The 137,515-nt window shown below is 42.2% G+C and overlaps 2 protein-coding genes across 3 annotated transcripts; one reads left to right on the top strand and one right to left on the bottom strand.

Annotated features, from left to right (window-relative positions):
• Positions 1–54,762: 54,762 nt before the first annotated feature.
• On the top strand, positions 54,763–75,777 carry LOC125462912 (ADP-ribose glycohydrolase OARD1-like). 2 transcript variants are annotated; one of them, XM_048553412.2, is made up of 6 exons: positions 54,763–55,113; positions 57,225–57,283; positions 63,777–63,930; positions 70,268–70,326; positions 70,740–70,852; positions 75,248–75,777. In XM_048553412.2, the coding sequence occupies exons 2-6, from the start codon at positions 57,248–57,250 to the stop codon at positions 75,381–75,383; spliced, it is 498 nt and encodes a 165-aa protein (XP_048409369.1). In that variant the 5' UTR covers positions 54,763–55,113; positions 57,225–57,247; the 3' UTR covers positions 75,384–75,777. The 2 variants fall into 2 exon arrangements, with proteins under 2 accessions (XP_048409369.1, XP_048409370.1); XM_048553413.2 differs by lacking the exon at positions 57,225–57,283.
• Positions 75,778–82,264: 6,487 nt separating this feature from the next.
• apobec2a (apolipoprotein B mRNA editing enzyme, catalytic polypeptide-like 2a) lies at positions 82,265–107,656 on the bottom strand. The gene is made up of 3 exons (XM_048553000.2): positions 107,432–107,656; positions 94,279–94,816; positions 82,265–82,682 (listed from the first exon to the last, which is right to left on the bottom strand). Exons 1-2 carry the CDS (start codon positions 107,563–107,565, stop codon positions 94,282–94,284), a joined length of 669 nt encoding a protein of 222 aa, XP_048408957.1. The 5' UTR covers positions 107,566–107,656; the 3' UTR covers positions 82,265–82,682; positions 94,279–94,281.
• Positions 107,657–137,515: the final 29,859 nt, after the last annotated feature.

Below are 137,515 nucleotides of genomic sequence, written 5' to 3'. Positions count from 1 at the left end.
CTTTGTTACCACATAGCCTGCCATTACACACCCCCTGTTGTTAGTCATAAACAGTCCCCATTAACAACTACTCACCCTCCCAACCTGATCGTTAGCAACTCCTTTGTCTGTCCATTTGTCTTTCTCTCTCTTAAGGCTCTATTCCATCATTCACTCCCTACTCCATCCAACTCCTTATTTTCTGCATATAAACTGACATTTTCCCAGCCACCATCAGTTCTGAGGACCTGAAACATTACGAACCTGAAACATTAACTCTGTTTTATCCTTCACAGACCTGCTGAGCTTTTCCAGCAACTTTGTTTTTGTTCCTGATTTACAGCATCCACAGTTGTTTTGGTTTTTATTTGGAAATCTCAAATGTTCTCCAAACTCAACTTATTAGTAGCCTGCATCGAAGTCAAGTTTAGTTAAGTATTTAAAGCACCTTTCTGTTTTTCTATAATTTCATTAACTATTAATACCAAATATTTTTCTCATTCTAATTCTTCATTTGGTAACTGCACATCAATGTAATCTCTAATCTGGTTCTCATTCTTAGGTTTCTCCGTCAATTGTATGGGTGAGAACTAAAGTTGAGCTCATCATCGACTTTCTCCACAATGTCAAGGTCAAGTAGATGCTGAGGTTTCTGCTTTGTTTGCTTTCTGACATGAGACAGATCAGTGCACATTGATGCATGACTTGAGGCACATTAGGGTCTACGTGCTGCTTGCATGTAATACTTGCAGTTTGGCAATACCTTTTCAGGAATGTTGATTCTTTTGTGTGGGAACTACACACTTACTGCAGTCATGTGCAGATATATTGCTGTGTGGAAACTAATATGTCCCATTCTCCACATGAGGCAGAATACAGAATTTATTCTGGTGTCTTTGAATGAGACTTGCAGTTCAAAAAACCAGAGAACGTTCAGAAGCTTACAATTGTTTGAAAGGAAGATTTCTCTATTAAAATCAGACAACGCTGGAAATACTCAGAAAGTCCAGTTCAGAACTGAGAAAAGTTAGAAACAGAATTGATTTTAAGGCATAAGTGGGGAAAGGTACAAAAGAATGGTTTAAGATAGAGAAGCAACTGAATGGTGGAGGAACTACTTATAGAAGGCCAAAAGGAAATGAGACAAGAACAGAAACAAAGGAGCAAAAGTTGTGCTAAGAAGTGTGAAATTCTCTAATGAAATTAGAAAAATAAGTGCTTACAGTGCAAAAATATTGATTGTCTTTTAGGTATTTTGTGACACAGGCATTGTGGCCTACATGCTTAACAGTGATACAGAATAAACCTCCAGTAAGTCTTAATGAGGGGTCACACTTGGCTTAACAAAATACAGGTTATTGAATTATATCAATAAGTACAAGTTTCAGTCGGTAGTTAAACATGAATTAAAATTAGTATTAACATCTGAAAAGGAACAGCCTAGACTTCAGAGATAATGGGAACTGCAGATGCTGGAGAATTCCAAGATAATAAAATGTGAGGCTGGATGAACACAGCAGGCCAAGCAGCATCTCAGGAGCACAAAAGCTGACGTTTCGGGCCTAGACCCTTTATCAGAGCCTAGACTTCATCATATTTAGCTAGGAGACACTGATAACAGATCTGTCTCCATTGGGATCTTGAACTAGACTCCCCCTTTCCCCATATAAGACTGTAGAATGTCAACAGACTGGGTGGAGCTAATTGCAGTCTTCAACATTAACCTTATTAAAACTATCAACTTGTACAATAATTATTACCAAGATTTGAAGAGTTCTTAGTTGAATGGTAATTTGCCACTCCTGAGTCTGTTGAAAAGTGATGAAGTAGGAAGAGAGCTCAATGACAAAATCTGCCAAAATCAATTTGCTGACAAAGCCAAGAAAATAGCAAGACCTCTAATTAACTTGGAAAATATCGTTCCACTGCAGGGGAAGGAGAAGCGAAGTTAAAGGTTTTAGAGAGAATGGAACAGTGATTTGCTTACAGTGTATAAGTGTGAATTTCAAGAATGCAGATCCTTAACAATCTCATATGAGATTGGAACGATGGTGAAGCTATTGGAAAGGTTATCCCTGGAATAGCAGAAACTTTAGGGACACGGTAAAGGATTTTGATTGAATCGAGGCAAAGACTGGAGGGGAGATGTAAAATAAATGGTTTACTCGTGAACGTGTACATAGGAAACTATGTCAGTTATTATGTCATGGCCACATAATGATACAGACACTCTAAAGATAACAGAAACAACCTGGGCCTCATGTTGAACTAGAATGTATTAAACTAGCATAATATAATTAGTGAACTGCATTGAAAAGACCCCTTTCATAAACCGTATTTTAGCCATTTGATCAGAGTTGAAAAGCTACTAGAGGACAAAATGAAGGGCAGCAGAAAGGGAGGTCAACCTGAGTTTAGTTGAATGACAGATGTCACAGAAGGGTTTCAGGTGAGTTGCAGTGGATGTATAAGGACGGCATAAGACAGATGAATATGACATACTGGAACTACTGTTGGAGAAGCAATTAGCAGAGAGAAAAGCATCTATAGGTTTAATCAGATGGCTTGTCTCCAGGCAGAGTTCCATATGTCTTCACCATTCCTCTTTCCAAAACTACCTCTTTAGCCTTAACATCAGAAGGAACATATTAAAATATGATCATCTTTTAAAGTTTCATATTTGAATGTTAGTTTTCAACAGGCCAATTTGATATCCCAGTTCAGTCAGGAGCCAGTAAAGGTAGGAGCAAGAAAAGGCCATTTGGCCCCTCATGCCTGCTTTGCCATTCTTGACCGTAGCTGATCATCTACCTCAGTGGCATTTTCCATGTGCCATTTTCCACTGCCTTAATCCCTGATCTCATTAAAATACTAGAAATCTACTTACTTCTGCCGTGAATATATTCAATGACTGAGCATCTCTCGGGCAGGTTCCAGAGGTTCATTATTCTCTAAGTGAATAAACTCTTCCTCATCTCACCTCTTAAAATAGTGTACCACTCTGTGGCCTTGACCTACCTCCCTGGCAACCCAAACTCCACCCCAGTGGTAAGATTGCATCCGTCTAGCAATTTTAAGAATCTTTTAATTCACAATGAGATTACTCTCATTTCTCTAAACTCTAGAGAAAACTTGCACACCAGTGTCCTCCACCTCTCCTCATAGGATTAGTCTTGCTATCTCACAGATTAGTTTGGTCAACCTCTACTGAAATCGTTTTATGACTAATATAAGTCCACATTACATTCTATCTGCCATGTCCTTGCCTACTCATTTGGTATATTCAAACCCCTTTGAAGGCTCTTTCCATTTCCCCCTTACAACTCACATTTCCACCTGAACATGAGTCATACACAACCCTGGAAATATTACATTTAGATTGTGAACAGCCAGGGTTTAAAGTTGTGATAAATGACAAGGAACAGCCTACCAACTAAGGAATGATGCATTTATTCCTGTCCTCAGTTTTCTTACCATTAATCAATTATTATTGCCAACTGTGAAGGAATAGGGCTAAAACATATGGGATGGATAGAAAAAATTAACTTTTTTAATTTTTAGTAAAGCCAACAACAAGCTACACTCTTCCAAGGACAAAAATGATGAGGCATAACATCGTCATCTCACTTCACAACAAGGTAGAAGAGCTGATAACGATTGCACATAAAAGCATGGTTCTAGGATGCTTGAGATGGGACAACTCGCACAAGGAATACAATACTATTTTTGTTTTATTCGTTAACAGGATGAAAGCATCATTGGCTAAGTAGTATTTATTGCCCATCCGTAATTGCCCTGAGGGCAGTTCAGAGTCAACCACATTGCTGTGGGTCTGGAGTCACATATAGGCCAGACCAGGTAAGGATGGCAGCTTCCTTCCCTAAAGGACATTAGTAAACCAGATAGGTTTTTTCCCCTGACAATTGACAATGGATTCGTAGTCATCATTAGATTCTTTAATCCAGATTTCTTTTTATTGAATTCAAGTTCCACCATCTGCCGTAGCGGGATTCAAACCTGGGTCCCCAGAATGCTACCTGGGTCTTGGGATTAACAGTCCAGTGATAGTACCACTAAGCCATCATCTCCCCTAGTTCAGCTAAGTAAAACCACAAACTGATAAAGCAATGTCATTTTCTGAAGATGGGTCCAGACCCGAAATGTCGGCTTTCCTACTCTTCTAATGCTGCTTGGCCTGCTGTGTTCATCCAGCTCTACACTTTGCTATATCGGATTCTCCAGCATCGGCAGTCCTGCTACCTCTAAAGAAGTGTCAATTCTTATTATCTTACTTAGTACAGTACCATGACCAAACGGATCGACTGTTTTGACTGTCACCCAGGCCTAGTTTTTTTCCAAAATAAATTCTAAGAATATTTCTTGGAAATGAGCTGGTATTCCAATTACAATAGAAAGGCCTTTCCGCTATTATGGGATAATGATTAGAATGGTCTATAGTTGATTGAATGACCATCTTCCACACTACCTTCTTATCATACAACATCAAAGTCATTATAAGTATCTCAATCTAAATGATGACACTGATTAAGGAATTCATAGGTAACCATTTCCGACCAATACTAAATCTATTCAGTCTCACATTGTCAGAGATCAAGGTAATATGCCTTTGATTTTTTAACATCTTGTGTTTATATTAAGCAGAAGTTTAGATCCTCTCATAGAAATAAGAACTAGTTCTTTTTCAGCATATCTAGATATGCAATGTATTCTTTTTTTTATAACCACCAAAATTACGTTTTTTATAACTACACTAAAACTACACATTTGTTTAAAATGTATTGTCCCACCAAAGCATATGCATTAAATTTTCTGTAAACCCAACTTATATTCCCTCAGTGAGGATGTTTCCTGAAGAGTTTCACCTGGACTCTTGCAAATCCAGCAAAATTGCAATCTAGTTAAAGAAAAATATTTTATTTTAGCTTAATGGAAAAGGAGTAACACCCTTGACTGGTAGATGGAGTACTGCTTGGACTGTTGTGCACCCATTACATCTCCTGAAGTCTCCCCTCAAGCTCAAGTTGCAAGAAACTAGTTGAGAGATACTCTTGATCCAATTAGCTTCAAGTCAGCAGTCACCATTGTAAATAAAAGGCATGCAGCCACATGACCAGTGAGTTAATATAACTCTTGTAGTTCCCTTTTAATTTGAAATGATTTAAGTTAAAGCAGGCTAGCAGCCAAACTTTCATTTCGGTTAAATTTAGATTAGTTTATTAGAAGGTATTGTTAAAGGTTCCCTAGACATAAAGAAATAATATTATTAAGAAGAAATTATTAATAGACAAATAAGACAACAGAATTCTTTAACAAGAGAATCCAAATTAGTGTATATGGAATACAAATCAGGCCTGTTGCTTGAAATCAGATTAATTTCTATAGACCAATAAATGCTGTTTCCATAAACAGGAAGGTTCCTCAGGACAACAGATTTTGTTACAGAAATAAGATTCCAGGCTTTTGCTCCTGCAGGTATGGCACTTTTAGCTGCCCAGTTATTTTACAGCAGGTCTTACTCAGGCCAAAATGGTCACAATTATCAGATGACAAGCAAAAAACACCACGTCATTTTCCACATAAGACATTTGTATTTCAGAGGCATTCCATCCTCCATCTGTGATTTTTAGCCCTTGTTCTGGTCCATGCCCAATTTACATATAATTTACATATAACAACGGATTTTTTAACTGCTGGATGACAGCTTCTACATGTCAGGGTAGGTCTCTATAAATCACATGGAGGTGGCCGGGTATACATAGTTAGGTGACCTGTAGCAGTCATGTTTTTATCTTTCTGCCCAGTTCCAGTCAGATCAACCTTTTTTAAATGGAAATAGCTTTCAACAGTTTTTCCTGAACAATGACTAGATTGTAACTATACCATCATTTCATAATACTGAAACTGTGCCAAAATATTACCTCATATCCTATGTACTATACTTTTGTATGGGACATTAACAGCCTTCCCCATGGACCTGACTCTCTGCTCTTCTACTCCCAATTGCACCCTTGCCACTAGAGCCCACCTCCCAGCTCTGGACCCGACATCCATCCTCTCCTGCTGGATCCAATATCTCCCACCTATCTTGACGTCCACTAAACCCTCCATCACTTACCTGGCCTCTTTGCCACCTTGTGCCCTGGCAGCCTACCTATCAGTCATCTTACTTACTTGTCACCATACTTACTTGGTGTGCTACCACTTCCCCCCGCCCACCCCCGCTGTGCCCTAACCTCACACTTGTCTTAATTATTTACCATCAGACAGCAGCTGACTTTAAGTCTGAACCTTTAAATTACAGAACCGTGAGCCTAACCCTCCCTCTACTGACCCCTTCACCCGCTTCCAACGTAAGCCCTCCTCCTGGACACCAGCCCAAGGCCTCCTACCCTCCCTCAAACTCATCTCCAACTGTTGTTGAGACATCAATCGCCTCAACCTGTCCACCCCTCTCACCCACTCCAAACTCTTCCCCCATAGAAGGTGCAGCCCTCTGCTCCAATCCCAACCTCACCACAACACCCACGGACAAGGGAGGCGCAGATGTACTATCGCTCACTGACCCCTACATCGCCGAGGCCAGGTACCAACTCTCTGACCCTCCCTCCTACTGCCCCCTTGATCATGACCCCACCCACAACCATCAAACCATCATCTCCCAAACCATCCACAACCTCATCACCTCAGGTGACCTCCCACCCACAGTCTCCAACTTCGTTTCCCAATCCCATACCGCCCGCTTCTAATTCCTTCCCAAAATCCACAAACCTGACTGCCCTTGTTGACCTATTGTCTCCGCCTGCTCCTGCCCCAGTAAACTCATCTCCACCTATCTTGACTCCACTTTCTCTCCCTTAGTCCAGGAACTCCCTACTTAAGTCTGTGACACCATCCACGCCCTCCACCACCTCCAGAACTTCCAATTCCCCAGTCCCCAACACCTCATCTTTACCATAGACATCCAGTCCCTATACACCTGCATTCTTCCACTTCTTCCTGTCCCGCAGACCCAACCAGTCTCCCTCCACCGACACCCTCATTCGCTTAGTCAAACTCATCCTCACCCTCAACAACTTCACTTTCAATTCCTCCCACTTCCTACAAACAAAGGGAGTGGCCATGGGTACCCGCATGGGCCCAAGCTACTCTTTGTGAGTTACATGGAACAATCCCTCTTCCATACCTACACTGGCCCTAAACCTCACCTCTTTCTCCATTACACTGATGGCTGTATCAGTGCCGCCTTATGCTCCCACGAGGAGCTCAAACACTTCACCAACACCTTCCATTCCAACCTCAAGTTCACCTGGACCACCTCTAATACCTCTCTCTCCTTCCTGGACCTCTCTGTCTCCATCTCCGGCAACCACCTCAAAACCAATATTCATTTCAAACCCTCCGACTCCCACAGCTACCAAGAATACACCTCCTCCCACCCATCTTCCTGCAAAAATGCCATCCCCATTCCCAATTCCTTCGCCTCCGCCGCATGTGCTCCCAGGATGAGGCATTCCACTCCTGTACGTCTCAGGAGTCCTCGTGTTTCAAGGACCGCAACTTCATCCCCTCAGTGGTCAAGAACGCCCTCGACTGTGTCTCCTGCATTTCCTGCAACTCATCCCTCACATCCCCTCCCCACAATAACAACCAAAACAGAATCCCCCTCGTCCTCACATACTACCCCACCAACCTCCGGATCCAACGCATCATCCTCCAACACTTCCGCCATCTGCAATCTGACCCTGCCACCAAAGACATTTTTTCCTCCCCACCCTTGTCTGCTTTCCGGAGGGACCACTCTCTCCATGCCTCTCTTGTCCGCTCCACTCTCCCCTCCAGGCCCACCACATCCAACACTTTTCCCTGCAACCTCGGGAAGTGCTGCACTTGCCACTATACCTCCCCTCTCACCCCCATAGAACATAGAACACAGAACATTACAGCACAGTACAGGCTCTTCAGCCCTCGATGTTGTGCCAACCTGTGAAACGAATCTGAAGCCCATCTAACTTACACTATTCCATTACCAGCCAAGATAACAAAGTGTGGAGCTGGATGAACACAGCAGGCCAAGCAGCATCTTAGGAGCACAAAAGCTGACCTTTCGGGCCTAGACCCTTCATCAGAAGGGTCATCTGATGAAGGGTCTAGGCCTGAAACATCAGCTTTGGTGCTCCTGAGATGCTGCTTGGCCTGCTGTGTTCATCCAGCTCCACACTTTGTTATCTTGGATTCTCCAGCATCTGCAGTTCCCATTATCTCTGATCTCCATTATCATCCATATGTTTATCTAGTGACCATTAAGTGCCCTTAAAGTTGGCGAGTCTACTACTGTTGCAGGCAGGGCATTCTATGCCCTTACTACTCTGAGTAAAGAACCTACCTCTGACTTCTGTCCTATATCTGTCACCCAGCAATTTAAAGCTATGTCCCCTCATGCTAGCCATCACCATCTGAGGAAAAAGCCTCTCACTGTCCATCCTGTCTGATCCTCTGATCTTCTTGTATGTCTCTATTAAGTCGCCTCTTAACCTTCTTCTCTGTAACGAAAACAGCCTTAAGTCCCTCAGCCTTTCCTCATAAGACCTTCCCTCCACACCAAGCAACATCCTGGTAAATCTCCTCTGCACCCTTTCCAATTATTCCACATCCTTCCTATAATGTGGCAACCAGAGCTGTACGCAATGCTCCAAGTGCAGCTGCATCAGAGTTTTGTACAGCTGCAACATGACCTCATGGTTCCGAAACTCAATCCCTCTCCCAATAAAACCTAACACACCGTATGCTTTCCTAACAACCCTATCAACCTGGGTGGCAACTTTTAGGGATCTACGCACATGGACACCAAGATCTCTCTGTTCATCCACGCTACCAAGAATCTTAACCATTAGCCCAGTACTCTGTATTCCTGTTACTCCTTCCAAAGTGAATCACCTCACACTTTTCCACATTAAACTCCATTTGCCACCTCTCAGCCCAGCTCTGCAGCCTATCCATGTCCCTCTGTAACCTGCAACATCCTTCTGCACTATCCACAACTCCACCGACTTTAGTGTCATCTGCAAGTTTACTAACCCATCCTTCTACGCTCTCATCCAGGTCTTTTATAGAAATGACAAACAGCAGTGGCTCCAAAACAGATCCTTGCAGTACACCACTAGTAACTGAACTCCAGGATGAACATTTCCCATCAACCACAACCATCTGTCTTCTTAGAGCTAGCCAATTTCTGATCTAAATCACTAAAACACCCTCAATCCCATGCCTCCATATTTTCTGCAATAGCCTACCATGGGGAACCTTATCAAACTCTTTACTGAAATCCATATACACCACATCAACCACTTACCCTCATCCACCCGTTTGGTCACCTTCTCAAAGAACTCAATAAGTTTTGGGAGGCACGACCTACCCTTCACCAAACTAAACAGTCCCCAAGAAGTCTTTTCACATCTGCACATCTGCTAATGTGGTACACTGCATCCGCTGTTCCAATTGTTGCCTCCTCTACATCGGGGAAACCAAGCGGAGGCTTGGGGACCACTTTGCAGAACATTTATGCTCGGTTCACACTAAACAACTGCACCTCCCAGTCACAAACCATTTCAACTCCCGCTCCCATTCCTTTGTCGACATGTCCATCCTGGGCCTTCTGGAGTGCCACAATGATGCTCTCCGAAGGTTGCAGGAAGAGCAACTCATATTCTGCTTGGGAACCCTGCAGCCCAATGGTATCAATATGGACTTCACAAGCTTCAAAATCTCCCCTCCCCCTACTGCATCCCAAAACAAGTCCAGCTCGTCCCCTCCTCCCTAACCTGTACTTCCTCTCAACTATCCCCTCGTCTCACCTCAAGCAGCACCCCCATCTCCTACCTACTAACCTCATCCCGCCCTCTTGGCCTGTCTGTCCTCCCTGGACTGACCTATCTCCTCCCTACCTCCCCACCTACACTCATCTTTACTGGCTCCATCCCCACCTCTTTGACCTGTCTGTATCCTCTAGACCTACCTTCTCCTCTATCCATCTTCTATCTGCCTCCCCCCCTCCCTGTTTATTTCAGAACCCCCTTCCCCTCCCCCATTTCTGAAGAAGGGTCTAGGCACAAACGTCTGTTTTCCTGCTCCTAAGATGCTGCTTGGCCTGCTGTGTTTTTCCAGATTACACCTTGTAAATCTCAGATTCTCCAGTATCTGCAGTTCCTACTATCCCTGAAATCATTCTGGCTTATTGCCAACAACACTATGTAAAAGCTAGATCTCTCCCTCCCACAAACATAAAGCCAAATAAATAGATGCTATACCTTAGCAGTGAATGCAAAACGTAAAGCATGTTGTAATAACATTGCTGGAATTCAAAAGCTTAAAAGATCTGAGACAAAGAAGGGTTGTCTTTAAATATGCAATCCAACGTAACATTTTGATATCAGATTGCAGTTGATGAATGGAACAAATGAGTAATGGGTACAGAATGTTATTATAGGTGAAAGTTCAAAATAACAGGTTTCCTTACTCATTTGTTCTTTTTCTATTTTTTCACCTGTCCTTCAAGTTCAGAATCTATCCCTATAGATCTTTCAGTCCTCCTGTTTTCTTTTTTCATTCATTCATGGGATAAGGGTTTCACTAGCTAGGCAAGCATTTATTGCCCATCCCTGACTGAACACAGGGCAGTTGGTACCACATTGCTGTGAGTCTGGAGTGACACATAGGCCAGAGCAGATAAGATAAGGATAGCAGATTTCCTTCCCTAAAGGCATTAGTGCACCAGGTAGGTTTATCCAATAATTGGCAATGGATTCATGGTTATCATTAGACTCTTGCTTCCAGATTCCTTTTGCATTGAATTCAAATTCCACCACCTACTGTGGTGGGATTCAAACCCCGGTACCCAGAACATCCCTAATCTCTGGATTAACAGTCCAATGGTAATATCACTAGGCCATCGATTCCCCCATCCGCATGTTACCACACAAATGCTCTTTGTGAACTATTCAAGAATTCACTGACACCCTGACTGACATGAGTTAATTCACCACAGAGCGCTGACTGAGACTTGCGCTGACCTGGCATTCACATCTCAATATCAACCAGCAGCTCGCTTCCACATTGAAAATACTCCCCCTCCCATTCCTTGGATGACATGTCCATCCTGGGCCTCCTGCAGTGCCACAACGATGCTCCCCGAAGGTTGCAGGAAGAGCAACTGATATTCTGCTTGGAAGCCCTGCAGCTCAATGGCATCAATGTGGGCTTAGCATCTTAGCATTTTATCACATCCTTGAGAAACAGCCCAAAGCGCTTTACCTACAATTATTTCCTTCAAAATACAGTCACTTGAGCAATGTGCAGAAATACAGTAGTAATTCCACACACTATGAGGTTCCACAAGCAGCAAAGAGGTGAACAACTAGCTAATCTGCCTGCAGTGGCATTTTTGAAGGAAGAATTTCAGCCAGAAGATTGGGCAACCTCCCTCCCTGCTCTTTAAGATAGCTCTGTGGATCAATAAAGTGTACTTCAACAGTTAGACGAGGCCTCAGTTTCACAAGTTACCTAAAGGACAAGTCCTCCAACCATGAAGTACCCACTCAATATTTCATTGTCACTTAATCTAGTTCATGCTTTGAGGTGTTTACCATTCATGTGCTCCTTGTCTGCAATTTTATGGTTCTTTCCTTGAAACATCCATAATTTTCAAAATATTAGTCACACTCACAATCTGCTTTCCTGCCTTCGAAATGGCCACAGAGTAAGATTCCATTCATCAGTTACACATGATGCAGGACTTAAATTCACCCAACTTTGAGGTATTTATTAATTTGATTATGGACTGAATTTTAGCTCTTCTGATATACCTGTCACATGTCACTATTTACAGATATTTTGCCATAAATATGATTTGAATGTGATTTGCACAATGATAGTGTTGGTCATGTTTCTAAGTTGGCAATCCTGAAGCCTGGACTGGCCCATCAACACAAGTTTTGATCCCACCAAAGTGAAGGGAGAATTTCACGGAATCACAAAACTGTTACGGCACAAAAAGAAGCTATTGTGCCTGCGCTGTTTCTATTATCTAGTGCTAATCTCCTGCCTTTTCCCCATGGGCCTGCAGAGGTTCCTGATAAAAGCCTGAGAGAGTGTTGGGAACAACAGCTAAACTCTAACAGCGGCAGGATGGCTCAGTGGTTAGCATTGCTGCCTCACAGCATCAGGGACCTGGGTTTGATTCCACCCTTGGGTACTGTCCGTGTGGAGTTTGTACAATCTCCCCCATGTGTCTTTGTGGGTTTCCTCCGGGTGGTCTGGTTTCCTCCCACAGTCCAAAGGTGTGAAAGTTAGGAGGATTGGCTAATTTACCTGTAGTGTCCAGGAATTTGCAGGCTGGGTGGATTTGCCATGGGAAATACGGGATTACAGGTCTGGGTGGGGTGCTTTTCACGGGGGTCAGTGTGGACAAGATGGGCCAAATGGGTTCTATGATTCTAAGAACTTGCCAGAATTCAGAAAGGCTGATTAAAGTGCTGTGTGAGCTGATTGGGAGGTAGTGGGTACATTGTATTTGTCCAGTTTTAAATTGCATTTGGGAAAGGGAATTTCTTTTTAAAATAAAACATAATTTTCTATTTGGCTTAAACTTAGGGTAAGACTTTGCTGAAGGCACAGCAGATGAGCTCAATCTGTGTGTTGCATGGCCTGTAGTATTTAGGAAATTCCAGACGCTCCTCGCATTCTGGATGACCACATCTCAGAAAGTGCCACCAGTCTGACCAGCTTCACCACCCGATTTCAGACCTTGAGCATCAACTGGAGGTGCTATAATGTATTTGTCGGTCTGGGAGTTAGGTGGAATTTGCACATTTTTGGACATCATCACTCCGCAGCTTAAGGAAGTGCAGTCAGAAAGGGAATGAGTGACCATCAGTCAGAAGAGGGGAGGCAGGCAGGCAGTCAGGAAAGCCCCAGAGTGCCTCTCACTCAAGAAGAGATTTTCTGTGGTAGAAAATGGTGGGTCTGACGGTTTCTCTGCGGTGTGTAGTCAGAGACCAACTACAAAAGGAGGGGCGGGGAGAAATCACAGAGAGATGAAAAGTTATAATAGTAGGAGATTCAACAGTGAAGAGTACAGACTGGTTTCTCAATGGCTGCAGATGTGACTCCAGAATGGTGTGTTGCCTCTCTGGGGCGAAGGTCTAGGGTGTCACTCTACAGCTGCAGGTTATTCTGAAGGTGGAGGGTTGAACAGTCAGAAATCATGGCCTACATTGGTGCTAATGACATGGGTGGAAAGGAGATAAGGTCCTGCAACAAGAATTTAAGGAGCTAGGTCGCAATTTGAAAAACAGGACCTCAACGATTGTAATCTCTAGATCCTTGTGTCACATGTTAGTCAGTATAGGGATAGGCAATACAGCAGACAAATATATGGCTAAAGAGTTGGGGTAGGAGAGAAGGCTTAGGTTCCTGGATCACTAGGTCTGTTTCTTAAAAAGTGCACCTGAACCACAATGGACCAACATCCTTGCAGGGGTGGAGGTCACTAATACTATGGGTGGGGTTTTAAACTAATTTTGCAGTGGAATGGATACAAAATAGAGATGCACCAGTGGGTGATGCACAGGCAAACAGAGAAGAGCCAAATCTGGAAAGTACCGATCACACAATCAAATTAAAACACAAGGGAGTGATTGGCAGATCAATATTACATGCTGTAGAATCTTCAGGTGAGACAGGGTTGGGTGTAAAAGAAAAGCTGGTGTTGCAATATTGATCCAGGAGTCAACTGCTGCAATAAGGAGGGTAATACTTTAAATGGTTCCTCAAGTGAGGCCATTTGGGCAGAACTTCAAATCAAAAATGTAATAAAGACCCCAAGCAGTCCAGGAGAGATAGAACGGCACATATGTAGATAGAAGGGTACTTCTGAGGCTCTATAAGTCTTTGGTCAGGCCAGATTTGGAGTTTTGTGTGCAGTTTTGGGCCTCATATCTCAGGTCTGGTCCTGGAGCGCGTTCAGAGGAGGTTCACGAGAATGGTCCCAGGAATGAAAAGTTTAAGATAGGAGGACTCTGGCTCTATATTCGATGGAGTTTAGAAGGATGGGGGGGGGGGGGGGGGTATCTAATTGAAACATACAAAATACTGAATAGCCTGGACAGAGTGGATGTTGGGAAGATGTTTCTATTGGTAGGAGAGACTAGGACCGGAAAGCACAGCCTTAAAGTAAAGGGAAGACCTTTTAGAACAGAGATAAGGAGAAACTTCTTCGGCCAGAGAGTGGTGAATCTATGGAATTCACTGCCACAGAATGCTACAGAGGCTACGTCAGTGAGTGTGTTTAAAATGGAGATCGACAGGTTCTTGACTGTCAAGGGGATCAAGGGTACGAGAGAAAGAAGGAGAATGGGATTGAGAAAGATATCAGTCATGATTGAAGGGTGGAAACTTGATGGGCTGCATGGCCTAATTTTTGCTCTTATATCTTATGGTCTTATGTAGGCAATTGATGGAGAAAAGTAAATATAATAGGGCAATAATGGTCAGGGACTTCAACTTCACCAATAATATCTGGAACAAAGTGTGAAAAGCTTAGAAAGGGTGGAATTCTTGAAGTATATCTGGGAGATCTTTTTAAGCTCATCTTTTTAACTGGAAGGTTTTCTCTTGTTTCAGAAATATACCTTAGTCATAAAAATATATGCATACATGGTCATTAGAACAGTTCGATTCTGTGTAGTCCTTACACATGGAGAACAAATAGAACCAAGGCATTTCTTATTTATATAAGATTATATTTACATACATTTGAGCACCAGGAGGGTCTGCTAACAGACTGGACGCCCATTTAACATCGGCAGAAAGACCTTAGATGGTGGTCTTCTCCCACTGTACCTTAGCGGCAGCTACCCTAAGCTTTAGTGCATCCCTCAGCACAGACTCCTGGACCTTGGAATGTTCCATCTGCAAAACTTGGTTGGGTCAACTTCTTGCACTGGAAGGCCAAGAAATTTTGGGCAGATCAAAGAGCATCTTTAATAAAGTGTGAAACTGGATGAACACAGCAGGCCAAGCAGCAATCCCACTATCAAAGAGCATCTTTCACCAGTTTGATGGTCCTCCAGGTGCAGTCGATGTTTGTTTTGGTGGAAGTGCCTATAATTCAGTAGGATTTGACGTAATTGAAGAGCAGGCCAAAAATAGACAAGGAAGGGTTTTGAGTTGGGGGAAGGCTAATTTCAATATGATATAGCAGATCAAAATGGACTGGGAGCAATTACTTCTAGCAAAATTTACATTGGAGAAGTTGGAATGTTTCATAAATGAGCCAAACGTTCCTCTAAAGGTGAAGAATGGGGCCAAAAGTTCCAGAGAAATCTGGATATTGAGAAATGTACAGGATTGGATAAGGAAGGAAAGGGAAATTTATGGTTGATACCAAGCACTCAGAACACCAGAAGCCCTAGTGGCACATAGAAAATGCAGGGGGTTACTTAAAAAAGAAATTAGGAGAGTGAAGAGAGGGCATGAAAAACACTTAGATGGAAAAATAAAGGAAAATCTCAGGGTATTTTGGAAGTATATTAAGGGCAGGAGGATAATCTGTGAAAAGGTTAGGCCCATTAGGAAGCTAAGTAGCAAACCGCTGACAACGGGAAGATATAGGTGAGGTTCTTAAAAAGTACTTTGCATCTGTATTGATAATAGAGAAGAATGATGTGGGTACAAAAATCAGGGAAGATGGCTGTGATATACTTAAACAAACTGTAACTGAGAGGAAGAAGAAGTGAATGATTTAAGAAGGCTTAAAATTGTACAAGTGCCCGAGTTCAAGTAAGATGTAACCCTGTGGAAGGTAAGGGAGGAGATTGCTGAGGTGCTGACACTAATTTTCATATCATCTCAGGAGAGGTGCCAGAGGACTGGAGGACAGCATTTGTGGTATGACTATTCAAGCAGGTAAGGCTAAACCATGGACTGTGGACCGGTGAGTCTAACCTCACTGACAGAAACTTTTGGAAACAGTTCTGAGGGACAGAATTAATCTCCACTTGGAAAGGCAAGGATTAATCAAGGATATCTGACAGTGTTGATTCGATTTTCTGAGGTGATGACTGGAGGCTTAGATGAGGGTACATGAGGATAATGCAGTGGTATAGTCTAGACATTCTATATAGTAAGGAGTCATGTGAGAAACTGGTCCAGACGGTAACAGCCCTCAGGATCCTGAGCAATTTGGGAAATTAGATGCAAAACACATTTAGTAGGAGGAAGCAGAAATGTGATGGCTGAAGATTGTGTTTGCAACTATAAGCCTGTGTCCAATGGCGAAAATCAGTGTTTGGTAATGGGTGCCTCTCTCTTTGTAATATGATTTAATGGTCTGGACATGAACATGGTAAGTTTGATCAGTAAGTTCGCAGATGACACAAAAAATAAGTAGTATAGCAAACAATGAGGAAAGATATAGACTACATGGTGGAATAGGTGAGTGGGTCAATTGGGCAGAACAGCGGCAGGTGAAATTTAATCCAGAGAAGTATGAGGTGATGCATTTTGAGAGGGCTAACAAGACAAAGGAGTACATGATAATAAAATGTGAGGCTGGATGAACACAGCAGGCCAAGCAGCATCTCAGGAGCACAAAAGCTGACGTTTCGGGCCTAGACCCTTCATCAGAGTGCTCCTTTTGTGCTCCTGAGATGCTGCTTGGCCTGCTGTGTACATCCAGCCTCACATTTTATTATCTTGGATTCTCCAGCATCTGCAGTTCCCATTATCTCTGGAGTACATGATAAATGACTTGGAAGTACAGAGAATCAGAGGGACCTCGATAAATTTGTCAACAGATGATTGAAGGCAACAGAACAGGTAGGTAAGGTGATGTTGTTGACTTGTTCGCTGAGCTGGCTTGTTTTTGTTTAGACATTTCATCACCATGCTAGATGACATCAGTAGAGCCGCCAAAGAAGCGAACTTATTCTACTGCACTTGGAATTTATACTGTTTGATCCATTATGGTGAGTACTGTCATTTCGCGTTTTGATCTGTACGGCTTTGTATATGGGGTCCAATTCTATGTGTTTGTTGACTGCATTATGGGTGGAGAACCAAGCCTCCAGGAATTGCCTCATATACAATATAAACAGATAGCCTGGCAACTTCATCTGCAGATGCCTACTAAACAGACCACAACAGGAGGACACAGTACGCCCTAACACACTGGCCACACTGCCCTACATCAAGAACGTTGAAACTAACAAGACTCCTAAGAAAACTAGGAATCATGGTGGCCCACAAACCCACAGCCACTCTACGACAAATACTTACAAGGATTAAAGACCCCATTCCCACAACATGCAGAATGAACATGGTTTACAAATTTCCATGCAATGACAGTCACAAACATTACATCAGACAAACCAGAAGGAAACTAGCCATCGGAATACATGGACATCAACTAGTAGCAAAACGCCACAATGAGCTCTCCTTAACATCGGTACACTCAGACAATGAAGGCCATCCGTTTAGCTGGAACAAGGTAACCATAGTAGCTCAAGCCAAACACAGATACGCATGGGAATTCCCGGAGGCATGGTTCTCCGGCCATAATGCAATCGACAAACATATAGAATTGGGCCCCATATACAAACCCATATAGATTAAGACCGGAAATGACATTACTCACCATAACGGACCGGACAGTATAAATTCCAAGCAAAGTAGAATAATATCACTTCATCAGAGATTCCACTGATGATATCACCTAGCATGGTGACGAAACATCTGAACGAGAGCACACCAGCTCGGTGAGCAAGTCAACAACCTCACCCGCAACCCGAGCTAGATTTTTGCCAAAACTTTAAGGTAGATAAGGTGGTTCAGAAGGCTTACACAATACTTATCTTTATTATTTGAGGTACTGAAGGCAACAGCTGGCATAATATTAGTTGGGTCATAGCTGGAGTACTGTATGCAGTTCTGCTCACCACACAATAGGAAGGATGTGAGTGCAGTAGAAGGGATGCAGAGAAGACTCACCAGGATATTGTCTAGGCTGGAGCATTTCACTTATGAAGAGACTAGATTGGCAGCAGTTGTTTTCCTTAGAGCAGAGGTGTGTAGATAGGAAGATAGGAAGTGATGTTTCCTCTTAGTAGAGGATAATCAGGGGGCATTGATTTCAGGTGAGGAACAGGAGGTTTAGAGAGGAATAAGAAAAATGTTTTTCATGGCACAATGGGTGGCTGAAATTCCCTGCACAAAAGAGCGGTAGAGATAGGAACCATCACAATGTTCAAGAATTGTTTAAGTAATCACTTGTAGTCCATAGCAAACAGCGTTATGAAGAGTTTGAGTGAAGATTTGTAGCTCAGGTGCTGATTGGTGTGTTCGCTGAACTGGGAGGTTTGATAGCAGATATAAGACAACAGTACTTCACAGGGGGCTCCACAGCACTGAGGGTGTTACCTAATAAGGGAAAAAACATCTGCTATCAAACCTCCCAGCTCAGCGAACACACTAACATCTACAATGCTATGGGTCAAGTGCTGGAAAATGGGATTAGAGTCGACAGGTGTTCAGTGAATAACACATAAATGATGGGCTGCAGGCCTTCTTTCCTTGGTGTATAACTTTATGGGCTGAGTCTTGCATTTTTTTGACTAAGTACAAGTTACATCATTTTGGAGATTTTGAAGCTGTTTGTTGCCAAACCTCCCTCATTAGTTACCTATCACAATCCTATGATATCGCTAAAGTCCAATTCTGGGTCCACCTTATCATCCACCATTCATGAAACAATGTGTTATCCATCGGATATGTCAGAATTCATTGGCGTCCCTCGTTCCTGTGCAATCTTTAAAACTCATCGTGTACCCAGAAAAACAATGTCAGTCCAGTAGTGCCCTGCAGCGTTCCTGACATCACCTGCAGACATGGGGGAAATTGGCTTGGATCGGAAATTGGCTTGCTGAAAGAAGACAGAGGGTAGTAGTTGATGGGAAATGTTCATCCTGGAGACCAATTACTAGTGGTGTACCGCAAGGGTCAGTGTTGGGTCCACTGCTGTTTGTCATTTTTATAAATGACCTGGATGAGGGCGTAGAAGGATGGGTTAGTAAATTTGCAGACGACACTAAGGTTGGTGGAGTTGTGGATAGTGACGAAGGATGCTGTAGGTTGCAGAGAGACATAGATACGCTGCAGAGCTGAGCTGAGAGGTGGCAAATGGAGTTTAATACAGACAAGTGTCAGGTGATGCACTTTGGTAGGAGTAACCGGAAGGCAAAGTACTGGGCTAATGATAAGATTCTAAGTAGTGTAGATGAGCAGAGAGATCTCGGTGTCCATGTACACAGATCCTTGAAAGTTGCCACCCAGGTTGACAGGGCTGTTAAGAAGGCATACAGTGTTTTAGCTTTTATTAATAGAGGGATCGAGTTCCAGAACCAAGAGGTTATGCTGCAGCTGTACAAAACTCTGGTGCGGCCGCACTTGGAGTATAGCGTACAGTTCTGGTCACCGCATTATAAGAAGGATGTGGAAGCTTTGGAAAGGCTGTGCAGAGGACATTTACTTGGATGTTGCCTGGTATGGAGGGAAGGTCTTACGAGGAAAGGCTGAGGGACTTGAGGCTGTTTTCATGAGAGAGAAGAAGGTTGAGAGGTGACTTAATTGAAACATATAAAATAATCAGAGGGTTAGATAGGGTGGATAGGGAGAGCCTTTTTCCTAGGATGGTGATGGCAAGCACGAGGGGGCATAGCATTAAATTGGGGGGTGAAAGATATAGGACAGATGTCAGAGGTAGTTTCTTTATTCAGAGAGTAGTAAGGGAATGGAACGCTTTGCCTGCAACGGTTGTAGATTCGCCAACTTTAGGTACATTTAAGTCGTCATTGGATGAGCATATGGACGTACATGGAATAGTGTAGGTTAGATGGGCTTGAGATCGGTATGACAGGTCGGCACAACATCGAGGGCCGAAGGCCTGTACTGTGCTGTAATGTTCTATGTTCTATACCTAGAGGTCATGGTGGACTGATTTGTGCCACATAAGACAGCCTCCTTCCTCAGGACCAGCTGTGGAAGTCATGGCTCTAGACTATGTTAGTCTGTTTTGACAGTGCCAGTTGGGTTAAAGCAGATGCAACTGGCTGGAAGAATGCACAGCACTCTAGAAGGAAAATCTGTGTTCTTCTCCAACCAACCTGTGTAGGTGCCACCATTTCCTCTCTCTGGTTCTTCACTATCATTATCACTGCTATTGTATCCATCTCGCGTCAAGTCTCATGCTCTACCGCTCTCACTATTGCCGACATTTTCCCCCCTCACTGTACCCCTCCCCAACCTCTGGCACCATTAAACATTCATGCCCCCTGGGCTGCCTACTCAGGTCCTCACCATTTACACCATCAGTAACTGGTGTGCCAACTACTTCCATCTCCTGGGGGAGTACTTGCCTTTTTCTTATTCCATGCCACAACAGGGCAGAAAGTGAGTGTACTGCCTGTCATTTGACTCTTCAACCTTTATGAGGAAACGATCCTGACACTGACCACCTCAAGCAAGGCCTGGACTGGTACTGACAGTTACCTTTGACTTATTGTATCAGCAACCCATGAGGAAAGGCTATCCCCATTGATTTGACTGAGACACTCTAACAACTATGAGAACATATTCAGAGACCGGCATTGCCGAGAGCTGGAAGGTATTTAGACCCAGACTTGTAAACAACTGCCCTCTGAAGAAAATGTGATGACATTGAAGAGGCAAAGCAACAACTTCCTGGCTTTGTGTCTGTGCTAAATGGTACAGCATGCCCACTGTAATTGGAGACTGTATCTCTGGCTAATTTGGCAAAGCATAAAAAGGCAAGGCAGGGGTGCTGTGAGCATCCAGGTAGGTTCAGAGTGAATGAATTCGATGACAGAAAATGAAGATCCCAGAGATGCAGACTGGTCCAGTCCAGGAGCTGAGTGTGAGTCGCTGAACACAGTGTCCTTGCTGCAGCATTACAATGAGAGCTGCTGATGCAGGACCATCTTATAAGCAGACTGGAGATGTGTCATGAGAGCTCTGAGGCTAGAATGTGCTAATGTCTGTGGATGTGAGGTGTATGTTGCCTTTACCCATGGAGCATGCTCTGAGATGTTGGTGCCTAGTTTCCAACCGAGGCTGTTTGAAGCAAACAGCAAGCTGAATCTGCCACATGCTTGCTGTGACTTCCTTGTTGAGTTGTCCCAAAGTTGAGCTGGTTTGTCAGTCTAAATATTAATGAGGCAACTTATTACATTAACATGACATCTAACAAGCATTAACATGCATCAATTGTTATCTCATCACAGCCCAGTTTGATTCTTACACACTGCTTCGGAAAAGCATAAAAGATGGAGCAAAATGATCTCAACATTGAAATGGGCCTCACTACGTTGGTTGCCCAATTCTGCCACCAATTACACCATTTTGACCAAGTCACTCAAACCACTGTGAGAAACTGCTCTATGCCTCCATGACTCTATAAGCTTGTCAAATGATCTTTAATTTTTCACTATCCCCAATATCGATCCTGGGCATGAGCTACTGACAGCAAGGAGAAAAAAAGCTAGAGGATGTTAATACTTGAAAATGAATGTGTTGGTCATAAGGATTCACCATTTTAAAGAGTACAAGAGGAGTTACACCAGTATGTCTCAGTGATCAGTTTTACTGTTTTTGTTTCCTTTTAATCTCCCAGAGATTTACCCAGAAGTCCCAACCAGTCCATGTCTGCGCTCCCAAACCAGAAAGGATTTTGATCGCTGAAAGAAAACTGATGGAAAAGCTCTGGCCCAATTTTTATTTTAAAAAAGGATGCAGAAGTACTGGAAAAGGTGCACAAATGATTTACAAGGCTGTTGAGAGAGTATAGCAGTCAGAAAAGACTATGAAGGCGAAGGCTGTTTAAAGAATAAAAGACTGAAAGGTGACCTGGTAGAGGTCTTTGAAATTATGACATGGTTTGGAAGCTAAATATAGAGAAGGTGCTCACACTTGTTAATATAGAGGTCATAAATGTAAGTTAATCAGTTATAAATCCCATTGGTAATTCAGGAAATCATTTACCCAGACGGTAGATGGAATGTGGAATTCCCTATCACATGGAGTTTTTTTTTTCCCTTTCAAATGAAGTGATTTAGATAATTAATGAAAATATTTACTGGAAAACTAGGTAAGGAAACAAAAAATAGGATTTGCTCATAGAATTTGATTATGTGAACGGGGAGAAGGCTCATGTGGAGTATAAAAACTGGCGTAAACCTAGGGAGCTGAATGGTCTGATTCTGGTCTGTAAAATTAATCTAAATTCATTGTAACACAGAAACGTATTATCCATATAGAAATGTTAAAAAGCATTGTTATACTTATAGCTGTTGCCATATTCCTTTTGAGTATCCAGCCACTCAGTTTACCATTGTAATTGTAACTCTTAAATATGAATGTCTTGAAGTCTCCCTAATTTGATATCCTTAGATACTGCTGTGTGCAACTAGTCAGGCGAAAAAACAACAGACATTAACATATGGCTTTCATTTTTTGTATTTTTGTTTTATTTTAAAAATTCTAGGCAGGAATAAAAGGGCTGTTTAAATGGTTGTTTAGTTGGAGGCAAAAGTCAAGTGATGAAACCTCTAGGCATACGCCCAACGAGAGATCAGACCCTACCTTGAAAAGGTGGCAGCTAGGATTATCATGCCACTGTTTGAGTGGGTCTCTGCTGCCTGGACATTCCTTCATGTTTAGCTGAATCACTGCTTCCACGACAAACTGGCTCAACTAGTTCTATATAATCACTGATGGTAATATGATCTACATGACACTGTGCAAAAAGAATGTAGATGAGCTCAATTCCAGAAGTCAGAGTGTGCATAACCACTTTAATTAATTTGGATGACTTATTGCATTATACTATTATTAACAATAAGATGTAATGGCTGATGGTACTACTAACACAACAATGATTTCATAATACTTTGCCACAGGTTTATGATCTGGGATTAGATTAGATTCCCTACAGTGTGGAGGCAGGCCTTTCGGCCCAACAAGTCCACACCACTCTTTGAAGCATCCCACCCAGACCAATTCCCATCCCCATCCTCATATAACCCACACACCTCTGAACACTACAGGCAATTTAGCATGGCCAATCCACCTAGCTTGCACATCTTTGGACTGTGCGAGGAAACCACAGCACCCGGAGGAAACCCACGCAGACACGGGAGAATGTGTAGACTCCACACAGACAGTCGCCCGAGGCGGGAATCGAATCCGGGTCCCTGGCGCTGTGAGACTGCAGTGAGCCACCATGCTGCCCTCACCGTGCCGCGAGTCATAAAACTGGCCTACAATATAAAAATGTTATTTTTTCTTCATTCTTTCATTCAATCTGGGTGCCACAGGCAAAGCCAGCTAATATACACATCCCCTAATGACATTTCAGCCTGCTACGTCATTTCAGTGAGTGGTTAAGATTCAGCCATATCATTGCAGATCTGGAGTCACGTGTAGACCAGCTGCTGGATTTCCTACTCTGAAGAGCATTACTGAACTGGTAGAGTTTTTATAACAATTAATGGTAGTTTCACAGTCACCATCACTGAAACTAACTTTCAATTTTACCAGATGCCATGGTAGGATTTGAACCTTTGTCTCCAGATCATTGGTCTGAGTTTCTGGATTATACTTCTAGTGAGAGTACCAGCATTTCACAAACTCACTCATAAAGTCTCGAAAGTGCCAGAATTCAGGGATTTCTGAAGCCAAGGTTTCTGTGTCAGATCACTATCTACTGACCACCACTGAATGCTTGAGTGTGTGGCCATCAGCTATGATTAGGATACAACTCAGTTTTGACACTGTTTACTGTAAAATTGCTTTACAGGTTTAGTATCAAGACTCACATGAAAATGATGGCCAGTAGACATGATCCTAAGACCACTGTGAACTTTACCCCTCCAGCAACACTGTCAGATAAGGAAGAAGGAAACAGCACTTAACTTCTTTACAGACTTTGAGAGGCCAAGCAACATTCTGTTAAGCATGAGAGATAGTAGAACTGCCGATGCTGGAGAATCTGAGATAACAAGGTGTAGAGCTGGATGAACAAAGCAGGCCAAACAGCATCAGAGGAGCAGGAAAGCTGACGTTTCAAGTCTAGACCCTTCTGAATTGTCAGCTTTCCTGCTCCTCTGATGCTGCTTGATCTGCTGTGTTCATCCAGCTCTACATTCTGTTAAGCATGTCCACATATATTCCTGCAACCATAACACTAAAATCCATACTTCCACAGTGTCATGGCGATGGGGGAATCCCAAAGCACTTGTTGAATTTTTAATCATAATGTTTACTTTTAAAAAAAGACATGCAGCCAAAAGATGACAGAATATAAATTCTGGAGATGCAGACATCATGGAATGCCACACCTAATGAGATCTCAAATAAACTTCAAAGGGATGGATTTAAAAGAGAGAAATTGCATTGCAAAGTGAACAAAATCTCATGGGTTCTAAGGAAGGTCACCAGGCCTGAACCGTTAACTCTGATTTCTCTTCACAGGCGCTGCCAGGCCTGTTGAGCTTTTCCAGCAATTTCTGTTTTTCTTCCTAATTTACAGCATCCATAAGACCATAAGACATAGGAGTGGAAGTAAGGCCATTCGGCCCATCAAGTCCACTTCGCCATTTAAATCATGGCTGATGGCCATTTCAACTCCACTTCCCTGCACTCTCCCCGTAGCCCTTGATTCCTTGTGAGATCAAGAATTGGTTGATCTCTGCCTTGAAGGCATCCAATGTCCCGGCCTCCACTGCGGTCCGTGGCAATGAATTTCACAAGCCCACCACTCTCTGGCTGAAGAAATGTCGTCTCATTTCAGTTTTAAATTTACCCCCTCTAATTTTAAGGCTGTGCCCACGGGTCCTAGTCTCCCCGCCTATTCTTCCGGTTTGTATCTGTTAACTTCTATTGTTTTTTCACTCACTGATCATTTCGTACCTGTGTGTATGGATGTTGCAATAATATTTTTTTCTCGCATTTCTTAATGAATAAATTCTCACGTTGTTATCTCTAAAAAGACTGGTTCAGTTGGCACATTTTAAAACATAACGTCATTTGGGCTGGGAGAAAAGTCGTCCACAAAGGGAAGACTCCTTTGTAACTTAATCTGCTGTGACCAACTGAGGGGCCAGGTGCATAAAGAAGTGAAGCTAATTCATCTGGTTTGATTTGATTTGATTTATTTATTATCAGATGTATTTATTACAAACGCAGTGAAAAGTGTTGTTCAGTGTTGCCACGCTCCAGCGCCACCTTAAAACAGAAAATAAACAAACCAAAACACAAAATACACAGCCAGAAAAAGAAATAAATAAAGTGCACCGTACAGCATTATCTCAATAAAATCAGGTGGTCTTTGGAATAGCTCCCGCTTCCAGCGCAGCCATGGGGCGCCTCCACCCCGGTGCCTCCAGCCCCCTGCCGACTCCTGCAACTGTGCTTTACACCAGTGCCACTGGAACAAAACATTACCGCTCTCCATCTGACCTCGCCATTACAGCTGCTGCCATTGCTGCAGGGTCCTGCACTGGGACCAAACTCGCTGCCGTCGTCACTTCCACAGTCAGGTGCCCAGGCCTCGCCATGAACTGAATCTTGGCTCAACCTGTGAGTCAGGTACAGGGGGTGAACTTTGGTATCTGCTCTTCACTCTGAGAGACGGGTAGGCATGAAACTGCATCTGCCTCGTCCTGGTGTTGCCGCTGTCTGACACCTCCTCCTCCAACATTTACTTGGCCTCGCCACTCCCCAGGCCCTTGCGCTACTACTCCACTACCATCGTCTTGATACTTTTAACTTCTCCTCACCCAGGAGTTTGACAATTTGAAGTATTCTGCCTGCACCCTGGGAAACCTCACCAAGGATCTGGACATTACAATAACGCATATACCATAGTAAAACATCCTAAGTTACTTCATGGAGCATTATCAAACAGTATTTGACATCAAACTACTTAAGGAGATACTTGAGCAAATAAGATAGGTTTTAAGGAGCATCTTAAAAGGGAAAAGACAGATCCAGAAGTTGAGAAGTTAATGAGGGAATTCCTGAGCTTACAATCTACATAGGAGGACCCTAGTGCTAGAGTTATTAAAAGCAGAGATGCTCAACAGACCAGAATTGGAGAACAGATATCCTGGAGAGTCAGAGGGATTGAGATGAGTGAAGGGCCATAGCATGGAGATATTTGAAAACAAGGATGAAAATTTTAAAGTTAAGACATTGCTTAAGAGCGTAGATCAGTGAGCAGAGGAGCAATGGACGAATGGGGCTTGGTGTGACTTAGGACATGGGCAACAGTTTTTTTTGATCACCTCAATTTTACAAGTGGTACTGAGATGCTGCTTGGCCTGCCGTGTTCATCCAGCCTCACATTTTATTATCTTGGAATCTCCAGCATCTGCAGTTCCCATTATCTCTGATAAAATTTAGGGGCAGCCAGGCATGTGTTACAGAAAAGTCTGGGAGCAGGAAAATCATGGATAAGGACTTCAGCAGCAAATGAGGTATGAGCAGAGTTGAGTGACACTAATGAGATGGGAATAGGCGTACTTAGTGATGGTCAGAAATTGATGTCAGGGTCAAATGTGACATCAATCCTACAAGCAGACTAACAGCATCAGATATGAAGAGGAATATTTCTATATATGTACATACAAAAATCCCTATCCTCAATGATTTAGTAGCCTTCAACATCTCATTGAAACATATAGAATTCTTAAGGGGCTTAACAGAGTAAATGGTGAGAGAATATTTCCTATCATGGGAGAGCTTAGAACCAGAGGGGATTATCTCAGGATAAAGAGGTGCCAATTCAATACTGAGATAGGAGGAATTTCTTCACTCAGATGGTGGTGAGTCTTTGGAACTCCTTGCCACAGAGAGATGTGAGGGCAGAGTCCTCATGTACATTTAAGACAGAGATGAATAGATGTTTGATCAATAGGGGAATCAACATTATGGGGAAAAAGTAGGAAAATGGATATGGGAAATGTCAGATCACTGTGATCCTACTGAATGGCGGAACAGGCATAGGATACCAAATGGCCTCCTCCTGTTCATATTTCTATTGGTCTTAAAGTCTTATGATTAGTGCAAAAGATAAGACTGAAGCTGTTTCAACAATCCTTAGTCAGAATCTCTGAGTGGGTGATCCATCTCAGCCTCTTCCAGAGTTCCTAAAGTGCCAATCCTCAGCCAATTCCATTCGATCCACATGACATCTAGAAATGGTTGAAGGCACTAGGTACTAAAAGGCTATAGGCTCTGACAACGATCTGGCAAAAGTACTATAGATCAGTGTTCTCTCTAATTTCCCTCTCTTCTATGTGGACCAAAGAAGTCCATCTGCGACAACAATGTCTGGAACCAGAAGTCAAAACTGCAATCCATTGTTGGCAGGCCGATCGCAGTGTGCAGAACATTGGAGTGGCTGTGCATTACACAGCCATGCGGCTTAGAGGGAACGTTGCTGAAGACGTTGCTCCAAAACTTCCCACTGCCTCTAACCAAGCTGTTTCAGTATAGCTACTACATAGGCATCTCCTTGACAATGTGGGAAATTGCCCAGCTTACGAACCATAAACAAAAAGCAGGCTAAATCCAAACTGAACAATTATTGTCCCAATCTGTTTACTCTTGATCATTAATTAAGTGTAAGAAGGGGTCAAGAACAGGAAATCAAATAGCACTTGCTTTGCTATAACTCGTTAACTGACTCTCACTTTGGGTTCAGCCAGGATCTTTCTGCTCCTGGCCTTATACAGCCTTGTTCCAAAACTGGACAAAGGAGTTGAACTCCAGAGGGACAGTGAGAGGTTCTTGACATCAAGGTCACCTTTGACATCTTAGGCATCAAGAGGCCATAGCAAAACTACAGTCAATAAGAATCAGGGGAAATCCCTAGAGTCATAACCAGCACAAAAGAAGATGGTTATGGTTGTTAAGAGGTCAGTCATCTCAGCTCCAAAGCATCTCTGCAGGATTTCTTCAGGATAGTGTCCTATGCTTCACTATCTTAAGCTGCTTCATCCATCAGAGGTGGCGATATTCACTGATGATTGCACAACGTTCAGCATCATTCACGGTTCAGAGTCATACTGCACAGAAACAGACCCTTTGATCCAACTAGACCACACTGACCTTGCTCCCAAACCAAACCAGTCCCACTTATTTGGCCTATATCCAAATGTCTTTTAAGTGTTGTAACCGTACCTGGATCCACCACTTCCTCTGGAAGTTCATTCTACATACAAACAACATTCTGTGTGAAAAAGTTGCTCACATGTCCTTTTTAAATCTTATTCTTCACACTTTCCTCAGACACTGACATAGCCCAAGTCTAGGTTTGGGCTAAGAAGTGGCAAGTAAAATTAATTCTACCCAAGTTACAATTGAGCATTTCCATGAAGGGAGAATCTAACCACTGCCCCTTAACACTCAATGGCATTGTCATCACCAACACCTTCTTTATCAACATCCTGAGGGTTACCATTAACCAGAAACTGAACTAGACTAGCCATATCAGTGCAGTGGATTCAAGAGGAGGTCAGAGGCTATGAAGCCTGCAGCAAGTAACTCACTTCCTGACTGTCCAAAGCCTGGCCACCATCGAAAACACACAAGTCAGAAGTCAGATGAAATATTCCGTATTCACCCAGATAAGTGCAACACCAAGAAGCTTGGCACCATTCGGTCAAAGTAGACAGCTTGATTGGCACCACACCCATAATCATTTACTCCCTCCACCATCAACATACAATAGCAGCAACTTACTCCATCTACAAAACGTACTGCAAATATTTACCTTCACTTCTCCGACAACATCTTCCAAACCCATAACTACAAAATCTAGAAGGACAAGGGTAGCCAATACATGGGAATAGCACAGTACATTCCCGTACAAGCTCCTAACCATACAGACAGGGAAATGTATGACCATTCCTTCAGTGCTGATGGATTGAAATCCTGGAGTTCTTTCCTTACAGAATTGCAGGTGTATCTGCATCAAAGGACTGTAGCTGTTCAAGAAGGTGGTTCATCACCTCGTTCTCAATGATGCAAAGACGCATTTTTGAAATTTTTAAAAATGTATATTTGTAGTAGGAACCAAATAGAAACACTTCAGTCTTCTCAATTTTCGGTTGCAAGTTTTTGCTCATCCGGTACTGGGTGCCAGCAAAGCAGTCTGAAATTTTAGAGACATTGGAAGAGTCAAGAGAGGTGGCAGTGAATAGACTGAGTGTCATCAATATACATGTGACAAATACTGTGGATGATAGGGGCAACATGCACATGAGAAGTATGCGGTCAATTATATGTCCTTGGGGGACACTCGAGTTAATGGAGTAGGAACACGCAAAATGTAATGCCATGGGATATGACTAGTGAGAATGGAACCAGCTGAGAGTAGTCCACCCTGCTAGACAGCAGTGGAGGGGGTTGATCAACATGTATCAAGGACTACTGACAGACTGTAAAAAGACAAGAAGGGATAGATCATCTTTGTTACAATCACACTGAACTGTGACTTTAAGGGGAGTGTTTTCAGTACCATGGAAGTCTATTTGGAAGGACTTCCACTTTGGGAAGTGACAACGCGCTTAAGGTCTTAAGAGAAGAAAGGGAGGTTGGAGATGGGGTGGCAAGGACATTACAGTCGTGGGTTGTTATTTTGCAAACTATGATGGCAAATTTGAAGGAAGGAGAGACCGGATTTGGGGAAATGGAAATATTAGCAGTATCAGCTCACATGGCATCCAGGAGGAAAAGGCAGATTTTCAGTAGTTCAATGGGAATAGGTTTGAAGACACAGGGGGTGGGTCCCATGCACAGGCTAAGTAAGGTGGAGGAATGAGGAGAAATAGGAGAGAAACTTAAGAAAGGCACAAGTTCAGGGGAGCCAAAGTGGGATCTAAGAGGAGGTTTAGACTGCTAGGCTATGAACATGAAGGGATACAACAGAAGCAGTTGATCAGATTATGACATTCTTTGTATTAAAGAAGTTGAGAAGCTGCTTTCAATTGCTGTTGGAGAGTTGGGTGGACAACACATGGGAGAGAGCTGTAAGAGAACGGTTTACAGTTGAAAGAAGACTCCAGGGTTATCTTTGGATTCGAGGTTAATCTTGAAATATTGAACAAATCTAGCAATAAGAATCAATCAATAATAGTAAGACCCAATAATGTTTTAAGTGGTCCAGATGTTGTAGCGAATGATTAAAACAGTTCTCCACTATATTATGTCAAATCTGCATTCCTTTGACATATGGGACAGAGCAGCGGCTTTACCAGGGTGAAAGAGAGAATGGGTGGAATTTTTCAAATTCCTGGAACTTTTAGAGGGGCGGGGGAAGAGAGGAACTTAATTGGGAAAAGTTCAGTTTCTCAATAGCAGATTAAAGTTTTGCTATTAAGCTCTCATAACATTCCAGCAAGGTTGATTTTCATGGCAGAGACTATTTTGCATTCATTAACAGGTCATGAATACTTACCATCACGCCAACCTGCTGTAATTACATTCATGGGCACAACTTCTTAGCTAAAAATGAGAAACATGTGTGTTCATAAACTGAATCTACACACGATGCATTCCTGGTGAAGTAGATTTTTTCCTCCAAGCTGTGGTGAATACAAGCTTCTTCAGTGGCTTGATTCCTTCATAACCAGGGCATTTGTTTATAAAAATCACTTACGTTCTTAGGGTGAAGCCTCTCCATGCTGATCAACTCAAAAGAAGCCTTAGTCAACTGCAATCTAACTTATTACTGTTAAATCGAAATAGTGTTAGGATGCGGAGCCTGACTGGGTAAAGAAGTCTGCCCAAGCAAGGCAGACAACAGCAAACTTGATTCGGCTGCAGGTGGGGCTGAACTCAAAAGAGGACTCAACTCAATAGCTCCTATTTTGCAGCTACACTCTAGCCCCGTGCAAACTTTTGTTGAAAAGCAATCAGATTTGTACATTCTCCGAGGTACGATGAAAGACAGTGACCTGATAACTCATCAGCTGCTGAGTGTTGCAGCTCATTTCCTGTTTTAAAATTTAAACCCTGGTAGATCTACGGGTGGCAGTGCCACAACAGTGCCAGTAGTGCTACATTGGTGCGACAGATTGACAGCAAAGAAGATTACCTCAGAACACAATGGGATCTTGATCAGATGGGCCAATGAGCCGTGAAGTGGTCAATCTTCAATTTAGATTAGTGTGAGGTGCTGTATTTTGAAAAGGCAAATCAGGATAGGATTTATACACTTAATGGTAAGGTCCTGGGGAGTGTTGCTGATCAGAGACCTTGGAGTGCAGGTTCATAGTTCCTAAAAGATGGAGTCGCAGGTATTTAGGACAGTGAAGAAGGCATTTGGCACGCTTGCCTTTATTGGTCAGTGCATTGAGTATAGGAGTTGGCAGATGACGTTGCAGCTGTAAGGGACATTGGTTAGGCCATTATTGGAATACTGCATACACTTCTGATCTCAGAGATGATGGGAACTGCAGATGCTGGAGAATCCGAGATAACAAAGTGTGGAGCTGGATGAACACAGCAGGCCAAGCAGCATCAGAGGAGCACAAAAGCTGACGTTTTGGGCCTAGACCCTTCATCAGAAAAGGGGGAGGGGGAGAGGGTTCTGAAGTAAATAGGGATAGAGGGGGAGGCAGATCGAAGATGGATAGAGGAGAAGATAGACGGAGAGGAGACAGACAAGTTAAAAAGGTAGGGATGGAGCCAGTAGAGGTGAGTGCAGGTGGGGAGGTAGGGAGGAGATAGGTCAATCCAGGGAGGACGGACAGGTCAAGGGGACGGGATGAGGTTAGTAGGTAAGAAATGGGGGTGTGGCTTGAGGTGAGAGGAGGGGATAGGTGAGAGGAAGAACAGGTTAGGGAGGTGGGGATGAACTGGGCTGGTTTGGGATGTAGTAGGGGGAGGGGAGATTTTGAAGCTTGTGAAGTCCACATTAATGCCATTGGGCTGCAGGGTTCCCAAGCAGAGTATGAGTTGCTGTTCCTGCAACCTTCGAGTGGCATCGATGAGGCACTGCAGGAGGCCCAGGATGGACATGTCGTCTAAGGAATGGGAGGGGGAGTTGAAATGGTTCGCGACTGCGAGGTGCAGTTGTTTACTGCGAACCGAGTGTAGGTGTTATGCAAAGCGATCCCCAAGCATCCGCTTGGTTTCCCCAATGTAGAGGGAGCCACAACTGGTACAGCGGATACAGTATACCACATTGGCAGATGTGCAGGTGACCATCTGCTTGATGTGGAAAGTCTTCTTGGGGCCTGGAATGGGGGTGAGGGAGGTGGTGTGGGGGCAAGTGTAGCACTTCCTGCAGTTGCAGGGGAAAGTGCTGGGTGTGGTGGTGAGTGTGGAGCGGACAAGGGAGTCACTGAGAGAGTGGTCCCTCTGGAATGCAGACAAGGGTGGGGAGGGAAAAATGTCTTTGGTGGTGGGGTCAGATTGCAGATGGCGTGAGTGTCGGAGAGTGATGCGTTGGATCCAGAAGTCGGTAGGGTGGTATGTGAGGATAAGGGGGATTCTCTTTTCGCGGTTATTGTGGGGACAGGGTGTGAGGGATGAGTCGTGGGAAATTCAGGAGGCACGGTCAAGGGTGCTCTCAACCATTGCTGGGGTGGGGGGGGGGAATGTTGCGGTCCTTGAAAAACAAAGACATCTGAAATGTACGGGAGTGGAATACCTCATCCTGGGAGCAGATGCGGCAGAGGCTAAGGAATTGGGAATAGGGGATGGAATTTTTGCAGGAAGGTGGGTGGGAGGTGTATTTTAAGTAGCTGTGGGAGTCGGTGGGCTTGAAATGGATTTCGGTTGCTAGGTGGTTGCCTGAAATGGAGACAGGGAGGTCCAGGAAGGTGAGGGACGTGTTGGAGCTGGTCCAGGTGAACTTGAGGTTGGGATGGAAGGCGTTGATGAAATAGATGAACTGATCGAGCTCCTCCTGGGAGCACGAGGCGGCGCTGATACAGTCATCAATGTAACAGAGGAAGAGGTGAGGAATGTAGATACGGAAGAGGGATTGTTCACGTAACCTACAAAGAGGCAGGCATAGCTTGGGCCCATGCGGGTACCCATGGCCACCACCTTTGTCTGTAGGAAGTGGGAGGAATCAAAAGAGAAGTTGTTGAGGGTGAGGACGAGTTCTGATCTCCTTGCTTTAGGATGGATGTTGTGAAAGGTTTCAGAAAAGATTTGCAAGAATGTTGAAGCGTTTGAGCTATAGGGGGAGGCCGAATAGTCTGGAGCCATTTTTTCTGGAGTGTCGGAGGCTGAGGGGGTGACATTATAGGAATTTACAAAACCATGAAGGGCGTGGATAGGGTAAATACACAATATCTTTTCCCCAAGGTAGTGAATCCAAAACTAGTGGGCACAGGTTTAAGGTGAGAGGGGAAAGATTTAAAAGTGACCTAAGGGGGAACTTTTTCATGCTGAGGGTGGTGTGTGCATGGAATGACCTGCCAGAGGAAGTGGTGAAACCTGGTGAAATTACAGCATTTAAAAGGCATCTTGATGGGTATTTGAATAGGAAGGGTTTTGAGAGATATGGGGGAAATTCTGGCAAATGTGACTAGATTTATTTCGGATAGCTGATTGGCATGGACAAGTTGGATGAAGGATCAAGTTCTGTGCTATATATCTCTATGACTCTACGTCCCTATCACGTCTATTATACATGAACCATCCAATGGAGATGCGTGGCACCTAATCTCCAACAGGCATTGTTCTTTGCAGTGGCAATCTTACAATGTGTACTCACACCCAGAGGAATGTTGAGTATTGAATAGACAGTGGTACATACCTGGGATGAGCACGGCAGATCATTCAGTCTCCTGCAGCCCCAGGGCAAGGTTCTCTTGGGCCACCCACAACACTGCCTTCTGCAGCCACCTCTGTCCAGGACGTCTTCATCAGTCAGGATGGATTTTTGTTGTCATCCACAGGGAAGAGAGAGATGCCTTTGTCTACTGAACAGCTCTCAGCACAACTTTTAGGGAGACACCTCTACAGCGTGGAATGTCTTTTTACCTATTCTATGAATCTCCCAAGTGGGTGGAGGTGAGGAGCAAAGGGTGCTGCTCCTGGTTTTGAGAAAGTGAAGTGGTATTTATTGTCTTTGAAAAAAGGTGCCCGAATGTTGGAGACTGGAAGGTCCATGTGGGTATAACCTCCTGCCCACCAGTTCACAAATTTTGGCACTTTACCAGTGCATGCATATGTAATGAGCACAGCAAAGGCTGATCCATACATATGTGGAGATATTCCCCGGCCCTACCCGCCAGCTATCTGGCCCAATGCCACAATGAGACTCCAGAAAAAAAATTCCCAATCATGATTCTAATAGAGACTAGGACATCAAAAATGGAGGAGACACTGTGGTTCAGCAAGTTTATAACCACTCAAATGTCTTGTGAAAAAAACGACAAAGACTTAGCAGGAGGGATTCCGAGAGTAAGTAAATTGGGAGAGTTTTCATTTTCCTCCCAAAGGTTGGAGAGAGAAGGACGTAGGTTTGGTTTAGGGAAGTGTGATATTAGGTGGGACCTCTACAAACAGGATGGTCTACACCTGAACCAGAGGGGTACCAATATCCTGGGGGGGACATTTGCTAATGCTCTTCGGGAAGGTTTAAACTAATTCAGCAGGAGGGTGGGAGCCTGATTTGTAGCTCCAGTGAACAAGAGGTTGAGAGTAGTGAGGTCATGAATAAGGTTTCAAGGTCGCAGGAGTGTACCGGCAGGCAGGAAGATGGTTTGAAGTGTGTATACTTCAACACCAGGAGCATCCAGAACAAGGTGGGTGAACTTGCAGCATGGGTTGGTACCTGGGACTTTGATGTTGTGGCCACTTCGGAAACATGGATAGAGCAGGGACAGGAATGGTTGTTGCAGGTTCTGGGGTTTAGATGTTTCAGTAAGATCAGGGAAGGTGGTAAAAAAGGTGGAGGTGTGGCATTGTTAGTCAAGGACAGTATTACAGTGGCAGAAATGATGTTTGATGAGGACTCATCTACTGAAGGTAGTATGGGCTGAGGTTAGAAACAGGAGAGATCACCCTGTTGAGAGTTTTCTACAGGCCTCAGAAAAGTTCCAGAGATGTAGAGTAAAGGATTGCAAAGATGATTCTGGATAGGAGCAAATATAAAAGGGTAGTTGCTATGGGAGACTTTAACTTTCCAAATATTGACGCTACAGTTTGAGTACTTTAGATTGTCAGTTTTTGTCCAATGTGTGCAGGAGGGCTTCCTGGCACAGTATGTAGATAGGCCAACAAGAGGTGAGGCAACATTGGATCTGGTACCGGGTAAGGAACCGGGCCAGGTGTTGGAATTGGAGATAGGTGAGCACTTCGGTGATAGTGGCCACAATTCAGTTATGTTTACTTTAGCAATGGAAAGGGATAGGTATATACCGCAGGGCAAGTGTTATAGCTGGGGGAAGGCAATTATGAGGAAATTAGGCAAGATTTAGGATGCATAGGAGATGGGGAAGGAAACTGCAGGGGGTGGGCACAATTGAAATGTGGAGCTTGTTCAAGGAACAGCTACTGTGTGTCCTTGATGAGTATCTACCTGTCAGGCAGGGAGGAAGTGGTCGAGTGACGGAACCGTGGTTTACTAAAGAAGTTGAATCTCTTGTCAAAAGGAAGAAGGAGGCTTATGTAAAGATGAGGCGTGAAGGGGCAGTTAGGGTGCTTGAGAGTTACAAGTTAGCCAGGAAGGACCTAAAGATAGAGCTAAGAAGAGCCAAGAGGGGACACGAGAAGTCTTTGGCAGGTAGGATAAAAAAAAACCCTAAAGCTTTCTATAGGTATGTCAGGAATAAAAGAATGACTAGACTATGATTAGGGCCAGTCAAGGACAGTAGTGGAAAGTTGTGTGTGGAGGCCGAAGAGATAGGAGAGGCACTAAATTAATATTTTTTATCAGTATTCACACACGAAAAAGACAAATGTTGTCGAGGAGAATACTGAGATATATTAGACTAGATGGGATTGAGGCTCTTAAGGAGGAGGTGTTAGCAATTCTGGAAAGTGTGAAAATAGATAAGTCCCCTGGGCCGGATGGGATTTATCCTAGGATTCCCTGGGAAGCTAGGGATGAGACTGCAGAGCATTTGGCTTTGATTTTTATGTCCTCATTGTCTACAGGAATAGTGCCAGAAGACTGGAGGATAGCAAATGTTGTCCCCTTGTTCAAGAAGGGGAGTAGAAACAACGCTGGTAATTATAGACCAGTGAGCCTTACTTCAGTTCTGGGTAAAGTGTTGGAGAGGATTAGAAGAAATAAGATTTATAATCATCTTGAAAGGAACAATTTGATTAGGGTCAGTCAATACGGTTTTGTGAAGGGTAGGTCATGCCTCATAAACCTTATTGTGTTCTTTGAGAAGATGACCAAACAGGTGGATGAGGGTAAAGTGGTTGAGGTGGTGTATATGGATTTCAGTAAAGCGTTTCATAAGGCTCCCCACGGTAGGCTATTGCAGAAAATATGGAGGCATGGGATTGAAGGTGATTTAGCGGTTTGGATCAGAAATTGGTGAGCTGTAAGAAGACATAGGGTTGTGGTTGATGGGAAATGTTCATCCTGGAATTCAGTTACCAGTGGTGCATGCAAGGATCTATTTTGGGGCCACTGCTGTTTGTCATTTTTATAAATGACCTGGATGAGAGCGTAGAAGGATGGGTTAGAAAATTTGTGGATGGTGCAGAAGGATGTTGCAGGTCACAGAGGGACATAGATAAGCTGTTCAGCTGGGCTGAGAGGTGGCAAATGGAGTTTAATGTGGAAAAGTGTGAGGTGATTCACTTTGGAAGGAGTAACAGGAATACAGAGTACTCGGCTAATGGTAAGATTCTTGATAGTGTGGATGTGCACAGAGAGCTCGGTGTCCATGTGTATAGATCCCTGAAAGTTGCCACCCAGGTTGATAGGGTTGTTAGGAAGGCATACGGTGTGTCAGGTTTTATTGGGAGAGGTAATGAGTTTTGGAGCCATGAGGTCATGTTGCAGCTGTACAATACTCTGGTGCAGCCTCACTTGGAGTATTGCGTACAGTTCTGGTCACCGCATTATAGTAAGGATGTGGAAGCATTGGAAAGTGTGTAGAGGAGATTTACCAGTATTTTGCCTGGTATGGAGGGAAGATTTTATGAGGAAAGGCTGAGGAACTTGAGGCTGTTTTCATTAAAGAGAAGAAGGTTAAGAGGTGACTTAATAGAGACATACAAAATGTTCAGAGGATCCGATAGGATGGACAGTGAGAGGCTTTTTCCTCGGATGGTGATGGCTAGCACGAGGGGACATAGCTTTAAATTGATGGGTGACAGATATAGGACAGAAGTCAGAGGTAAGTTCTTTACTCAGAGAGTAATAAGGGCATGGAATGCCCTGCCTGCAACAGTAGTAGACTCACCAACTTTAAGGGCATTTAAATGGTCATTGGATAAACATATTGATGATAATAGGATAGTGTATGTTAGATAGGCTTCAGATTGGTTTCACAGGTTGGCACAACATCGAGGGCCAAAGGGCCGGTACTGCGCTGTAATGTTGTGTGTTCTATATGGCTTTATATATCATGGGATGAATTTTCCAAGTCCTACAGGGATGGTCTAGGAAATGGGGTGAAGTAGAGAGGTCAGGTAATGGGCTGGACATCCTATCGTCTTTCTGTCCTCCGCTGGCAATGTATTTGTGATGATTGGGTCCTTTCCTGTTGGGGGGTAGACCAGCAAATAATTCCTGATGGCCTTGCTGCAGGCTTGGGTGTGTCAAGGGGGAGGGAGCTCCTCTTTGGGCACTTTTGGTCCCAAGGACGGAATACAAGTAACAATGGATGTCATCACAGTCATACAGCCTACGTGGAATCTGGCGTACTATTGCACTTTTGAACTGGTAACCTATCTGTACATTGACAGTCACTGCTAAGTTACTCCCTGTGAGGAATAAGAAAATAATGAGACATAAGTGGGTACTGGATGTGAGTTTGCTCGCTGAGCTGGAAGGTTAGTTTTCAGACGTTTCGTCACCATTCTAGGTAACATCATCAGTGAGCCTCTGATGAAGCTTCATCGGAGGCTCACTGATGATGTTACCTAGAATGGTGACGAAACGTCTGAAAACTAACCGTCCAGCTCAGCGAGCAAACTCACAACCAGAACCTCAACCTGAGCTACAAATCTTCTCAAAACTCGCTAGCACCTCTGGGCGCAATATGCTAAAATAAGTGGGTACTGTCCACAAACTTGCAGTGAATCACAGGGCAACTATAACTTCTTGCAAGTGTCAGGCTCCATTATAATTACTTGTATCTTTTCTGTGACCTCATCAAATCACAGTTTGTAACCTCCTCCAGCTCTACAAGGCTCCAAGAACTTTGCATTCCTGTAGTGCCAACACCTTTCTGGCAGTTGTCTCAGTCCTTAATGCTGCAATTCCTTCTGCACACCTTCGACCCATGTCTTCTTCTTTAAGATAGTACTAAACTTACTTCTTTGGCCAAGTGTCTGGTCACTGAAGTTAATATCTCCTGAACAAGTAACTAAAAATGGAGAGCACTGCAGCGACTCAACAGGTCTGGCAGAATCTGTGGAGAGAGAAACACATTAACATTTTGAGTCTGGTTTGACTCTCCTTCAGAACAGTGTAACAGAACGTAAGCGGTAAGCTGATATGTGCAGGATATAAGAGAGACAGAACTCTGTTTAGCTCCCATGTGCAATGCTGCAGACTGATCCTCATCGCTGCACATCAGCGGGATATATTGGTCATGCAGGGAAAGGATGCAGTGCATCTGGGACTAGAGGCGTTATGAAAGCAAATTGCATCATCTGTACTGTATTCCCCTAAATTCAAGTGATTAAATGGTGATCTAATAGAAGTATTTAGGATAATTAAAAGACTTAAAAGGGTAGGCAGCGGGAAACTATTTTCTCTGATGAGGAAGTCCAGGAGGTATAAACTTCAGGAACATGTCAAGAAGCAGCACTTCATGTAAGGGATAGTAAAAACTTGAAATTCTGTCTCCAAAAATTATGAGGAGAACAGTCTAACCTACATTCAAACATATAAATGATTACTGCAATCTGGAATCATTTGACACAACCTTTATATTTATCCTTCATGTGAGTAAGCAGCTCAACTTCTATTTAGAGATAGTAGGAACTGCTGATGCTGAAGAATCTGAGATAACAAGGTGTGCAGCTGGATGAACACAGCAGGCCAAGCAGCATCAGAGGAGCAGAAAAGCTGACGTTTCGAGTCTGAAAGCTCCTCTGATGCTGCTTGGCCTGCTGTGTTCATCCAGCTCTACACTTTGTTATCTCAATTTCCATTTACCCATTTTTCTGCTTATTATTGGCTTAATCCAATCATGAATTATGACATAGGTTCTGATTCAAACATGAATAATATAATTGACAACAAAAACAAAGTTGCTAGGAAAGCTGAGCAGGTCTGGCAGAAGGAAGAGTCACCGGACCCGAAACTGTTTTCTCCTCCACAGATACTGCCAGACCTGCTGACCTTTTCCGGCAACTTTGTTTTTGTTCCTGATTTACAGCATCTGCAGTTCTTTTGGTTTTTATTTAATAGCATAATCGATGTTCGTTTGCTCATAGCTCTCTCTGTAAAAACATTTTGCCTGCTATCAGGTCTAAATCTCTCATGTACTTATGGTCCTTAGTCTTGACTTCTCAATTATTGGGAACTTTGGGAGGAACTCTTCCTTAATTGAATGACAGCGAATGGGGGCACAATTCAGGATTTCTCCACATGCTGTGTGGTTTTAATTCCAGTAAGATCACTAGTTACACCCCAACCCCAACCATTCTAGCATGTGTTCAAAGATACTGACCATGAAGTAGTGGTGGGCTGCCATCAACAGGAGCAGTTACTACAGGAGACTGGACTCTATTCAGTGGGGAAGGTGCCATCCTAACTAATGGCCAAAACCATGTACCTATTGCTGTGGGGGAGCTCTCTCCCTACAATCTGACACCACATTTGGCCCTTCATATATCTCAAAATCATGGTTAATGAACAGATACCGTTCTTACATATGTAATCATAGCCAAAAAAACACCAGCAATGGCTTCTCTTACACTGATGGTAGGACTAATACACTAATAGCTTCCCTTACACTGTTGCCTCTGATGACCCCCGTAATCTATCTACGCCCCTTCCTATTTCTCATCTCTGTGCTGTCCCTTGGTGAGATCATCTTAATTATAGAATCCCCTATAGTGTGGAAGCAGACCATTCAGCCCCTTGAGTCCTGACCGACATTCCGAACAGTGTCCCATCTAGACCCACCCCTCCTACCCTGTCTCTGTAATCCTGCATTTCCCACCGCTAGTCCACCTAGACTACACATTCCTTTAGGGCAATTTATGCAATTTGCTATGGCCAATCTACATAATCTGCACCTCTTTGGGCCATGGGACAAAGCCGGAGCCCCCATTGGAAACCCACATAGGCATAGGGAAAATATGCAAACCCAACACGATTGCCCAAGTGTGGAGTCAAACCTGGGTCTCCGGCACTGTGAGGCAGCAGTGTCAATCATCAAGCCACCATGCCACCCTGTGAAGGCATACAGCAGAATTTTATTGAAGTCTGAGTAGCATGAGTGACACCAGGGCATTGGGATCATTTTGATCCACCATTCATGCTTTCCACAGGTAGCATGGTGAAGCTTTCATTAGGCAGTGGCAAGATGTCAAATTACAGGAGCTAACATTTGTTAAATGCCTTGCTCCTGCCACAATTGGAATCAAGGAATTTTATGTAAGGATGGCATTCAGCCCATTGTATCTGTACCTGCTCCCAAAACAGTTAAATTCACTTCATCAATATTCAGATTCCCTGCCTATTAAATTCACCAAACATGCTAGGTGTCGGGAATACTCAATAGGGAAACCAGAGCAGGTACTCGGCTGATTCGGCTTGCTGCTAGCTACAAACTACGCCCATGTTGGAAACAAAGCACCAACACCACAGGGCATGCTCTATTGGCACTGGCCACACATATACCACACCCACAGATATTGGCATCTGACATGCGCCAGCATCTTAAGAATGCTCATCGCATATTTCTGATCCACTTACAGTACATCACTGTACTTTAATGCAACGCCTTGGGCTTCACTAGCAACTATCGTTGTAATACTTGCAGCAAGAATGCTGTGTCCTAAGGAATCTGCACCCAGCTCGTGGACTGGACCCAAATGCAGCTCCAGCCAGTTTGCTTGCTATTCATTCACTCTGAGCCTACCTGGATCCATGCCTCATATTGGCTTGTTTTGCGTTTTTGCACTTTACCCACTCAGTCAAAGATGCCAAACTGATATTACTGCTGTCTTGTCCTGCAATTTAGCACAGCCATAAAGCCCGGAAGCTTGTCCTGGGCTGGCAGCAGGCCTGAGTCAATTCAAGAGGAATGACGATCACTCAGAGGGTTCCAGCACAGTAAGTCAATGGCATTTCCAATATCAGTCTAGGTCTACTTGGGGTGGTCAGAATCAGGCTCCTCTCTTCATTTGGGATGAGGAGCAGAATGATAGACAACACACCATACATCTTAAGTTTTACCACCCTAATGTGGGCTGTTTTCCTCCTGGAATGGCAGCGAAGCAAGCATTACAGGAGATGAAAGTGGGTGGTACAGCTGATATAGTTGGTGCAGGTGCATGAGTAGACAGCATAGACAGGGCATGCGAGGTGTGTGGTGGAGTTTGGGCTGGGTGAAATTGAGAGGAAGAGATGTTATTGGCCATAGTAAGAGTACTCAATTACAAGCCTTGTTTGGAAATGGCAAATGTAGCAAAGATAGACTGGAGATATCAGCAAGATGATGGTGGCACTTATACTGGCAGAGTGGAGAGAACGTTGACCTTCTTTCTGCAGTGCTGTGCATTCCTCCAGATGGCTGAGATTGATTTAACCCACGATCTGGCATTGTGGCCTCCACAGATGGTCCTGTGGGAGAAGCAAGTCACAAGTCAGCACCGCCCCATGTCACATGACCTCCAGGACCCTGCCCGCAAAGTGGGGAAAAAATCTCCCCTGGTCTGCCATATCAGAAGCAAATATCAAGAACTGAGCAGGACATCTTGGAACTGACAGTGCTGGCACAGGTGGTCAACGAGCTTTTAAAGATGGCATGATTGCAAGGGATGTTGATGTCTCACTGGAATTTCTGCTCGGTGGTGAGTCAATATAGTAACAGCGTGTGGCAAGATCAGCCAGGCTTAAGACCCAAGATATCCAATGTGAGCATAATGGGTAAGAATGAAGCAAGTTTCATAAGACACAGCTCGAAAATCCTCCTAAAATCTCTGTGTAATTTGGATGTAGCCATGATAAAATAACAATGATTCAATCCATTGCTTTTTGTTTTAGCTAATTTTACATCACCATTACTTCTCCCATCTTCTCCAATTATGCCAAATTATCAGCCTGCTTATCTGACATCCACTACAGGATAAGCCTTGATTTTCTCCAATTAAACTAAATCCATCCCGCTGCCATCAAAACAATTTTTTTGTAAGCTCAGCATCACATTTGGCCCCAAGATTACGTTCCAACCTCAAAATCATGTCATCAGACCAGTTATTCCCACTTCCACACGTTGCCTGTCATTGTCCCATTTAGATATTTTCTTGTCAACCTGAACAGAGATGGTATTACGCACCTCTGCAGCAGATAGGATGTGAATCTAGGCTTCCTGGTTTAGAGGTAAGGACACAATCGCCACCACAAGAAGCTCCACAAATTTCATCATCTGACGTGGTGGGCTTTGAGGCCAGGCTTGCACACCAAATAGCATAAGCAGCAAATGATAGACAGAGCTAAACAATTCCAAACCGTCAAATCAGATCTAAGCTCTGCAGTCCGAACAAAGCTAGAAGTGAATGATGGTGAATAATTAGCCAACTCACCGGGGGAGCAGGGTCCACAAATAACACCCATTCCCATCCTCAAAGATGGAAGAGATGAACATATCAGTGGAAAAGATAGGGCTGAAGCATTCACAGGAAATTTTGGCCACAAGTGCCAAGTGGATTATCCATCTTGGCCTCCTCCAATCAAGAAACGGTTGGAGGCATTGGACACTGCAAAAGCTATGGGTCCTGACAACAGTCTGACAATAGTACTGAAGACTTGTGCTCCAGAACTTGTCACTTCCCTAGCCACACTCCTCCAGTACAGTTACAACACTGGGATCTATCCAATAATGCGGATATTTGCCCAGCAATGCCCTGCACACAAATAACAGGACAAATCCAACACAGCCAATTACCGCCCCACCAGTCTACTCTCGATCATCAGTAAAGTGATGGAATGTATCATCAACAGCGCTATCAAGCAGCACCTGCTCAGAAATAACCTGCTCAGTGACGCCCAGTTGGAGTTCTGCAAGAGACACCTGCTCCTGACCTCATTACAATCTTGATTCAAACATGGACAAGTGCGCTAAATTTCAGAGGTGATGCGAGAATGACAGCCCTTGATTTCAAAGCCGTATTCAGCCGAGTATGGCATCAAGGAACCCCAGCAAAACTGGAATCAATTAGAATTAGTGGGAAAAATCTCCATTCGTTGGAATCATACCTGACACATAGGAAGATGGTTGTGGTTGTTGGAAGTCAGTCACCTTAGCCCCAGGCCATTTCTGCAGGAGTTCGTCAGGGTAGTGTCCTAGGTCCAACCATCTTCAGCTGCTTCATCAATGACTTCCCTCCATCATAAGATCAGAAGTGGGAATGTTTACTGATTCTGTACAATGTTCAGCACCATTCACCATTCAGATACTGAAGCAGTCCATATTCAAATGCAATAAGATCTAGACAAGAGCCAGGCTTGGGCTGATGACTGTCAAGTAACATTCATGCCACACAAATGCCAGGCAATGACCATCTTCAATAACAGACAATTTAACCATTGCTCTTTGACAATCAGTGGTGTTACCATTACTGAAGCCCCCACTATCAATGTGGTAGTTACCAGTGGCCAGGAACTCAACTTGCCTCGCTACATTGACACAATGGCTACAATAACAGGTCTGAGTCTAGGAATGTAGCAATGAGTAACTCACCTCCTGACTCCCCAAAGTCTGTGCATCATCCACAAGGCACAAGTCATGAGTATGATGCAATACTCCCCACTAGCTTGGATTGGTACAGTTCCAACAACACTCAAGAAGCTTGACACCATCCAGGTCAAGGCAGCCTGCTTGATTGGCACCACATCCATAAGCATCCACTCCTTCAACAAGGACAAAGAGAATAGAAACATGGGAACACCACCACCTGCAAGTTCCCTTCCAAGCTACTTACCATCCTGACTTGGAAATATATTGCCATTCCTTTACTGTCACTGGGTCAAAATTATGGAATTGCCTCTCTAGCAACATTGTGGGCCTACGTACAGTAAATTAGCTGTAGCAGTTCAAGTAGGCAGCTCACCACCAATTTCTCAAGGGCACCTAAGGATGGTCAATAAACACTGGCCAGTCAGCAACACCCATATCCCACGAGACAATTAAAAAAAAATCAAACAAACATTATTGGTACAGTAAAGTAAGGCTATTCTTACCCTTATGAGTCGGGGGAGAAGTCAATTGGGTGTCAATCTCAGGGGAATAACACAAGGTTGAATAAGAGGATACTTGGAAGTTTTATCAGCGGGGGTAGAAATCAAAGGGTTGTAAAGATCTGAGTGTGACTGTGGTTGTTCAGACATCTTGCCGGGTGCAGAAGTCGGGTCAGAGGATTAATTGTGATCTGAAGCCTCAGGAGTATAAAGTTGGAATCAGATCTTTACCCCTCAAACAAAATCAAAAAATATCTGGATGTTACGACATTACTGCTTTTGCAAATTTCTGTGCACAAACTGGCTGCCACATTTGAGACTGTAGCAGCAAATATACGTCAAGAGTAGTTCTTTAATTGTAAAATACTTTAGTTCATGAGAACTGTAAATCCCATAGAAGTTCAAGTCTTTCTTTTTCTGTCTCTCTGCTGCTTGACATCAAATGATGAGATGAAATGTTGCGTAACTAATGCAAACTACCTCTGTGTCACAAAGTAAGCCCCTCCCATGTTATTATGAAGCAAAGATAAAGGGCAGAGTACAAAGGAAGCCTACAGAAGTTGTTGTAAATATGGGCATTATCAGACAGCCACTGTACTGTTTCTAAGGGCAGGTGAGGTTTGTGTACACCAATGTTCCGAGCACATAAGCAAATACTTTGCAAATTTACTGACTGCAAGTGTTTTTAGGGCTGATCTCTGAACTCCACTGGGAGACAAACTAACTATATTATTATATTGTTAGACAGCAATTGACTACATGATGACGATGCACTCCTGACGGACTTGGGGGGAACCAAGAGCATCAACTGGCATTTGTAACACCTCAGAAAGTGAACAGAAGTCGCACTTAACGTTAAAAAAATTCCCTCAGAAGCAACACTGAATCTAAGCCTCGCAGATGTAATTAAGTGGGACATGGATTTGCCATTGTTAAAGGGTATATCCAATATTCTGTAGTTTGTATAATTGAAGATGGCCAATTGTTAATAGGTGTGTGCAGTGCTAATGGAGATCACTCAAAAGGTAGGAGCTACAAAAATCCAGAAAGTACAGATCATTGAACATTTCTAATTGTAAGGGTTTTTTTGTGAAAATACTACTTAATTGCATTTTGCCAATAATCAAATATGCAAGTATAGGATACTTGAAATCTGGAACTGTTTATTGTACCAGGTAAAACACCCTACAAAATGACATTGCAAGATGCTTAACAAAATATCACAGAGCACTTCTCCCTTTTTAAAACCATGTCGAAAAGAAAATGAGGTTGATGTTTTTGCTGTGCTATGTCTTACAACTAGGATGTCAATAAACTTTTGAGCGACATGTTCCTGATATCATCACTGTATCACAGCATGTAACCTGACAGTACATGTTGAAGACTTATACAGCTGCAACTTGACTCAAACAGCATCTTAAAAATGCTATCAGAGACAATGGGGACTGCAGATGCTGGAGATTCCAAGATAATAAAATGTGAGGCTGGATGAACACAGCAAGCCAAGCAGCATCTCAGATGCTGCTTGGCCTGCTGTGTTCATCCAGCCTCACATTTTATTATCTTAAAAATGCTGTTCGTTTTAAACTTAATGTTATTTCAGACACTGATGTACCTGTGAACATGATTTTTTTTAATATAAATAGCCAACTGATATAATGTCTGTTGGATTTTAGAATATCGTGGCCTAGTTTTTTTATGTTATGAGGGCTAACTCAAGATTTGCCACACTGTTATATCCACGGCTAAAACAACATCAATTCTCAGTTTCTTTAAAGGTTTTGCCCTTGATGCAGAAATATATGTTGGCTACTTCTCATTAGCAATATTGTACAGATCTTGGCTTGTCTTATCCAAGTTTACACAACACGAGTACTCTGCTCCGCCCCTAACTCCCTGGGAGAAAAGCAAGATACTAAAATGTCCCACAGACAATAGCAACTGCAGATGCTGGAGAATCTGAGATAACAAGGTATAGAGCTGGATGAATACAACAGGCCAAGCAGCATCAGAGGAGCAGGAAGGCTGACATTTCGGGCCTAGACCCTTTCTCAGAAAATTTTCTGAAGAAGGGTCTAGGCCCGAAACATCAGCCTTCCTGCTCCTCTGATGCTGCTTGGCCTGCTATGTTCATCCAGCTCTACACTTTGTCATCTCTATTAAAATGTCTGTTTACTTGTTGCATTGTGGACATCTACTGGTGACAGCACTGTTCTTCAGGATACCACCACTGGAACATGCTGTAGTATGATCATGCCTGATGCACAAATATAATTGGGTACATTATTACTACCATACATTTTTTTGACCTATGTCTACTTAAAACGGGAAAACTACTTAGCATTCTAATGAGAAGAGGCCTTACCTTAAACATCATGTAGGTTATTGCATGATACAATCATGTACAAATTACTTTAGTTTGACATTGTCATTTACAATATTTGGAGACATAACATACCAGGACAGTCTCCTGCATGATCCTAAGATGTTCTGCCTTCTCACCCAAATCCTTATGACAATCTCAATTTGAAAGGAGCCTAAAGCAGTATTTAGCAATAATCTTTTCAGAACTATTACTTTATACAAGTTCATATTCTCCTTTATTATGCTCTATCTGCCAAATGATTACCCAATCATTTACTCAATCGTTTGCCTTTTGCAGATTCCTTATGACCTCTTTACAACTTATCTTTGTATCTACTGTTATGCTTTCATCAAACTTAGCAATCATATATTTGGTTTCTTCATCCAAAATGTTAATAGAGTTTGTAAATAGATCCGCTTCTATGACATAAAATCCTCTGAAATTCTCTGTCCTGCTAGATTCAAAAGGGCCTCCATTTCTGAGATAACTCTGTTTCTCTCTCCTGGCTCCTTACCTGCTGGATGTCTACTGGCAGTTCAGATTTCCTGCATCTTAATATTTTGCATTTAGTTCATTGAACATAGAATAGCACAGCACGGGAACAGGTCCTTTAGTCCACAATGTCTGTACCAACCATGGTGCTATTCTAAACTAATCCTATTTGCCTGCTCATGATCTATATCCCTCTATTCCCTGCCTGTTCATGTGGCTGTTTAAATGCCTCTTAAAAGTTACTATCACGTCTGATTCAATTCCCCAAGCTGCACATTCCAAACACCTACTGCTCTCTGTGTAAAATATCACACATCTCACAATATCACAGAATCCCTACAGTGTGTAAAGAGGCCATTCAACCCATCAAGTCTGCACCAACCCGCCGAGCAGCATCCTACCCAGGCCCAAAGTCCCATCCCCCTCCACAAAAACCAATCCCTGTAACCTCATATTTCCTATGGCTAATCCACCCTAGCCTGCACATCCCTGGAACTATGGGGCAATGTAGCATGGCTAGTCCAACTAACTAACACATCTTTGGACTATGGGAAAGAAACTGGGGCACATAGCAGAAACCCATGCAGACACAGGGAGAAGATGCAAACTCTATTTCCTTTAAAACTTTCCCCTCTCACTTTAAACCTAGGCACCCTAGTAGTTGACATTTCCACTCTGGAAGAATGAATCTGACTACCCACCCTGTCATAATTTTATATACTTCTATCAGCTTCAGTATCCCACATCCTAGCGAAAACAATCCATGTTTGTCAACCTCTCCCATGGCCAACACAGTCCAATTCAGGCAACATCCTCGTAAACATTTTTTGCATCCTCTCCAATTACACAGCTGCAATATGACTTGCCAACTCTTATAGTCAATGTCACAACTGATAAAGGCATGTATGCCACACCATCTTATCCAGATGTATTGCCATTTTCAGGGAGCTATGAACTTGCAGCCCAAGATCCCTCTGTATGTCAATGCTCCTATGGGTCCTGGCATTTACTGTATAGCTTTGTTGTGCATTTGACTTCCCAAAATGCATCACCTCACACTTGTCTAATTAAACTGCATCTGCCATTTCTCTGCCCAACTTTCCAACTGATCCATATCCTGCCGAAACTTTTGACAATCTTTGTCACTATCCACAACTCCACTAATTTTCATGTTGTTTGCACTTATCAGAGCACCTACACTTTCAGCCAAATAATTTACCTATATATATTAAAAATAATGGAGGTCATAGCACTGATCCTTAAGGAACACCACTGGTCACAGATCCTTAGTCAAAAAAATACCCATCCACAACCAGCCTCTGTCTTCTGGAACAACATTGTCCAGTCTTCATGTCTTCTGAGACATCACCTGAGACTAAACAGGATACAAAGATCTCCGTCAAGGCCCAGCAATCTCCACCCTTGCCTCTCTCAGTATCCTGGGATAGATCATTTCAGGCCTTGGGGGCTTATATCATAGAATCCCTACAGTGTGGAAACAGGCCCTTCAGCCCAACAAGTCCACACTGGCCCTCAGAGCAACCCACCCATACCTATCCCCCTAGAACCCACCTAATCCACACATCTCTGAAACACTATAGGCAATTTAGCATGGCCAATCCATCTAGCCTGCATATCTTTGGACTATGGGAGGAAGCCAGAGCACCTGGAGGAAACCCATGCAGACACAGGGAGAATTTGCAAACTCCACACAGACGGAATCAAATCCAGGACCCTGGTGCTATGAGGCAGCAATGCTAAACATAGAGCCACGGTGCGACACCCAACACCTCCTCCATCTTAACATCAGCATACCCTAGAATATCAATAGAGCAATCGCTAATCTTACCTTCACCCACATCCTTCTCCTTGGTGAATACCAATGCAAAGTACTCACCTCTTCCTCTGGCTCAATACGTATATTCCTTCCTTTGTCCTTGAGTGGAGCTACCCTTTCCTTAGTCACCCTCTTGCCCCTAATATATGTGTACAACGTCTTGGGATTCTCCTTAATCTTACTTGCTTAAGGCATTTCATGGCTTCTTCTAGCCCTCATACTTTTTTGTATAAGTCCTTTCCTTCTTCCTTTATATTCCACAAAGGCATTGTGTGATTTCAGTTTCCTAAACCATGGATATGCTTCCTTTCAATTCTTCACTAAACTTTCAACATCTCTTGTCATCTGGGATTCTTGAACATTGCATATTTGCCTTTCGCCTTCACAAGAACCTGTTGTGTCCTGAACTTCGATCAATTGGCCAAAGACTCACATATCTCATATATGTCATATGCTTAAATTACTACACCCAATCTAATTTCTCCAGTACCTGTCAAGTACTGTTGTAATTAGCCTTCCCTCAATTTGGCAATTTCACCAAGGACCAGTATTATCTTATCCATAACTGTCTTAAAACTTACAGAATTATGATCACTGTTCCCAAAATGATACCCATACTGAAACTTCGAACACCTGGTTAAGTTCATTCCTTAATATAAGGTCTAGTATAGCCCCTTCCCTTGCTAGATTATCTACATATTGTTTCCAAAACCCCTCGTGGATGCACCTAACAAAAATTTTGCTTCATCTAAACCCCTGACACTAAGGGAATCCCAGTCAATTTTGGGTAAGTTAAATTGCCCACTGCATCAAACCTGTTGTTTTGACACATTTCCATGATCTACCTATATATCTCTTCTTGTATCTCCTGTTATCTATCAGGAGGCCAACAGTATAACCTCCTCATAGTGCTTGTACCTTTCTTATTTCTGAGTTTTAGCCATATGGCCTCAATGGATGAGGCATCCAAGATGTCCTCTCTTCGTCCAGCTGTGGCATTCTCCTTAATGAGTAATGTTACTTCCCCAGCCCTTTGACATTCCCGTCTATCGTGTCTGAAACGTCTAAACTCTGAAATGTGGAGCTACCAGTCCTGCCTGCCTGCCTCTCAACCAAGTTTCTGTAATGGCCACAACATCGTAGTTCCATGTACTAATCCAGGCTTTGAGCTCATCTGCATTACCTCTTATACCCCTTGCATTAAAATAAACACGCTTCAAACCGTGAGTCCTGTCATGCTCATTAACCTGTCCTTGGCTGTTCTTCCCACTGGATTATTTGACTTAACCTTTACCTTCTCCTCAATCACGCCACATGCTGACCTACTCCTCTGGTTGCTAGACCCTTGCCACACTACTTTAACCAATTTATTTCAGAGGAGTTGAGGGTACACACAGGGGCACACCAAGGCAGCAAAGCTTATGAACAAGTGAGGGTCTTTGTCTAAGTCGCAACCAGTGACTAGTTGAATGTTTCAGTGGTCTGTGCTTGAACCCAAACTACTTACAATATTTATTAATAATATAGATGCAGGATCTAAATGTAATAGCTCTAAGTTTTCAGCTGACACAAAGCTGGTTGGGAGGGTGAACTGTAAGAAGGATGCAGAGATGCTTCGATGTGATTTGGACAAGCTGAATGAGTGGGCAAATGCATGGCAGATGAAGTACAATGCAGATAAATGAGAGTTTGGTGGCAAAAGCAGGAAGGCACATTATTATCTGAATGGCAATAGTTTTGGAAAAGGGAAGATGCCTCGAGACCTGGGTGTCCGTGTACACCAGTTGCTAAAAGTAAGCATGCAGGTGCAGCAGACACTGAAGAAGACAAATTATATGTTGACCTTTACAGCAACAGGGCAGTAGATCAGGAGCAGGAATTACTTGCGAAAATTGTACCGGGCTTTGGTGGGACCACATTTCACGTATTTCGTGCAGTTTTGTTGTCTTCTCAGGAAGGGTGTTTTGGCTATGGGGGGAGTAATGATAATATACCAGACTGATTCAACTGACATGAGGACAGACACTAAATTTACTGGAGTTAGAAGAATTGAAGGAGGGAGGATCTCTTAAAAGCCTATAAAATTCTAACAGGACAAGACTGGGTAAACACAGGAAGGATATTCCCGATGACTGAAGAGTTCAGAACCAGGGTTCACATTCTATGGTTATGCTGTAGGTCTTTACATAACAGCTTTGTCATGAAAAAATGTTAAGCATTTTCTGGCTCTTAATGGCTGTGTCAGTTATCCCCATGCATAGTAAATTTGATGTAGCAAATCAGAAGCATTTCTCCCAATAGTCACAGAAATCCACAGCACATCAAAGGCTCTTCAACCCATTGAGTCTGTGCCAGTCAAAAGAAACTACCTAACTATTCTAATCACATTTTCCAGCGCTTGGTCCATAGCTTTGCATGCTTTGGCATTGCAAATGTCCATCTAAACACTTCTTTAAGGTTATGAGACTTTCTGAGTGCAGACAAGGAGTTCCAAATTCCCAGCACCCCCAGGGTGAAAAGATTTCTCCTCACATACCCCCTAAATCTCCAGCCCCTTATTTTGAATCCATGCCCCCAGTTTGTTGATCTGTCTGCCAAGGGGAAATGTTTCTTCCTTTCTACCCTGTCTATGCTCCTCATATTATTAAACTTGAAAAATCATGTCTCCCCTCAGTTTCCTCTGCTCCAAAGAAAACAATGGTAACCTATCCAATCTCTGTTCACAACTAAAGCTCTCCAGACGTGGCATCAACCTAGTAATTTGCCTCTGTACCCTTTCCAGTGCAATCACATCCCCCCCACAACGTGGATTCCAGAACTGCACACAATATTCTAGCTGTGGCCTTAGCAAGCTTTTATATAGTTCCTGCATAACGTCCCAGCTCTCAAACTCTGTCTCAGCTAATAAAGGCAAGCGTCCCATTATGCCCTCTTAACCACTTTATCTATCAGTCCCTAATAAATGTAAGGATTGCTGCACAATCCCAACTTTCTTTCTGTTGCTTCATATTTTAAGAATTTGTAGTTTTCTTTCTTATCCTATTTTAAGGGATTCCTTCCCACACTTTGCAATCAACCTAACAGTTTTCTTTGTAGATGCTTGAAGTATTATTTAAACAATCAACAAATTAAGCTGGATAAAGTTGCAGTTAAAAATGCAGAATTCCCATTTATTAATCTCATATGCTAAGAGAGTGCAGTCATAGTTCAGATCTGTTTGTCAAGATCTTCAAGTACTTCACATGACCTGGGTAAATGCAGGAGGTGCAAACACAGTCCCCTCCTAGGGTCCTGTAAATTGCTGTTTGCAGAGGCACACTGCTCATAATACCTGTGGACTTTGCTTCCATGATGTGAGCTTCTATTGAAATCCTACTGATAAGAAAGGTTCATTTGTATCTTATATTAAACATGATGTAATGAACATAGGTCAGCAACAAAGTTGGCATCCTGCCACTGTCGATGCTGGAAAAGGTTGCCAATTGGGGAAAAACAGATGTTGTCACTACAGTGTTGCAACATGTGGTCTGTTTTCTGAGTCCCACATACACAAAGTCTGGAAATGCCACAAACACTTTCTCACAGTTTTAGTCAGAAACTCAGACACGTCTTGTCTAACTCTTCTATCCTCAGAAAACGATCAATGAATTTTCCAAGGGATTCTGGAATGGCCAGATAGGATAAAATCCAAAGTTTAGACTTTGTTTGCAGTTTCTCCTTCCCTGTTAGATGACAGAGTGTACATTTGCACAGTGCCATCAATGTAGTTCAAAAGTCTTGCAAAATGGAACCCACCCTGAGCTTTTGAAACTTGTATAAAACTACAACTAGCCTGACAGCTGAGAAAAAAATTGCAGCCTGTTCCTTTTGAGGACATTGGAGGATCACCTATGTGACAATCTAAGAAATTACTTGTTATTTGCCAGATTATTAGACTCAAGAGCTCCCTTTCATAAAGGAGAGCATTGACCAACAAACTCTGGATTAATGAGTTTGTGTATGGAATGGAATCCTAATCACCAAAAGAGGCCAATAGGATCAGTGAGAAAAAGTAATATGTATATGGTTTTGTCTTGAGAATATTTTTGCCCTTTAGTAACTGGAAATTGAGATACCCTTCATTTTGGTAAAGCCTCAATGAATCATTGCTCTCTGGGACATGTAATTTTTTTAAAAATGTAAGTATTTTGGATCTGCAAACCTATGATTTTCTGCCTATCACTGAAGTCCAAAATGGCCTCTGAGGCACATGTACACAATTCTGGCGCAGGAAGTGCCAGGCACCACCTTGGGCAGGGCAACAACACAAGTAAAAGCATGAAAAGTACTCAGAATTCTAATCACCAGCAACATTGATTTTTACGCCAGCAATGCTATTCTGGAAGTCAACAATCTAGATATCACCCAGCCCTTTACCAAGTAGAGTCGACCACAAAGGAAAGATTGCCCCATCCCCGCCTATCTAAAAGGCTCTTCAATCACTTTCAAGTTACTTGTTGATTGATTTCTTCTGGCTGTTACTGTTTGCAGAGTGTTTGATGATTTGTACAACTAAGTTTTAAATCCCCACGGAATGATGTGGGAGACACTGAAGAACTTTAAATTCAAAACAAAATACGGGAAATACTCAGGTGTCCAGGCAACATCTGTGGAGACTGGAACAGTGTTAACAGTTCAGGTCAATAACCTCTCTTCAGAATTTGGGGCTGTTAGAAAGTGATACGGGCAAAGGAAAAAAGGGAAGGTCCGTAATGGGTTGGAAGAAAGAACAGATTAAATCAGAGTTAATGTTTCAGGTAGAATGTTTCAGGCTTTTCCAACAATTTCTGTTTTTGTTTCTGATTTACAGCATCTGCAATCTTTCGGTTTTTACTCTGCTTTTATTTACTATTTTTTCATTTTCCTGATACCATTGGTTTGTGCTAGGATAAATGCTGTATCCCCAAGCAGCCATTCCAGAATTGCAAAATTGTAGGAAGAGGGAATTTTATTCATCTTGACTTTGCCAGCTTTCGAAATAAGCATCAAAACTAGTGCTACTTTCCAGTCTTCACTTTGTAACCCTAAAAATTTTCAATTAACTATCATATTCCTTTTGGAATGCCAAATGAAACTGCCATTACGACACTCTCAGGTAGTGCACTCTAGCTACCACGAGTTAAACACCTGCTGAAATCTTCTTTCATGATGATAACAAATAATAGTGATGGTGATAGTCATAAAATGATAGTAACAACGACGTTGCAAACAGAACATTCAAGACGAATGGGAACAAGAGATTTTCTTCCTGCAGAAGGAAGAGAAAACGTCCCGCCATCTCTCTGTTATTGCAATGCAGTGAACATTCAAAATTGGAAAGCTCATGTTCCACGTGTAAACTTGCATGGTTTCCCTTTCTCTAAACTGAAAGCAAACAGCAGAGGTTACACGTGGAACAACAGACATCTCCCGCTATTTCCCTTTTTAGTCTCGATTAAAGGGAAAGAAAGAGAGAGAGGTGTTATTGGCTTTTCGGAGGAACAGAGAAAAAACAAAGTATATGCTGAACGAGGAACCATTACCGTTTCTAGACGTTAATCAGTGACCTGGGCTTGCAGCTTCCCACCCCGTGCTTCTATCGAGGAGTCAGAGCGGGGCGGAGACTGGGCGAGAGACGCAGGCTGCCTCCTGGCAGTGTAGGCCCCGTTGTCAGGGTAACCAACCTCTTTAGCCCCGGTAAGAACATTAAATATCCCCGAACAGTCAGGCTGATGCTTTTTGGATGTGATTTTTTAAAACCTCCTTAACATAGACTTGGGGACGCTTCGTTCTCGTTGCATGACTTTTTTTTCTTCGTCAGACTTGATTTCCCCAGACTACACCAATGTGATTTATCGTTAAAAGAAGAGTAACTAATCGAATCGACATTTAATGCTATCCTTCCGATTTTTTTTTTTGGTGAACGCTTCATCTCCCAGACCAAATGGGTGCAATGGTAGTGTCCCTACTCCCTGGACTGGGAGGCCCAGATGAAAGCCCCCAACTGTTCCAGAGGTGTGTGTAATAACACCTCTAAACCGATCGATTAGAAAAATGGGTTGAGGTTTTTCCCATGAAAAAGCAAAGTGCTGATGGGGCTCTTGTGGCAGAGGGGTAGTATCTCTATCTCTGAGGCAGGAGACCTGGGCTCAAATCCCACTTTGTCCAGAGGTGTGTCATAACAGGTTGTTCAAATTAGAAAAATGACTCTGCCTATTTAGAGGTTATGTTATGCAGTGAACTCTACCTGGCTTTGTAACTTGATATGAAATTTTATAACACATCCTAGTGACTAGTGGGACTTGAATCCTAAAAGGAGGATTGCTGCTGTTGCAGTATAAGACTCACTTAAACCATAGAAATCTGTCAATTTTTTTCTTTTATTTTATTTACTTACTTTAAAAGGCTGAAGGATGTGTTGTTATGCTTTTTTTAAGAAACATGGTTCTTGGGCTTGCTTTCTATTTCATTCCTATGTTAACTGACGAGTAACTATGTAACTGAAGTAATTCATTGGTAATGAAAGATGCTTTTATAAATGTAAGCCTTTTAAGAAATATTTGTGAGCATTTTGTGTAATGCTGTGAAATAGTATCCAATCTTGAAATAACATGCAAGTTTATGGGTTAAGTGCTACAAAAGGGATTAATAGCTGCTTACAAACTGGTGTGGACATAAGCTAAAGGACCCTTTTTTTGTGTGTTTTATATTTATGTGGATTCATATCTGCTTTGAGATATTTTGTTATCAACCTGCTCAGGGATGTTTTAAGAAGAGTATTGCCTGAAATGCTGACTGATCCTTTCAGCCAGATGCTGCCTGGCCTGCTGTTGTCTTCTAGCCCCCTGTTTGGGATTGTTTAAGTTTGGAGCAGGTTGAATATGAACCCAGGCTTCCTAGTTTTGGCATAGGGACACTTCCACTGCCCCACAAGAGGCCTTAAGGGCTCCTTTTTTTTTTAATTTTTTTATCACTGCTGTGAGATTTGAACCCATAACTGCTCAGCACTGGTTTTGGGCCAACCTGGGCCTCAGGATCCACAGTGAAACAACATTATCTCCATATTGCTGTCTCTCAGTATGAGTTACAATGGAGAAGAAAGAACACAGTTTTAAATATGTTCTGATCAGCCTCTTTGGAGATGTTATTACTCACCTCTAGAGTGGGTTGAACCTGAACTCAAGCCTCCTGGTCCAGAGATAGTGACACTACCACTATATCACAAGCCCTTTTACAGCCTCTTTCCATGTTGTATAGAATCATATAGTACAGACAGGCCATTCACCCCACCAAGTCTGCACTGATCCCCTGAAGAGCTTCCCACCCAGACTCACTGCTGTGCCAATGCCTTCTTTCAAAGATTGAGGACACCTTTGTTTCTGTGTATAATTTCTCAATGTGAGTCTGTTTTTGCCTTGGGGGATCCAAGTAAATGTCCCCACAGGTGAGAGGAAAGAGCTTGTCAATGTATGTCAGAGCACTTGTGCACCCTCTTGGTGCCTTGAATGTAAAATATCGCAGTCCATAACATAAACTGGAGAAAATTGAGTGGTGCATGAGGCTTTAGAGGTCATCATGTCAATGATGTGGAATTTAAGCAATTTTTCTTTTTAAGGATGGGACCGGCATAGAGAAGAATATTGAGTTTGAATCTTAGGCAGGTGAAGTTGTGGTAGAGTGAATTTTAATGAGTATTTGAGCTATTCTGATTTGCTTGTTTGGGGGGGGGGGGGGGGAAGAAAATTAAGTGATGAATAGAGAGAGGAGAATGTTGTGGTTAAAATTGTACTGTTGGCCCTACTGAACAGGTGGAAATACAAAAGGAACTAAAATGATGCATTCCATGGACAAACCACTGGAGGGAAGTGTAAGTATGTGACTGTCACAGAGGAAGGCATTGTATGTATTTTTTTAAACAAACAATAACTTTAGAAAGTTTGAATTGCCAATGGCAAAATTAAAAGGATTGCATTGCAATTTCCTTTTTTTGGTTTAAGACTCTAACAAACTAAAAGGAACATTTGACTGAAGACTATTGTTGGAAACATACTGTACAGGAAAAATCTCCATGTTAACATTTTAAGCAACAAAAAATCTCCCTCCAATGTTATTGTTTACATTGCCCCTTTAAGTGATCCTTCATTCTCTCAGAACCAACTATAGGTAACTTTTTTAGCTCCCAACGCTTCCCTTCTTTTCCTATACCCGACTAACAATTTCTAATCCTTTGAACTAATTTTTACAGTTGAGGCTACCCTGAAGATTCTCCGTTCAAATCTACATAACTTGTTAAAACCCTCATACACTCTGAAGAGATTAATTTGATCTACCAGAAACCTGAGAATGGCAATCTGTATCTTGTTTTGTCTTTCTTGGATTCTGATGGGCTGAAGTTAGATATTTTAAGAAAACCTCCTGAGGGTAGATCTAAAGTGCCATCTCCCACTTCAACTCCATATCCATGGCAATGTTAATCAGTTTTTTTAATCCAAGAGCAGTAATCTTCCCAGTACTGATGCACATGGGGATTGCGGGAGGGGGGGGGGGGGGAGGTGGTGGTGTTGGGTATCAGTTTCTTGAATCTTTCAGTTTGAGAAATGCTAGTGGCATCTGGGAGAACTCAACTCCTCATTGCCACTAGGTAAATGTACACTTAAAATAAAGCAACCTGGACCAGTTATCGATTAGTGTATCTGTGATAAGTCATTCAGTCTCTTATTGATCAGCAAGTATTAAAGTAGCACTAACATTCATTATTCCCTACAAATTGCCAATAAAAACCATGTTATCAGGATCTCGAGCATCTGAGAATTCTTGATGCTTGTGATCCTGATAACAGGGATTTTGTTGTAATAATAATGAGTTATCCTTTAAACTTAAATCTTCTTATATTTAAAATAGAACCATTGACAGACATTGGAGACTATTTGCTGTAGGGATAGATGTTTTGGTCATTACTTATATATGTGGATACCATTATACCTTGCTAGTGTTTTTAAAAAAAACTCCACCTTTTAACCTTAAACTACAAGCCTGGCTGGCTTGTAGTCAGTAGAATTCAGAATGGCTGAAGTGACCCCTGCCCCTATCCCCCATTTTTCCATTCTACCTTTAAATTACAGACCATTTCAAAACATATATTTTTAAAACCACCCACTTGTATTTATTTGCCTGAAGCTAGTGGATAACGAGATACTTCCAGCACTCCTGTGGCTGAAGGGCAACACATCCTTGACGTTCACCAATAAAACCGAACAAGACAGTGTAACAACTTGATTACCTCAAGTATTGAGATTTGTGTTCCTACAGTTCTGGTTTCTTGCATATAACTTAGAGACCTATGGGTGAAGCATGCTCAAATTGGCACAAAAATGGGTGAACTACTCCAAATGACAGTGCTACCTGTGAATAACTCTTTCTGACATGGATGCCTCAGGAACCAGATATTACCACAGTGTGAAATCCAAACCCCCCCCCCCATCAACAACCCACAAGCTCACAAAACAGCTGCAGGAACATAAAGGTAACGATAAATGACACCCAACTATGATCCTGACACTGACCAGAAAAAGCGAACTCAACACATTGGAAAGGAGAGCCCTAGAAGGACTGAAAGGACACTGAGAACGTCACAATACTACAGCAGACAAAGGTCACAGACAATAATTCTAAGTAAACAGGACTACCTCTAAGGCACATGCACTGCATATACCAGCAAGTGCAGACAAACCCAACATCGCAAATGTGCAGCAAGATGCTCAACATGTTAGAGATTCGAACAGACTTGAGAATGAAACCTGAAGAAACCAACACCCCACCCCCACCCCCAATTATACAGCCTCCTGAGAGTGCACTAACCAGAAGTACCTTTTAGACCATAGTCTCCTTGCCAGGCACGCAATCACAAATTAGCCAAGGAACTACAAAGGAGACTGAAGCACTTGGTCAACAAGTCACCCCACTCAATCCACTCAGCCCAAGAGTTCCTCATCTTCATCAAGGACATAAGAGTAGATGATGACGAGACAATGGTATCATTCAACGTTACTGCCATTGTCACACCAATAGACATCTCACTAGAAAGAGAAACACTACTAGAACAAGATCACAGTGATACCATTTCCACAGACAACATGCTGAAGCTACTGGACCTTTTGCCTCACCACCCACTCCACCTTTAATGGCCAAAAATATGAACAGATCGATGGGACTCCTGTGGGATCGCCTGTCTCTCAACTAATAGCCGAAGCGGTAATGCAGAGGCCGGAAAGCCTAGCCCTTCTGCTAATCCAGCCAAGACTATGGATACACTACGTGGATGACACCATCGTCATTAAATAGACCAAAATGGAGGAGATGCATAAACTAATAAACAACACCCTCCATGGAATCCAATTCACCAGAGAGGTGGAGGAAGAGAATGAACAGCTCCCATTTCTGGATGTCGTGGTAGAGCACAAGACAAATGAGGAATTCCTAACAAAGGTACATAGGAAAGCCACACGCACTGACCAAGTATGAACTGCAATAGCAACCACCTCAACACACATGCACTTTCATTTGAGAACGTTACTTAAATGGACAACACACCGGCAGCTCAGTTACACCAAAACAAGGAGTACCTCTTTCAGAGACAGTGGATACTCCAAACTGGGTCAGAAGATGCCTATTACATGAGCAACACCAGGAAGATACTTCACACCCCAACACACTCATCACACTACCTTACTTCAGGAACACATCTGAACTGACCACAAGACTCCTACGACCACTGGGCATCAGAATAGCGCACAAATCCACATCAACACTATGACAACTGCTCACCCGGACCAGAGATCCTCTACCTGCTATGGACAGGACAAGTGTCATTATACAAAATTCCCTGCAGAGACTGTGACACATACTACATTGGACAAACAGGAAGGAAATTAACAACAAGGGTACACCAACATCAATTGGCTACAAAAAGACAGAACCAATATTCGTTCATCTCTATCCATATGGATAAGGAGAACCAGCAACTCGACTGGGACAACACCAAGATCCTGGGACGGACAAAGCTGAGACAAGAACAGGAATTCCCTAGAAGCAAGGTACTCCACCAAGAAAGCCATCAACAAACACAGCTTGACCCTATATACACTATATACTGCAAAGGAAAACTGGAAATGAGCTAATCCAGCTCAACAGACCCCTGAGTTTAAATAACAGGCAGGAAAACACAACAGTGCTTCATCAGAGGCCACACTGATGATGGTACCCAGCAGAGTAACAAAACGACAAACGAGATCTACTCTTAAAACCTCATCCCTAATTTTAATCATAAGATGTAAGCATTAGGAGCAGGTGTAGGGAATTGACTCCCTTGAGCCTGTCTGCCATTCAATATGATAATGACTGATCTCATCTCAGCCTTGGCTCCACTTTCTGCCAACAGTCTTAAATCCTTTTGACCTATTATTAAAAATCTATTTTCTCTACAGATTTACTCTATGCCCCAGCATCCGTTACACCTGAGGTAATGAATTCCACCGATTCCATGACTAAATTTTTCTCAACTCTATTTTAAATCTGTTACCACTTACCTTAAATCTGACCTCATTCTGGATTGCTCCAGATGTGGAAACATTCTTTTCCGCATCTAATTTGTAAATCCCTATTAGCGTCTTATAGGTGTCCTTTTCATTCTTTTAAATTCCAAAGAGTATAGGCCTAAACTACTAAATCTCTCCTCATAAGACAAACCCATCATCTCTGCAATCAATTTCGTGAATCTCCTCCTGAGCTGCCTCCAATACACCTACATCCCTCAGGCCAAAATTATATGCAAACTCCAGGTGTGGTCTCTCTAATGCCTTGTACAATTGCAGCAACATTCCCTACTCTTGTATCAGAGATAGTGGGAGCTGGAGTATCCGAGATAACAAGGTGTGGAGCTGGATGAACACAACAGGCCAAGCAGCACCTTTAGGAGCAGGAAAGCTGACGTTTCGGGCATAGACCCTTTCTGAAGGAAGGTCTAGGCCCTAAACATCAGCTTTTCTGCTCCTGAGATGCTGCTTGGCCTGCTGTGTTCATCCAACTCTATACCTTGTTATCTCTATTTCCCTGCTGTTGTACTCTGTTCCTTGGCAAACGGTATTTATTTATTTATTCATTCCTTTTATTACCTGCCTACTTGTTCTCTACAATTCATGCTCAATGACACCCAGATTCCTCTGCACCAAAGTACTCTGAAGATTTTTTAATTCGTTTTTGATGATTTACCTTTCTATTCCTCTTACAAAACAGAACCCCATACTTGTCCTTGTTTAATATCATCTGCCAACTTTGGCTCATGCACCCAACCTATCCAGATCCATTTGTAACTTACTTATTTATTTCTTCACTGCAACTTACTATCCACCTATTTTTTGTCATCTGCAAATTTAGCTGTAATACTTTCTATCCCTGCATCCAAGCCACTAATATAGATGTATAAAAGGTTGAAGCCTGAGGACTAAACCTTGTGGCAGTCCACAAGTTACACTTGCCAACATGGAAACAACTATTTACACCCTCCTATCTGCTTTGTCCAGCCAATGCTCTATCCAAGCCAATAAATTACCTCCAACTCCACGTGACCTCACCTTGTGCATTAACCTTTTTGTGCGTCACTGTATCATCACCTTCTGGACATTCAGATATTTTATCTAAAGGATTTCTGTTATCCACCTTGCTTGTTAGATCTTTGAAGAGTGCTAGCAAATTAGCAAAACACAATTGACCTTTTTATAAAACCATGCTGACTCTGGATTGTATTTTGAATTTTTAAATGTTCTGCTAAGAATTCCGTAATGGATTCCCTCAATTTCCCAATGATGCATGTTAAACTGGTCTATGATTACCTTTTTTTTAAACCTTTGTTCCATTTTTTTAATAAGGGTGTTGTATTAACACTTTTCCAAAACATTGGATTTTTCCCCAAAGCCAGAGAACTTTTTAGAATATTACAACCAATGGATCTGTTATCTCTTCTGCCACTTTAAGACCCTAGGAATGCAAACCTTCAGCTCTGGAGACTTGTCGACCTTCAACCCCAATAGCTTGCACACTACTTTTCCCTAGTAGTGGTGTTTGCTGTAAGTTCCTCCCTTCCTATAACCTCTTCATTACCTGTTACTGTTGGAAGGGTATAAATGTTTTCCATAACGAGAGTTGAAGCAAATTAGTCATTTGGTGACTGCCATTTCTGAGATCCCCACTATTAACTCTCCAGTCTCATCCTCCAATGTCTGACATTCACTTTAGCTACTCCTTCCCTAAAATATTCTTCTAGCAGCTTTCACTGTGACCTCCTTGTGTTAGTCTTCTTTCTTTTATCTTTTTTTTTTCGGGAATTTTTTTGATAACCTTTTGATCTTGGAAGCTTCCTAGTCTTCCAGCCTGCTACTTGGGTATGCCTTAGATTTTGTTTTTACATTATCTTTAGCTTCCTTGCATAGCCACGAATGATATTTGCGTGCTCTATCTATTCTGGAACATATTTTAGGTCAGAGCAATTGAATATCTCCTTAACTGTCTGCCACTGCTCATTGACTGTCCACCGTTTTTAGTCATCTTGCCCAGTCCACTCGTCTTGCCTTTTTACGTCTGTGTAGTTACCTTTTGTTTTACTCTAGGACTCGTGCATTAGTTAATTGGCATTCCAATTAACCAACTGCATTTGAAATTCTAGCATGCTATGATCTTTCTTCCTCTTGAGAGGATCCTTTCCATCAGATCATTCATTAACCCCACTTTATTACATAGTACCAAATCCAGAAAAGCCTGCTTCCTATTTGATTCCCAAACATTGTTTGATTGTTTCTTGGAACAATCTCTAATATATGCAGTGAGCTCTCCCTCAAGGTTACCTTTCCTAATTTCTTTGTCATTCCACAAATGGTATCCATGCTTGTAGATACTGTAGCATTTATGTCAAACGTATCTCCCACCCATCTGTCTCCTCCCTTTCCTTCTTCAAACTGATCTTCCTATCCCAAGATTTTGTCACCTGTCCAAAAATCTGTTTATGTACTTGGTGCCCACTTTTGTTAGTGCTCCTGTAAAGCACATTTGGGTCATGTTTCCTGTGTTGAAGGGATATAATTTTTTTTATTTTGTTACTGCTGCTTACTACTGATCTAAATAGGTTTTGCACATATTTTTGTTCCCTCAGTCAGATGGGAATGCCAATTAACTAATGTAAGTATAGTAAACTTTTTTAAATGGGAAACTAGTCAATTGCTGAAGGCATTTGTTGTGGAGTGTGAGGAAAGAAATGTCAAATGTCCCAGGTATCGTAATAAGGAGTAATATCTCTTCTTTGCCTATTCCAGAGCTTTGAGATCCATTATGTGACTGGCGACCTGTTCAAATGTCCTGAGCAAGATGCACTGGCACACTGCGTCAGTGAAGACATTCGTATGGGAGCAGGAATAGCAGTGACTTTCAAGCGGAAGTTTCAATCTGTTGAAGAGCTGCTGAATCAGAGTAAGATATGTCATGAGAGAAATGTGATTTAGGAAGGTAAATGGAATATAAGGTATTGGTGAGGCCATGTTTGCAGTACTGTGTACAATTTTTTTAGTCTCTTTATTTGAAAGTGTTGGAGCCACAAGTATTTACTTTTTTTAAATTTGACTTGGATGAAAAGACCAAATCTATGGTTGTTAATGTTGGAAGCAGATGAAAGTAATTCAGTCCCTCAAGCACACGGCGCCATTCAGTGTCTCACCTGCTTTTTGAATTTCAGATTCCCATCTACCTCTGAAACTTTGATTCTTGTACACAAAAAAAAATCAATGACCCTGTCTCCACTTTCTAAAGCAGTATTTTAAAGTTGCACAATCCTTAGGAAAAAGTTTCTCCCACCTGTCCTAAAAGCATGACCCCTAATTTTTAGACTGCCTCTTAGTTAAACCTGTCCACCATCAAGGTGTGTCAGGAGTGTGATGGAATGATCACCACTTGCCTGGATACGTGCAGCTCTAACAACACTGGAAGCTTCACGCAATCCAGGGAAAAGCATCCCTCAAAGCACAATACCAAGAAATATTTACTCCCTTTTCCACCAACAGAGTACTAGCAGTGAATACAATTTACAAGACGCAATCTGCAGAAGTTCATTAAGTCTGTTCGTATGACCACCAATATCTAGAAGGATAAGGGTGATTAGCTACGTGGGAACATCACAATCTGCAAACTCTTCTCAAGTAACAGACTCCATCCTGACGTAGAACTATAACACTGTTTTTCAGAGCTGGATGAATAAAATAATAGATATATTAGCTTGACTTCTGTCTTCTACCTCCATAGATTGAATTAAGCAGGAATCTTGCATTATTTTTGGCTTGAGTGTTAGTTACGTGGAATTGAGCTCTTCTTCGTGAGGCATAGCAATTCCTCTGCCAGATATCTGCCAAAAAAACTGAGCCTGCATTCTAGGCACACTCTGCGTCTGGACAAACAGTGGCATTCTGAAGCTACTCTAGCCAGTGGTGGCCGTTCAGTCATAAGATGTCAGATGGGTAAGATGGTGTTGCAGTTCTCTTGGCAACCTGAAGGGAGTGCTGCAGGGTTGCAACAGAATCCCTTCCTGGCAGACTGATGTAATGTTACCACACCAGATCCTGGTAGTCTGCTCCGAGGTTGTCACTTAAGTCAGTATATACTGCCTAAGAATGACTGACAGACAATGCCACAAGACAGTCACTAACCTTCTGTATTGTACCAGGGTGAGTGTCACATGTTCCTTTCCTCTGCTACTTCGCATTCTGTTTGTGCTGCTGCACTCATCTCCCACCAAGGTTTTGGTCTGACACTTTTTTGTGGCTATTGTGTGCAATGTCTTCCCTCACTCTTGCTTCCCCACTGGTCACACCACTAACTCTGTATGGCCTCTGCACTGCCTACTTCTGTGCCTGAGGATACCCTCACCATCTTTTGACCACCTGCACCGACACTGACAGCTATGCCATCCACTTCCATCACACTCAATTCCTTCCTTTCTCTCATTCCAGAATAATTGCCCACATTAGGGCAATAGGTCTTGGGTGGAGGGGTATCTGACATTTGGGCTCCTCATATCTTCCCTGTCCACCCACACCGTGCCCCCCCCACCCCCGTCCCTCAGCCTTATTAGGAAAGGAGTGAATCCACTCAATTGCAGAAGACCAGGGCTGCTCCTGGGGGGACAGTGTGGTGTCAAGACATCCATGACTTACAAATTGAGTAAGGATCATTCGTTGCCACTCTAATATTAAACCTGCTCACACTATTATTCATTACACTCCACTTCTAACCACACTGTCTTCTCTCTTGTTCTACGTGATGTCTGCTAGCTCAGTGGAGAAATAGCTTGCTTTTATCACAAGCCACCACCTCCCTCCACATCCAAAGTACAGAGAACCTATGAGGAAGCATTAGTGAGGCTGCAGTCTCAGCCACTAGCTCAGATACTGCCACCTAAGTAGGAACAGCAGGCTTGGAAGGTTTAGGAGCATGCAGTGGTGAGAACCTCACTCAGCTGGTGGAGTTTAAAAACATTCCAGGTCACTAGCACTTTTGAGGAGTGCTAGATATGAGAAATATAGTCAACCTTAAATAGGAGAGGGACTTTGGTGTCAGTAATTGGGGATTTTTGTCCCCAATTACAGGCAGAAACAGGAGCAGCAATTAGGTATGTAGAATGCAACAGCCCTTGTGGCCCAGAGGCTGCAGGAGTGCATCTGTTCTCTGGAGACCCAGTGGCCTCAAACATTGCATTTGTCTATTTCCATAAACAAGTTAATAGCTGGAGAGCTAGGCCCAGCATGCTCAGGGTCTGGAGGAGACATGCAAACACCACAACTCCGTTGCCCTAGCCGTTGGTTCCCCCGAGTGAAGGCACTGTGACAGGAGGATTGGGAACCTGGTGCACTCTAGGTGGCTCTTCAAAGGAAGAAAAGCAGAAGCTGCTGGAAAAATTCAGCAGGTCTGGCAGCATCTGAAGAGAAATCAGTGTTAATGTTTCAGGTCTAGTGACTCTTCTTGAGAACAGAACAGCATCCGCAGTTCTTTCAGCACACAGAAGGAGACTGGGAAATGACGTTCAGTGGTGTTAGCGTCACTGAAACCCCCAACATCAACATCCTAAGGGCTACCATTGATCAACAACTGAACTGGACTAGCCATTATAAATACTGTGGCTATAAAAGCAGGTCAGAGGTTAGGAAAGCTGTACTGAGTAAATCACCACCTGATTTCCCCAAAGTCTGTCCACTATCTTCGAGGCACATGTCTGTTGTGTGATAGAGTACTCAATACTCCACCCATGCCTGGATGAGAGTACCTCTGACAAAGCTCAAGAAGCTTGACGCCATCCAGAACAAAGGAGCCTGCTTGATTGCCATCACATCTACAAACATTCACTATATCCACCACTGACACTTCATGTACACTGCTGTTACTATCTACAAGATGCACTGCAGAAACTCACCAAAGACCCTTAGCACAGTTCAAATCCACAACAATTTTCATTTCGAAGGACAAGGTCAACAGATAAATAAGAGCACTCCATTGTAAGTTCCCTTCCAAACCATTCACCATTCTGACTTGGAAATGTATCACCATTACTTCAGTGTTGTTGGGTCACAGTCCTGGAGTTTCCCTCCCTAAGGGCATTGTGAATCAACCTACAGCACATAAGCTGCAACAATTGAAGAAGACAGCTCACCACCACCACCTTGAGGGCAACAAAAGGGTAGGCAATAAATACTAGTCCAGCCAATGATGCTCATGTCCTACAAGTTAATGAAAGAAAAAGCTAGGAGGCCTCCAACTGGATGAAATGCAATGCATAGACCCATGTGAAGTCTCTTGTTCGGACTCTGCAGTTGCTGCTGGACTATTCCTATCCACCCTACCTGCACATAGAGTTGCAGTTGTGTACTGGCATGCTGGAGAACTGAAATAAATGGCTGTTGCTCAGTGGCAGCCAGTGACTGGTTGGGTATCAGAGGGATCAGCGCTTGGACCCCAGCTATTCATAATATTAGGCAGCATGGTGGCTCCGTGGTTAGCACTGCTGCCTGACAGCGCCAGGGACCTGAGTTCGATTCCACCCTCGGCGATTGTCTGTGTGGAGTTTGCGTGTTCTCCCTGTGTCTGTGTGGGTTTCTTCCAGGTGCTCCTGTTTCTTCCCACAGTCCACAGATGTGCAGGCTAGGTGGATTGACCATGCTACCTGTACTGTTCAGCGGTGTGTAGATTAGGTGGGTTATAGGGGGATGGATCTGGTTGGGATGCTCTGAGGCTCGGTGTGGACTTGTTGGGCTGAAGGTCTGTTTCCACTCTCGGGATTCTATGAATACCTATTAATGACTTAGCTGTGGGAACCAAATGTAATACCTCCAATTTTTGCAGACAGATTTTGACTGGGAGTCGGGGCTGGTACCTGAGGAAAATGCAGAGACTCTTCGTTGTGATTTGGACAAGTTGATTGAGCTGCAGGATGGATGAATTAAAATGAGGAACAATGTGCTTATCTGTTTTGTTAGCAAAAACCGATATGTAGATTGTTATCCAGCAATAAAGTAGGAATGGAGGAGGTGCACTGAGAGCTGGGTATTCTTGTACATCAGATGCTGAAAGTAACCGTGCAGGTGCAACAGGCAGTGAAGAAGGTAAATGGTATATTAGCCTTCACAATGAGGAACAGGGCTGTCTAGCTGCAAATGCCCAGGACTTTGAGGGTACCACATGTGGAGTATTATGTGCAGCCTTGGTCTTTTTATCTGGGGAAACATGTTCTGGCTTTGGAGGGAGTGGAACAAATATACTGGACCAATTTCATGAATGGCAGGACTGATCTTTTGAAGAGAGATGGAATTGGTTAGGACTACATTAACTGGACTTTGCCCCTCATTCTTTTGATCTAATAGAAACATAAAGTTTTAATGGGACCAGATATTGTAAACATAGGAAGGATAGTGCTGCTGACTAAGAACAAAAACTAGGGGCAAGCCTAACGAGCAAGGTAAGCCAGTTAGATTTCTTTTTTCTGCCTAGAGTGATGAGTCTGTGGAATTCTTTGAAGTCACAACATAGAGACCAAAACATTTAAACGTTTTGAAGGCATTGGATCTAGTTGTTCCGAACTAAGGAACAAAAAAGTTTCATGAACAAATGGGATTGACTTCTAAATTGAATGATTGGCCATGATCATTTTGAATGACAGAGCAAGCTCAAAGGGTTGAATGGCCTACTTCAGTTCCTGGTTTCTATTTAGCCCAATCAGCTGGCTGACTGTGACAATTTCCTTGACTAGGATTAGGGGCTGCCCTTTAATTACTGTTTGGTAACACTTGACTGACAGGAACCTCTATGAAATTCAGGGAGGACCACTCTCCTAAAACTTTAAGACACAGTTGCTTGTTTGCTCTATATGCAATGTGTTTGCCACATACGCTGCTGACACACGGTAAATGTGTGATATTGATACACCATCCTATACAGCAAGATCTCAGCCCCCGTCACTAAGGACCAGTGACCAGCAAGGAAAGCTGTCTGGATGTTTGACTGTGCTAATTAGCAGTGCATGGATACTGTGAGAATGCAAACAGCCACTGAGTGAGTGAATACAAACCCTACAAGCGATTTAAGCCTGGCCCAATCTGTGAGCTGGGTGCCTGTCCTTGCACACGGTATTCTTGCAGCAGCCTTTCAGTGTTGGTTGCTGATGAAGTGCAGGTCTGTGCTTCCCAAAACTCCTGCATGTAGATTGAAGAGTACCAAAAGAATGGGTACATATTGGATGCCAATACCTGTGAATGAGGAGAGTTGCATGTGGGAACCACCCTTTGGGATCATGCCCTAAGATCCTGTTTGTTGCTCAGCAGTATGAAAGCTGTTCACAGCCAGCAGAGAGTTGAAGCTACCAGGTCCTGCTCTGACTTCAGTATTAAGAAATCTCAGCATCTAGCATTTTTCAGCATGTTTGGTAAGTTAGGAATTGACACAATAATGAGGTGAAATGTGCACTTAATAAGATGGGTGAACAAATAGTCCCTATTGATGGGCAACTTGCCACTGCAATCGAAGAAACTCTGCCTTGAAGCCCAAGAGATGTGCACAATGTTGCAAGTTACTCCCAATGTCTAATGGGATATCATGGGGACCAATGTTTTCAATCCAAGCTAATCACAATATTTAGTAATGATTTAGATGAGGAACTTAAAGCTACAAGTTTGCTGACCAGACAAAGCTGAATGAAAACTTTAATCTAATCTTTAACCTTCTATAACGCAGGTATTTCTACACTGTTTTGTGTAACTTGCCCTAACTATTTGAGTACAGATATCATGCTGGTAAATCTATGCTGCACAGTCCCAAAATTTCAACCTTTCCAGGGTATCCATGAGTGTTCAATCAATAGATGTGGTCTCACCTGGGATTTGTACAACTGAATAATGACTTCACCCCATTTGTTTTCTAGTTTATGTATAAAGGGAAGTTTTTTTTTTATTATCTGTTCTTGACATCTTGATCTATCTGTGGATCCCCAAATCTGATTGAACCTCCGCCGTCCAGAACTTAACAAATTGGAATATAGGTGGAATTGTAAAAACCCCTTTATGTATGTATTGAAACTTCTGTTTATTATTTTAACTTTGTTCCAGCTGGATGTTAATCTGATTTTTCTTCACTCTAAATACATTGGATTACATTTAACAAGTGTAACAGTATCTGAATGTATCCTGCCTTGGCCACCCGATGTAAATGCATTGCAATGATGTTATCTTTTGCTAAATCTAATTTTTATTTTAAACATGGATGATTTTCTTCACAGAAAAGAAAGTTGGGGATGTGGCAGTGTTGAAGACAAAAGACAGATACGTCTACTATTTGGTAATGAACTATTTTAATGATTTGACTGCCAGACTTGATCGTTTGAATGTAAAATTCACAGCATGTGCCACGTATATAAAGCCTTTAAATGTGTTTTGGGCACAGCTGTCTGACATTTGTCCATACAAAACATTGTATAGTCCCATCACTTTTATTTACCTTTATTTCTGTTTTTGATTTCTAATGTTGAGAATGCCAAAAGATTTTTTTTTACCTTTTTTAATGAAATTTCCAGCCTTTGACATTTATGCTCTTGTGCATTTCCCATTTAGTCAATTAGTCTCAATACTTCTGTCTTTTTAAACCAAATATTTAATAATGCCATCATTGCATAGCTCACAGCATGTCAGAATTACAAGGATGACTGAGATTTTGAATGCTTGGTTGGATATTAAGTGGTTTTGTATTTACAGATTACAAAAAAGAAGGCCTATCAAAAGCCAACTTATGATGATCTGCAGAGCAGCTTGGAGGCCATGAAGACACATTGCCTGGTAAATGGAATCTCACGGATCTCGATGCCCAGGTAAGATTTAAAGTTTTGCTTTCATCAAGCACATTTATTTTATCATAATTGTGTGTTCATGTGTTCCTCCCACAGACCAAAGATGTGCGTAAGTTAGGTGGATGTGCCATGGGAAATGCAAGGTTTCAGGGATACATTAGGGAGGTGGGTTTTGTGTATGGAGGGTTGGTGTGGATTCGATGGGCCTAATGGCCTGCTTCCATACTACAGGGATTCTATGATCTTAGTAACTTTGTATAAAGATATGATGTTGTAGATGACAACAACGTCTAATCATACGGCTGAAGGGAAGTTCTGTTAGATTGTTGTTGTATTTAATGTCTAACACTCTCAAGATTGGCCTGATCACATCATGCAAATAAGTTAGCCATTAATATAATTGCTGCATGTAGTGGCAAATTATGCTGATTGCAGGAGAGAGTTTGAAACGGAGTGAGGCCAGGTCAGGTAATTTGCAATTTTAGAAATCTGAAGGTAAAAGTTGAGACAAAGGACGCAGTTTGTCAATTAATAAGGTCAATGCAACAAGTAGCTTTGTTTAAAAAAAAAATCCCCTTGATCTGTGTAAAGCATTCTTAAAATGTATAAACTAGTGGCACAAATAGACAGACAGAAATAGTTTGAATCTAATCACCACTTCAGAGATATGATTTGCAAAGGGATTAATATTGTATATGAATATTGTGCGATACAAGCATTTCAAACATAAGCAGAATGCTAGAGGATGAGGGGTGGGAGAACAGTTGCAGAAAAGATCTTGTCTCAGATCATGTCATGAAATCAGTTAATCCCAGTGTCTAATTTATCAAGCTCAGATGGAGGTAGGGTAATTTATAGTTCCCTCTCCTCTTCACTCCAACGGCCTTTGACAGAGGACAAAACAAGGAATGTTTGGAGCTTGTAATAAAAGTAATGTAATAATTATAAGGGACTTCAATCTTGTCAATTGCACAATTTTAAAGGGTATCTGGAGCATTATTTTGAAACAAATAACAATTGTGGAACCAATGAACCTCAAAGTAATGGATCCTCAAGGGGAGATGGTAGGGAGAAGTGCCCGTAAAACAGCTGAATTCTAAATTAAATTTGAAAGTGACTCGTTTCAGTCTAAAACAAGAGTCTTTTGGAAGAGAAATTGAGTATAAGGATGTGGAAGTTTTGCTGCAGCTTTGTACAATTTTAGTTAGACTACATTTGGAATAACACTACAGTTCTGGTTACCACACTACCAGAATGACGTGGATGCTTTGGAAAGGGTACAGACAAGGTTTACCAGGATGTTGCCTGGTATGGGGGATTTTAACTATGAAGAAAGGTTGGATAGACTAGATTTGTTTGCACTGGAATTCAGGAGAGAAAGGGATATCCTAATAGAAGTTTAAAAGATTGCGAATGGTTTGGAAAGCATGAGGCTTTTTCCCGGGGTGGAGGTGTCAGTTACTTGAGGACACGTGTTCATGGTGCAAGGGCCGGGGAGAAACGTTTGAAAGAGATCTGCGAGGGAAGTTTTTCAATGTGGTGAGTGCTCGGAATGTATTGCCAGAGAGGGTGGTGGCAACAGACACCATAGTAGCATTCAAAAAGCAACTGGACAAATACATGAACAGGAAGGGAATAAAAGAATACAGATGTTGTAAGTGAAGACAGCTTTAGTATGGATGGACAAAATGTAGTGGCATAGGCTTGGAGGGCCAAACAGCCTGTTCTGTTGCTGAATTGTTCTTAGGCACACAATTGGCTTTGTTTAAACAAGAGAAGGTTGGCTGAACTGAAGAAATAGATCACCCTTTACAGAGAAAAGGCAAGAGAATGGGTTTGAGATCAGCCCTGATCAAATGGTGGAATAGGCTCAAGCAGAATTAGGCCATTCAGCCCTTTATCGTATGATCTTAAAAGTGTGACTGTTAACAAACAAGTTGTAAAATCTACATTATTTTTCTATTATGAGTTGTAGACTGAAACAGGAAAATATTTTTTCAAATAAAACCCTGAGGGATTGCTGTAGTGATTTGGAAACAGGGTAGCCTGACACTCATTGTTTACACAGCTGCTAGTTCAAGCAGTACTAAACAGTCTGTAGATGAGCAAGAGCTAAGGGTTGTGCACAAATCTGTATTCAACTGACAAGTATCTGGTCTGTGGACTAGTGATCATTTACCAATGACAAGGCCTTCTGTCTGCCGACCAATTGTGATAGTCTCTCAGGATTGAAAACCCATTAAATCTCTGCTAGCCAAAGAATTTTCTCCATTCTCTGCAATTAACAAAAAAAAAACACAAGCCTGAACAAAACTAGTTTCTTTCTCCTTCAGTTGAAGTAAAACATAATTTGAAAAATGTTGGACTTAAGTGTGAACCAGTGACCTTATGCTTTCTACAAACAAGTGAAAGTGTCCAGAGAAGGAAGATCAAGAAGCAGGATTATGATCAGCCCAAGAAACATCTCAGTAAACACAATGGGGAGAGATCCCTGGAAAATTCTCCATCTTTCCCTCTACCTGTAACATCCATGTATTTTTATTTTCTCCATTCCATCAGTTTAGTACTGTGTTCTTAAATACTGAAACTGGTTCCATGCTTTGTTAGTGATAATGGGAACTCTCTGATGAAGGGTCTAGGCCCGAAATGTCAGCTTTTGTGCTCCTGAGATGCTGCTGGGCCTGCTGTGTTCATCCAGCCTCACATTTTATTATCCATGCTTTGTTAACCTGGTTATATAAGACAAATTGCAGAATTTTGTGTACTTTTCAAAACCTTTTTTGTCACAACTCTGGGAATAGTATGACTTGATTTTTTTTTTCAGCACTCAAGTGAGCAATAACAAAATGTTGAAAGAAATTATTCAAAATGTACAAAAAGAAACATAATTGAGAAAAAAAATTCGGGACCAAAGATTTAAAATGGCTTAATAAGGAATGTAAATATTGTATTCGATTGAAAGGGAGTTTTAGAAAATCGTCGTCAGCTTGTTGACCTAAAAGTTTTGAAAAGCAGTAAAGAGCTGTCAAAATGCTGGAAAAGAGGTTTAAAAAATGTGCATGTGATTTAACCGGGAATATGAAAAATTGCAAGGAAATGCAAAGGAGGAGAATTGGTCCCTTAGAAACAGACAGAAGGTATTATCATGAAAATAAAGAAATTGCAGAATTTTTTTTCTCCCTGCAATGGAAGGTACCATTTAAATACGAGAAATTGAAGGTAACCCAAAGCCCAGCAGATCTCCTCCAGTTAATAGCCAACATTGCAGCTTTAAGTGGTCTCCATAGTGAATATACTTTTTTTTAAAATCCTAAATCATAGAATCCCTGCAGTGTGGATCAAGTCCACGCTGACCCTCCAAAGAGCATCCCACCTCCCCTACCCTGCCCCTGTAACCTACATTTCCCATGGCTAATCCACCGAGCCTGCACACACCTAGACACTGCAGGCAATTCAGAACAAAGAACAATCCAACACAGGACCAGGTCCTTTGGCCCTCTAAGCCTATGCCACTACGTTTTCCCCTTCCATACTAAAACTGTTTTCACTTCCAGGTCTGTATCCTTCTGTTCCCTTCCTGTTCATGTATATGAAGAAGGGCCCCAACCCGAAGCATCAGCTTTCCCGTTCCCCTGATGCTGTCTGGCCTGCTCGGTTCCTCCAGCTCCACACTTTTTGTCGTCTCTGATTCCAGCATCTGCAGTTCTTGCTATCCCAATTTTACCTCTTCCCTGTTTGGAGTGTTTTACATGTAAGAATCAAGAATCCCTCCGAAATGGTTCTTACAAACTCTGCCCCATCCGAGTCCCTTGCATGTAGTGAATCCGAGTCAATATAGGGAAAGTTAAAATCACTCACCGCAACAACCTGCAGTTTTCACTTCTTTCCTAAAATCTGTCTATATATTCTTCCCTCTATCTCCCACAGGCTGTTGGGAGGCCTGTGCTTTATCTTCAGCATTGATTTCACCGTGTCCAATCTATCTATCATGTCCACTCCACCTCACCTGCAGATCTTTGGACTGTGGGAGGAAACTAGAACACTGAGAGGAAATTCATGCAGACACTGGGAGATTGTGGAGTTTGCACAGATGTGCAAGAGTGAGAAACTTTTTCACTTGGGTGACTTCCAAAACATTATCCTATCTGAAAATTGTGAATGCTCCATTGCTGAATAAATTAAAACTAAGGACTTTGTTTCAGCGAATTAAGGGATATGACAGCAAGTGGGTAACTGGAGAATTGAAGTAACATCAGCCACGATCATCCTCAGTGGTGGAAGAGGTTCTACAGTTTACTATCTTGTATATATTTGGGTGTTAAACTGCTAAAATATTCTGGGCTTTAGGATTTTGCAGTCTTCATATTCTGCATCACCACTAACTCTGGGCTAAAATCAGTTTTGTTTGCTCTCCAGGATTGGATGTGGACTGGACCAGCTGAAGTGGGAGAGAGTTTCTGAAATAATTCAAGAGGTTTTTAAGAACACTGATATCATCGTCAATGTCTACTCTTTGGAAACACCTGCTAAATGTTCCACCTATGCCAAATGACAGCATACATTAATAGTAAATAGAATGTGAAGATGGGTATTTGAATTCTTAGTGCGTTAACTACTTTGGATTTCAAGTAGCCTCAGATTTGGCAAAAATAACTTATGTAGGTGAATTTACTTGTGAGTGATTGTTTAATGTTTGGTTTAAAAAATATTCTCAGGATTGTTCTCACCTGCTAGGCAGCATGTCAGAAAGATTACTTCCTCTGGAAAAGACCTGCTGAACCCACTGGGCATTTGAGAAACTACTGGACCTTCTCCAGAATCAGGACCCTGCTGAGAGCTTCCAGGCTTCCCTTGGATATGTGGCGGGAGCTGTTGGAGTGCCTTTTGTTTTTGAGAGACTCAAGATTGTGTAATGACCAAATCCACAAGTAGTAATAAATGATGGCTGGGAGGATTTCACAGGTGGGGGGGGGGGGCCACAGGAATGGTAGTGTAGTGGTCCTTGAAGGCAATGGGTGAAGTTTTTACACTATTGATAAGATTTCAGGGGCATCATTACAGATTTGTTTCATATTTCAGAATTATCAATTAAATTTTTAAATTTCACTAACAACCAGTTGAGAGATTTGAATCCATGTGCCCAGAGTCCAGAGATAACACAGTGTGGCGCTGAAGGAACACAGCAGCAGGCTAGGTAGCAGCAGAGGAGCAAGAAAAATGAAGTTTTGGGCCAGGACTCTTTTTGAAGACCCCAAAATGTCAACTTGCCTGCTCCTCTGATGCTGCCCAGCCTGCTGTGTTCCTCCAGTTCCATGCTGTGTTATCTTTATGCCCAGAGCATTAGCTTGGTTTTGTTATTAGGCCAGTGGCATTGCCACTGTTCAACATTGATTTGTACCTTAAGCATTGACATTAATGCTATTTTCCACAAAAGTAGTCCTTTTTTTTTTCTGTTTTGCCCTGCTTGAGCTTAGTTTAAAAGCTGGGTAAAATCTTTTTGACCACTGCTGTCCTTAACATTGGTGCAGTGCACAGTCCACAGTGCACTACCTGGAAACTAGCATCTTGTAACATCAGAGATGGGAAGTGCATTAGATGTTGATGACTCCAGCTAACACGGATTGCATACGGTCCGAGATTGTGGAAGTATCAATGGTGTCTAATGCCGTAGAATGTGGTAGGCCTATGTCTATTACTTCCACAGGGAGAAGTTTGAGTTGCAGGCCCAAGCCTATTACGTTTTCTACCTTCATTTGTAATAACTGCGTGGCCTTTGATGCAAGTTCTGCTAAAGTGTAGACACATGCCTGCTTTACAAATTTTCTCAGTAATAAGATGAATGTAATAAACCAGAGAACAATTTTAACATTAATGTACCAAACAGGATGTCCCAAAAGATCTGGCACTTGTACCTGCGGAGAAATTGTTCATCTTAAAAATACCCAGTTAAATCTTGTCAATATAATTGCACTCTAGCTACGCACCGAGCAATGTTGCTGTTAAGGAGACCTATCGTAAGGATCGGTTTAGGTATTTTCAACTTGGGTATTAATCATTGCTTTAATGGAGTTCAACATGGAACCTAGGCAGTGGTCCACACACTAGGGAGAACTTGTATTAATTGCAATGCAGAGGAAATACAATTAAAATCTGATGTGTTTATCTACCAATACACAAAATCACCTCCCCAGTTCTCCTTTGCATGCTCTACTTTCATCTTGTCAAACTAGATTGTAAGAAAATTTGACCTTCTCCGATGTGCATACCTGCCTAAAATGCTTTGACACAAAGGGTTAGATATCAGTTTTGAGGAGATTCAGTACTTAAGCCTTTGGTGACTTTTCTTGTGCAGTTTACCACTGCTTGTCTCACTGACTGTACATCCTGCTTCCACAGTCCACTCTCAACTGGTCCTGTAGTCAGAAGAGGTGTTGCCAGAACCCTCCAGCATTCACATTTTGGGTATCATATTTAAAACCATGTGCTACTCACTCAAATCAAGACACTGCCTTTCCTTTACCTGTACTACCACTAATGGCTGGTCAACTTAATCTCCCTTTTGACCCTTCTTTGTCTCATGCAAGTCAAAATGTCTCCTGTAAAGTTTATGGGGCAAGATTGATAGCAGGATGGGTCATCCCCTTCTTGTGCTGTATTACAAGTTTAATTAGCTACCTGTAGTATACGGGCCAATGACCCTGCTGTAACCTCAATCCACCTCTGGGACAAATGATCCAGGACTGAGATGGAACCTGGAAAGCGTTTAAGTGCTAGTGCCTGGTCCCAGCAAGAGCTTAAAACAAATCTTCCCTTGCGCCTCTGTTTCTGCACCCACTTTACAAATGTATCATTTAGTTTGTGTTCCCACTCGTGTTTTTTTTTCCGATTTAAAAATAAATGAATCAGGCTTTAACTCTCACCTACTGTATGTCTGTGCTATTTCACCATGTTCTCCCTATCTTTAGGCATTCCCACTGTTTGCTACATTCATTTTTCACATTAGCTGCAAAAGAACAGTGGTCCCAGAGCTGAGCACTGGGAGGCACCGCTGCACATAGCTTCCCGATCTACCTGTTCAGAAATATAACATCTGTTATTACACATGTCTGCAATAGGTAGGGCTGAAATCAAGGTCTCCCTGGTTTAGAGGTAGGGAATACTATCACTATATCACAAGAGCCTTTAGATGCCACTGAATAGTTCCTTCAGTCTGGAAAACAGCTGTTCATAATTGCAGTCTCTTTGCGATTTCATGTCCAGAAACCAATGTCCCTTTTAATCCCATGGGCTCCAATTTCCATTTAAAACATTGTTGACATTATGTTGCTGGCTTGAAAATGATGCCAGCTACTCCTCAGTAAACTGATAATGTTTGTAATAAGCCCTAGATGACTTGAGTCTTACAGTGCATAATTGACTCCTTTAACCTTCCAGAGCAGCACTGTCTATACCATCAGTTCAAACTACATAAAACTAATCTGCAAAACCTGGCAGCAGCACAGTATTAGGCTGTGGTTCAGAATCCTACAGGATTATAATGAATGTAACTTATGAGGAATCCACTCATCAGGAACTGCCAGGAGTGTAATTGTGAACTGGAAAGCAGAAAAGGATGAAAGTTTTCAGCAGGTCCGGCAGTACCTGTGGAGAGAAGAAATGAGTGTTAATGTTTCAGGTCATGACTGGTCAACTGAATTGAAAAAACTGTCGCAGATTTAACAGTCCATACAAATTCAGAGTCAGGTAGGCAAGCAAATACTAAGAGGAACATATGTTCTAGGATGGAGAATAAGAGTGACAAGCTAAAGGGACATTAGGATGAGTGAGTAAACAAAAGAATGGATTAGAAGTGTAAATGAAAACTGTATAATCATTTAAAGTAGTTTTGCAGCAGATTAGCATCATATATTTTTGCTGTGCTGATTTTAAATTGGAAGATGGCCCATGATTTCTAAATTGTTTATTTATAAGCTTAGTTTGTGATGTTTTCTACAATGCTGCATATGCATAACCCTTCACTGGTGTGTCATTCTAGTTCTGGTGGTGCTGCATTACATTTATCTGGACATGATCTTCTGTAGTGTAGCTGAACTAATCCTTCTTAGCTGAAGTGCTATCAATTTATCAGTTTATTTGGGAATCTGTTTGTGAATTTTAATCCTTTTCAAAAGCTACTATTAACACAAACGTCTTTTGCATTTGCGATCACTGAAGACATTGGTCCTCCACAAGTTTCTATAGTATTTAGAAATTGACATGTACAAAACATGCTCATGAAACACACATAAATTTGTACTATTCCTGAAGCCGCCTTAAAACTGCAAGTCTTGTCAAATTTTTGACTGCGGCGGCGGGGTAACAGCAAACCTGTTCCTATCCTGAAATGATCTGCTGGTTTGCTCAGCTGGAGCAAATTTGAAAAATGGTGAGCTGTTGCTGACATAGAACAACGAGAAGATTCATTTCAGTCTGTCCCTGCTTTTCCATATTCGCTTCATGTGAAAGGAAAATATGGGCACATTGAAAGCTGAAAATTTAGTGTACTCCTGACACACTTAACTGTTGCACTGTTTTTAATCATTTTAGTTAAGTAAATGATTGTGTGTACTGCATTATAATAAGATGTATTTTTGAAGATACAGTGCATTTTCTGTTGAAAATGGTAAAGGGGAATGTTGTTGCAAGGAATTACAGTCCTACCTTGGAAATGTTGAATCAATGCGCAAGAACTGGATATCGAAGCCCAGTTGGAACGATTCTTCAAGAGAGGAAAATATAGAAGAACTCCGCAAATTTTGGAAGAAAATGATAGACTAAGTTTTTCTTGCCTTTACAACTCAATACTTCCCAATTTCCCGATTAGCTCTGGAGCAATCTGCATCAAGATTACTCTAGGATACAGGAATGACAACTATCCAACACTGTGTCGACCTGGAGTCTTGAAGATGTAACTTTACTGATATAAGTTTTAATAATTGGGCTAGTGGGAGACAAATATTACCTAAATAAATGATATTGCAAATTTGATTATTCTGCCTCTAGATTGCTAGGTTTAGAATCTGGGATTTCCATTTTCTCCTTTGTGAAGGTTGTAAAGTAAATTCATTTGAGCACGCTATCATTTGTTATTTCTGCTGTTTCGGTTCTGTGACGTCTGTTGCAAATAATGTTAAATAAGCAGTGAAATGGTAATTTTGAGTTGAGTTTTGTCTGCTTACTAAGAAAGCAGGTGGCAAATCCTGCACCTTTCTATATCATGTATACACTCCTTTCTGCTTCAGTTCCATGCTTGTAAATGCACATACTTGTGCATCTCACGTAAGCTGCGCATGGGTCCATTCTGGAAAGGTTAATAATAATTAGAAGAATCTGATTTCTCAGCATCTCCCATTTAAGCTCTTATGCAGTAATGTCAGGAACATCAAGCACATTCCAAAGTATGCCCATGTATAATTGTGGCATAATGCTTCTATCTACTGATCCTTTATGCATAGGAACACCAAGTTCTGTTAGTTCAGTACAGTATCTTTATAACATCTGATCCACTTCGTAAGCTACCAATGCTTCTTAAAAATTTTATGATATTCCATTTATAACCCAATTTAGGCTGGTGCAGTCGCGCTTGCTCCTGGTATCCTATAGATATTATACCACTTCAATAGGGTCGGAATATGTCACAGAGAAACCATAAACTTATAAATACGTTCTCCTGGGTGAAGCAAGTATACTCAGTTAACTCACTGACTTTAGGTGAAGCATTACCCATCCCCTTATTTCAAAGTGTCCAACCATTTTATTAAACTTAGTTACACAAAATATGAGCATTTAAATTTTTTCTTTATTTTGATGACCTGTGTAGGCTGTAATATGGAAGCTATCACCCACAAGCAAAGTATAACTGCGTGTTACCATTACTTGATACGACAAGGAGATAAAGTAAAATGTTTTGTTTGGTTTCTGTTTGGATGACCCAGCACAGGATGCAAAGTTCATTGCCTGTCATTCTGAATTGATTTCATACTAAATGCCTGTCCCTGTTTTACGATTCTACGTTAAATAGTTTTGATGATTTCTTAAGGCTCATTCCAGTCATTCATACATTCTATGTATTTAGAGTAAACAAGATCATTCTATCTAACTTTGCTTTTCTAAGCTTTAGCTAATCATTCTTCTCAATGCAATGGTGAGTTTCCCAGTTTTAATGAAAATAAAGACCTTGGATATCTCAAAATCCTGTCTTGGTCCTCTTTACCATAATCTTTGTGTGTAGTTTGACCATGTGTTAACCATCTGATGCTTTGCATTACCACTTTTGCTGTTCATTCTGTTTCTTACTAGAGGCATCAAACAACTCGGTAACTCTGTTGCATTACCCATTGAAAAATATCATCCTAAAAGTAACAATCTGTTTTTCAATATTGCTCTATTAACTGGTTCAAAACAAAATACTGCAAATTGGAAGGATATTGGCTCTGAAATGTTAACTCATTCTCCTTCTACAGTTGCAACAGAATTTCTGTTTGTCGTTCAGATTTCTGACATCTGAAGTAATTTGCCCTTATCATTAGGGCTAAGTTTAGTTCAATCATCTCTAACTTATTGCACAACAACTTGTATTTATAAAAGCACATTTAACACAGTAAATTATCCCAAGGTATTCCTTGAGAATATTTGATAGTGAACTTTAAGGAAATATTAGAGCAGATGACCTAAAACTCAGGTAAAAATTTGGGTTTTAAAGAAGAACGTAAAGCAAATCAGAGAGATGGAGAAACGAAAGAAGATGATTCCAGAATTTGGAGACTCGACAAATGAGCGTGAATTTTGGAAAATTTGACCCCATTTTACACCCCTCCCTGCCAGTACAAGAGTGCATACCAGTAAGAATTTGTCAGCTGTTTTCCCTGCAGAACACTGGTAAAATCAACACAGACCACACAATGAACTTCAGACTTGGTGCACAGCAACAATGTATTACAACATTTTGGAAGGTAGCCCCTGTCTAAACAAAAATCCATGTTACATATAACAACATATAGAGAAAAGTAACCATTTCAATAGTGAGGAATCATTAAACCCCACATTTGGTGTCATAAGTGTATTGGTCAATTGAAGAGTAGTTATTGCTGTCTGATGTGCTTTTTAAAACTGTAATTGCTCTTTATTGACAGGAATTCCACTCTGATCATTAAATAACATTGATTGAACTTTTTTGAGAAAGGTTTGAAATTCATGAGTTTAAGTTATGTTTAGGATGAAAACGAAATCCTTGCAGGAATCTCTTAGAGCTCTGTCCTCAATCTCATGTGTATTACTCCCTAATGAACACATTGTTTTATTCCTGGAGAAGAATCATTTAAAGACAGTGTCAGTTGATATCTAGGGAATAGATGACTTCGCCATATTATGAAAGAATTGAGAAGCACAAAGGTAGACAGTCAATATTTTATTGTAAAACACAGTGTCAATGATGACTAACATATTTTAAATATTGAATGGCAGCTGTATATATTGGCAGCTGTAATATCTGCTACATGATTGATGCTCAATATGTGAAATAATATTTTATTACCAAATTCTAACCTACTTGAACATACATACAGACTTGAGGCAGACCTATATTGAACTAACAGTGCATCAGCACATCTAAAACATTTTTCCTACGGTACAGGGACTACTTGCAATGAACTAAAATTGGAGGCAACAATCTTAAGTTACATTGTATGAGATGTTAAAGAAAATCGTTTCGGTTCAGTCCAAGTGAAATACAATAAATGACTTTTGCTTCTTCCCAGATGTCCCACTGCATCCTGTTGGGCTACTGAAGTGATTGGCATACAGCACCCATATTCTATAATAAAGAAAAGTATACAATTATTGTTTGAATAGCAGCAAATGCAGAGCATTGGAAACTTCTGCATGCTAATTTTTGGGTTTTTATTTTGAAACAAATGTGTTTTCCTTAAACAAATACTCAAGTCATTGGTTACAGTCGCACAGTAATTCAAAGTTTGGACTGGTGATCTGAAGATATGTTTGAATCCTATCTTGGCAGTTAGGGGTACTTAAATTCATTTCCTGTTATAAATCTGGAAATGAAAAGCTGTCCTCAGTAATGGTCTTCTTAAAACAACCATAAAGTTGTGAAACTCCATCTTATTTACTAATGTCCTTCAGGAAAAACAATCCAGTTTTAAGTGGACTGACCTATACACAGTTTCAGACTGACAGTTTGGTTGTGTCTTATCTGTCCCCGAACAAGCTAACAGTAATGTTGACATTCCATGAATGAATAACAATAATAAGCAGAAACATATTTCAGACATATATTTATGTGATGATGGCCAAGGCACCATTCCTCTTCCCATCTATTTTTTTAAAAACACTTAACAACACTCAATTTGAACAGTCCACAAATCACTTCAGGTGCACTTCTAACAGAATTTACTTGTTGGAGCTTTTTTTCACTGCAGCTGCATGTAGGATATTAGATTTCTTTTAAGAAGCTTGCATTTACAAAGTAACTTTCTGGATGTTACAAAATACTTTACAGCCAATGGGGTACTTTAGGAGTGTATTTACCATTGTAATGCAGGGTAATACAACAGACTATTTGCACACAGTAAGGATACATGAACAGCAGCATGGAGATTTATTTTATTCACTTTTGGTTAAGGAATTAATGCTGGCTGATGCACCAAAGAACAACTTTACTCTTCCATGAATCATTTTGCATTCACGAAAGGCAAATCTTTGATTAGATATCGCATACGAAAGTCAGCTTTGGACAATGCAGCAATTCCCTCAGCACTGTACTGAGTGAGCAGCAGAGATTGTCTGCTAATATTTTTAGAATGTGGCTTGAACATTCAACTTGTAAAAAAAAGTGCCACTGTTGAGCTAAGATGACCACTAAGAATCAATGTGCTCGGATTGCTTGCAAGACTACACGGATGCTGCACTGCTTCGCAATTCCTGTTTATTTCAGGCTGCACCTATCACAAGCAGACAGGCTTCAAGCTGTTACAAGCTGGATACGTATTTGTACTGCATTGCTGACCAGAAAACCATATATAGAGTAGATGAAAAGATCATTATTACTGCTGGCAGCAGCCAATTCATCACCATCCCATAGTTGGAAAAGTTTCCATCCTCATTGTAGTTCTGACTGGATTACCCTGGTCTTTGGCGTATCCTCCCTTAGACTGGCTGAACTATAAATACCTAACGAGACAGCTGGAATTATACAAAGATACGCGAGAGCCTCACATGACATATAACAATGCAACAATAAGTAAGGCACTACGGGATAGAGTTAGTCTAAAACTGAGTTTGGGTGTTTCCCAGTATGACCAAAATAACTAAAATGAGAGTCCTACTGAGTTAAACAAGGTGTAGAGCTGGATGAACACAGCAGGCCAAGCAGCATCAAAGGAGCAGGAAAGCTGACAGTTCGGGCCTAGACTCTTCTTCAGAAAAAACCCTTCATTTTTCTGAAGCAGGGTCGAGGCCAGAAATGTCAGTTTTCCTGCTCCTCTGATGCTGCTGGGCCTGCTGTGTTCATCCAGCTCTACAGCTTGTTATCTCAAATTCTCCAGCATCTGCAGTGCTTACTATCTCTGAAACAGTCATACTTAGTGAGGAAAGCTTGATTGTAGCCAATTAATTTAATTTCTGGCATCTGAATAAATTTAGAAATATGCACCCTGTAATTATTTGTAAATGGCATTGAAGACAATTCAGAGGAGCTTTTCTAGATTGATACCTGGAATGAATGGGTTGTGTTATGAGGGCAGGTTGGACTAGCTAGGCTTATTTCCATTGGAGTTTAGAAGAGCAAGGAGTCACTTGATTGCAACGTATAAGAGCTTGAAAGGTCTTGACAAATGGAATGTGGAGAAGATGTTTTGTCTTGTTGGGTGGTTCAGGGATAGCAGGGACTGTTTTAAATTAGAGGTGTTCCTTGCAGGACAGGGATCAGGAGATATTTTTTCTCAGATGTGTGATGTTGGAACATTGCCTCAAGAAGGTGGCAGAGGCAGTTCCATTAAATATTTTTGAGACAAGGGTGGTTAGACAAGGGTGCCAAAGGTTATCAAAAATAGGTGGGAATGTGGAATTCAAAATACAAACAAATCAGCTGTGATCTTATTCAATAATGGGGACCAAATGGCCTATTATGTATGGTCCTAATTTATTCAATTTATGGAAATGGAAATGAAAATCTCATAAGCCAGAAGACTAATTGAAATGTGACCAGTCTCAAAGGACAATCTATGGTTTACAAGCGAACTGCATTCTGATCTTTCATTCAATTATGTGCGCCTATCTAGATTTAATGTGCATGCCACATTCAGCAACATCTTTGGGAATGTTCTGGTTACAGCTTGACAGTTCCAATTATATTCCAACTAATTGGCAGAAAAAAGTTCTGGGGAGGAGTCACATTGGACTTGAAACATTAACTCTGTTTCTCTCCCAAGAGATGCTGTTTCAGATTTCCAGCAGCCACAGTATCTTGCCTTTTATTAAGCTGATGAACAGGTTCTGCTATCTTTAACCTTACCCAATTGTGCTTATTAGCAAGCCAGGGCGTAATGAAGATAACACAGTATGGATCTGGAGGAACACAGCAGGCCAGGCAGCATCAGAGGAGCAAGAAAGTAGACGTTTCGGATCGAGACTCTTCTTCAGAGAAGTACCTGCAGGTACTTCCTCGGTACTTGCCTATGGAACTGGATCATCACCATTGGACTCCAATCTACATTCAGGCCATCCCAATTTGGACCTGACCACAATAACTTCTACATGCACAACATCCAGATCGTCCAAAAACAGTTTTCTCTGCAGCTCCTTAAGTTAATCCTCTGATGTTGCTTGACCTGCTGTGTTCCTCCAGCTCCACACTGTGTTATATCTGACTCCAGCATCTGCAGTTCTTACTATCTCAGGGTATAATGAGTCTCACTTGTCAGAACTGCAAATTATCTTGGTGTTGATAAAATGTTTTCACACAAAATGCTAAAGCCACCTTTTCTTTGTAGGTTTGACTGGGTCCTCTGTCAATTTCTAGCATTTGGTTGTATCGCATTAAAGTGCCACAGAAAAGAGGTCCCATTTTCTATCAATGCCTACTGTCAGTCCCAGAATTTAGGAAAAAGTGTAGATTTCCTGTTCTGCAATTCACAAAATTCATTTCCCATTGACCAATATAAACCTATTAATCTCATTTTATCATTTATAATTGATCTCTAGTCAATTACTTTTTGCAGAAGAGAAAACTCCCAACTTCTACTATCTGTGTGTAGAACTGTTTTCTCACTTCACTCCTGAAAGGAATAGTTGACTATTCCTTAGACCATGTCTCCTACATCCCTAGGTAGAGACAAACCATCTAGAGTGCTTAATGTCCTGAAAATTTTGATCACATCAGCCACTAACTTTTAAATTCCAGAACATACAGCCCTAGTTTAATATCCCATCACCATTTAACAGCTGGAGTCTGCATATGTTTCTGGTTAATGCATACTGCACTCCCTCCAAAGCCGATATACACTTCTTACGTGAGATGTCCTGAATTGTCCATAGTATTCCAGGTCACCAGGACCTTTTATAGTTTATTTTTAACCCTCCAACTACCAATGCCCCCCCCCCCCCACCCCATTTGCTGCTTTCATTCTATTTTGTCAGACTTAATAGCTAGTATTCCATAAGACCATAAAACCATAAGACATAGGGGTGGAAGTAAGGCCATTTGGCCCATCAAGTCCACTCCGCCATTTAAATCATGGCTGATGGGCATTTCAACACCACTTCCCTGCACTCTCCCCGTAGCCCTTGATTCCTTTTGAGATCAAGAATTTGTCGATCTTTGCCTTGAAGGCATCCAACGTCCCGGCCTCCACTGCACTCTGCAGCAATGAATTCCACAAGCCCACCACTCTCTGGCTGAAGAAATGTCATCTCATTTCAGTTTTAAATTTACCCCCTCTAATTTTAAGGCTGTGCCCACGGGTCCTAGTCTCCCCGCCTAACGGAAACAACTTCCTAGCGTCCATCCCTTCTAAACCATACATTATCTTCTAAGTTTCTATTAGATCTCCCTTCAGCCTTCTAAACGCTAATGAGTACAATCCCAGGATCCTTAGCCGTTCATCATAAACATACCATTCCAGGGATCGTCCGTGTGAATCTCCGCTGGACACGCTCCAGGGCTAGTATGTCCTTCCTGAGGTGTGGGGCCCAAAATTGGACACAGTATTCTAAATGGGGCCTAACTAGAGCCTTATAAAGCCTCAGAAGCACATCGCTGCTTTTATATTCCAACCCTCTTGAGATAAACGACAACATTACATTAGCTTTCTTAATTACAGTTAACTTTCAGAGAATCTTGGACCAATACTCCCAGGTCCCTTTGCACTTCTGATTTGCAAATTTTCTCACCGTTTAGAAAATAGTCCATGCCTGTATTCTTTTATCCAAAGTGCAAAACCTCACATTTACTCACATTGAATTTCATCAGCCATTTCCTGGACCAGTCCTGAGCTCCCTGCAACCATGTCTCTGTGATGCCTACCACATCATAATCATTCAAGAGGATTTCTGCTGTTAATTCATCTACTTTGTTGCGAATACTACGAGCATTTAGATAAAGTGTCTTAATGCTAGCTTTCTTATCATTATTAGAGAAGTTGGAAATCCCAAGATGTCTTAAGTTATCCTTCCTTTTTGCTGTATTCTTAGTCTGCCTCGAGCTTAAATCCACCTGTACACATGCTATCCTGTTGCTTATCTTTCCCTGAACAGCTCCTCTTCCCTAGCTTTTCCTGTGTTGTTAGTCCCAACATGGACCACAACAACTGGATCCTCCCCCTCCCGCTCCAATATCCTTTCAACCCGTTCGGAGATGTCCCACACCCTGGTACCGGGCAGGCAACACACCATGCGGGACTCCCGATCCGGCTTGTATCGGATACTATCTGTCCCTCTAATTATAGAATCCCCTGTAACAACTACCTGCCTTTTGCTCCCCCCTCTTGAATGACCTTCTGTGCCACGGTGCCATGGTCAGCTGGCTCATCCTGCCCACAGTCCTTTTCCTCAACCGTACAGGGAGCAAGAATCTCATACCTGTTGGTCAAGGTCAAGGGCTGAGGCTCCTGCACTCCTGAACTCTGAATCCCCCAACCTGCCTCACTTACAGTCATACCTTGTCCCTGAACACTTTCTGAATTTGAGTTATTTAATCTACCGGGTGTGACTGCCTCCTGAAACAAAGTGTCCAGGTAACTCTCCCTCTCCCGGATGTGCCGCAGAGTTTGAAGCTCAGATTCCAGATCATTTACTCTGATCCGGAGTTCTTCCAGCAACTAACACTTGCTGCAGATGTGGTCGCTGCCGTTCACAATGGGATCAGCCAGCTCCCACATCATACAGCTACAACACATCACCTGTCCAGCCGTTACTACTTATTTAGTTAACTTTTACAACTTATGTATTAAATGCTTTCTAGTACTTCTCTGCTACACTCTTTTTCAATTAAGCAATTAAACTTTTAATAAATTACACAATACACAAGGATATAAATTGAAAAGCCTTACCTCATCAACATACGAGAGTCCTTCATGGTTAGAGCTCCCGCTCTATCTGCTGCTGGAACAGGAATGGAGGGCTCCGACGGTCAAGGTAGCTGTTTGCTAATCTTTAAAGCAGAGACTCACCCACCTGTAGGCCTCTGGTCGACGCTTTTTTTTTAGCCTTTGACCACTACCTCTGGCTATCCATTACATTTTCACAATCTGTGCACATGGGCACCTAAGTTTCTATAGGTCTCATTGTGTCACCATTTGGATAGTGATCTCTCCTCTTAAGGGCCAAAATGGATGACCTTGCATTTAGGTATAGTGAAATTCATTTACTAGAGTTTTGCAATTCACTTAATTTTTCAATCTCTCTTTTTTTCATCAACACAGCTTCTAATCTTTGTACAACTGTCAGCTTGAATGTGTGGCTTTCTCTACCATCATCTAAATTGTTAATAAATATGATGAATAATTGAAGCTCCACACAGATCTTTCTAAATAGCATTAGTTATATTCTGCCAAGGAGAGTGCCTATCCATTATCCAAACTCAGCCACATGTTCTAACCAGATCAGCAATTTGCCTTCAATTCCATAATATTCAACCTAATTTAACATCCAATATGAGGGACATTATCAGTGTGTTTTGTCAGTTAAAATAAATAACATGCATATCCTATCCACCATTTCAAAAAATTCAAGCAAGTTTATTAGGAACAGTCTCTCCTCTATAAATCCCCACAGGTTTTCTCTGAGCAGCAGACACTTTTCAAAATGTCCTGTCATCTTATCCTAAATGATAGTTTCTTGTAATGTTCCTGATGATGTTAGGCTGCTTTTGCCAGGTTCAAGCTCAATAAAAATGAGATTGGGACAGAGCAGGTAAAGTTGCTCTGAGCCAGGTTGTAGTAGGTCAGAGAATTTGACTTGGAGGAGAAAAAGAATCAACTCATATTTACTAAAAAAAACAAAAGAACTGCAGATGCTGTAAATCAGGAACAAGAACAAAGTTTCTGGAAAAGATCAGCAGGTCTGGCAGCATCTGTGAAGGAGAAAACAGAGTTAACGTTTCAGGTCTGGTGACCCTTCCTCAGAACTCTTTTATCCTTCACAGATGCTGCCAGACCGGCCGAGCTTTTCCAGCAACTTTGTTTATACAAGGTTCGCAAAAAAGACCCTGAACTCCCTGTTGCCTGCCACTTCAATGCACCATCTTGCTCCCTGGCCAACATCTCTGTCTCTGGTTTGCTACAGTGTTCCAGTGAAGCCCAACGCAAGCTGGAGGGACAACACCTCATTTTCCACTTGGGGACCCTCCAGCCTTCTGGATTCAATATTGAGTTCAATAATGTTAGGGCCTAAACTCTCCCATGTCCCAGCCCCCCCACCCCACACACCAGGCCTTGTTACCACACAGACTGCCACTCCACACCCGCCGTTGCCACTCACTAACAGTCCCCATTAACAATTCACCGTCCCAGCCTGATCATTAGCAACTCCTTTGTCTGTCCAACTGTCTCTCTCTCTCTTTGGGCTCTATCCTATCGTTTACTCCCTACCCCACCCACCTCCCTGTTTTCTGCATATAAACTGATGTTTTCCCAGTCACCATCAGTTCTGAGGAAGGGTCACCAGACACGAAATGTTAACTCTGTTTTCTCCTCCACAGATGCTGCCAGACCTGCTAGCCTTTTCCAGCAACTTTATTTTTGTAGCCAATATTTGCTGCTAGGTTCATGGATAGAGAGAGGACTGGATCAACTATTGCTCTGTTTACTTTAGTACGGTGAAAATCATCTTACTGTTTTGCATTGCAAAAGGGATTGGGAAAGTTTGGAGACACTAAATATATAGAGTGAATAAATGATGGGATGTCATTGAGATACGTCAAATATTAAATGACAAAATCAATTTGTTCCCTTCAAATATGACAGGAAAACATGTTGGATGACTTAAAATTAAGCAAGTGTAAAATTAGTTTAAATAGACAGTGGATGGCTTAGATAGAAAGGGTGCCAATCAAGCGGGCTGCTTTGACCTGAATGATGTTGAACTACTTGAGTGTTGGTGGAGTTCCACTCATTCTAGATAGTCAATGAATTGGCATAGTAGGTGAAGGCGAATGGAGTAGTTGGTGGAAATAAGAAGTAAATTGACATAACGGATATGAAAGAGTCGGGTCTGCTGGAGTGCTCTAGTGAGGTTTAATGTAACTTGGAAGAACATGATTTAATTTTCCATGCTAATGGATGAAGGACCTCAGTGGTTTACTGTTGTCTGTTCAGCTGACCAGGAAGCTCTCCCACGTTTATCACCTGCCACACTGGAACAACTTATAGGCCTGATAATCAATTTGCTTGGCCATGTCGTGAACACATCCTCTTGGCCAACAAGTCCTGGATCAGGCCTTGAACCCAGAGCTTCACGTCCAGAGCTAAAACTACTACAATTGTACCACAAAACCTCTGCTTGCTGCCATTATAGCCTATCAACAATTATCTATTTGAGGCTGGTTGGCTTGTTGAGCTCAACACCCACAATCTGACCAGCAGATCTATTCCAAAACCTTAAATTAACTATTTATTTTGACTAACCACGAACAAGGCCACAGAAGAGTAATTGAGAGTAAAAATCACAAAAGACATAAAAATGCCACTGTTCTCACAGTGAATATGACGGAAGATGTGTCCCTTCATACTGGCTGTGTATAAGCTGTATTGCAAACACTTCCAGTCTGATGAGCAGTTTGCTGATTTTGCCCTGTTGTTTTACTCTGCAAAGTTTGCACAAGGAGGGAAATGAAAAAAGTGGTATAGCATCAGTTCTGATTTTCCAAAATTCCCTAGATTCTGGAATGGCCTCTTTAAATTGGTATGTAGCAACTCTGACACTGCAATACAGGAAATGAGGAAGAGCAGAAACTGGGAACCTCAGGTCAGTTAGCATGACATTGAGTCTGATATTAAGGACCATTTTAATCAATTTATAAATCATAGTACAGTCAGACATTATCAACAGTGTTTTACAAAGGGAAACCATATTTGAAGAATTTATTCAAGTTTTTAAGATGTCATTGGTAGGTTAGATAAAGGCAGTAACTAGTATACTTGGATTTCAGAAGCTTTCAATGAGACACCTCATACAAAGATAATAAGCAAGGTAAGGTCTCATCACATTGGGAGTAAAACATTAGCATGAATTGAACATTAGTTAACAGATGAGAAGCAGATACTAGGGATAAATGAGAACATTTCAAATTGGCAGGGTATAATTGCCTCAACAATCTGACCTCACAATCTATGTTAATGACTTGGACAAGAGACCAAGCATTCCTGATGATACAATGCCAGGTAGGAATTTAAGCTCTGAGGAGGACACAAATAGACTACAAAGAGAAAAAGGCAGGTGAAATGAATTGGCAACAATGGGCTGACAAGTGGCAAGTGACATTCATGCCACACAAATGCCAGGCTATGATCATCACCAATAAGAGACAATCTAACCACTGCCCCTTGACATTCAATGGTGTTACCATCACTGAATCCCCCACTATCAACATCCTGGGGGTTACCATTGAATCAGAAGCTCTACTGGACTCACCACATAAACACATTGGCTACAAGAACAGGCCAGAAGCTGGGAATACTTCAGTGAGTAATTAATCTCCTGACTCCTCAAAGCCTGTCCACCATCTTCAAGGCACAAGTCAGGAGTGTGATGGAATAATCCCCCCTTGCCTGGACAAGTGCAACCCCAACAACACTCAAGAAGCTTGACACCATCCAGGACAAAGCAGCCTGCTTGATTGGCACTACATCCACAAGCATCCATTCTCTCCACCACTGATGCTCAGTAGCAGCAGTGTGTACTATCTACAAGATGCTCCACAGAAATTCACCAAAGATCCTCAGACAGCACCTTCCAAACCCATGACCACTTCCACCTAGAAGGACAAGGGCAGCAGGTAAATGGGAACACAACCACCTCCAAGTTCCTCTCCAAGTCACTCACTCTCCTGACTTGGAAATATATTGCCATTCCTTCACTGTCACTGGGTCAAAATCCTGGAATTCCCTCCCTAATAGCATTGTGGGTCAACCCACAGGAGGAGGAATGCAGCAGTTCAAGAAGGCAGCTCACCACCACCTTCTCAAGGGCAACTAAGGATGGGCAAAAAATGCTGGCTAGCTAGCGACGCACACATCCCACAAAAAATGAATGGAAAAAAAACAAGGTGACAAGTCTACATGTGTATCGTGTAGAGAAAATTCAATGCTGAAATTTGGCTTATAGAAACACTAAGCAGCTAAGAAGGAAGATTACATATTGGTCTTTAGTGTAAGAGAATTGGAATACAAGAATAAGAACAGTTGTGAGGTTGAGAAGGGCTTCGCTAAACTCAAAATCCTGAAGTACAGTACAATTTTGGTATTTAGATCTTAGAAAGGATTCATTTGTCCTGGAGCCAAGAGCAAGGGAAATTTAGAATGTGCCTCCAATGCTGTATTTACTTATACTATTTCCATTGAGAGAAAATAAGAAAGTATTCCAGAGGTTTACTAGATTGGTTCCTGAGGTAGCAGGTCATGCTATGATGGGAAGATGGTCAGTTGATGGGAAGATGGTCAGTAAAATGGGTCTGTACTCTCTGTAGTTTAGATGAAGAGGGATGGGATTTAAATATACAAGATTCTGAAGAAGCTTAAAAATTAAATAGACACAGAAAAGTTGTTCTTCCTGGTTGGCGAATCTGGGACTCAGGGGCATAGTCTCAAGATACAAGGCCTTATCCATTTAGACTAAGGGGGCAAAATTACATCAAAAAAGATTGTAAATCTTTGGAACTTTCTAACACAGGGGGTTTTGGACGTTCGATTGTTGTGTATATTCAATGCTGGAATCACTACATCTTTTATCTTTCAAGGAATGAAGGGATATGGGAAAGTGGAGGTCAGTCAGGACAATATATCAAATGGAGGGATTCTATTATCTATTCCTGCTTCTAGTTTTTACACACTAATTTTATATCAATTCCTAATGTTGCTTTCTACTCTTACATTCTTCTCACAGACAACAGTGAGAAGTCTTAGATGAAGTTGCAAGCTAATTACCAGTCTAATGGGCCACAGTATAAACCTCCTTCAATGGTTACAATCTTTTTATCAGTTTATATTTACAGTTTGCACAGCAGGACAGTGTTATGGACTTGCACAATATAAGTCGAGGTAAGGTGTCACCAGTACTTATTAAATATGGTTCAGAGTTGGAGCTGCGTTCTCCAGTTCACCAGGATTGTCTGGATTAGAGGTCAAACTCTTTATCTTGACATACTGGTACAAAAGTCAATGGAACATTAACCAAACCAGTAGTGTTGGCATTTTTACCTTTCCCTACCTTTTGTTAATCAATAACAATAGATGAGTGTGCTGAGAGAAGAGGTTGGCATGGTATTAATGTCGCTGGCCTAGTAATCCATAAGATTTAGGCTAATGCCCTGAGCAAATGGGTTCAAATCTCCCTCAACATTAATGTAATTTAAATTAAACAAATAAATCCAGAATATGAAGGTAGTCTCTGTTGTGATAACTATTTGTTTTTGTTGTAAAAACCCACCTGGTTCATTAATATGCTTTTGGGAGGGAAATCTGCAGTCCTTTCCTAATCTAGCCTACATGTAACTCCTGACCCAAGGCAATACAGTTGACACTTTGCGGCCCTCAGAAATAGCCTAGCGATCCATTTAAAGGCTACTGGGGGTGGGAGATAAATGCAGCCCTTGTCAGGAATATGCGCCAATGCATGAGGAAAAGAGATAAAATGAAAACCATCAGCAAGGCAACAACCCAAGATTCTGTCAAAGTCCTCACCTTCTAGGCATGTTGTAGAATGTCGTGTAGTTTTTCTTCATAGAACATGCAGCTGTCTTGAAGGTCTTCCCAAGGTGTGAAAGCCTCCCCCTCGTTGTCGACATAGGTGTTCCAGCAGTAATTATACTCTGGACCCTTCATGATCCTCAATCGGCAGCCAGCGGCTTGGAGTTGCCGCAGGCCCTGATGGATTTCAGCCTCTTCCCACATGAACAAGCGTGCCATGAAGATGGTGAGCTCCACGTTGGGGCACTTGCTGAGGTACTCAGCGATTTTGGCAGCACACACCGTGCAAGGGCTGGAGGACACGTACCAAATAATAGAGTAGCTCAGGCTCCCATCACACTCTGTGAAGATATCTGTGAAGAAGGCTTTTTCTGCATGTGTGCCTGCATGCTCATCCTCCACGTAGCCCTCTGACCTCTCACATTCCTTGCCCTGTTTCTCTACTGAGTAGCACAAAAAGGTTTTGTGCCGCCCTGAAGAATATTCTACGTTTTTGAAATGGAATTTGAAGAAAGCGGATGGCATGCGTTGCCTGGAAAAGAAAGAAACAAGTATTCAGCCTCATTTATAACAAGTATACATGCATCAGAAAAACATCTGAAAGAATTTTGAAATATCTTGTTTCACACAAAGAATGCATTTGCTGCATTAAAATATCCCAAAGCAGTGTTCCCATCAAAGAAGTATAGTCACAGAAGGAAATAGTAAACCGGCTGGACTAAAGCACGGTCAGAGGTCATTTTAAGGAGCATTTTAAAATGAGAAGCAAGAGGCAGAGATGAGGTTTGGGAAGAGAATTGCACAACTTAGAATTTAGGCAGATATGAGGTACCACGGCCAGGAATGGAGAAAAACAAGAGGCCAGAAATGAAGGAGCACACATAGCAATATCTGGTTAGATGTTCTGAAGAAGGGTCGCTGGAACCCAAAACGTTAACTCTGACTTCTCTCCACAAATGCAGCAAGACCTTCTGAGCTTTTCCAGCAATTTCTCTTTTAGTTAGAAATTTGGTTTCATTGAGCAGTAATCATAATTAATTAGAACAAAAGCAAAGAACAAAGAAACCTACAGCACAGGAACAGGCCCTTCGGCCCTCCAAGCCTGCGCCAATCGAGATCCTCTGTCTAACCTGTCATCTATTTTCTAACAGTCTGTGTCCATTTGCTCCCTGCCCATCCATGCACCTGTCCAAATATATCTTAAAAGACGTTAACGTGCCTGTGTCTACCACCTCCGCTGGCAACGCGTTCCAGGCACCCACCACCCTCTGTGTAAAGAACTTTCCACGCATATCTCCCTTAAACTTTCCTCCTCTCACTTTGAACTCATGACCCCTAGTAATTGAGTCCCCCACGCTGGGAAAAAGCTTTTTGCTATCCACCTTGTCTATACCCCTTATTATTTTGTAGACCTCAATCAGGTCCCCCCTCAATCTCCATCTTTCTAATGAAAATAATCCTAATCTACTCAAGCTCTCTTCATAGCTAGCACCCTCCATACCAGGCAACATCCTGGTGAACCTCCTCTGCACTGTCTCCAAAGCATCCACATCCTTTTGGTAATGTGGCGACCAGAACTGCACACAGTACTCCAAATGTGGCCAAACCAAAGTCCTATACAACTGCAACATGACCTGCCAACTCTTGCACTCAATACCCCGCCCAATGAAGGAAAACATGCCGTATGCCTTTTTGACCACCCTATTGACCTGCGTTGTCACCTTCAGGGAACAATGGACCTGAACACCCAGATCTCTCTGTTCATCAATTTTCCCCAGGACTTTTCCATTTACTGTATAGTTTACCCTTGAATTTGATCTTCCAAAATGCATCACCTCGCATTTGCACGGATTGAACTCCATTGCCCGGATTGAACATTAATTAGGTAAGACACAATAAATATTAAAAACATTTAAAGACTAAGATTCATGTGGGAGATAACAATGAAAAATTTTGTCACAACTAGCAAAAAAAAGCATAGAAGTGGTTATGGAGATGATACTTAGATTCTATTCATTGCTAATGCTCAGCACAGACAACGTAAAATGAACAATACTAAACAGGCTGGAAAGACACACGCCAATATTACTCTTGGTCATGAAAGTAAGTTGTTAATGTCTGGAAACAAAAGGTCATGCAGCGTCCATGGAGATAGATCAAGCTGATGTTTTGAGTCTAGATGACTCTTCATCAGAGCTAACATGAAGTGTGGAGGGATGCGCACTTCTGCAATAGTGGGGAAGTGGGAATGCTGGGGGAGAAAGGATGTTGGCAGTGATCAGAATGGGAGAACGGCAGAAAAAAAGTGCATCTAACTACCAAGCTGGAAATCACAGACAGTCCCATTGGAGTGGGGGTAGGAGAAAGAGGACAGGCTGTAAGAGAAGATTATTGGAGCCATCCAACAGATGGGAATTGCAATGCTTCTTATCATCTGAATACCTTTAGAATCCAGAATAAGCCAAAACTCATAATGACAAAGAAATGAAACATTTTTACTGATAAACCTTTAATGAAGGATTCTTTTAAATTGGAAGAAAAAAAGGAGAGATGAAAGAAATATCTAAAGATGAGTATAAAACACCTCAACCAAATTGACTAGATAATTGGCTTCATAAAAGAACCTTCGCTGAAAAAGTAAGAAATGTTGCTAAATGATACATAAAAGTAGAAGGAAAGTAAACAGAGGGTTAATGCCACCATTTATAAAAGCAAGGGGGGTCAAAATAACATAAAAATAGAACCCATTTAACTAAAATGTCAGGAGTTTTAGAAGCCCTCAGAGACTACTTCTCAAAATTTTCTCCCACCAAGAGAAGATATTTCACTTGCTGAGAGTTTTAAGGTAAAACTTTAAATGTTCATGGATGATTTCTAATCTTAGATAATCTAGGACTAGTACACTGTTGTGCCAAAAAAAATCTATCAAAAGATGCAAAACTAAGGTGAAGACAATCTAGGTTGATGTTATTTATAGCTGTCCAAGATTATGTAAGATTCAAGTATTCATGAATGTTTAAATTGTGTTGCTTGTTAATTTCTGTTAATAAAATTGTAAAATTTGTAAATCATCTAAGTTTTATCATTACAACCGTAATGAACTTCAATATTTTATACTTTGCTTTAAGTGGAGAAATGTATTTACTGAAGAGAGAAATCCTGGAGCCTTAATATATCTGGGACATTTTAGAGCTCAGGCTTGTTAAAATTAAGCAGGTTACTTGGAGAAAAGTAACATTCTTAGACAGCAGGATCATACAATCCCTACAGTGTGGAAGCAGGCCATTTGGGCCATCAAGTCCATACTGACCCTCCAAAGAGCATCCCAACCAGACCCAACCTATCCCTGTAACCCCACATTTTCTATAGCTAATCCATTTAGCCTGCACATCCCTGGACACTATGGGCAATTTAGCATGGCCAATCTACCTAACCTGTACCTCTTTGGACTGTGGGAGGGAACCAGACCACCCAGAGGAAACCCATGCAGACACTGAGAATGTGCAAACTCCACACAGTCAGTCATCTGAGGCTGGAATTGAATCTGGGACCCTAGTGCTGTGTGGCAGTAGTGCTAACCACTAAATAACCACGGTTATTTACATCTTTCATGCCAAAATCTATATTTTTTGTGGAATTGGCTCATTTGAACTCAACAGAAAGAAGTTATCAGGGATATACTCCTGATCTAAGTTAGCTCCAAATAAGAGGTAAAAGTTGTAAGTTACCTCATTAGTGGTCTCAGGGCTGAAAGTGTTACAGGTTATCAGTTCTACTGCTCAAAGTGATTTCCATCTAATACATACCAAATGACCTGTTTTCTAACATCTAATTCTTGTTTGAATCTGTGTGTCAGCCTCAGCCAGAATGTAACTTCCTGACCTCTGAGTAATTTGATTCTTTCTTGAAGGCTGAATGCGTAAATTAGTCTGACTCCAATGAGATAATAAGGAAGTTTCATAGAGACAAGTATTATTGTCCAGATGAGAGAATAAACAAAGGCCGTAGCTTTGTGTTCTTTGTGGATATTGTCTTGAATTGATAAGACCATAAGACATAGGAGTGGAAGTAAGGCCATTCGGCCCACCAAGTCCACTCCGCCATTTAAATCATGGCTGATGGGCATTTCAACTCCACTTCCCTGCACTCTCCCCGTAGCTCTTGATTCCTTCTGAGATCAAGAATTTGTCGATCTCTGCCTTGAAGGCATCCAACGTCCCAGCCTCCACCGCATCCGTGGCAATGAATTCCACAAGCCCACCACTGTCTGGCTGAAGAAATGTCGTCTCTTTTCCGTTTTAAATTTACCCCCTCTAATTCTAAGCCTGTGCCCATGGGCCCTAATCTCCCCGCCTAACGGAAACACCTTCCTAGCGTCCACCCCTTCTAAACCATACATTATCTTGTAAGTTTCTATTAGATCTCTCCTCAACCTTCTAAACTCTAATGAGTACAATCCCAGGATCCTTGGCCGTTCATCATATGCTAATATAGTATATTGATATCGTGTATTGTTACTGCTAAGGGGGAGGTGTACTGATATTGTCACCAGACTAGTAAACCAGAGGCCTAGACTAAAGGTGTGGGCCATGGGTTCAAATCCTACCATGGCAGGTGGTGGGATTTAAATTTAATAAATTTGGAATTATAAATTATTCTTCATAACCATGACTATATAGTCAATGCCAATGGTCAGGCCATACTGTTTGCTTTCACTAATACCCTTGAGAGAAGGCAATGTGGATTCTAACCAGGTCTGACCTACATGTGACTCTAGATTCATGGACTTAAGATGGCCTAGTGAGCCCATAGCTTATAGAAAACAAATGTTGGCCTTGCAAGAAACAGCTCGCTATTTCATAAAAGAAAGGAAAATCTCTGAAATGACTTTTGAAGCATGGAATCATTATATGATAAATGAAAGAATCCATTTCAACACTAAGTCCCACAGATAACAACCAGAGATGTTTATTGAAGGTTGAAGCTTGGGACAAGATCTTCATTTGAAAAGGCAGCAAGTGCCTCAGTGAAAGATCAACACCTGAAGATTGGCACCTCTAACATAGCAGCATTCCTTCAATATCACATTGGAGTGCTTGTCTACAGTATAAGGTGCAGAGCTAGAGCAGGTTGTCAGTCTTTTGAACTTAAACCTCTGACTCAGAAGCAAAAGTAACTTACTACCTTGTAGCTGTTGGCCTCCTCGTGGCAATATCGAAAGAAAAACTGAGCAACCATTACACCTCCATCAGAATCACTTTGAAACTGATTAACTATCCATTATCTAATCAGTATTAATGTTATACAGTTATGTATAGGATAATTGTCAAAAAAATCTCTCTGTACGTGAGAGTAAGTAAAAAGCAATTCATGGTCTGTGAAATTTGCTTTGCAGAATTGACAAAAAGTCTCTATCAAATCAGGGGTTTTATTGTATGCAATTAAATTGTCTCACAAAATGTGATCAAAACATTCACATTGTACTGTAACAATAATTAAATCAGTTTAAAATTAAAAGTCAGTCCCTCCTGAGTATTATGAGCAATAAAATACCACTCTGCGCTTGGAGGCATTTTTCTAATGTCACAGTTCAGGTGATATGGTAAAGTTACCGTATTAAAAAGATATTTGAAATGTGCCCACCAACTCAACTCCCATCTGAACCTTACAGCAGACCTTCTGCTTGGGATTTTAGGTTTTTATTCTGTCACACATTACATTCTCTAATAAAGCCTGGGACACATTGTTCTAGCTTTTACAGTATCTCAATCAATGGAATTTCATATTTATTTTTAACTTTCCTTATCTCAGCTGTGCTGGCAGGAAGAGACACTAGAGGATTAGCATTTCACTGTCGAGTGAAAGGCAGTATTGAAGGAGGAATATAGCTCGGTTATTCTCTCAGACACAAGACCAATTCAGTGGCCCGTGTCCTTTAATGGTGCACTTCATTTGATCCTTTCAGTGTACTAGCTTCATATAACAGCATCAGTGGCCAAGTATTAGAATTACAGAATCATAAACCATATCACACAGGAGGAAGCCAGCAAGCCCACTGTTTCTCTGCTAGTTTATCAATAAACCAAAATTGCTTCATCCATGTCATCCTTTTCTTTTTTTAACCCTGTAAATTTCTCATTTGTAAGTACCTGTTTAGTTCCCTTTATATAATTATTTATGACATCAACTTCCATCCTATCTTTGGGAAGAGTGTTCCAAATTCCCAACAATTTCTCTCATCTCTCCTCTAGATTGTTTTGCCACTGATTTGAAATCTATCACAACTAGTGATTGACAGACTTGTCAATTTGAATAATTTTTCTCAATCCATTTTTAATAAAATCTTTAAACACCTTAATAAACACAGTCAGGCCCACTCTAGCCTTTGTTTCAAGGGGAACAGTTTCAACTCATATCATGATTGAAGTTCCTCTCCTTTATAACGTCTCGGTGAACTTCCTACACATCCTTTCTCAGGCCTTTACATTTCTCCTGAAGTGTACTTCACAAAATTGTCCATAGCATTCCAGTGATCTATAAGTTTCTAGTATTGACAGTTTGCACATATGTTCTATTCCTCTATAAATCCGAGTAAATCAACTACTTCATTTTAAATGAATTTATCAGTTTGCCTTGCCACATTTAAAGACTTCTGTTTATAAACACAAAGGTCTCTCTGCTCATTTAAACTTTTCAAATTGTGTAATAACCAGCATACTATTTTCCAATGTATATAATTTCACATCTTTCCACATTGAACTACGTACACTGCACTTCCATCCATTTGACCATCATACTTTTATCTCATGAAGTCTACAGATATTTCCATCATTATCCTCTAAATTTGTAAAGGTTTGTGTTGTCTACAAACCTTACAATGCTGGTCCCTACATGTGAATCTAATCTGTCAAATTTGGGACAGGTAATAAAGACAAAACTGACCCTTGAGGAGCAACATGAGGAGACACCTCATTGTGAAAATCACTCATTCATCACCATTCTGTATGTCCTCTAGCTAATGTAAGACTGCATTCATATCCTTATTTTCTACTTTATACAACAGATTCCCGGAACCTACTAATGGCTTTCAACAACCTCTCCACTACCAATGTGAGACCGCCTGGTCCATACTTTCCCATTGTTATGTTCCCCACCTTTTTGGCAAGTTCTATAACATTAGTCATCCTCCAATCCTCCTCAGTATTCTTCAATTCAATAAGAATTGAAAAATTTGGATCAATGCCTCCGCTATTTATACCCTTGCTTATTTTAGCAACAGGTTCATTTTATCTCGACCAAGTGACTCAGCAAAGTTTAACTACTAAACTCTATTAGTATCCTACCAATAACCATCTTCATCGATTCAATTTAACATTTGCATCATCAGCTTTATTTATGAAGATAATTTTAATAATCAGAGGAATGCAGTCTACCTTTTGTTTTTATGAAGGACCGATTTGGAAAAAGGATCATCAGCACAAGACAGATCCACAAAGATAGGAGAAACACACAAAAACAGAAATTGTTGGAGAAACTCAGCAGATCAGGCAGCATCTGGAGACAGAAAGCAGAGTTAACATTTCGAGTCTAGTGACCTTTCTTCGGAACTGGAGAAACATGTGGCTGCAAAACGGGTAGGAGTGGATTCAGCTCTTCCGTTGCAGCAAAATTTCATCCAAAGTACTCCCACTTCACATTGAAACACATAGCTGGGGCCAGTGTTGAGCCTTAGAATTCAAAGCATGAAACCTGAGTCCCTTGTGTTGTCACCGACTTTGAGCCATGAGGCCTGGGTTCAAGTCCCACCTGCTTCAGTAGTGTGTAATAACATCTCTGAATGGGTTGAGTAGAAGCTGTTAAACAGCCCAGCATTGGGTAAAAACCATAACTTGCCTTATTTGTACTTTAAATCTAAATTCTCATTGTCACATATTTAGTTTGTTTTAATGAATTTAAAATTATGTTTTTTTTATTTTAGGAGAAGGCTGTTCACATGTGTATTAGAAAAGTCATAGTTATAACACACAACCTCATGCTTACCTCACAATTCATAAATCGACTCGTTTGTCACCAGTTACACAGTCATCTTATCTCACCATTTAAACACCATTTCCACAATACAGCAGCAACCATCCTATCTTACTATAAACAATGACATAACACTTTTCAAAAGGAGGTTCAATTTATTTTGTGGTGGAATCTTATTGTGGAACCTGATCACACTAGACTATGGTGAGAAATGTGACAGAATCAGATGAAAAGTTCAGCTAATCCTACCTTGATATTGGGAACAGTTTGCTGCATGTATTAACTAAGTTCTTCGTGTTGAGATGAAATTTTTGCCTGGGAGCAGTGAGTTACCTATGAAACGAGTATTATTAATTGTCAATGACCTAATGAGCTTCAGATCTCACATCATTAATATGTTGTTTTCTATAGGACCACCCACCATGAGTAAACTAGACAACAAGAATACTTGACATGCAAGTCAGAGCTGCTTCCAAACAGTCTTCATCATCCCAGGGTACACTCAATGTCAACCCCATGTCCACTTACATTAGCACTTGACATGTGTCATTGTCTAGGAAATCTAATGGCATGTCTCCCAGCCACTTACAGGACACCTATGTCATTCAATGGTGCACCCCAGACTGCATCAGCAACAATCATTGTAATGCCTCACAGAGTCAGTGGACTCAGGGATGGAGAGGCCTGCACCCATGGCCTGTTTGCATGTTCTTTGCAAGCTCACCCTCTTTGTGCACACCTGAATGGTCACAGCTTTCCTGCCTTGCATTGTCTTTTCACACTTTGCCCTCTCAGCCAGAGGTACCATGCACACAGCATTGCTGTATTGCTTTGTTATTTAACGTAGACACAAAGCCAGGAGGCTTACCATGGATGTCAGCATACCCTCAGGCAAGTCAATGGAGATAGCCTTCAGTGAGGAAGTCCTGGCACAGATAGTCAAGGACAGCATCCAGTACCAACCAGGGGCTTGGACATAGTTAGTCAGCTAATCAGAATGGTCAGAGTTAGGATATTCTCCTCATAAGGGGTGAAGAGCAGAATAATAGGCAGCTCAGCACCTCTCTTGACTCTTTCTGCCCTATTGTTGGCTTTTTTTTCTGGAATGAGAAAGCGACAGATACTAAATGCAATGAAATTGACTATCACAGCTCTTACCACTGGTGCAGAAAGGGAGCTGTCCCAACCCAGTGAATAGGCAACACATAGGGCAATAAAATGTGAGGCTGGATGAACACAGCAGGCCAAGCAGCATCTCAGGAGCACAAAAGCTGACGTTTCGGGCCTAGACCCTTCATCAGAGAGGGGGATGGGGGGAGGGAACTGGAATAAATAGGGAGGGAGGGGGAGGCGGACCGAAGATGGAGAGTAAAGAAGATAGGTGGAGAGAGTGTAGGTGGGGAGGTAGGGAGGGGATAGGTCAGTCCAGGGAAGACGGACAGGTCAAGGAGGTGGGATGAGGTTAGTAGGTAGCTGGGGGTGCGGCTTGGGGTGGGAGGAAGGGATGGGTGAGAGGAAGAACCGGTTAGGGAGGCAGAGACAGGTTGGACTGGTTTTGGGATGCAGTGGGTGGGGGGGAAGAGCTGGGCTGGTTGTGTGGTGCAGTGGGGGGAGGGGATGAACTGGGCTGGTTTAGGGATGCAGTAGGGGAAGGGGAGATTTTGAAACTGGTGAAGTCCACATTGATACCATATGGCTGCAGGGTTCCCAGGCGGAATATGAGTTGCTGTTCCTGCAACCTTCGGGTGGCATCATTGTGGCAGTGCTACCTAGAATACACCTCCTCCCACCCACCCTCCTGCAAAAATTCCATCCCCCATTCCCAATTCCTCCGCCTCCGCCGCATCTGCTCCCACGATAAGACATTCCACTCCCGCACATCCCAGATGTCCAAGTTCCTTAAGGACCGCAACTTTCCCCCCACGGTGATCGAGAACGCCCTTGACCGCGTCTCCCGCATTTCCCGCGACACATCCCTCACACCCCGCCCCCGCCACAACCGCCCCAAGAGGATCCCCCTTGTTCTCACACACCACCCTACCAACCTCCGGATACAACGCATTATCCTCTGACACTTCCACCATTTACAATCCGACCCCACCACCCAAGACATTTTTCCATCCCCTCCCCTGTCTGCTTTCCGGAGAGACCACTCTCTCCGTGACTCCCTTGTTCGCTCCACACTGCCCTCCAACCCCACCACACCCGGCACCTTCCCCTGCAACCGCAGGAAATGCTACACTTGTCCCCACACCTCCTCCCTCACCCCCATCCCAGGCCCCAAGATGACATTCCACATTAAGCAGAGGTTCACCTGCACATCTGCCAATGTGGTATACTGCATCCACTGTACCCGGTGCGGCTTCCTCTACATTGGGGAAACCAAGCGGAGGCTTGGGGACCGCTTTGCAGAACACCTCCGCTCAGTTCGCAACAAACAACTGCACCTCCCAGTCGCAAACCATTTCCACTCCCCCTCCCATTCTCTTGATGACATGTCCATCATGGGCCTCCTGCACTGCCACAATGATGCCACCCGAAGGTTGCAGGAACAGCAACTCATATTCCGCCTGGGAACCCTGCAGCCATATGGTATCAATGTGGACTTCACCAGTTTCAAAATCTCCCCTTCCCCTACTGCATCCCTAAACCAGCCCAGTTCATCCCCTCCCCCCACTGCACCACACAACCAGCCCAGCTCTTCCCCCCCACCCACTGCATCCCAAAACCAGTCCAACCTGTCTCTGCCTCCCTAACCGGCTCTTCCTCTCACCCATCCCTTCCTCCCACCCCAAGCCGCACCCCCAGCTACCTACTAACCTCATCCCACCTCCTTGACCTGTCCGTCTTCCCTGGACTGACCTATCCCCTCCCTACCTCCCCACCTACACTCTCTCCACCTATCTTCTTTACTCTCCATCTTCGGTCTACCTCCCCCTCTCTCCCTATTTATTCCAGTTCCCTCCCCCCATCCCCCTCTCTGATGAAGTGTCTAGGCCCGAAACGTCAGCTTTTGTGCTCCTGAGATGCTGCTTGGCCTGCTGTGTTCATCCAGCCTCACATTTTATTATCTTGGAATCTCCAGCATCTGCAGTTCCCATTATCTCTAACACATAGGGCATGTAGGGTTAGAGGTGTTATGGATTAAGAAGGATGAGAGTGAGTGAGGGGAGATGTAGCAGTTAACAGTGGGAGTCATAGAATATGAGCCTTGGTGGGAGGAAGGTCCAGGTGCAGTGGTAGGCTGAGTATAAGGTATTGAGGATAAGATGGATCACTAATGCTGACAGAGTGGAAGCCATTGACCTTCTTCCTACATTGTTGAGGATTCCTCCAGTTGGCTGAGACTGCACTGATCTGCAATAACAGTCTTGAAAAAGGCTGGCATAGTCTGTTGTCATGATGTCCACTGCCGATCCTGGCAAAGGGGACCTGCTACACCACCCCACCCGCTTGGATCTCCAGAGCCTGCACACAAAGAGGGGCACCAATTTTCCCTTCACTGTCATGTCTGGGAAAAATGTGAGGAACTGTGTGGGGCAGCTCTGGATGGGGTTCTTGCCCATATGCACAATGGCCTTTAAAAATGGCACCAGTGCCAGTCTATTCTGGGACACTGCAACAGTGGCAAGCATGATCATGGGGCTAGAATTTGTCAAGAAGGGTGCCACAGGCACTGGATTAGTAATTAATGAGGCAAGCTTGGAAAGATGCAGTGAGGAAACTCACTCAGCCTCACAAGACAGCAACCCTACAGAGACTAACATTTAGCCAAACATATGGTTTAGTCCTAAGTGTTTCCAGGTGGAACAATGCCTATTAATATGTACACTACAGTCAGCATATTCACAGTTCCTTCACCTCCACCCTTAACTAACTAGGTGCTCAGGCTACCTGTACCTCCATTTCTACATGTAGATGGTCAGGCTCTTCAGCAAATTTAAGGAGATAACAACCCTGATAAATATCATAGGTAGAATTTTTTTTAAGACTAGAACTAGGTTTTCTTAGTATGAGTAGTCTGTTTGTACATCTGAATACACTGACAGATGAACTTCTAAACACAAAGTGGGGAGACTTGCTCTCAGATTGCGCATCAGTGAACGGGTTACTCAGTAATAGTAATGATTATATGATGTGCATTTCAGTTAAGCAAGCTTGGGATCAATGAAATTCCCCTATTGTAAATGAATTTAGTCAAAAACCCAGTGTATCACAAATGAATGGTCTACTCCCAAAATCCAACTAGAGAAGGATAGATCTGGATTCTGTCTTCAGTTACTTTTATGAGCACTTATTAACACATATACATTATGAACAGACACCTTTCCATCTACTAAAACAGAGTTTTGATCCATTTGTGCTTATAAGAGTAGAAGTCTGTCTGCAGTTAATGCCTATCATATAGAATTAAATACAATTAACAATGGTAGCCTTCTGGTAGACTTTTAGATACATATACTTTGCGCAGGTTGCACATTACAAGCTGTATAAAGAAGAAATGCTATATCTTTTCTTGTCTCAAAGCACTTAAGATTAAATGAATTGGTTTTTAGGAAATACATTCATAACTATGCATTATGCACAATATGTATAAACACCTGTGTTCATTTTAGCCAGAACATTCCAAGTAAGTTACTCATCACAGACTGGCAAATTATCGGGTAATGTTCCTGTAATTTTTTGATATGAACTCCTAAGAGGTGAGCACTCAGTACCATGTAAGTGCATCCATGAAACCAGCACAAAGCCGTCCTTGCAACATCTGTTTAGGAATTCCATTGTCCAGCCATTTAAATCCAGCACGGGAATAACACGTAAATAAAAACACGTTCATTGACCAATATACTGAAATACGATGCACGCCAATGTTCATAACTTACACTCCAGTTTACATTCAATGAGCTGCTTTCTTTCTGACAAGATATTTCTTACCATGCTTGTCAAAATTAAACCTTAGAACGTCTTGGTCATCGATAAAAGTTTGTTCTGTGAAGTGCACAGCACGGTGAATAGCATGTTTTACTCAGAGTTGAAGTATGTTTAACAATAGTTAACCAAATATCGACCTCACTTTTCTTCCCTGGCATCATAGAATAGAGAGAGATTTGATACTCACCCTGTAATTGTTTCAAAAGGCCCCAGCTCAGGAAATTCCAAATTCTCTGTTGCAGTCTCTCCATCTGCTTCGCCCTCTACATTTTTTTCATTGCCAACTGTTTTGTTCTTTTTTTTGGTCTCCTTTTCAGCCATTGCAGACTGAAGCCTGATGGATCAGTACGGTGCGAACAGGATGACAGCAAGTCTATACTGAACAAGAGGGAGGTCCCTGTCGTATTAATGCCTCACACACTAAATAAGGGAACAGAGGAGGAGGAGAGATCTCCCAGCCCAAAATAAACTGCCATCAAATCATTGTCAGTGTCACCAGATCCATCAATCACAAGCAGCTCTTCCTCATCCAAACATTCTTCCCATCGGATTCAATATGTTCTTTCCGACACATTTCCTCTTACCTTTCATGGTTTAATCCTCTTTTGTTATTAATCTTTGAATATTTTACAAAGAGAGAAGAAAGGAAAAGAAAACAATGATGCTGCTGATTCTAATGTTAGGTTTTTGATAAATGTATGTTTCTTTTTAAAGAACCGTCTTCTTTTCATCATCTCATTTCTTTAGTTTGGCTTGGTGTGGGGTACAGCTCCATCTCTCCCAAGTGACCCTTCTTCTAAGGCAGGGTTTGGCAATAAGGGCATATAACCTATTCAGTCACAGATGGCATTACATCCCCAGTGGATGCTGTTCTGATTTAGTTTCCATGCACTCTCAGGGGGAAATATCTGAATAGTGATCAGAAGCAGGAATCCTGGTTTATTCATTCCCTCGCTAGAGTGCAGTTGCTGAGGCCAATCGAGATGCCCCTAACTTCTTCCAATTGGTGAACTTCCTCCATTTGTTTATCAATGCTGACTCTAAGACACATCGTGTCCCAACTCATATTGAGTTCTTACAAGTGGCACCGGTGTGTTCCATCTACAAAGATGCACCAGCGTAACTCACCAAGACTCCATGACAGCGCTTTCCAAACCCATGGTCTCTACCACCAAGAATGTCAAGGGCAGTAGATGCATGGGAACACCACAATCAACAAGTTTCCCTCCAAGACACACAACGTCCTGACTTGGAACGATATTGTTGTTCCTTCATTGTCCCTGGGTCATGATCATGGAACGCCCACCCTTGCAGTCCAATGGATTTTCCTGCGCGCAAAAATTACAGTCATTTAAGCCAGCAGATCACACCCCACCCCGGACCCCCCGCTTCTCCATGGCAATTAGGGAAGGCAATAAATGCCATGAGTGAATAAGAGCATTTTCAAATGTTATGGAGAATCAAAACTTAACAGCAAAGTAGGTCAGTCAGGGGTGATTTCCGGAAGAAAACAGAAAATGCAGGAGAAACACAGGAAGTCTGGCAGCAGCTGTGGAGAGAGAAAAGAAAAGTTAATGCTTTAAGTCCAAAATGACTCCGTACCATTACATATTTCTTCTGGCACTTTGTTTTTATTCAAATGTCCAGCATCTATAGTATTTTGTTTTGATTTCAGTGATATCCGAAAGCACTTCTTCGCATAATGGGCAGCAAAAATCTGAAAATCTAATATTTCAAAGACTGGGGGTCAATTGAAAAGGGCAAAACTTATGAAGTATGAATATCAAGGATAAGGAGCTAAGGTGGGTAGAAAGTAAAGTTACAGTTCAGTCATGATCTAATTGAACAGCAGATTTGAGGCCTATTCTTGTTGCTGTGGTTTTCCTATGTTCCAATAATGACACCACAAAACTTACTTATGATCACTAAATTATACACAGAAGCTTGAAATCCATAGATTAACTCTTCCATTTCTTTGGCTAAGTGTGAGTCATGTAGGGTTTTTTGGAGGTTTTTTTGCTACAAGATAGCAGGTTCTCTCGCCATATCTTACCAAATTCACCTCATAACTTGCCCCTTATTTGATTCCAGTACCATAACTGCCGTCAAGACAACTTGTGGTCAAGCTCTTCCCCCAGGATTAGCAGTGGAGACCATGGCACCAGACTATGCCAGCCTGGTCTCAGGAAAGCCACTGATTCAGCCATCTCTCAGAGATCTAATGGTGTAGGAAGAAGGTCAATGACTTTCTCCATTCTAATAGCATAAGTGCCGCCATCTCCACTGAGTAGTGGCTCTTAGGAATGTCCGGTTCACTTTAGTTATAAGATGGTGGAGGTTTGACAATGCTACAGTCAGAGTCCCACATTGAGCAAACAATTTTAACTCCTGATTGCTAAGCTGTGATCTCTACTGAAAAAGTAAATGTGCAAATAAGGGATGAGGACTCGGTCGAAGCTAACTGAAGATATCCTGTACAATAGATAGCTGATTGACCCTTGATATCAGGATGTATGCATAAATACTGACCACTTGTGCTCCTGAGATGCTGCTCGGCCTGCTGTGTTCATCCAGGTTCACACTTTATTATCTTGGATTCTCCAGCATGTGCAGTTCCCATTATCTCTGGAAAAGGACAATTGTGTTGTAACTTGCTTGGCTAGTTGGACATACAGATTTAGATTTAAAAAAGCACAACACCAAGCGCTGATTTCTCTGTCACAGTACTTACAAGTGTCAGCTATGATTCAGTAGATCACATAATCAACTCTAAGTCAGAAGCTTGTGAGTTCACTGACAATAGGCTAGGACAGCGTTATGAGATTGTTGCATTGTCAGAGTTGCTGGCTTTCAAGAGAGATAAATAAGACTCCATCTATTGATGCATGGCACTATATTCAGAAAACTACCAGACCCCTCCCAAAACCCTGGTCAATAATGTACCACTTAACTACTTTTTTTGAATCACAACAGAAACTTCAATTAAAAAGTACATCATTAATTCTAACAGAGTCAATGGGAACTACTGATGCGACAGAAACTGAGATAACAAGGTGTAGAGTTGGATGAACACAGCAGGCTAAGCTGCAGAGGAGCAGGAAAGCTAACATTTCAGGTCTAGACCCTTCTTCAGAGAATGAAGAAGGATCTAGACCTGAAACGTCAGCTTTTCTATTCCTCTGATGCTGCTTGGCCTGCTGTATTCGTCTAGCTCTACACCTTGTTATCTCATTAATTCTAAAGTGCTTTGTGACATCCTGAGGATGCGGGAGTTCTCTGTTTTATTTGGAAATCTTTTTGCAGAAACTCTTGTTAAAAAACGTTTCAGGACCCATTCAAGACCCAGGTTAAAGAAAGAAAGCAGGCTATCAAGTCTCCTATTCTGGACACTTTCCCCTTCAGCATCCATATTTATTCTCAAGATCCCCAACTAAAAAGAGAATGTTGCCGTTGGGAATGTCCATACAGTTCAGCTAGCGTCTCAAGAGAAAGTAAGGTTTCAGTGAGACCCTTCAGCAGAACATTCTGGACAACGACCATCTTTAGGTCATCCAACCAAGAGAGCTTTTCACCAAAATCTTTCCAGTGTAAAGAACTGTCCATGACTCCTCATTGCCAACTGACACATTCCAAGGTGCAGGACTACGTGCTAAGAGAGAAACTAAAGCTTGGGGGCCCAATGTCAAGGCGATCAATGGGGAAAGCCCACTAACTAAGGGCCACTCACAATGAAGGTCTAGAGCTGTAGAAAACTCCTTGCTACAAGAACCAGAGAATGTGACATGAAAATGAAAGTGGTAAATATAATCTGTAATTGTAAATCTAGTGAGGCACTGTATTGAAAAATAATAAACTGCACTTCACTTCATGCAGTACCAAATTTAAACCGCAGTGTTATGTACCTTTACAAATGTTATGGATAATTCTTTTTTAGGTGAATTTGATCAAGCTGTGCCATGCATTTATCCAACATTGACCATTTATAACAGGTGTCAATGGATAGCAATCGGGATCTGGAATTTGCCTTCTGAGATGATCTTCCCTCTCCCGAGTCTAAATGTTTCAACAGCACTGGGATCCTCATATTATCGCCCTGTCTGGAAGTAATGGACTCAGATTGGGCTAGAACCTAACTGTGCACTTACTAGTCCAATACCATGTGGGACTGTGTTTACTGTGTGACCTATTCAGGAACATTTCCCTCTCTCTCTCTACTTTATTTCTGTTTCCTCTTTTGGTTCTAATTTTTTGCCGTATATTTCTTTTCTTTCTTTAAATACTTTATCCCCGCACCAGCTTCTTTCCCTTGTTTATTATCTATGGTTACAGTTGAGCAAACAATTACACTATTTGCTAAGTGCAGTTTTAATCCACCAACAGCTGCCTTTTCTGTGCAAAATCCAACTGGCAAGTCAAGATGGGTGTTTCGGCCAGTGCTGTGTGTCACCATGAAAACAGATTGACTGCATGGCAGTACATTCTGTACCTGCATGCTGGCATTCACTGCGCAGCCTAATATTCAGCTTATACAGATGATTTTAGTGGCAGTTTGTTTTTTGTAATTGGTCAAGTGCACAAACGAAAAGGAAAGCTGCTGCAGCTCTGTGGGCCCACCTCCCAAATGAATGTTGCATCAGGGTGTACAAGTCTAGAATAATTAATGCCAGGAATTGCATTAAGCACCACGCAATGTGACGATGATGCCGTAAGTGAGACCGACAGTTTCAGACTGCGAAGGACGAAGACCTGTCGTTGAGGTGACCCTCAATCTTGTAACAATGTCCATCATACCAATACAATCTGTAGCTAGTCGCTATAACGTGATAAAATACAATTTGTAGAAGACATAAACCCCTTCTTATTAGATGGCCAAGTGGTTTTGCTGTACCACACCAAAACAAGGAGCCTCTGTGGATTTCTATCAGGAAAGACGATCATGACAGCAAACCCACTAGACAGCCCGTACAATGTAATGAGCAGTATTGAGGATTCTTCTTATTACATGGTGTGAATAGTAAATGTTGCTGTACTATGCTATTAGACAGTAAGTGTTGGATGTCTGAAGAACTTCAACAAAACAAAGGAGCTGGTCATTGACTTCAGGAGGTGGAGTAGAGGGTATGCCCCTATCTGCATCAATGGTGCTGAGGTGTTGGTCAAGAACATCAAGTTTCTAAGAGAAATGATCATCAACAGTCTGTCCTGGGCTACACATGTCGACCTAATGGTCACAAAAGCACAACAACATCTCTACTTCCTCAGCAGGCTAAGGAAATTTGGCACATCCACAAGAAATCTTACCAAATTTTATAGACACAGCATTCTATCTGGATGCATCATGGTGTGATTTGGCAGCTGCTTTTCCCAAGTCTTTAAGAAACTACAGAGTCATGAACACAACCCAGTACCAAACTAATCTTCTAACCTTTGACTCCATCTGTACTTCTCACTACCTCAGGAAAGCAATCAACATAATCCCAAACATCCCTCCCATCCTGGTTTGTATGCATGTACAAATAGATTCAAGAACAGCTTCTTCCCCACTTGATAAGTCTTCCGAATGGACCTCACAAATTTAACTTTAATATTGATCTTACTTTCTGTGCACTTTCTCTGTAGCTGTAATATTATATTCTTTGCTCTGCTCTATTACCTAAATGAACTGGTACGGTATGATCTGCCTGTACTGCATGCAAAATAAAAGTTTTGACTGTACCTAGGTACATGTGAAAATAATAAATCAAATCAAGTCAAATACGCCAGAGACAGCTGTAATGTGGCTGTTCGTCCAAATAGACAACAACGGAAAGAGACGAACCTTCAAGATCCCTGTGACAAGGAGAATCCTGTGACAATATTCAACAAGGTAGAATCCACAGGTGATGGTGAAAAATGTTTAGGACCTGATAGACTCACAGCAGTGAGTGAGCAAGAGGTAGGAACTATAGGGAGTTGAGAACTGGTCATACCAAGGAAGTTTGCATCTGGTACTGACAAATCTGCAGCAGCAGTCCCAAGTCAAGCTGAAGAGCAAACATGGATAGTAGATGTGTAAGATGATTTATTTTTATTTGGAAATACAAACTGAAAAATGGAAGTTTTGACCAATGTGTTGCAGAGAATGATTCATTGAGTGTCTCTTCTACTATATTTTTATGTAGCGAATCTTTCACTGTACAAGCCTTAGAGAGGTTTCATAATATGAAAAGTGCTGGAAGAGTTTTGTGGCAAATCGTTTGTTATAATACAGAATAATTTAATTTAATATTGTGATCTGCTTAACTTTGAATACCTGCCAAGGAGTGGGGTGGTTCTCTATAAATTCACACGATGGACAAACACCAATGAAAGATCATTAGTCTTTGGCTTGTGAAATGAGAAGAAGTCAATGAGTTATAGAGAGTCGTACAGCATAGAAACAGGCCCTTCAGCCCATCGTGTCTATGCTAACCAACATGCAACAAATTACACGAATCCCATTTACCCCTGCTTCTCTTAACTTACTATGCCCTGGCATTTTAAGTGCCCATCCTGTCTCCACTACCCTCTCAGGCAGCACATTCCATATTTCTACCACCCTCTGGGTGAAAAACCTTTTCTAGATCTTCTCCAACCAACTTGGTCCTCACCTGAAACTTATGTCTTCTGGTCCTAGAAACATTGGCTATGGGGGAAAAGATTATCACAATCTGCTTTATCTATACCACTTATCATTTTGTATAATTGATCAGATTGCCCCTCAGCTTCCTCTGTTCCAAGGGAAACAAGTCCAGTATATCCAGTCTCTCCTCATAACTGAGAGTTTTCATCCCAGGCAATGTCCTGGTGAAGACTTTGTTTCCTGATTGCCGCTGGGTTTGTAAAAGTTCTGGGCAAACAATCTGTCTTCTTCTTGCTGAAGGCCATTACAGGAACAAATTTTTTTTAGCAGTCAGTGCGGAGTTTGGGGTCAATTCCAATGGGGTCAGTAAGAAGAACACAATTTGAAACAAGGAAGGAACAATCCAGGTCTCATTCCTGATAATAATCCAATAATAAGTGGATTTTCCACGGATACGATGGGAGAACCATAACTGAGCTGTGTTACAAGCAATGATTCTCAAAGTTCAGGTGAAAAATGTCGCCACGAAAGGTGCTGAAGGATGTTTGATATTTTCAAACCATTTCCCAGCAAGCTGACTGAGAAACCGGGAAGTCAAAATGCAAACAATGGTGCTGTTTATTATAAGAAACAGAAGATTTCTAATGGGCTAACTGAGCTGCTATTTTGTTGCTGCACTTTAATTCTGACCATAATGATGTGAGCCATCACTGTGTCAATATATCTGATTGTGCTCTCCTTTCCTATTTTAGACTAGTGGTCCAGTTCCATTTTTAGAAACGCTGTCTCCAGCAATTAGATCAGTCAGTGGCAGAGTCTGAGCCATAAAATTACATTGCCAGTGAAACCCTATCAAGGACCAGTTCTGATCTGCTTCATCATTGAAATGTGACTTCGTAGTGTAAACCAGGAATCCTTCTACAGTTGGTAGAACTGTAAAGAGATTAGCGACAGCACTGAATCCATTTAAAAGCAGAAGTGCAATTATTTTAAGGAAAGGGTGAAATTGTGCAATTAATGAGCTCTACACTAAGAAGATACTTGTTAAAAATTTGTTTTGTGCACTCAATTTGCTGATTATTGTACCTTGAAATTGCCTGGATGAGCTAAAACAGACACTTACAATGTCAGCAGTCACTCATTGGAAGTGGTATTTGTGGAGCAGCTTACGTGAGTTTCATGCACCCATAGAGGTTTTGAAGTAAACTGTCAGACACAAAGCAATGGGTTCAGGATGGTTCAGGTAATATATGCCGGGTGCAGAGTTCTTAGAAGTAGCACTGGAGGTGATAGAGGGCCAGAGGAGGAGGGATACACTGTTACCAGAGTGGGAGAAAGAAGCTACCTCAACCTTCTGTCCCTGCAGCAGTGCTTCTGTATGTTTCCTCAGATCATGTTTCAATTTCTCCTCAAGCTCCCTGGCTAGTGACCTTTAATTAAACACTTGCTTACTCCTAGTGAGTCTCATAAATTGTACAATATTCTCGAGTAATACAACACTTAACCACTTAAGTGTAGTTGTCAGAAGATTTATATAAGAAATGTCACTGGAGTGTTGTTGAAGCTTTGACAAAGAATCAACACAGTGCCTGCAGTTCTTGCTATCTCCTTTTGACAAAGGGTATCAGGAAGTCTCCCTAAGAGTTTCAAAAGAATTTTAGTAATCAACTTGTTCAGCGATGTTATTACACACCTCTGCAACAGGTGGGACTTGAACTAGGGCTTCCCAGTCCAGGCGTAGGAACCCTACCGCTGTGCCATAAGCTCTTTTCAAGGATTCAGTCGCAAATGAACAGTTAGGTGAGTATGTATTTAAGTAGCACCTAAAATCCATAGCAATAATTTGTTCTTCTCTTGGTTATTCCTGATCTCTGTTTGGAAAGGGCACCAATTAATTCAAGCACCATCCATCTAACTGCTATGCACCTTCTTAATGAGTATTAACAAACAAATTAAATAGTCAACAATCATCTAGGAGATGATTCCTGCTTTTCAATTATTTTACCAAGATAGTGTCTTAGGCTAATGTTATGAGCCAGACTAGACACCCTCAAAATATTTTAAGAGGGTAGCCTGGACCTTAACTTTTCCAATATAGTGACAACCCATAAACATGCTCCATGACAAAAAGGCAAATTCAGAAAAATAAATTTGTCTGTCAGGTAACCCAGCAACAGAGAGAAACCCCAGCCTCTAGCTGTAAGCCAGGGAGGGAAAAGATGGCTTCTATTTCTTCAAATCTCCAGCAGCTTCTGCCCTGCTGAGACACCAACACCAACTGCTTAAAGCTAAACCTTAAAAAAACCACTAGAAATCCTGATCTGTGAGAGCTGGCCACACCCAGCCAGGTTGCTTCAATTGTTCCAACTTTAGTAAACCAAGGCCTCACAAGCTGTTTACTGGCTTTTCAAGCAGACAACTCATTACCTCTGCCTTAAAATCTCTCTTGAAAAAAAGATCAGGACACAATAATTTCACACTAAGCTCAGGCCAAACCAATGCTTCAGCACAAGAGTCTTGCCTTGGCCGATTCTGTCATGTCTGAAGGAATCACTATCCCAAAAAAAATTCCCAAGATTTCAGGTTCAATACCTATGCAGTGTGAAAGATCCAAATGTGACTGATAGATTCTCACAATGAGTTTTGAAGAAGATCTAACCAGATATCCTGCTTCTACTTCAACTCATTCCTTCTGGAAAATGTGTCAGTGCGGAAATCAGACAATAGAATAGAACAGCACTAAGAAAGTGTGAAAAATGTTTACAGAAGTGAAAGGGTCAAACTGTCAAGGCAAAAAAGACCAAGGGGTATCTTCAGAGATATTCTTAAACTCATGAAAAAATTCATTGGTGTTGATAAAACATCTTTCACAGGTAGGGAGAAATGGCCATAAATATAAGATAGTCACTAACAATTCCAAAAAGGAATTCAAGAAAATCCTCTCTCCTCAAAGGTGATGGGAATGTATGACTCACTATTGTGGATGAAGCAAATAATATAGATGCATTAAAGAAGAAGCTGGATTAGCACACGAGGGAGAAAGAAATGTGTTGATAGTGTGACACAAAGTAGGTAGGAAGAAATTTCAAATGTCATGTAGATATGTCAGGCCTTTAGTCTGTGCTGCACAGCATTGTATGAATGCTCTGTAGCAAAATTGATCATTGGCTCACTGTCTGTTGATGCTTTGTACTGAGCTGTTTTCCTGGAATTGTTGGTCAGTGGTGGTTTTCCTTGGTCTTCCACTCTCAGGGCAAGGAAGGGGGAATGTTGCAAGACTACGATGGCTGAATTGGGAATTGGCCGATATCCCAAGTCTTATATCAGTCACTTAGCCAATTGAGCTCAATTCTTTATAATTTGATTCAAATATGTCAACCTTTCCCCTGGGGCCCAGCCTACCCTTGTTCATCCTTACCTCTGAACGACACACTAACATACTGTCCATGAGACATAATGCAACATGCCCTTTTTCCTTAGATGAAAAATTATGTTTCGAGCCAATATGCAAGGTTTTACATAGACATGTCTTGTCAGTTGTAGAAACAGATAAAACAGAGGTTCTGGGACTAATACATTCAATCTTCAATGTGATGCTTTTGGCGGGAGGGAGGGGGGGAGCGTGCAGGGCAAGAGTTGGTTTGACAACACATTCAGATCTGGTGATCAGGTACTCACCAGGAAAGATGCCCAACTTGTTTGTCTTACCACTGGTTGCTGTCACTCATCACTACTGCCCAATCATTATCATCATCATCATCATCATCATTATCATCATCAGAGTGTCCTACCTCACTGTTGTGGTACATGAATACTGTGCAGTCTGACCTGGCTTCTGCTGCTTTGTAATATAGTACCATCATCAGCAATAGTTGCACGAGCTGAGATGGTTGCACATTTTAGAAGCCTTTGCTGGTATCCAAGTATTTGGATTTGAATGTAAAACTCTCACATTCTGCTCAGTGCACACTTTTGGTAGTTCTCTATCTAGTCACGTAACATATACCTCTTCCATTCTCCTCCATCCGTGAAGAAGGATGTCATGTATCTCAGAATGGTGAGAGAATTGACTGCTGGGTAACATCATTCAGACTTGCCTTCCGAGTATAGGTAATGGTAAACTCTTCTCTATTGGTGTTGTGGAGAAATGCAGCATTACAACACCTAAAGCCTTGCTCAGTTGCTCAACCCTTAATGATCACTGATTTGATAGTACATGCCATTCAGTCTGCTAGACCTTTTGTGCATTGATGATGCAGTGATGGTATGACTTTTCAGGATCGTCTGTAGATTAGAAGCTACTATTTCTTTAAGACGACAGACTTTTTAGCAGCTGGTTTAAAAAAAAATTGCGTCTGTAGTGACCACAAAACCGGAGCATTCTTCCAGCTTTGATTTGCAGCTCAAAAGTGCACTGCAACCTTTTTATTTTATTAAATTTCTTTTAATTATGGGTTTCTGAGAAATGCATTTAAGGAAAATGTATTCTAGTCAAAACAGAAGCCAGCTCTAAATTCTTGGTGGTTAATAATCTGTCTATAGATTTGTGCAACTGATTGTACTTAGAGAAAATGATTCTGCTTAAGATGATGATTCTCCCTTTATCCAGATTCTCTTGTCCAAAGCTGTTGCCAAGTTGGTCTTCAATTAGTTTTCCCTGTATCTGCCACCAAAATGTTAAAAACTTTTCTATATGGCCACTACTGCTAATATCACGTGGGTTTGCCTCCAACAAAATGTTTTACCTCTCATAAGACCATAAGACATAGGAGTGGAAGTAAGGCCATTCAGCCCATCGAGTCCACTCTGCCATTTAAATCATGGCTGATGGGCATTTCAACTCCACTTCCCTGCACTCTCCCTGTAGCCCTTGATTCCTTGTGAGATTAAAAAATTATCGATCTCTGCCTTGAAGGCATCCAACGTCCTGGCCCCCACTGCGCTCCATGGCAATGAATTCCACAAGCCCACCACTCACTGGCTGAAGAAATGTCTCTTCATTTCCGTTTTAAATTTACCCCCTCTAATTCTAAGGCTGTGCCCAGGGGTCCCAGTCTCCCCGCCTAACAGAAACAACTTCCCAGTGTCCACCCTTTCCAAGCCATACATTATCTTGTAAGTTTCTACTAGATCTCCCCTCAACCTCCTAACCTCCTAACCTCTAATGAATACAATCCCAGGATCCTTAGCCGTTCATCATACATTAAACCTACCATTCTAGGGATCATCCGTGTGAATCTTCGCTGGACACGCTCCAGGGCCAGTATGTCCTTCGTGAGGTGTGGGGCCCAAAATTGGATGCAGTATTCTAAATGGGACCTAACTAGAGCTTTATAAAGTCTCAGAAGCACATCACTGCTTTTATATTCCAACCCCCTTGAGATAAACAACATTACATTCGCTTTCTTAATCACCGACTCTACCCGCAAGTTAACTTTTAGAGGATTCTGGGCCAACACTCCCAGATCCCTTTGTACTTCTGCTTTATGAATTTTGTCACCGTTTAGAAAATAGTCCATGCCTGTATTCTTTTTTCCAAAGTGCAAAACCTTGCATTTGCTCAAGTTGAATTTCATCAGCCATTTCCTGGACCACTCTCCTAAACTGTCTAAATCTTTCTGCAGCTTCCCCACCTCCTCAGTACTACCTGCCTGTCCACCTATCTTCGTATCATTGGCAAACTTCGCCAGAATGCCCCCGGTCCATTCATCCAGAACATTAATATATAAATTGAACAGCTGCGGCCCCAACACTGAACCCTGCGGGTCACCAGTCATCACCGGTTGCCATTCTGAAAAAGAGCCTTTTATCCCAACTCTCTGCCTTCTATCAGACAGCCAATCCTCAATCCAAACCAGTAGCTCACCTTGAACACCAAAGGCCCTCACCTTGCTCAGCATCCTCCTGTGAGGCACCCTATCAAAGGCCTTTTGGAAGTCTAGACAGATAATATCTACTGGGTTTCCCTGGTCTAACATACTTGTTACCTCTTCAAAGAATTCTAACGGGTTTGTCAGGCACGACCTCCCCTTACTAAATCCATGCTGATTTATTCTAATCTGACCCTGCACTTCCAGGAATTTAGAAATCTCATCCTTGACAATGGATTCTAGAATTTTACCAACTACCGAGGTTAGGCTAATCAGCCTATAATTTTCCATCTTTTGTCTTGATCCTTTCTTAAACAAGGGGGTTACAACAGCAATTTTCCAATCATCTGGGACTTTCCCAGACTCCAGTGAGTTTTGAAAGATCACAACGAAAGCCTCCGCTATTTCCTCAGCGTCCTACATCAGAACTCTAGGATGTAGCCCCTCGGGGCCAGGAGATTTATCAATTTTTAGACCCTTTAGCTTTTCAAGCACTTTCTCTTTCGTAATGCCTACTGTACTCAACTCTGCCCCCTGGCTCTCCTTAATTGTTGGGATACTACTCATGTCTTCAACTGTGAAGACTGACGCAAAGTACTTATTAGGTTCTTCAGCTATTTCCTTATCTCCCATCGCTAGCCTTCCAGCATCAATTTGGAGCGGCCCAATGTCTACTTTTGCCTCTCGTTTGTTTCTTATGTATTAAAAGAAGCTTTTACTATCATTTCTAATATTACTAGCTAGCCTGTCTCATGACAATGCTTATCTTGTCTCCCATAACATAAGAAACTGGGTATGGATACTATGGTATTGAAGGAACCAGCAAACAGTCATTACCACAATATATACAAATGTAATATATTCCTCAGCCACAAGTGTGTTTGGGCTACAGTTAAGCTATTAGTTTGCAACAGAGGAACATGCTTCCAGTAAAGTATCATGCTTCAGGTGATTTGAGGTAAGGTCAAGTATGAGATCTTTTACCCTCGAATTATACAATGAGATACAGAGATGATATCATCAGCGTGTCTCTTAAAATAATGCTGACATACAGACTGTGAGACATAATACCACAGAACCTGACCCTATAAATGGTCCCACCATTTTGGCAGGGACGATGTACAAAATATTCAGCCTAATATTTGCACTGCAATTTAAAGTGAGTGTTCCAGAGGGCTTGGGACAAATCATCTGCCTTAGCTTTCACTTAGGCCTAGTGAGTTTAATGGATAGTTTGTGTAAAGAAAGCCTCAAACAGTCCTAGCTATATCTCATGTGGGGGCACACAGAATATTTGTTCACAAGCCTCTCCCTTCATGGAACGTTGACAGCCTTCACAAACAGTGAGGAAGGTCTCAGTCCCTTGGTTAGAAATATTCTCTTTTCACCCACTCTAGACAAAGGAATCACAGCCAATTGTGCCTGAATCATTAATGCAGAGAGATGCTGTACAAAATACTGCCCACTGGATGATTACTAACAACACAAGCTGCGCACTCTCAAAGCCTAAAGTGAATCATTAAACAGCTACATGGTTTACCACCTCAGAATTAGGCAATCTATTAATTCCCTGAGATAAGTGCTATGTCATACACAAGCCAAGCTCGGGGTAACCAATATTTCTAAATGGTCTGAACTCACTATCTTAATAAAAAAATCTCGACTATTCCAAAAATAATTCAGACCGTAGCAGGTTTAATTCTGTACCAAGTCTTAACTTTTTCTGATCATCCGTCTAAACATTGTCAGGTTGACAGGAGGCGCTGTGGATTAGTCACACCAAATGAAAGCTATCTGCTATCCTGATGGTGATTTCCTAATCCAGCCATAGATTTTTTTGCGTCATTCCAGTACAAATGAGAAAGGAACAATGCGTTCAGTAATCAGAGCTGATGATGAAATCCACTGAGACCTGGGTACACAGGAACGGGAATTTTAAAAAACTATAATGTTGTGATAACAGTGTGGTGCCCTCTATCAGGATGGCATCATTGACACCTTGTTTTCCTGACTGTTTAAATGAGAACCTAAGCATGGTGTAGGGAGCGATAGGTCACTGGTGGTTTAATGGGAGACTGCCGTTTGTTCTAAGGAACTCCTATTGAATTGTACATTTGCAGCTCATCCAATGGTCAAAAATCAGTAAATGATTTAACTTGTTAATCTAGCATTGGATTGTCCAATCTTTCCACATAGGAAGCATTTTTCTTTTCCTTAGGTAGGGGAGGGTTGGCGAGCAAATGTTGCGACTTTGGTGGGCCATAGGTTGGGCATCCCTTATCAAGCATATATCCATAAAATTCATAATATACTCAAAAAATGGCCTCCAGTAACACCAGACCCTGATCTCACTGCAGTCACAAACACCAACTTACAAATGAAATACGTTCACCAGATGGTATGGCTGTTCAATTGGACAGTGTCCACTGAAACAACCCAATTCCTCTGAACGCACTAAGTGGCCTGGTGCTTTGTGACTATACATAATACTCAATTGACAGAGCAGCCAGTACTCAGCACATTTGTGACCCCTGCATTAATACTGTGGTGCTTGCTTATTGCTGTTTACTGGATCTTTCACGATATGTTTCCACAGGCTTCTACTTTGACCTTTTGCTAAGTTTCGATGAGGTGAATCATCTCACTGCAGAGTATCAAGTCGTACAAGTTGCACCACACCCAACTGAGTTTGGCTCAGATCTACAGAATGGAGCAGGTTTTCTCTTTACAATGAAATGGAGAACAGCAGAGACGCACTATGTTATTCCATACATATCAATCTCCCTTCCTATAAATACCCACATCTATTTCTACTGTAACCACCACACAAGATCATCTTCCCTTTTTAGATGGTTGCTAGACACCGAGATATATTGTGATTTTACAGTCCTACAGTTGTTCCGTGTCTAAGAATTTTCAAGCGACAGCTGAGAATGAAGCTTCGGGGTCTTAAAGGGAGCAGAGTTCAGGGAAACCTCCAATGCCATCAGGGAGCAACATACTATCCTAGATAGAAGTCTGACAAAAATCCAACATGATCATAAGAACACAGTAGGTACAGAAGTGGGCCAATCAGCTCAACCATTCAATAAAAAAGTGACCTAACTGTGACCCCAAACTCCACTTTTTGCCTGCACCCCATAACCTTTGGCTCTCTTGTTTAACACAGCTTTGAATATGATCAATGACACAGCCTGCACTGTACTGTGGAAGAGAATTCCAAAGACTAATGACCAGCTGAAAGAAGAAACCCCAGGCCCGTTCATTTCTGTTGTAATCAGAAATCCCCTTATTTTTAAATTGTACCCCACAGCTTGAAACTCCCCTATGGCTGCAAACATCAGCTTACTCTTCCAATTGGAAGGTCATCAATGCAGGGACATTCTCTGAAAGATGGATCCAAGAGCCCCACTGCAAAATCTGCCCAGCAGGTTTGATCACCTGATGTGCAATTACCTTGTTCTGGAACACTCCAATAAAGTCTCCAACTCTGAGTTAGACTATGAGATCTCAGAGGTTCTGACTCAGGTTCTGGGTTAGTTTCCCAGAAAGCCATTGGAGGAATTAAACCCACTTTAACTCCTGGGTAAGTATGAATCTGACATAACCCCTTCACTAACTCATCAATAAACATACACCAACATCCTCCCTGATAGTCCCAACACACCCTCCAGATCCAATCTGTCTGAGCCCACTCCAACACCCAGCCTGCAGTCAACCCCAATCAGCAACTTGACTGGGTCCCAACTGTCCAGCCAAGCTGGTGTTCCATCAAGCCACCATATCCCCCTCATACATCCTGACTCTGGGGGTGACTGGCATCTATAAATGTGCACCACACTAGCTTCCTAGCAACTTCACCATTTGCATTTAAAAATAACATTACAGGAACAATGCAGCTTGGGACTGGGGATCCAGAAGTATTGTGGTCTTTACCCAGCATTCAGCAATTATGGTGTTCAGCCCATCAGAACATACTAGCTCTATGTAAAGCAATCTAATTGATCCCAATCTCCTGCTCTGTTCCCACTGCCCTTGTGGGTCTATTTTTCTCAAGTGCCCATTTTGAAGTGATCCATCATCTCTGCTTCCCCAATTAAGGAGGTCCCCTGTTCACCCAGGTCCCTGATGCAAGTCTTTCTCTGGTAGGAGCCCACATTTTTAACAACACAGCACACAAAAAAAAACCCTTTCACATGTGCTGTTACAGATGCCCTGCAACAGCAAAACCTGAACCATTCACTGGAGAGAGGAGATCATAAGAACTGCCAATGCTGGAGTCAGAAATAACAGCATAGAGGTAGAAGAACACAGCAGAGCAGGTAGCATCAGAGGAGTAGGAAAGCTGATGTTATACATCAGGACTCTTCTTCACAAAGTGGGTGAGGGAAGGGAGCTCAGAAATAAATACAGAGGAGGGGTGGGGCTGGTGTGGGTAGTTGGGATGGTGATAGGTGAGTGCAGGTAGGCAGTGGTGGGGATAGGTCAGTGAGGTGGGAGAAGCGGATAGGTGGAAGAGAAGATGGGCAGTTCAAGGAGGCAGGGATGAGAGGGAGGGTTGGTCACGGGATGAGGTGGGGGTGGGAAGATTTTGAAACTAGTAAAGTCCACCTTGCGACCATTGGAGAGAGGAGTTTGCCCCCTAGTGGCCAGAAAGATAAAGCAGCTTAAATGAAAGAAGCACAAATTTGACATGGACTTCGGTGCCTGACAATGAAAAACAAGATTATTTGCTGGTTAGGACGCTTCCAGTGCACCTACTGTACAGATATGATTCTCATTCATGCACGGTTGCAGTGAGAAATTCTGTGGCTACAGGTCAAAAGCCACATCAGGAAGTCTGTAAACTGCAATGCTGTTAGAGCACACCGTATTTCCCATCAGTGCTCTAATCTATACAATAACCCTCACTTCCACCACAGTTGCTTCATCTGTCCCAGGTAGATAGGTTAAGAGCTTAAGTGTCTCTCAGACTTTCCCAGATGACATTCTGAATGAATAAAGCACACAGTGGGTGGGAGGTAATAGTTTGGTAGTTCTGAAAATTATGTTCCCATGTCCAGGAACTTCAGAACAGCTGTATAATCTCAGGATTCTCAGTTTTGAAACCCCAGCTTTATACTGGTGAGGAATAGTGCTTACCCAATGCTGCCTCAACACTTACTGGTAACTGGGCAAGCAGGTGAAGAGAACAATGAGGAGCTCGGTAAAGACAAAGGGGAGTAGCCAGAACTTGTGAGTTACTGCAGGATAGGGAGTCTGGGGAGCAATATCAGTGAACGAGGGAGAGGTGACAACATTCAGATACTTGATATCTCTGCTCACGTGAGTCAGATCTTATACAATTATATTTATAAATATAGCATTATATATCATAAATGTTATGCAATTTTATACACTCAACTGTTTCAGGCAAAAAAAAATCGCAGCTTAGTAGAATTAAACAGTTTGTATTGGCTCAGTATCGTGGGGAGCTGCAGCATTTCTGTCTGCTATTAAAACAGATCTCCTATTGATATCAGAGATAATGGGAACTGCAGATGCTGGAGAATCCAAAATAACAAAGTATGGAGCTGGATGAACACAGCAGGCCAAGCAGCATCTCAGGAGCACAAAAACTGACGTTTCGGACCTAAGGTTCTAGGCCGGAAACGTCAGCTTTTGTGCTGCTGAGATGCTGCTTGGCCTGCTGTGTTCATCCAGCTCCACACTTTGTTATCTCCTATTGATATGACAGGGGAAATACCTTCATAAAACAGTCCCAATCTCCACTTACTCTGTAGGGGAGACACCCCTCAATAATGTTCAGATTTATTTGCGTCTCGTTGTTTGTGCTTGTGACTCCTATTGAAACTCCATCTCTTAGCAGTGCCATCGCATTTCTGTGATATGCCTGTAGTGGTCCATGTCTTCTGGAATGTGATGCTGTGCTGCTGGATTTCTCAGGTCTGTCTCCAGTGTAATACTCAGGTGGTGGTAAAAACTCATGTCACTATAGCTCTGTTGTGATGCTGTGAGAGGGTTCACACACAGAGAAGTTAACCACAGATTCTTAACTGGGTCAGGATTGTACTGACTGTCTTATCTCCTCATTGGAGGAACAGCCAACTTAAAAACATTAAAAGAAAGAAAAAGAATTGGCCTCAAACAAAGGATAGCCCAGAAAAATCTGAACAAGAATCAAGACGAATTATGTGTTAGGAGTAGTTCTGACAAGTTATCTGGAGAGACAAAGAAAGGGAGATTAGACATAGTTGCAATAGCTGACAATTGTAAACATGGCTGAAATTTCGTTTTCTTGAAAATGTTGAATCTGAGATACTTTTTTAAAATCAACCTGTTCAGCGATGTTACTACACACTTCTGGAATAGCTGAGCCTCGAACCTGCACCCACCCCCCCAACCCGGCTTAGAGATAACGGCATTACCACTGCACCACAAGAGTCCTAACATTGGACCTAACGTGGTGAATGCTGGTACAATTACAATATTTAAAAAGCATCTGGACAAGTACACAGATAGGAAGGTTTTAGAGGGATATGAGCCAAATGCTGGCAAATGGGACTAGATTAACGCAGGATATCTGATCAGCATGGATGAGATAGACCAAAGGGTCTGTTTCCATGCCATGCAACTCGATGACTATTTTCTAATCAACCTGTTCGGAGATGTTGTTACACACTTCTGGTGCAAGGAGGACTTCAACCCAGGTCTCCTAGCTCAGGGTTAGCGACACTATCTCTGTGCCACAAGAACCATAACATAGGGTCTGAATATTGGTGAATATATAAGAGGCAGCTGCTGCAAACTTCCTTTTTTCTATCCCTATCACTGTAGGGATGATAACTGTACAAATTGGACCATCTGGACAGCCAATTAAGATGTCTGTGACAAATGGAAAAGTAGGTAATTTTTATCTTCATCACTTGGGCAATGAACCAACAGACTCATTCCCTTAGAGAAAATGTCTAATTAGTTCCAATAATGAGTAATTTGAATCACATGTTTACTGATCAAAGAGTTACAATGACGATTGTCACATGCAGTCCACTCTAATGGGGCAAAGCTGTTTTACTGTACTTTGAAAGTGTACATTATTGAATAACCTAAATTATAAGATGTAAATAATGGCAAAGTGGGAACTTAGTACTAAAATAATCAAATTTGAAATAGAACGGTGGATGTCAACGATAAAATAAAATCAGAAATTGTGAGAGAGATTTCTGAAGAAGTCAAATTAGACTTGAAATGTTAACTCTGTTTCTCTCTCCACATTTCAAATAACTCAAATTAAACAACATTTGAACTGAAATGCGCAGATTGAAAACAGGCAAGGTTAAAATGCTGAAGTCAGAGTCAAATGCATATGAGCTTGATTTGAATTCGACATTAGTGCCCCCCCTTCCCCATCTTCCTGCCCAACCAGAGTAAATGGGACAAGGGAGGGCATTTTGTATGCATGGGACTATCAAGATCCTGTGCTGGGAATCTCATATTCCCCAAACTGCTTGGTAATCCAACGTTTCTGCTTAATCAGGGCACGGGTTTCTGCATTCTGTACAAAACAGACTGAATATTTTGGGTTCAGACCCCATATCCTTATATTGATGTCCCTGTAGGAGTACACATTACAGCCAGCTTCTGGCATATATTGGTCCCAACCACATTTTATTCTGTTCCAATGGGCTCCTGATCACTTGTTTTTACGGGATCACATCCCTTGAAATTTATCCATCCTAAATCTATTAGGAAAGTGTTAAATATTGGTGTTTCCTACTTCCATTCATATCAAACCATAAAGGAAGTGGACAGAATAAAGATCTGGTCTTTTGAACTTTGATATTTCTGAAGGATTTTCAGAGTGAATTGGACTGATAGGCGTACACACGAGTGAGTACTCCTAGTGATGAGGATTGGCAGCACTGATTGGTTTCAGTTTTGGAAGACATGCAACTTGAAGTGGGCATACGGTATGAAACAATGGTATAGAAAGAAGATGCTGCAAGGAAAGGAGAGAATGTGTAGCATAGCTAGTCAGAAGGTCAGACAGAGCGATAACAATGTAGAATTAACAGGGATAATGGGAACTGCAGATGCTGGAGAATCCAAGATAATAAAATGTGAGGCTGGATGAACACAGCAGGCCCAGCAGCATCTCAGGAGCACAAAAGCTGACGTTTCGGGCCTAGACCCTTCATCAGATCTTATGAAGGGTCTAGGCCCGAAACGTCAGCTTTTGTGCTCCTGAGATGCTGCTGGGCCTGCTGTGTTCATCCAGCCTCACATTTTGTTATCTAGAATTAACAGGCTCGAGTTTCACAATGACTCAGAGAGGCATACTAGCTTGAAGCCGCAGGAGAACAATGCATGATGCTCCAGCAGCTTGGTTTCCCTGAACTATCTGAATTATCACAGCCACAAGATCTACCTGTATGCAATCTCTCATCACCTAAGTATCCAATGCCAGGCCAAGGGCAAGCACTGGGCCATATACTGAAGCTCAACCCTCAAAATCATCTGGGGTCAATGAACTAGCAAATGAGTTAGAATATGAATGTTAGATATTTGCAATTTATTAATTTTACAAGTTTCCAAGTTATAACACGTGGTGCAGCTGCAACTGTTATCAATGGTGATCAGAGATAATGGGAACTGCAGATGCTGGAGAATCCAAGATAATAAAATGCGAAGTTGGATGAACACAGCAGGCCCAGCAGCATCTCAGGAGCACAAAAGCTGACGTTTCGGGCCTAGACCCTTCATCAGATCTGATGAAGGGTCTAGGCCCGAAACGTCAGCTTTTGTGCTCCTGAGATGCTGCTGGGCCTGCTGTGTTCATCCAGCCTCACATTTTGTTATCTAGAATTAACAGGCTCGAGTTTCACAATGACTCAGAGAGGCATACTAGCTTGAAGCCGCAGGAGAACAATGCATGATGCTCCAGCAGCTTGGTTTCCCTGAACTATCTGAATTATCACAGCCACAAGATCTACCTGTATGCAATCTCTCATCACCTAAGTATCCAATGCCAGGCCAAGGGCAAGCACTGGGCCATATACTGAAGCTCAACCCTCAAAATCATCTGGGGTCAATGAACTAGCAAATGAGTTAGAATATGAATGTTAGATATTTGCAATTTATTAATTTTACAAGTTTCCAAGTTATAACACGTGGTGCAGCTGCAACTGTTATCAATGGTGATCAGAGATAATGGGAACTGCAGATGCTGGAGAATCCAAGATAATAAAATGCGAAGTTGGATGAACACAGCAGGCCCAGCAGCATCTCAGGAGCACAAAAGCTGACGTTTCGGGCCTAGACCCTTCATCAGATCTGATGAAGGGTCTAGGCCCGAAACGTCAGCTTTTGTGCTCCTGAGATGCTGCTGGGCCTGCTGTGTTCATCCAGCCTCACATTTTGTTATCTAGAATTAACAGGCTCGAGTTTCACAATGACTCAGAGAGGCATACTAGCTTGAAGCCGCAGGAGAACAATGCATGATGCTCCAGCAGCTTGGTTTCCCTGAACTATCTGAATTATCACAGCCACAAGATCTACCTGTATGCAATCTCTCATCACCTAAGTATCCAATGCCAGGCCAAGGGCAAGCACTGGGCCATATACTGAAGCTCAACCCTCAAAATCATCTGGGGGTCAATGAACTAGCAAATGAGTTAGAATATGAATGTTAGATATTTGCAATTTATTAATTTTACAAGTTTCCAAATTATAACACGTGGTGCAGCTGCAACTGTTATCAATGGTGATCAGAGATAATGGGAACTGCAGATGCTGGAGAATCCGAGATAACAAAATGTGAAGCTGGATGAACACAGCAGGCCAAGCAGCATCAGATGCTGCTTGGCCTGCTGTATTCATCCAGCTTCACATTTTGTTATCTTGTTATCAATGGTGACTACTTCTTGTGTTAATCGGTCATTCTATGGTTTGTTAATCCAATCACTGTAGGATAACTCAGTGCTGTCCTCTTCTGTCAATCATGACACTGTGCAAGTGGAGCAAAGGCAAATTACCATTTCTATAGTGCCTTTTCACATCAACAGTTTCGCAACAAATGAATGACCTCTCAGGACAGACTGTTCTAGTGACAGCATAGATTGTCATGGGAAAGTGATCCTTCTAAGAGTAAATCTTCAGGTCAAAATGTAGGGGTTGAGTAATGTGTTTGAGGGATTGAAATGCACCGTAACCCATCACCTAGTTATTGGTGAGTTACCAAGGCAGAGACAGCTCCCAAATTCCCCCGCATTTATCAGCTAAGGAGCTTACACTGTGGTGAGTTGGATTTCAGTGATGAGGATGTGGAAAGTAGAAAAAATTTGTACTAGGTGAGTAAATGTCCAGGGATAAACTTTTACACCAGACCATCATCAATGTGTACACACTGCCAAACTTCAAAGTAAGTTGTAGCTGAGTGTTAGGCACAGCCCGCTACAAGCTGACTTTCCCATATCATTCATATCCATGAGAGGAGCGATTGTTTCCACCACATAGGTAGGTGAGGGGACGGTGGCCTTATTGCTCGACTATTAATCCAGGGACTCAGAAAAATGTCAAGAAAAATTTATCTGGTTCACTAATGCCGTCTATGGAAGGAAATCTGCCATCCATACCTGGTCTGGCCCACATGTAACTCCAGACCCACAGCAATGTGATTGAGTTTTAACTGCCCTCAGGGCAATTAGGGATGGGCAATAAATACTTGTCTGACCAGTGATGCCCACACCCCATGAATGAATTTTTTAAAAAAAATATAAGCTTTCCCAGCTAGGAAATGATGTGTAAACCTGTTCCTGCTGAGTATATTGCTGCAGTGTGCTCTTTATTTCGATATTTATTTTTAATTTTCATCATCTCTGCTCCTGCAGATGAGGGGTCCTGCTGCTCCTGTAGTGTTAGTCAGTCTCAATCATCAGACTCAAATGACCACTATTGTTTAACTGGGGTAAGTTTCAGAGTAGTTCTGATGTCCTACTCAACAGGCAGCTTACTATACCATTAACAGCAGTCGACTCCCGTTGTGCTTGCAAGCTCAGTGTTTAGGCTATCTGTCAGTACAGTTGCAGCCTTATTACATTATCTTAAAAAGCCATTTACTGTAACTAGCCGACAATGTGGTCATTCTGTTGAGAAAACAAAACAGGTTGTTCATGATCCCAGTTTTAATCTTCTCCATCTCTCCTTAAGAAGCTGTTCTCAAGGGGATTGGTATCTGGTGCTTCTCCCAAACTCCAGATTATTTTTTCACACATATATTGCAGATCTTCCAGTTTGGATGACACGCTTAAAGAACACACTAGTAAGGTTTTTATCTTGAGGGAGGGGTATCTGTCTGCTGCATCTCCTGCAGCTTATGGCTTCTCTTCATTGACTCACATCATCACCACTGCAAAGAGACAGATTGGTATTTGTTGAGGTTTAGGAGCAGCCCCAAGTCATGGTCCACATTGGCACCAACGACATAGGTAGGAAGAGAGATGGAGATTTAAGGCAGAAATTCAGGGAGCTGGGATGGAAGCTGAGAGCTAGGACGAACAGAGTTGTTGTCTCTGGTTTGTTGCCCATGCCACGTGCTAGTGAGGCAAGGAATAGGGAGAGAGAGGAGTTGAACACATGGCTACAGGGATGGTGCAGGAGGGAGGGTTTTGGATTCTTGGATAATTGGGGCTCTTTCTGGGGTAGGTGGGACCTCTACAAGCAATATAATAAAATGTGAGGCTGGATGAACACAGCAGGCCAAGCAGCATCTCAGGAGCACAAAAGCTGACGTTTCGGGCCTAGACCCTTCATCTGGTCTTCACCTGAACCAGAGGGGTACCGATATCCTGGGGGGGATATTTGCTAAGGCGATTCGGGTGGGTTTAAATTAATTCAGCAGGGGGATGGGCACCAAAATTGTAGTTCAACTATAGAAAAGGTTGGGAGTAGGGTGGTCTGAAATAAAGTTTCAGGGAAGCAAGATGGCACCGGCAAGTAAGAAGTTGGATTGAAGTGTGTCTACTTCAATGCCAGGAGCGTCCGGAATAAGGTGGGTGAACTTGCAGCATGGGTTAGTACCTGGGACTTTGATGTTGTGGCCATTTCGGAGACATGGATAGAGCAGGGACAGGAATGGTTGTTGCAGGTTCCGGGATTTAGATCTTTCAGTAAGAACAGAGAAGATGGTAAAAGGGGCGGAGGTGTGGCATTGTTGGTCAAGGGCAGTATTACAGTTGCAGAAAGGATGTTTGGGGACTCGTCAGCTGAGGTAGTATGGGCTGAGGTTAGAAACAGGAAAGGAGAGGTCACCCTGTTGGGAGTTTTCTAAGGGCCTCCAAATAGTTCCAGAGATGTAGAGGAATGGATAGCAAAGATGATTCTCGATAGGAGTGAGAGAGACAGGGTAGTTGTCATGGGGGGGCTTCAACTTTCCAAATATTGACTGGGAACACTATAGTTCGAGTACTATAGACGGGTCAGTTATTGTCCAGAGTGTGCAGGAGGGCTTCCTGACACAGTATGTAGATAAGCCAATTTAGGGGCAAAGCCACATTAGATTTGGTACAGGGTAATGAGCATGGCCAGGTGTTAGATTTGGAAGTAGGTGAGCACTTTGGTGATAGTGATGACAATTCTGTTATATTTACTTTAGTGATGGAAAGGGATAGGTGTATACCACTGGGCAAGAATTATAGCTGGGGGAAAGGCAATCACGATGAGATTAGACTAGATTTAGGGAGCATAGAATGGGGAAGGAAACTGCAGGGGATGGGCACATTAGAAATGTGGAGCCTATTCAAGAAAAAGCTCCTGTGTGTCCTAGATAAAAATGTACCTGTCAGGCAGGGAGGAAGCTGTAGAGCACGGGAGCCGTGTTTTACGAAGGAGGTGGAATCTCTGGTCAAGAGGAAGAAGAAGGCTTATGTTAGGATGAGATGTGAAGGCTCAGTTAGGGCGCTTGTGGGCTACGAGGTAGCCAGGAAAGACCTAAAGAGAGAGCTCAAAAGAACCAGGAGGAGACATGACAAGTTGTTGGCGGATAGGATCAGGGTAAATCCTAAGGCTTTCTATAGGTATTTAAGGAATAAAAGAATGACGAAAGTAAGATTAGGTCCAATCAAGGATATTAGTGGGAAGTTGTGTGTGGAGTCAGAGGAGATAGGGGAAGCACGAAATGAATATTTTTCAACAGTATTCACTCTAGAAAACGACAATGTTGTCGAGGAGAATACTGAGATACAGGCTACTAAACTAGGTGGGATTGAAGTTCACAAGGAAGAGGTATTAGAAATCCTACAGAGGGTGAAGATAGATAAGTCCCCTGGGCTGGATGGGATTTATCCTAGGATCCTCTGGGAAGCCAGGGAGGAGATTGCTGAGCCTTTGGCATTGATCTTTAACTCATCATTGTCTACAAGAATAGTGCCAGACGACTGGAGGATCGCAAATGTGGTTCCCCTGTTCAAGAAGGGGAGTAGAGACAACCCTGGTAATTATAGACTAGTGAGCCTTACTTCAGTTGTTGGTAAAGTGTTGGAAAAGGTTATAAGGGATAGGATTTATAATCATCCAGAAAAGAATAAATTGATTAGGGACAGTCAGCACGGTTTTGTGAAGGGAAGGTCGTGCCGCACAAACCTTATTGAGTTCTTTGAGAAGGTGATCAAACAGGTAGATGAGAGTGAACCGGTTGATGTGGTGTATATGGATTTCAGCAAGGCGTTTGATAAGGTTCCCCACAGTAGCGATTGTACAAAATGAGGAGGAATGGAATTGTGGGAGATATAGCAGTTTGGATCGGAAATTGGCTTGCTGAAAGAAGACAGAGGGTGGTAGTTGATGGGAAATGTTCATCCTGGAGACCAGTTACTAGTGGTGTACCACAAGGGTCGGTGTTGGGTCCACTGCTGTTTGTCATTTTTATAAATGACCTGGATGAGGGCATAGAAGGATGGGTTAGTAAATTTGCAGACGACACTAAGGTCGGTGGAGTTGTGGATAGTGACGAAGGATGCTGTAGGTTGCAGAGAGACATAGATAAGCTGCAGAGCTGGGCTGAGAGGTGGCAAATGGAATTTAATACAGACAAGTGTCATGTGATGCACTTTGGTAGGAGTAACCGGAAGGCAAAGTACAGGGCTAATGGTAAGATTCTTAGCAGTGTAGATGAGCAGAGAGATCTCGGTGTCCATGTACACAGATCCTTGAAAGTTGACACCCCGGTTTACAGTGCTGTTAAGAAGGCATACAGTGTTTTAGCTTTATTAATAGAGGGATCGAGTTCCGTAACCAAGAGGTTATGCTGCAGCTGTACAAAACTCTGGTGCGGCCGCACTTGGAGTATTGCGTACAGTTCTGGTCACCGCATTATAAGAAGGATGTGGAAGCTTTGGAAAGGGTGTGCAGAGGAGATTTACTAGGATGTTGCCTGGTATGGAGGGAAGGTCTTACAAGGAAAGGCTGAGGGACTTGCGGCTGTTTTCATTAGAGAGAAGAAGGTTGAGAGGTGACTTAATCGAAGCATAAAAGATAATCAGAGGGTTAGAAAGGGTGGATAGGGAGAGCCTTTTTCCTAGGATGGTGACGGCGAGCATGAGGGGGCATAGCTTTAAATTGAGGGGTGAAAGATATAGGACAGATGTCAGAGGTAGGTTCTTTACTCAGAGAGTAGTAAGGGAATGGAACGCCTTGCCTGCAATGGTAGTAGATTCACCGACTTTAGATACATTTAAGTAGTCATTAGATAAGCATATGGACATACATGGAATAGTGTAGGTTAGATGGGCTTGAGATCGGTATGACAGGTCGGCACAACATTGAGGGCCGAAGGGCCTGTACTGTGCTGTAATGTTCTATGTTCTATGTTATCCCAAGAAGCTCTATGGTGCAGGGCTCTGCCACATGATCAATTTATTTTAAGTGACACATACACACACACACGCAGGCAAACATCAACTGCATGTGGAGGACCATCGACTGGGTAAAAGACATCGTATCACCTGTCTAAAATTTGCTGGTCTTCCAAGTGGAAAGCATTGTCATGAAACAGCTGTTGCTGACAAACACATTCCAAGGTCCCGGAATACATGTCAAGGGATGCACCTGGATTATGAGATGTACACATTCACAGGACAATGAGCATTGCTGGCCAGACCAACATTAATTGCACGTTTCCAAAAGAACGGTGGCCAAATAAGAGACAACCATGTTGCTGTAAATATGGAGTTAAGTGTAGGCCAGATAAGGATGGCATGAATAAGGACATAAGTGAGTTTTGTTTGTTAATAAAAAGTAACTGACAGTGATTATATAGCCACCATTAGGCTAATTTTTAAACTCCAAATTTCATTGAATTTCACAATCTGATGCCTGGTCTCTGGTTGTTCTCTGGGATGCCAGTGGTCTGGGGCATTATTTCCTCAACCAGCTGTGGAGACGGGACAGTGAGGTACTCCTGACTCTAATCAAGGTGAAGTTCCCACTGAACTGCCAGTATCTGAACTGCTGTGAGATATAGGAGCCAGTGTTGCCAATGAACTCTCCTCTGAGATGCTGGAGGGCCTTTCTTAACAAGTGACTCTGGAATGCCAAGATATACCACTCAAATCTGCAAAATACAGAAGTGATACAAGGTGATACAGACAAGAGCCACAAATACTGTGCAATGAATGATGCTGGCAGTGGGTTTAATTCGAGATTTGCAGCCGGATGAAGTGTGGTACTTATTCTACTGGCAAAGTATGGATGTCTTACCATCCCTAGAGGAGCAAACCCTACCATTCACCTGCAAAGGCCAGATCCAACCATTGGCAGGGTGAAGTCAGCCACCCCACCACCTCTCTGGGCCCTATCTGTCTTCTCCTGCAGTGAGAGAGAGGGAGGGGCTGAGTGAGATGAAAGTGGGTGGGTCAGCTGTTAGTGCTGGTGAAGACAGAGAAAAAGTGGTGAGTGAGTAGACAACGTAGACAGCCTGTAACCTGGGGATATTGGGGTCAGTGAGAGTGAGTGAAGGAAGATTTTGCAGATAACAGTGGGAGAGTTGAACATGAGCCTTGGTCAGAGGTGTGTGCTGTGACAGAGAGATGACTTAAATGAAACAAAGAACTGCAGATATTGGGGTCAAATTGCTGGAGAAATTCAGCAGGTCTGGCAGCACCTGTAGAGAGAAAGCAGAGGTAATGTTTCAGATCCAGTGACCTCTCATGGCACTTACCTTAGCAGTGCAGAGAAAGTCATTCACCTTCTGCCCTCACTGCTGGGCATCCCCTCTACACCATGGCAATGGCATCAACTCTGGTGATGACTTCATTCCAGGTTGGTAACATCTTGTGTCATGGCCACCTCTGCCACTCCTCTGGGAAGATGATAATAGCCCTCCATTCCAAAACCCAATCTACTAGGACCTCGGGGTCCCCCTCAGGGAATCCCTGAACTGATTTTCACTTGTCCAGAATCTTCCCAAATTAACCTGGTAACCAGGGAGGCAGCTTTGGAATGACAGTTCCTTTTTCCAGGTGCACGAATATGACTTTTCAAATATGCTGCAAACAAGGGAGTCTGTCAATCCCCGGGGATCTGGTGAGCGGCAAGTTCTTAGAGGGTATGGTGAGTTGTAGAATCAGGCTAGGATTGCCCATGAGGGGTGTAATGGGGCAGGTTAGAGAGTTAATGAGGTTAGTTTGGTTTGACATGGAAGAAGTCCCTACACTAGCCTGTGCAGAGAAAATCCTTCCATGAGAATCGACAAAATTGACACAACCAAAGTTTGATAAGATTCAGCCCAGGGTAAAACCGCTGGGCAATATATTCAATAAGTAATCTTGTAAACATTAGCTTTAATGTTAAATGTAGTGAGTAACCTGAGTTGAACCTTGTGTAAGGTCAGCTTTGGAATACTATGTTCAATTCTGGACTCCCTGTTATAGGAAAGATGTTGTGAAACTTGATAGGGTTAGAAAAGATTTTCAAGGATATTGCCAGGGTTGCAGAGTTTGTGCTACGGGCAGAGCCTGAATAGGTTGGGGCTATTTTCCCTGGAGTAGTAGAGGCTTGAGGGTTGACCTTATAGGGATTTATAAAATCATGAGGGGTATGGATAGGGTGAATAGCCAAGGGCCAGGGAATCCAAAACTAGAGGGAAAGGTTTAAGGTGAGAGAGGAAAGAACATAGAACATAGAACATTACAGCACAGTACAGGCCCTTCGGCCCTCGATGTTGTGCCAACCTGTCATACCGATCTCAAGCCCATCTAACCTACACTATTCCACGTACGTCCATATGCTTGTCCAATGACGACTTAAATGTACCTAAAGTTGGCAATCTACTACCGTTGCAGGCAAAGCGTTCCATTCCCTTACTACTCTCTGAGTAAAGAAACTACCTCTGACATCTGTCCTATATCTTTTACCCCTCAATTTAAAGCTATGCCCCCTCGTGCTCGCTGTCACCATCCTAGGAAAAAGGCTCTCACTATCCACCCTATCTAACCCTCTGATTATTTTATATGTTTCGATTAAGTCACCTCTCAACCTTCTTCTCTCTAACGAGATAGATATAAAAGGGACCTAAGTGGCAACTTTTTCACTCAGAGGGTGGTGGGTGTATGAAATGAGCTGCCAGAGGAAGTGGCGGTGGCTGGTACAATTACAACATTTAAAGGCATCTGGACAGGTATATGAATAGGAAAGATTTAGGGAGATATGGACCAAATGCTGGCAAACGGGAAAAGTTTAATTAGGATACCTGGTCAGCTTGGACAAGTTGGATCAAAGGGTTTGTTTCTGTGCTGTACATCTCTAT

This window comes from Stegostoma tigrinum, chromosome 21 (genome assembly GCF_030684315.1).
Source record: "Stegostoma tigrinum isolate sSteTig4 chromosome 21, sSteTig4.hap1, whole genome shotgun sequence".
Classification (NCBI taxonomy): domain Eukaryota; kingdom Metazoa; phylum Chordata; class Chondrichthyes; order Orectolobiformes; family Stegostomatidae; genus Stegostoma; species Stegostoma tigrinum.
Note: the sequence above shows the minus strand (reverse complement) of the source record. Positions and strands in the feature narration are given on the sequence as shown.

Excerpts from the sequence above, each read along its gene's own strand:
- apobec2a (XM_048553000.2), bottom strand. The coding sequence starts at position 107,565 with ATGGCTGAAAAGGAGACCAAAAAAAAGAACAAAACAGTTGGCAATGAA. Across the intron at positions 94,817-107,431 it reads CCTTTTGAAACAATTACAGG|GCAACGCATGCCATCCGCTT; the intron begins GTGAGTATCAAA and ends TTTCTTTTCCAG.
- LOC125462912 (XM_048553412.2), top strand. The coding sequence starts at position 57,248 with ATGATGCATTCCATGGACAAACCACTGGAGGGAAGT. Across the intron at positions 57,284-63,776 it reads ACAAACCACTGGAGGGAAGT|AGCTTTGAGATCCATTATGT; the intron begins GTAAGTATGTGA and ends TGCCTATTCCAG. Across the intron at positions 63,931-70,267 it reads TGAAGAGCTGCTGAATCAGA|AAAAGAAAGTTGGGGATGTG; the intron begins GTAAGATATGTC and ends TTTTCTTCACAG.